Source organism: Zootoca vivipara, chromosome 12 (genome assembly GCF_963506605.1).
Source record: "Zootoca vivipara chromosome 12, rZooViv1.1, whole genome shotgun sequence".
Lineage (NCBI taxonomy): Eukaryota > Metazoa > Chordata > Lepidosauria > Squamata > Lacertidae > Zootoca > Zootoca vivipara.
In genome coordinates, this window is record NC_083287.1 from 58,747,868 (window position 1) to 58,884,772 (window position 136,905).

A 136,905-nucleotide genomic window follows, 5' to 3' on the forward strand; every position below is an offset into this window, starting at 1 on the left:
CACTTAGCTGTACAAGGGGGGTGGGGTTGGTGAACAAAAAATAAAAATCTTGGGGATGAATGTTGGAAGAAACGATTGCAGCAAAGAACTGGGGGAATAGGAGCGGAAATAAGGCTAAATCTTCAAACAGTGATGGGGTTAGGAAGGGGAGGCATATCATAGAATCGTAGAGTTGGAAGGGGACACCAAGGGTCATCTAGTCCAACCCCCTACAATGCATATGTTGCAGTTGTCTATATATAATTGCACCCCACTTTTCAAGTCACAAAGTGGCTCACAGTGCGGCGGCGACAGCAGCAGGATTTTTAAAGCACCAAAAACCCAAAGAAAACGGGAAGAATAAAAAGGAGAAACAGCAGAGGGAATCCGCAGCAAATAACTGACAGCTGCTGCGGAATCAACAGGAGAGTCTCCTTTGGCTGCCAGCAGAGTGGAAGGAGAGAGAGTGGGGGTCTCGGCGAGCTCTTGGGGCAGCCAGGGGGTCCCTGAAGGGGGGGCGTACTGGCGCAGAAAAAGCCCCCTTGCACGTGGCCGCAGGTGGGACCTCCTCAGCCTCTGTGATGTCAATGAATAAAGATCTAGGTTTGAACAAGTTGCGGGGGGCGGGGAGGTTGGTGGTGCTACCCATTTACATTTACGGACTTTTGCACTAGAAATAAACTGCTGGGTGGGGTGGGGAGGTCAGAGACGAGGAAAGCTCTCTTCCCCCAGCATAATAACAGGGCTCTGCATTTGGGGTTTCGGTGTGTTGATTTCCCCCGTTTCCGTTTGCTTTCCAATGCCTGTTTCTTATGTGTGGAGCAAGAGACTTTGCTTTCGGGAATCGCTCTTCCCACGTGTGTTGTGTTTCTTGGATATATTTGTAATTAAAGTGAAGTGGAACAAAGCCAAGCAAACGTGGCCGTCGAGAACTGCTCCCCTCCGGGCTCTCTCGGGGACACCCTGCCTCCCAAATGCCAGGGCAGAGCAGCGGAAGTAGGAGAGCCCTCTCGCTCTCGGCCGGCCTGCGGGAAGGGGGGCAAGCGCGGAGCAGGCGATGCACCTTCGCAGTTCATAGAATCCTAGAGTTGGAAGAGACCCCAAGGGCCATCCAGTCCAACCCCCTGCCGAGCAGGAAACACCATCAAAGCATTCTTGACATATGCCTGTCAAGCCTCTGCTTCAAGACCTCCAAAGGAGGAGACTCCACCACACTCCTTGGTAGCAAATTCCACTGCCGAACAGCTCTTACTGTCAGGAAGTAACTTACTGCCTCAGCACCGGGCAGGTCTGCTTTTGCTGCTGCTGTTGACATCTGGGCAAGAGAGAGGCGTGCCTGGCAGCGCCAAGGAATGTGACCCGCTGCGGCTTTCTTCCCTCCTGTAAACATTTCCTCAAGAAACTTTGAGCTGCTCGGATCTCTTCTCCCTCCCGAGGGAAAGATCTGCGAAGAGCCTCCCCCCCACCCGGGAGGACAGCGTGAGGGGGAGATAAAACGCCCCAAGCCAAGTATGAGGGCGATTTGCAGCAGGAGAGCCTCGTTCTCCCTCGTCTTCTTCTGCAGCCTTGTTTTACTGGGAGCAGGTAAGTTCAAGGGTAGTTCGGCTCTGTCTCGCGTCTAATCCGAAGCAGGGTAGTTCCAGCAGGTGGACCAGGGGATGAAACTGCAGGCTGGGTGCGCGGACGGATCCTGATGCTACTGACATTCCAACCACTGCAGAGGAACCGAGCTTGTTCTCGCTGTTCCCTTTCGGCAGCCGGGTGCTTCCTCTCCTTCTGTTTTGCTTCCTCGTGTTTTCCTCTGTTCCTGGGACAATCCGGAGCAGGGATGGAAAGAGAGGCCCCAAGGGCCGAAGACCCCCCCCCGCTCCTGCCCCCGGGGGCTCTTGGGCTCTTCAGCATCAGCTCAGGGACCTCCCCAGGCAGCCAGAAAGGGAGGGTGGCAGCCACGGAGCGTTGGCATGGCCAGATTCAGAGGGGCGGTTGGGTAGCAACAGCAGAAGGGACTCGGGTGGTCGTGGTGAGGGAATGGGTTGCAAAAGCAAGAGGCAGCCCTGGGAGGAAGGGGCTGCCGCGGTGGGCATGGTGGGAGGCTGAAACAGTCAGCCAGTAGTGCCCAGCCATGCAAAGGACCCCAGCTCTGGCAGAGAGGAAAGGGTTAAAACTGTCTCCAGTCAGAAACATCTTCCCAAAGGGAAGCACAACCTGGACCACGCTGGTATTATTCTCTGAGAGCAGTGGAATAAGGCCCAAGAGGGGGATCCAGGAGAACGTCCCCCTGCAAACGGCTTGGAAGAGACCAAAGGTTTGCATGTAACCTTTGGATCCTTCACCAAGCAGGGTGGGACTTTGCCCCTCATCAATGTGCATTGCACATTGCCCCTGCATGCCCAGGCTGCCTGGGCTGATGATGGGCAAAGTCCCAGCCTGCTTGGGGAGGGATCCAAACATGCACACAGCTCAGGGGCGTGGTGTGCGTGTTCAAGAAAGGCGGAAGGCGACTTGTGCCTAACCTCAGTCGAAAAGTAGCAGGTGCTGGGAGAGCACAGGTGTCCTGGAAGAGCAAAGGCTACGAGCAGGAAGCCAAGCAAACACCGATTCCACACCCCCAGCTTCTCCCAGGCCAAGAGGAAACACTCCCTCCTCCAAAGTAGGGCTGGGTGGTTTTCTGGTTTTCAACATCGCGATATATCACCAGCTAAACATCGCAATATATTGATATATCACAATGTCTGAAATAAGGTTACAGGTAGGTAGCCGTGTTGGTCTGGATCGAAGTAAAATAAAAAAATTCCTTCAGTAGCACCTTAAAGACCAACTAAGTTTTTATTTTGGTATGAGCTTTCGTGTGCATGCACACTTCAGTATCTGAAGAAGTGTGCATGCACACGAAAGCTCATACCAAAATAAAAACTTAGTTGGTCTTTAAGGTGCTACTGAAGGAATTTTTTTATTTTACTTCTGAAATAAGGGTGGAACAATGTAGAGTCATTGGCTGGCTTCACAGTTTTCCCCACACTGTGATTTTTTTTGCATAGGGCACAAACTCTCTCACACACATCATGATCTGTGATATATTCCCAGGTCAAAAACACGAAACCAATATCACAATATGGACTTCAAACTGGTTCTGGATGATATACAGTATTGATATTGCCCAGCCCTAGTTCAGAGCATCCAGTTGACCACCCATTGAGAGAAACACAGGTCTTTGTGTGAGCGCTAGAAAAGGAGGATGGCTTCCCCTGTTGTCCCCCAAGGAAATCTCTTTGCTCTGGTGCACAAAGGAGGCAACCATTCTCAACTTCCTTCCGGTTTTCCAACCAGTAGCCCAAGACTCCTGCTCTGGTTACTGTGGGACTCCTCGAAGCAGCTGCTCCTGCCACGCCACCTGCGAGTCCCTGGGAATCTGCTGCCCTGACTACTGGGAATTCTGCCTGAACGCCTCTCCCTACTCAGGAACCCTCCTTGGGGGGAAAGACTTTAGCCTCCTCAACGTGACCGTCAGCAGCTCTTCCCACGTGAATTGCAGGTGAGCTGAGATTTCCAGAAGGATCGGTAGTTCACGACATGAGCACTTGGGCTTGTTCTTGGCCTGGGATGCGCATGTGCATTAATGCACATGTTAGTGGGTCGTCGTCCCCCCACTGCATTTCAGGTCACATTTTCACACTGTTGGGGGGGGAGGTCTTTTTTCCAGATTCGCATGAGCTCTTGGCTTTCCCTGGCCCTGCAATCCCCCTTCTCAAAACTCTTATTTGTGAAGCCATCACCTGCCCATGTGCAGTGGCTGCCACAAGTGTACACACCTCAGCTGCTTGAGGCAAACAAAAAACAACAACAATGTGGTGGTCAAAACAATCACATGGCCACCCCTCCACACACACACCCCTGCACCCACCACTGCCTGGAGGCAGCCTGGAGGAAAGAAGAGCAGGCAGTGTGGGGTGGGAGGCATGGCAGAGGGGCACAGAGGAGGGGAGCAGCACACATCCCAAACCCAGATCTGCCCCCTGAGGCAACTGCCTCACCTCGCCTCATAGCTGGGGACCAGTGGTCAGGGGTGATGGGAATTGTAGTCCTCAAACATCTGGAGGGCTGAGTTTGCCTCTACCTGAACTACAGGATAGAGGTGGGTTGTGGCTGATCCAGTCTGTACCCGGTTCCAAAAACCAGCAATGGAAGCATGTTGGATGCAGAGCAAGTGGCCAGGTGCTCACAGCCAGGGATTCGGCTTCCCAGGCAGACCTGCTCCTCACAGGTTTGCAGCAGTGAGAAAGGGGAATGGCATGATAAAAACCAGTAAGAGGGAGGGAAGAGTGCGCATCCCCTAGTGTTGCCATGGAGATCTGTGGTGTGCTCCTGTTTGAAATAGGGCAGGGCCCAAATCATGTAGCTTTCCAGGGCTGGGAGATCCCAGGTCCCATTGCTGAAGCATCTTTCGTTCCCCCCTACCTGAAACAACAGACTCTTTGTTCTGATTTCAGTAAGGCTTCTGACAAGGACCCCCATGATATTCTTGCAGAGAATACAATGTGGGCTGAACAAGGTTAACACTTAGGTCAGGGGTCCCCAAACTAAGGCCCGGGGACCGGATGCGGCCCAATCGCCTTCTCAATCCGGCCCGCGGACGGTCCGGGAATCAGCATGTTTTTACATGAGTAGAATGTGTCCTTTTATTTAAAATGCATCTCTGGGTTATTTGTGGGGCACAGGAATTTGTTCATTAAAAAAAAATACAGTCCGGCCCCCCACAAGGTCTGACAGACAGTGGACCGGCCCCCTGCTGAAAAAGTTTGCTGACCCCTGACTTAGGTGGATATGGATCTGCTTGACTGACCAAACCCAGAGAGGACTCATGAATGGTTCCTTGTCGCCCTGGAGAAAAGTGACAAGTGGGGTGCTGCAGGTTTCTGTCCTGGGCCCGTTGTTGTTCAACATCCTTATAAATGACTGGGATGAAGGAATTGAGGGGGGGGCTCATCCAATCTGCAGATGACCCCAAACTGGGAGGGGTAGCTACCGTAATGCTGCAGAAGGCAGAATCAGAATTCAATATGACAATAATGTTGAATGGGTTTAGATGAGGAGGAGAGGATATTTTTTTCCCCAAATGTATTTATTAAAGATTTTTTCAAACAACAAAAACATACAAAAATACAAAACACAAAAAAGAAATACAAAACACACAAAATACAAAAAATACAAAAATGCAAAAACAAAAATTCTTACTTATAACCCTTATTTCTAATCTATTGACTTCCTCTTTCCACCTCCTACTGCGATTCTTTACATTTCATACTTAGTAAATTCTAAATCTTATATGAGCTCTAATTATTACTTCAATATTACCTTGTTACTATATCTTTAATATCTTATCCTTATAAACTCAATCTATATCTTACTTCTTAATTAATTTATCCTTATCTTCTATCAATACTTATTTCACACCCTTGTATTATCTACAACCTCTTTGTATCTCCCTCACTTCCATGAAATAAGTATTGATAGAAGATAAGGATAAATTAATTAATAGGAGACGATATTTTAAATATTCTTCTTCCTCTTCTTACTTGTGTAAGAATGCAATACCTATTTCAGCAGAGTTAATTTGCCATCCATGTGCAGCTTATCTCTAGAAGCTTTTAAGGACAATGTTGCGCAATGTGGCATAATTATGATATCCAAGGGTGCTTGGGCAGAGTTTGATTTTACCCTTCGGCGTTTCCCTCTTAACAAAGAAATCATGCTCAGTAAACAAGAAAAATATAAAAGTTTCCTCACACTGAAAGACTTGCCAGGATTCAACAAATACAGTGATGAAAATTAGGCAGACAATAATCTTTAAAATTTACAAAAGTCCATAGTCTGGTTCAAAATGCAGTGCACCTCTCTGGACAAGAGGTAAGAAGAAAAGTGTGTTTTCTATTGTTCCTCCTTCCGCCCCAAAAGTTTAAAGTGTACGTTTCTGACTCATGCATTTGTGATCTGGCTGCAGATCCTCCCACACTTGACAGATTGGAGAACTGGGCCAAAACCAATAACATGAATGTCAATAGGGACAAATGTAAGGCTCATGTATGGGAGAGAAGAAGAAACCCTGCAGAACTCCAGAGCATAAACGGCTGTGGGGTCAACCAGTGATTTCCCCAACACCAATTGACTTCTGGAATTGGTCCTTCAGATAGAGATGGAACGACCAGGGTTAAAACCAGACCCCAAATCAGGTTGAAATGGATCTCATTCAGGAGACCTTGAAGTGGTCTAATAACTCTCCACACAAAACCCTTCCTCCAGGCCAGGGGTCAGCAAGGTTTATCTTGACTGGACCGGATCGGTCCTGCGGAGATCCCTCTGTGGGCCGGATTGCGCACCTGTGCCCGCAATTTTCGGCATCTGTGCATGCGCAGACACGGTTTCCGGCGCCACGGAAGCAAGTCCCCACACCACGCTGCTCTGGTTTAGCACAGCGTGCGTCTTGGTTTGGGGGCAGCTTGTGGGCCAGTCAAATGACCTCTGCGGGCCGCTTCCAGCCCATGGGCCTTAGGTTGCTGACCCCTGCTCCAGGCAATAGCCACTGCACTCCCTTGGGTTCAAGGCTGGGGGTTTCCTTTCGGAATGGTCTTGTAACTACATCCTTCAAAGCAGCTGGGGACACCCAAGGCCATCTGTCTGTCCTAAAGAGGCAGCAGCTGCTGCTGCTACTCCTCCACTGGGATCTCTTCCCCCCAAAAGACTGTCCTACTAGCCATCTCTTCTGGAAAGGAAGGACTGCCAGACTGCAGCACTGAATGTCAGCTTTCAACGATCAAAGAAGTTAGAAGTCTTTGGCGAATCTCACCAAGTGCCGATTGTTGTTCCTGCCTGTTATGGTCCTAGTGCATAAAACCAGTTGCTTGCAGTCTTAATCCCTTTTGCTTTTATAAAACGATTCCTTCCAGCTGGCCTTGGCAGGAGCCAATCATGCTGTGCAATGCCGGAAGGAAAAGACGGAGGGAGAGCTGGGAGAGTGGCGCACTGACCATCCACCTAGCCTGCAGGGCCACCAAGGAATTCAGCGGCTGAGGTGGTGGGATTTGAACCCAGGGCTTCCAAACCGACCCCTGCTCCTCCTTTGCCCCTTCCTCCTTTGGGTCACACTGTGGTTTCTCTTTGGCACTGACAGGTTTGCAGGGTCAGTCGAGACCAGTGGCTACGTGGCCGGAGATGGCCGAGTCCACTGCATCTCCCCCTTGCTCTACCAGATCGGGATCCTGAAGCTGGAGATTTCCAGCGATGGAGGGCGGACATTTCCCTGGACGGCAACCTGGGTGTCAGGTGACTTGTTTCCCAGTTTACAGGTTCCCTGATCTCCACAGAGCCCAAGCTCTGCCTCCACGCATCCTTGCCCTCTGCTTGCCTTGCCTGTTTCCTCGAGGGAGGAGGCTGGGTGTTCCCAAAGCAACTGCCCTCATTTCCAGCACTTGGGAAGGGATTCTGCTGTGGCTGAAACTGTGTCACGATGTAATGTGGGTGGCGAAGAGAATGTTGGGCAGCCAGGCCTTCCTGCCTCGTGGAGCTGCTGCTTGGAAGAAGCCGTAGGCAGTTCTGGGAGACACTCGGCTGCCTGAGGAGTCTGTCTGGGGCTTGCCATGTCCCTCTTTGCATTTCGTGGCCTGCTCTTAAAGACGAATTTCAGGGATGCCTCTTTGCATGCCATAAATAGTGTTACAGGCCACCGCTATGTTTGAGTGTTAAGGCATTCCTAGGATTCCTGAGCTTTACCGAGAGTTTGGTTTCCTTGGAAAGAGGGTCAGTAGAGATTGTGATGTCCTTAGGATATATGATTTATTTACACATACATACACAAGCTTGCCTCTCCATTCATGGCAGCTTTGGACCCAGCACAGAGCAAGCAGCTTCCAGGCTGCTTCCAGCTCAGCTCACCCCCAACCAGGGCCGACGTGTCCATTAAGGCAAACTAGGCAGCTGCCTAGGGCGCCAAAATGGAGGGGGCGCTGGCCAGCCTGCCACCCGCCGGTGCTGCCTGGGACCGCCTCCATTGCGCCTCTCAGCTGTTGAGCGGCTTCTGGAGAACGGCCTGAAGCCACTCAACAGCTGAGAGGCGCAGTGGAGGTGGCCCCAGGGAAATGGGGGGGGGCGCGCCAGAAGGTGATCTCGCCTAGGGCGCAAAAAACCCTAGCACTGGCCCTGCCCCCAACACACTGACTTTTGTTCTTCTCCCTTGCATCTAGGAGAGGGAGTGGAGAAAAGGCCTGTGGCAAAAGAGAGGTGTCCAAGAAGACAGTCTCTCCCACCCCCTCCATTGCCAACTGCAACACAACAGCCCTGCAGGGCTTCTGCCACCCTCCCACTTATTCCTGCAGCCCAGATGGGAGGAGGCTATGATGCACTAACTAAAGCAATGACTTTTAAAAGGTCCCAAGCCAGTGCCTCAGCTCTTCTCAACTCAAGCTGGCACCTTTGAGGTTTGCCTGGAGTGTAGCAGCAGCCCACACTCTGAGTCTCTCCCAGTGTGTGCTAGATAGCTTACAACTTCAATCTTTAACTCGTAGCAGAGTGGATTTGGGGCAGCACAACCGGTCCCGTCCCCCCCGGGGTGCAGGGGCCAAGGAGGTGCCTTCCTGCCTCCTTCCCAAACCCTAGTTCAGTGGTCAGCAAGGTTTATCTTGCCTGGGCCGGATTGGCCCCGCAGAGATCCCTCCGTGGGCCAGATCGTACAAGTGCCCGCAATTTTCAGCATCTGAGCAGATGCAATTTCTGATGCCACAGAAGCAGGTTCCTGCGCTGGTTTAGCGTAGTGGTTGGGCGGACACCTCACTTCGCGGGCAGCTCATAGGCTGGTCAAATGACCTCTGCAGGCCGCTTCCAGCCCATGGGCCTTAGGTTGCTGACCCCTGCCTAGTTAGTGCGTGCCAAACCTGGGCAAGCACAGAGTGCCATATTACCAAAGTCTGCCCCTTCTCCCAGTAGCCTGAATATCAAGTGTTCATTGGAGGGAGGTACTAAAACCCTGAGCTTGGCAAACATACACACTTTGGAAGTCATCTTAAGGAACCTTATTAAGAATAAAAGGGGGGAGCAGGTAGAAGGTAAGAGCAGAATGCGGAAGAAATGCAAGTCCTGCGGTTCTACAACTGAACTAATCCCAGTCTGTTCACAAAATTTGTTCAAGTTCATTCACAAAGAACCAGCAAGATTGGTCAACTTCCATAGAAGAGCCAGTCTTGGATCACTGGTGCCATTTTGCTAGGAAAAGAGGTGCCGGAACTCCCCATGAGCTTATCATGGTAATGGTCCCCACCTGAGAGGTGTTGGAGCTGAGTTCTGATGAATTCCAGCTAGAAAAAAAGTCCTGCACCTGGATCCCCTGATGTTGGGAGGGGAACAAGCTGCAAGAAACAGCTCAGCTTTCTAAAGCCTCACTCTCTTCTCATGGTCTTTCTTCTGTTCCTCAGGTGGACCCCTTAAGTACCCACTTGGCATAGGAAGAGGCTTGGCAGGAGATCCCTGGCACACTGGCCAGGTCGAATAGTGGGCAGATCAGGGCCTTCCTCACAAGGCCCACCCTTTAGCCTAAAGACCCCTCCCTTAGTTGTAGCTCCTGCAGCCTGACTCATTCTTCTGAGGAGGACACTTCCATGGCCTGCAAAGGTCCTTGTCTTACGGAGAACCTAGTCTGACTGGTTTAGAACCCTCTCTTTCTAACCCTCGCTGGGTGCAGAACCCCCCAAATGGGGAAGGACTCAGGGCACCATCCCAAATGACACCCCCCCAACCCACAACATTAGCATCATTCAGCCAGTAAGAAACAGAAAGCCCCCCCTCCCTGCTCAAGGGCTGTGCAAAACAAGGGACTCACCGTTGGCACTTTTTGCTCCGTCGTGCAGTTCATCACAGCAAAGTGTCTCCTTTGGAAAAAAGCACCCTGGTGAACGAAACCAAGTGGCAGTACTATGGCACTCCTGGCACCGGGGGGAACCTGACGGTCACCTGGAACCACCGGACGCTCCAAGCTAGCCATGTCAATGTCGAAGTCTGGGGCTATAACGAAACAGGTAAGGCTCCCCCTGTGTCCACGCGGGTCTTGTGAGGAGTAAGGTATTGCAGATATTAAGCTTGTGCCGCATGAAGCAGCTGGATACATAAAAACTGACTCTTTTTGGAATGAAACATTGTCCAGGCTCATTTGCGAGGCATCTAGGCAGAGGGCCTTCTCGGTGGTGGCGCCTGCCCTGTGGAACGCCCTCCCAACAGATGTCAAAGAGGAAAACAACTACCAGACTTTTAGAAGACATCTGAAGGCAGCCCTGTTCAGGGAGGCTTTTAATGTTTAATAGATTATTGTGTTTTATTCTTCTGTTGGAAGCCGCCCAGAGTGGCTGGGGAAACCCAGCCAGATGGGCGGGGCATAAATAATAAATAAATAAATTATTATTATTATTATTATTATTATTATTATTATTATTATTATTATTTTCTTGCAGGAGATAGCTGTGCTTTCAGCTTCTGTGCTTCTGTGGGGCAGCTGTCTTCTTTGGCCACTTCTTGGGAAGTGCTGGGAACAGGCAAAGCTGGTCCTTTGTCTCATCTGAAATAATAGGGGGGAAATGGGACAGGACAATGTTTAACACAGCATAATGATAATATCAGTAAAGCCTTCAGTGGCACATGGTGGGATGTCTTGAGTCATACACGGCTCAGGACCTCAATACTTTAAGGACTGCATCTCCCCATATGAAGCAACCCGGACCCTGAGCTTGTCACCCGAGGCCCTTCTCTATGCCCCCCTCCCTGAGAGGTCCAGAGGATGGAAACACAAGAGCAGCCCTTCTCTGTAGTGGCTCCCTGGCTGTGGAATGCTCTCCCCAGAGAGGCTCGCCTGGCGCCATCCTTACATGTCTTGAGGAGCCAGGCAAAAACATTCCTCTTTTACTCATGCCTTCAGAAATTAAATAATCTATAGCTTGTTAAATGTGTGGGGTGGAGGGGAGTGTTCTTACAGTGGTACCTCTGGTTAAGAACTTAATTCGTTCCGGAGGTCCGTTCTTAACCTGAAACTGTTCTTAACCTGAAGCACCACTTTAGCTAATGGGGCCTCCCGCTGCCGCCACACGATTTCTGTTCTCATCCTGAAGCAAAGTTCTTAACTTGAGGTACTATTTCTGGGTTAGCGGAGTTTGTAACCTGAAGCGTTGGTAATCCGAGGTACTTTATTAGTATGCTGTCTATTATTAAGCTTTTATTATTATGCTGTGTAAAATATGTTCTTAACATTGTACACCACCCTGGGATATTTTGATAAAGGGTGGTATATACCGGTAAAATGAATAAATAATAATAATAATAATCAAATCCTAGAATTGTAGAGTTGGAAGGGACTCCAAGGGCCATCTAGTCTAACCCCTTGAAATGCAGGAACTGCAACTATGCCAGACGACCAGCCAACCTTTGTCTACAAACCTCCAAGGCCATCTGTCATGGATGCTTGAGTTGAGACTCCGGCATTGCTGGGGGTCAGACTAGATGACCCTTGGGGTACCTTCCAACCCTATGATTCCAAGGAAGGAGAGCCCACCGCCTTCTGAGGGAGTCTGCCCTGCAGTTGAACAGCTCTTCCCTTCAGAGAACTCATCCAAATGCCAGCTCTTCCTCCCTCCCTCCCCTGGTCAGGCAAGCCTTATTCCAGCTCCTGGGCAGCTGAATGGAAATATCTTTACACCCTGAAGAGAAACCTGACCAACACGGGAGCCTGGACTTTCCTGCCAGTCCCCTCGGCTCAGTACTCGGCCTGGGAAGTGGGGGCTCTGAGGATTTCTTCTGCCGCTGCTTCCGATGGTCAGAGGTGAGTCACAGATCCTGGGGGGGGGGGCGTGTGTCATCCTCCCAGCAGGACAGCAACCTCCTGGGGCTCATGTGATGGGGAGGGTCTCGTTCTCCTAGGCACCCCAGTCTCCGAGCTGCGAGAGAGCTCAGCGGGGCTGCCAGCACATGCCTCGGATTGGGCTAGGAAGCAACTGTGCTTTCGTGATGTGTGGTTTGGTGGACACAGACGTGAGACGGAAGAGCTCGCCTGCAGGCCTGCAAACTTTCTCTTTGTGGGAATGTTGTGGGTAACAGGAGAGGATCTATTGATTAATATGATCCTTCCTAAGTCGCGCTAGCAAGTTTCTTCATATAGCAGAGTGCATTCCCCTATTACACAGCAGGAAGCTGGCTGCAGAATCTCTTAACTTCTATTATTCCTGGTAAGACCCCTTTGATCCCTCCTAAAAGAATAAAGACACCACAGTCTTACTCATAAGTAACAAAAAGGAGTTTTACTCATGATCAGGCAGAGCCCAGGGCGATCCCTGAAGGCAGGCTTAAGGCTTAAAGTTACAAACATGTACAAACATGATTACCCCATCTGGGCAGCCCTGTTTGGGGAAGTTTTTAATGTCTGATCTTTTACTGTGTTTTTAATATCCTGTTGGAAGCTGCCCAGAGTGGCTGGGGAAACCCAGCCAGATGGGCAGGGTATAAATTATTATTATTGTTGTTGTTGTTGTTGTTGTTGTTGTTTAGTCGTTTAGTCGTGTCCGACTCTTCGTGACCCCATGGACCATAGCACGCCAGGCACTCCTGTCTTGCACTGCCTCCCGCAGTTTGGTCAAACTCATGTTCGTAGCTTCCCCAGTATTATTACCTGGGGTAATAATTACCTGGGGCAGCCAGCAGTACAGTCCAGGTGAATCAGGAAGTTTCGAGGACGAAAAAGAAGAGAAGGAGGTAGCCTTTTACCAGGTCTGGAAAAGTCACACCCACCTACTGGTCACATGCAAAGGAAGGATGCCCCAGCAGGTATAACAGGAAGTTCAAACTGGCTGGACCAACATTCCCCTGCATGTCCACTCTAGCAAAACAAGGAATGCTGTACTTGACTGCTCCAATGGATTACATCCCACCCTCTTTCTCTTCTGCTCCCCTCCTCCAGCAACGTGGCGGCCATCTGGAGCACAGAGCATGCCTTGGCCTGGCACCTGGGAGGCGACTTCCGGAAGGACCCAGCCACGTGGGCCACAGCTAAGTGCCGCCAGTGGGACGCCCTCGAGGCAGGCCTGCCCAATTTCCTAGAGGAGATCCCGGACTGCCCCTGCACTTTGGCACAGGCCCGGGCGGATGTGGGGCGATTCCACGTAAGGTCCTTTGTGTCTCGCCTGAGGCGCTGGAGTGGCAGGGTGGGGCAAAGAAAACAGTGCAGGCCTAGTGGTCACAGCAACTCTTCCCAGTAGGTCTTGCCCCAAAGGAAGGAGTTGCAAGGACTGAAAGTCCCCGCCTTCCCACCGCTCTCTAAGACTCCTCCCTGGTTCCTTCCCCAGCAGCCTAAGACTCCTTCCTCTTGTCTCTCTTCCCTCTTCATTTCTCTGCACGTTCTGGGAGACCAGAGGGGAGGGGAGCTGGTTGCAACAGGGGGGGGGAGCTTCCCTGGCTTCTTCTGGAGTCTGCCTCTTGACCCCCCTCTGCTCTCTGCCACAGCCTCTCCCTGCTCAGTAAAACCTGTTGCCTCTTCAGCTTCCGACAGTCTTCTTCCTCTGACCACCCCAATCCCCTGGCTCTGAGCTTTCTTCCCCTGGGGGTTCCTCAGCTGGTGCCTCCCCCCACACCTCTGCATCCAGATTGTACATGACAGACCCCAAGGTCAGCCCCTGGGGTCGAACTCTTCTTCCTTGGAAGTTTTATAGCAGAGGTTGGATGCGTTCTGCCTCCATGGAGGCTGGAGGAGGAGAAGAAGAAGAAGAGTTTGGATTTGATATCCCGCTTTATCACTACCCGAAGGAGTCTCAAAGCGGCTAACAATCTCCTTTCTCTTCCTCCCCCACAACAGACACCCTGTGAGGTGAGTGGGGCTGAGAGACTTCAGAGAAGTGGGACTAGCCCAAGGTCACCCAGCAGCTGCATGTGGAGGAGCGGAGACACGAACCTGGTTCCCTAGATTACGAGCCTACCGCTCTTAACCACTACAGCACACTGGCGATGCTGCTGAATCCCAGTTGCTGGGAACCCACAGGGGTGGGGAGAGCTGCTCTTGTGCTCACATCCTGCTTGTGGGTTTCCCATAATGAGCATCTGGGTGGATGCTGTGAGGACAGGACGCTGGACCAGATGCGCCACTGACCTCGTCCAGCAGATGCTCTTCTGAGGTTCTTATGACTCTCCCACTTGTTGTGGTTAATCCAAGCAGCAAAAAAGTGACCACAGGTCTGGGCCAGGGAAATCCAGAACAGCAACAGGCCATAAAGACTCACACCCACAAACACACCCACACACCCCTTACACCCCAACCTTTTTGCAGAGGAACCAGCTGCTCTGCGCGAGCTGTTGTTGCCCCTCTCTGGGAGTGAGGCTCAGGTGGGCTGGTGATCTGTGCCTTGACAAGCAGGTTCCTGAACTCATAGAATCATAGAATCCTAGAGTTGGAAGAGACCACAAGGGCCATCTAGTCCAACCCCCTGCCAAGCAGGAAACACCATCAAAGCATTCTTGACATATGCCTGTCAAGCCTCTGCTTCAAGACCTCCAAAGAAGGAGACTCCACCACACTTCTTGGCAGCAAATTCCACTGCGGAACAGCTCTTACTGTCAGGAAGTTCTTCCTAATGTTTAGGTGGAATCTTCTTTCTTGTAGTTTGCTTTTAACCTCTCTAACTGTCATGGAATTTCCCAGCAAAAGCCTCCAGAACCTTCTTGGCCACACCCAACTTCAGGGTTCATCTGCTCTCTCTCCATGCATGATGCAAGAGGACATTTGTGCAAGAGAGGACTCCCCTCCCTGCTTAGAAGTTCTTCCTTGGGTAGCCTCTGCCTCAACACCCCCCCCCTTCCTCCAGCCTGTGAGTTGGGATCCCTGCACTGAGGGTGGGTCTCTGTGTTGCCAAAACACAGAGTTTCAAGCCAGCTGCTTGAATCACAGTTTCAAGCCAGCTGTGAAACTGGCATCACCCCATGTTGTGAAAGTTCAGCTGATCTGCCTGCCCTTCTGAGAACAGGCTCAGCTGGTTCCCTGCTTCCCTGGAGCTTTGTGCTCGTCCCCAGCGAGGGAGCTGCAGCAGAATCCCTTCCTTCCAGGAACCAGGTATGGGGGAAGCACCCTCCCTGGAAAGGTGCCAAGAAAATTTGGACACCTCATGGCACCCAGCACCCAGCTGCTGCTGCTGCTGCAATCGGAATTTGGATATCCTCACTTGCTCTCTGGGGACACCTAGAGCTGCCTACTCGAATGGGGCTGCCTTTGCAGACTGCTCAGAAACTTTAGCCACAAGGCACGGATGTGTCCTGCCAGAATCTTTTGCCAGCTGCTTAATCATTTCCAGGCACAAGGCATGCTCTGCAACCAGGTCAAAGGCTGCCTACTCCCATGGACGCCCCCAGTCCTTACCAGGGCATCTTTGGGAGACATAGCACCCACTGGGCACCACACAAACCTCCTCCCTGCACAGGCGTCTCAGGATTTCATAGAAGCAGAGTTGGAAGGGACCCTGAGGGTCATCTAGTCTAACTCCCTGCAAGACAGGAATGTCAGCTCAAGCGTCCATGGCAGATGGCCATCTAACCTCTGCTGAAAAACCTCCAAGGAAGGAAAGTCCACACCTCTCTGAGGCTCTTACTGTCTGAAAGTTCTTCCTGATAGTCAGAATCGCCTTTCTTGTAACTGGAATCCATTAGTTTGAGTCGTATCCTCCGGAACAGGAGAAAACAATCTTGTTCCATCCTCCATGTGGCAGCCCTTCAGGTTTTTGAAGATGGGACGCGGGTGGCACTGTGGGTTAAACCACAGAGCCTAAGGCTTGCCGATCAGAGGTCGGTGGTTCGAATCCCTGCGACGGGGTGAGCTCTCATTGCTCGGTCCCAGCTCCTGCCCACCTAGCAGTTCAAAAGCACGAAGTGCAAGTAAATAAATAGGTACCGCTATAGCAGGAAGGTAAACGGCGTTTCCGTGTGCTGCTCTGGTTCAGCAGAAGCAGCTTAGTAATGCTGGCCACATGACCTGGAAGCTGTACGCCGGCTCCCTCGGCCAGTAAAACAAGATGAGCGCCGCAACCCCAGAGTCGGTCATGACAGGACCTAACGGTCAGGGATCCCTTTACCTTTACCTATCTCTCCAGTCTCCTTTTCTAAGCTAAACATCCACAGCTCCTTCAACCGTTCCTCATAAGGCTTGGTTTCCAGACCCTTGATCACCTTGGTTGCCCTCCTCTGCACATGTTCCAGCTTGCCCATATCCTTCCTAAATCATGGCACCCAGAACTGGAGACAGAACTCCAGGTGTGTTCTGACCAAGGCCTGCTTTGAGAACCACCCTCTGAAGATGACCATTCTGGCAGATAACTCATGTCTTCTTTTACGGCTTTCATGACTTGGTTTTAAGCCACCTTGAGGCTAAAAGGTGCTTTCAGCGACAATAATCTGCAAGTGGGGCTTAGGAGTGGGGAAGGGGGGCACCCGTGAGTTGACCATCCTCTGCTCTCTCTCCCTTCCAGACTGACTACGGGTGTGACATAGAGAAGGGCAGCGTCTGCACCTACCACCAGGGGGCAGTGCACTGTGTCCGGGGGGTTCAGGCCAGGTAAGTCTCTCCAGGTGCACCGTAGGCTGGGCTCGCAGTGGCCAAGACCTGCCACCTTCTGTGGAAAGGTCTGCTGAGCCCCTTTGCCTTCTCTTCCAGCCCACGATACTCCTCAGGGCAGCAGTGCTGCTACAGTGCTGCAGGGACCCAGGTCCTCACCGGAGACTCCGTCGGGGGAAGCACACCGGACCGAGGCCACGACTGGGGGGCTCCCCCTTATGAAAAGCCCCCCAGGGTCCCTGGCTTTTCCCACTGGATTTATGACGTCATCAGCTTCTACTACTGCTGCTTGTGGTCCAATAACTGCCCCACTTACCTCAAACGCCGTCCCTCAAGTGGCTGCAGGAAGTACCGTCCCCCCAGAGTTGGTATGTTCTCCTGACCTCACTCAGCCCTTCTTTGTACCAATAGCACAAGGAGAGAGAGGGGGGAGAGGGAGAGAGGAGGCAAATGCCACGCTGGGGGCACCCAATTAATTTGATGTACGTAGCTGTATATTTTCTGCAAGGGAACTGGGCAGTGAAATGGGCTGGCTCCTGTGGGAAGAGGATATATTGTTTTATTATATCCTATTCCAACTTGTGTTAACAAGTTCCACAATTTAGCAGAGTTCCCCTTTTTAAAGTCACACAGCAGTTAACAAGTTCCACAATTTAGCAGAGTTCCCCTTTTTAAAGTCACACAGCGGTTAACAAGTTCCACAATTTAGCAGGGTTCCCCTTTTTAAAGTCACACAGCGGATACGTTTGCTCAGGTTCGCTAAAACCTCTCTGATAATACTGTCCTGGTATTTCCCCCTTTATTCCCTCCTAAAAGATAAGACACAACACAGTCTTCTATAAAAGTATAAAAAGAGTTTACTTACATTACACATCTGTTCACAATAGGATCCCAGAAGGCAGACTCAGCTTAGAAAAAGTTACATACACTTGGAGTCTATCCCATAAGGAGATAGTCCTTTGTTCTCTCTTGGCTGGAAGCATCTTTGGCTAAGCAGATGTTGCTTGCTGGACGAATGAAGTCAGAGAGAGAGATGGCTGCCAGTCCTATGCTTTTGTTACCTGCACAGGTGAGGCCACATCCACCTCTAGTCACATGCAGAGGAAGTCTGTCCCAGCCCAGGAGAAACAGGAAGTTCTGGCTGACTGGTCCAGACATCCCCTTCTGTCTCCACTCTAGGGATGTTGTACTTGACAGCTCCTGGGTGATGCAGATGCCATTATGCAGTTGAATGTGCCTATGTACTCCATTCATTTCCCTCCCACCCACCCACCTGCTTCCGCACAGCCCCGGGCACTTGCAACCCCTGCTATGCCATTGTGTAGGGCAGGCATCCCCAAACTTCGGCCCTCCAGATGTTTTGGACTACAATTCCCATCTTCCCTGACCACTGGTCCTGTTAGCTAGGATCATGGGAGTTGTAGGCCAAAACATCTGGAGGGCCGCAGTTTGAGGATGCCTGGTGTAGGGCAAGGCTTAGGAGAGGACTAGGCTTGGCCAGAGATGGTTCCCTGGCGGAGGACTTTCCTCAGGGCAAGTCTGGGCCCTCCTTCACCAGTGCAGGTTGGTTCTGGGTTGGAGCCAAGGCCAACCCATGGCAACTCATTTCTTCCCCCCACTACCCCTGCCACTTAGAAAAGGGGGCAGGTGGCCCATTTGGGCACAGATGCCCAGAGAACCCTATGCCAGCCCTACATTATTCGGTCTCCGTTATGGCGCTCGTAATGCATGTTCTCTGTCTTTGCATTTGCTGAACAGCCTCAGCTTTTGGAGACCCTCACTTTGTCACTTTTGACGGGACTAACTTCACCTTCAAAGGCCTTGGAGAATATACTGTGCTGGAATCCAGCCTCACCTCCCTGAGCATCCAAGGGAGAACCCACCGTGCCAAGCTGTCAAATGGTGAGGCCTTCTGTCTCCTTTCCTGCATTTCGGGGGGTTGGACTAGAAGACCATTGGAGTCTGTTCCAACTCTGCAATTGAAGAATTGCCAGTTTTTGAAACTCGGAGTTCAATTCAAGACTTGATTTTGGGGTTTCTATAGCCCTAAATGTCCTGGGGACAAGTTAAGGAGCATCATCTATAGGTCCCACCCTGTAAATTCAGATAAATTGGGGGTAAGTGTTGCTCGAGATCCCCCTTGCTGCTTCTGCGAGGAGCTCTAAGAAGGATGCCTTTTCAGTGGTGGCACCAGTGTTATGACACCCCTTCTCAAGTGGGACCTAGCCACTCTGTTGGGCATTTTACATTTGGCAAGGGGGTTACAGATGTGGCTGAACTCCCATCTTCCGTCATCTCTCACCATTGGCCATGCCAGCTGGGGCTGTTTGGAGATGGAGCCCAGCAACATTTGGGGGGGGGGGGTTGCAGGTTTGACTATTTGGTTAAAGCTGCTATTTTCTCCCAAACCTTCTGTGGTTCCAAAGCCCATTGATGTTTAAATTCCACTGTTGTTTCTAACGGCGTTTGGCTTTTCCTGTTTCCTAACCTGGATAGAAGATGCTTTGGGGGCCTTTTGGTCAGAAAAGTAGAGCACAGGTTTAAAAATGAAATAAACATGTCACTTTCTGTCTCTTGAGACTTTTGTGCACCAGACTGATGTTTGCAATTGCCTGGCAGGAACTGAGGCCAAGGTGACGGGCTTCTCTTCCGTTGCCATGCAGGAGAATCGCTCAGATGTGGTGGAGATCCGTATCCCAGAGCACTCGGATGGGCTGGAGGTCCTGCTCAACCAGAAGGCACTCAACTTCTCTGAACAAACCTGGATGGACTTGAATGGTGAGACATGGAGAGCAGGAGGGTTGGCCAGGGAGGATTTCAGAAGCCCTGCAAGGGATTCCTTTCTGCTTAAGCACAGGGGCAAGACTGCTGACCAGGGCTGTGGGTGGGGGCTGGAGTTCAGCAAAGGCTGGAGGGCCTCAGGTTAGCCCATGGCTGTCTGCTGGAGCCCAGCTCTGGTAGCCTTCAGGATAATACGAATGTTAAGATAAGAAGCCAAGGAGGAAAATGGAAATGTAGCCTTATGAGGAATGGTTGAAGAAGCTGGGTATGTTGAGCCTGGGAAAGAGGCGACTAAGAGGAGATATGATGGCCATCTCCAAATATCTGAAGGGCTGTCACATGGAAGAGGGAACAAGCTTGTCTTCTCCTGCTCTGGAGGGCAGGACTTGAACCAAGGGCTTCAAATTACAAGAAATGAGATTCTGACCAAACATCAGGACAGTAAGAGCTGTTTGATAGTGGAACCTCTCCTTCGGGAGGTTGTGGAGTCTCCTTCATGGCAGGATTTTAGGCAGAGATTGGATGGCCACTTGTTAAGGATTCTTTCGCTGAGATTCCTGCATTTCAGGAGGTTGGACTAGATGACCCTTGGGATCCCTTCCAACTCTACAGTTCTAAGATTCCATATCAGTCACAAAAACCAAAGAACCAAGCAGAGCGGATTAGCTGGTCCAGCATCTTCTTTCCCACCTAGATGCCTCCCGGAGAAGCTCACTGCCTCCTTCTCGGTTCCTCCTCGTTTTGTACTTTGGATTCTTCCCTGAGGCTTTGATGTGACTGCAACTTAAACTTCTGCATAATTTAAATCTAAGGCCAAGAAGCCTTGCAACCAAATAGTTGGTTGGCATCTGTCTCGGGAGACAATGGAGGAGTGAGCCTTTGGGGGTGAAGTTAAACCGTTGGAAGGTTACAGCTCCTGCTGTGGATATGGGAGAGACATGTATTGTTGCAGCTGGGGCAGAGGAAGGTGTCTGGTTGTGCTGCTGCAGATGGAGCATGGTCATCCCTCCTCTGGTCACTGCCGTGGATACATGACCTGACTGCCTGTCTCCAGGCACTGGGGTCGTCTGCAAGGGGTTCCCACATGGAAGGGTTGATGTTGCCAGCCTTCATGTCACGTTTGCAGACACCAAATAAGCCTGTCCATATTATGTGAAGCCACGTTGGCTCCAAAACAAGCAAACTGCAGGATAGACCAATTTGTGGAGGTGGAGAGAGTTATGCTTTTTAACATCTACATGCAGCCGCTGGGAGAGATCATCAGGGGGTTTGGGCTGGGTGTTCATCAGTATACGGTAAGGATGATACCCAGCTCTACCTCTCTTTAAAATCAGAACCAGTGAAGGCAGTGAAGGTCCTGTGTGAGTGTCTGGAGGTGGTTGGAGGATGGATGGTGGCTAACAGATTGAGATTGAATCCTGACAAGACAGAAGTACTGTTCGTGGGGGACAGGAGGCGGGCAGGTGTGGAGGATTCCCTGGTTCTGAATGGGGTAACTGTGCCCCTGAAAGACCAGGTGCACAGCTTGGGAGTCATTTTGGACTCACAGCTGTCCATGGAGGCGCAGGTCAATTCTGTGTCCAGGGCAGCTGTCTATCAGCTCCATCTGGTACGCAGGCTGAGATCCTACCTGCCTGCAGACTGTCTCTCCAGAGTGGTGCATGCTCTAGTTATCTCTCGCTTGGACTACTGCAATGCGCTCTACGTGGGGCTACCTTTGAAGGTAACTTGGAAACTACAACTAATCCAGAATGCGGCAGCTAGACTGGTGACTGGGAGCGGCCGCCGAGACCACATAACACCGGTCTTGAAAGACCTACATTGGCTCCCAGTACGTTTCCGAGCACAGTTCAAAGTGTTGGTGCTGACCTTTAAAGCCCTAAATGGCCTCGGTCCAGTATACCTGAAGGAGCGTCTCCACCTCCATCATTCTGCCCGGACACTGAGGTCCAGCACCGAGGGCCTTCTGGCAGTTCCCTCGTTGCGAGAAGCCAAGTTGCAGGGAACCAGGTAGAGGGCCTTCTCGGTGGTGGCGCCTGCCCTGTGGAACGCCCTCCCAACAGATGTCAAAGAGGAAAACAACTACCAGACTTTTAGAAGACATCTGAAGGCAGCCCTGTTCAGGGAGGCTTTTAATGTTTAATAGATTATTGTGTTTTATTCTTCTGTTGGAAGCCGCCCAGAGTGGCTGGGGAGACCCGGCCAGATGGGCGGGGTATAAATAATATATTATTATTATTATTATTATTATTATTATTATTATTATTATTGGCTACTAGCCAAGATGGCTCTTCTCTGCCCTCCCCGGTTGGAAGCAGTGGTGCTTCTGAATCCCAACTGCTGGAGAGCGCAGGAGGGGAGAGTTGCTTTTGTGCTCGAATCCTGCTTGCTGGTTTCCCATAATGTAGCTGTGAAGTGCAGATGGAAGGCAGGTTGTATTTCTTCAGCAAGGTTTCCCATAATGGGCATCTGGTTGTCCCCTGTGAGAACAGGAAGCTGGACTAGATGGGCCACTGGCCTGATCCAGGAGGCTGTTCTTCGGTTCTTACGACTGCTGTCCCTCATGGATTCTGTGAATCCTGAAGAGCAGAACTGAGTCATGGAGGAGAAAACCAAATCTTCTTCTCAACAAACCAGTGTGTGGAGGTGCATTGGATACTGAGGAGGTGCATTGGATACATTTTCAAACATCCCCCCTGCTGTGCTGTGCAGATGCCCCATAATATTAATCCTTACACTTCCCTCTTTCCCTGGCAGGTCTCTTTCTCTCCACTGCCCCTGGGCTGAACGTCACTGCCATGTTCTCCTCGGGAGTCGGAGTCGAAGTGAGGAAGGCGGGGAGGTTGCTGAGCCTGACTGCTTTGCTGCCCCCAAAGTTCCTGAATCACACACAGGGGCTCTTTGGGGTCATGAATGGCAACCCCCGGGACGACTTGACCCTCCGCAATGGGACCATCCTAGATGCCAACACTTGCAGCCCAGAAGAGCTATTTGCATTTGGCGCAGACTGTAAGTGAGCGTTCAGCTTCTCCCAAAGAAAGGGGCAGAGAGAGAGAGGAGCTGGCCTGGCCCTTGGCTGGGAAAAGATCTTAGTAGACCACAAGCTTCCCATGAGTCGAAAGCTGATGCTATTCTAGGCTGCATCCACAGAAGTCTAGTGTCCAGATCAAGGGAAGTCATAGTCCCACTCTATTCTGCCTTGGTCAGACCTCACCTGGAATACTGTGTCCAATTCTGGGAACCGCAATTTAAGAAGGATGTTGATAAGCTGGAAGGTGTGCAGAGGAAGGCAACTAGGATGACCAAGCGTCTAGAAGCCAAGTCTTTCTTATGAGATGTGGTTGAAGAGGCTGGGTATGTTCAGCCTGGGAAAGAGGAGAGCCAGAGGTGATGTGATAGCCATCTTCAAATATCTGGAGGATTGTCACACGGAGGATGGAGCAAGCTTGTTTTCTCCTGCTCCAGAGCGTAGGACCTTTGACGGTGCCCTCCAGGTGAGTGGGTAGGTCTCCCACACCCTCACCTAGCTGGTACAGTGGAGGGACTTAAAATGTGCCCTTTTCGGTGAGTTTCAAAATGTCCCCTTAGAAAGTTTATCTCCAAAGTGTCCCTCTTCCGCTAGCATAGGAAAAGACAATACATCTGGTAAGTTAAAAATAGTTTACTTACAAATTTTCCAAAGGTCAGTTTCACATGCTCTTCAGAAGAAGTGTGGTATGGAAATTTTATTAAAAATATATAATAAAATGTGCTTTTCCATATAGCAGTCAGAAAAAAAAGACTTGCAGACAGTGAAATGTAGCTTAGTTACAAAGAGGCAAAAGTTCCTAAATTACTGGTATTGGAAAACGTTAGTTTCAGACGCCATTCTTGTCTGGAACAAAAGAGGCTGGTTAAAGCCATGTTGCTGAGCTGGAGCAACTCACACCTCCTCACACACCAAAGTTCACTGAAGTAGACAGATGGAACAAAGGCTTGGTTACCTATTTCCTCCTAAGGTAAGGGGAAGTGACCTGGGCAAAACCTAGCAGGACAGCTTACTCTATGGCATTAACCCCTTCATGCACTAATTAGACTTAAACATGCTGGCTAGATGGGGCTGTTGCCCTACAAGAGGTTGGTCTGGTTCAAGGGAACGACAGCGCTCCCCATTCCTCTTTGCAGGGGCCATCAAGAATGAAACCTCCCTCTTCACCTACGACAGCCAGTTCCTGCTGCAGACCTTCTTCTATGGGCCAAAGCATGACCCCTCTTTCCTGCCCATCTTCCGGGCCCCTGAAGATCCCACCGATCCCCTCACTCAGGAAGTGGCCCAACTCTGCCAGTCGGACCTTTTCTGCAGGTTTGATGCTCTGACGACAAGAGACCTCGCGGTGGGGAACAGCACCAGATGGTCCCACCGGATCTACAAGCACCTAGAAGAGAGCCTGCAGCCGGGTGAGCCAAGGGCAAGCTCTGCCGGGGAAGGGGGGATCCGAGGGAGGGTCACAGGGAAAGGTATTGCCAGGTGCCTGAATGGGATGGGGGATGGGAGCACCACCCTCATCACCCTCTTTCACCGCTGCCCACCCCTCTTTTCATGCCCCATTCCTCAGATCTTGCAAATCCAGCTGCTTCCTTGGGGAGAGCTTGAGAAGGGGGCTTTGAATGGTTGGGAGCAAGCAAGTGCACAGGCAGAGAGGAAATGGAAATTCTACTCAATATTGATCCACAGCAGAACTCCAGTGTATGGTTGGCAGAGTAAAAACTTAAACATGTTGCAGGATTCCCCAAAAACAGACCAGAGGCAATTGAATTTCATCCAGCAGAGCTTTACTGCTACTGAAGGCAAATGAGCAGAATGGTCACAATTCCAAAACATTCAGGATTGGCCCTGTCCATCAGAAGTCCAGTTGCAGCAGACTTCACTTAAACTTACAATAACTTATACTAAGACTAAAACTTAACACTAAGCATACACAGTTGGAAAGAGAGATAGAAAAGAGTGAAACCCAGGCTCCTTCTGATCTTACTTTTATAGTCAGCATGACCTCGACTGAAAGAGATAACAGGACCAGTTTAAGGCAGCTGCACTCAGCTTCTCTGAAGGAATAACCCAAACATCAGGAACCTTCTGCTTGTTTCTTTCACACAAAGAAACTTCCCACACCCCCTTGAACTCATTAGAATAGGAAAGATCTCTACACATCAGATCCATGCTTTCTGCACCAAGAAATGTAAACGGACCATCTATGCACAGCAGGAAGGGAGCCTGGAGGGAGAGACCCCCAGGCAGGAGGATGCCCTGCCAAGCCCACCCTGGCAGGCAGCCGCTCTTCCTGGGCTGCCCCCCCCAAGGCAGCAACCACCCCAGTCCTGCCGTGGGGAGCCTATTAAGTTGAGCAGCGGCAGAGGCTGGGTCTGGCCCTTCTCTCTGCTCTTCTGCTGTGCTCCCCCTTGCAGGCCATTCTCTTCCCAGCGTGGTTCCCCAATGCCACGCAGGTGCACACTTGCATGGCCCCAAAGACCCCACTTTTTTCTCCCCCAGTGGTTTCTTGTGGCTGGCTGGCTCCCCCCTCCCACGGCGAGAAGAATGGAACCAGTTACTTAGCAGGATCCACCGTCCGCTTCAACTGCAGTCCTGGGTTCAACCTTGAGGGATCAGCAGCCAGGACATGCCAGGAGGACGGGCTCTGGTCAGGCAGCGCCACCAAATGCCAGCCAAATGCAGGTAGGTGATCCCTTCAGCCCCATTCCTGTGGGGTGCTTTGCATTCCCGTGCTGTGGCCCTGTACCAGCAAAAGTCTAAGGCTCTCCCCACTCACCCCCAACCAAACAGACACTTTTTCTTTGCATTTGGGGCATGAAGGAAGCCTGCTTGCTCCCAAGTGCTTTGAAAACCATGAAAAATATACCAGGGCGGTTTTCTTCTAAAGCAGACCTGTCCAGAGTCTGTTTCGGGGGCCTAATCCACCCCCCCCAGTCGGTTTAATCCAGCCCCTGTGGCAGTTTGTAAAATCCTAAAAAAAAGCTCAACAACTTCAATTCTAAAATAAGGTCAACAGCTTTGGTCGGCCCTCAAGCATGTTCACGTTATCAAATCTGGCCCTCTTTGAATAAAATTTGGGCACCCCTGTTCTGATGCATCTCACTGGCTTGGGAAGGGAGAACGGCAGGCGGCTGTGGTGCTTGCTGGGACCTGACAACCCTCCAACCAGAGCTGGAAGGGACCCTCGCAAAGGTCATCCAATCCAGCCGCATGCGATGCGATGCGATGCGATGCAATGCGATGCAATGCGATGCAATGCAATGCAATGTAATGCAATGCAATGCAGGAATTGCTGCTGAAGAATCCCTGGCCGGGGGCCACCCAACCTCTGCTTCAAAGCCTCGAGTGAAGGAGAGCCTGCCCCTTTCCGAGGGAGTCTGTCCTTTGTCTCTTCTTCCCAAAACAGTCCCAGGCAGGAGTGGGAGGGTGAGAGAGACAAGGCGGAGGAAGCCAAGCCAAGCCAAGCCAAGCCTCCTTCTGCTCCAGGGCAGCATCTTTGCTCTGCTTGCCCAGTTGCTTCTTCCTTAGCTCCTTAGCTCAAAAGTGGCTCAAAGGCTCTTGCAGAGGTGGCGGCTGCCCTCTGGAGGCCACGGGGATGAATGGCTCCCTGCAGAAGCCTCTCTGCAGGGACCCTTTGGAGGGACCTCCCTCCCTCCCCAACCAGAGAACCCTCAAGGCTTCCTCCACGTTTCCAACACCACCCCCTGCACAATTATGCAGGTGCTACAATTTCCAAATCAAAGGCCCACTTAGGAAGCCCAATCCAGGCATCGGGTCGAGGATGCAGCCATTCCCTTTAAGGTCGTGTCAATGGCTCTTTCCAGTTAAATGCTACCCCTGATCTGAGATGCAGTGAGACTCGACTTTGGGCCACAAACACTCCCAATGTGTTTGGCCTGGGCAGAAATGGACAACCCCAGTGCATTTTGGGTAGTGTGGCCAAGTGCCTTTTTCTAATCTAGTGCAAGGGAGCCTGAGAGAGGCCCCCCCATCCCCCAATGCTTGCTTGTGGCAGTGCATTAGCTTGAGCAGGGACCCTACAAACAAGGTTTACTGGGTGGAAACCTCCTTCCTGGGTTTGCAAAGAAAAGCATGTTGTTTATTTTGCACTCCACACCCACCAGCTCTCCTCAAGGGCAGCCCCTGCCCCTCCCTTTGACCCCCTGCTCCACTAATACAAAAGGATGAATAAACTGTGGTTCAAAAGGTGGCCCAAACAGTTTTTGATTTGAGTTTCTACTGAAATGAGGCTGCATTTTAATGTTGTATTTCATCTTGTTTCTAAGCTGTCGTTTAATCAATTGTTTTCTATCCGGTGTTAGCCACCCTGAGCCCAGTCTTGGCTGGGGAGGGTGGGGTATGTTAGGGAATTTTATAGGGGGGGGGCACCCAAACGAGGCTTCATTTGGGAATCAAGATTGGCACTAATGCCCTCAAGGGGACCCCATTTGATCCTACAACACCACTCTAGTATCGCACCAACACGAACCCCTCAAGATCAAGCCCTGAGTAATAAAGGCTCCCTTTCCTACCCTTTCTCTGTTGCCTGAGACTCTATGTAACCATATTTCTTTATGAATGAATACAGTGTATCTTTATTTCTAAATGAAACCTCCTTTTTGCGACTCTGGCCAAGGGCTCTCAGGGATGCAGGGAACAGCCATAATCCCTTAAGCAAGAGGTCAGGTAGCCAGGGTGGTGCTCCTCTGCATATCCATAATCCATTCAGGTACCATCTCCTGCCATTCCCAACCCTCCGAAGCCAGAGGCAATACACACAACTGGACCCATTGTTTCCCCCCACCAGGTACTCAAGGATCCCTTCCCAGATACTTACTGGTACTTGCTTAACAATGTCCTGGGACATCCTTATGCTAATCCTGCTTACCTCCTGTTTACCTGTATGCTAATGCCCCTTGCACCTTCCCCTTTTCTGATGTTTTACCCTGTCACAAGTGATGTATGTATGATGCTTTCGATGTGCATTATGGGATGGTGGTGGGAAGTTTTAAAAGTTCTTGCAGCCCTGTTCACAGTGTTCAGTCTGGCATTGAACCTGCTGCGCAGTAATAAACCTTGCTGTTTGCTCCGGATCATGGCTGGACTCCTTCCTTTTATACTCCGCAACGACCACAGGCCCTTGCCTGATGAGCTGGGTGGCTGAGCATTCTCGCACCCAGAATTTTGCCCTAACATTTGGCGCCCGAACAGGGACTTGCGGTTCTCCTGTGTGGCTGACTGAGGGCCCCAAGATCTTCAGCCGGCACCAGGCCCTTTTGCCTGGGAAGACCCCTTTGGACCCTCGGCCATCCTCCAGGCGGTAATCTGCAAGTCTCGAAGGACCCAGCCAGGGAGCAAAGGCAAGAACCGGCCGGCCAGCTTCTTCATCCCCAGGATCAACACGGAGGAGTGTGTGAGTATAAGGTTAAAACCCAGTGCACTGGTGGTAGCGGGGTGGTATCTCCTGGCAACTGAATTCTCTGCCCTCTTATCTATCGTGCTTTCTGTCCTGTCTCTCCGGACCGTGTGCCGTGCTCAACTCGAAAGGGGAGTTCTGAGCTCTATCTCTGTTGCTTCTCCACCCCCCCTTTTCCAGAAAAGAGTGGGGGTCCTTTGGTCAGCCGCCCTGGCAGGAAGGCCCTGTCCAAAAGCAAGGGACCAAAGGCTCTTTTTCAACCACTTCAGCCAGCAGGCTGAAGCCTTTTCTGTCCTGTCTTTACCCCAGCCGCACTGGTCGAGCCACGTAACACGTGTATCGTGCGTGAGCCCGCTTCCAAAAGCAAGGGGGGTATTCCGGAGCGAAAAATTCTATCCAAGGGGGTACCTGATCTGGCACCGCAAAGCGTGGGCGTCCAGTAGGGTCCCCTATTTCTCAAGATTGTGACGATAGGTAGGAGGTTGCCAGGAGGGGTAGCCTAACAGGGATTAGGCAGGACATGGCAGAGTGGTTGGAAGCACCCCAAAGAGAAACGGGAAAAGTGAGCACCAAAGGTCTGGGGAGGAAACCAGATAGCTAGGGCTCAGGAGAAACTCTGTGAAATAGCTAGGTAACTTTATTTAGGACTGAGAAACAATAGGAATGGTATATATATGTTTTCACGTTACATGTTGTCTGTTATTTGTTTTGTCTGTTAAGTGTGTGTGCATCTGTTCCTTGTGTCTGCTAGAGATCGTTGTTTCCCTTGAAATAAATAAGAAATGTAATCAAGGTTTGGGAATGTAAGGAGTTTGTGTTTAAAAATTGGCCATGACCTCTACAGACTGCCTTCCTTAAGTTAAAAAAAAAAAAAAAAGTTTAAAAATAATAATAATGCAAGCTTGCTTAAATAATTTTATGTTAAGGGATTGATCAACCCAAAAACATGGCAAATATTGAAAAAGGGTGGAAGTGGTGTGTGAATGTTTGTTGGTTGTAAGAGGCTGTAGAAGGCCAATCTTTCTCCAGAGAGTAAAAGAGGGTGTGTGTGTATACCTACCCCTTTCTGTACAGAAAGGGGGAGCAGGAAGGGAAAAGGGAGATTGTAACTTTGAAAATGTTTGTTTGTGAACTCACAATGTTTAAGGTCTGTGTAACAAGGGAGCCATGTGCTCTGTATGTAATGTTTCTGCTGCAACCAGCTTCATTGAGCACAACAGCTCTTTGCAAGCTAAAATGCAGTGTCTATATTTCATAAAGCCTTAGGTAGGTCTCCTTCTGAGAGAAGAGTGTTGTTGTTATGAGGAATCCTTGGAAGTATTAGGACCATGTGACTATGAAATATGGTGTTCCTTCTAGGGAAATGTTATTAAAAGTAGAGGCTCCATAGCCAGCAAATGTCTATCTGAGTCAGTTTAACCTTGGTCCAGTTGGACAGAATGGTGGTAGTGAGAAAGTAAATTCCCTCTTAAAACTGTTTATCCAACCCTCAGGTTTGCTAAAGGCCTCCATGTAAAGTTGGTACTTTTAATCTTCCCCTTCCTTCCTTTTCCCTTAGTACACATGTGTGCTTCCGTGATAGGGCATAGCCCGTGTTTCCTTCCCAGTTAGCCATCTGTACTCAAATGTATGTGTATCCTGCTTTGAAAGGGCGATGATAGTGTTGAGATCCCCATATTTCAGAAGGGATGGACTAGATTACTCAAGATCCCTTCCAACCCTACCAGACTCTTGCAAATGGGGGGGGGAGTTAAATGAGGAAATTGTATGTTGTATGTGATATGAAAGTGCTAGGTAGGTGGAAGGAGAGAGAGAGAGAATGTGTTTGAAATTACATTTTGTATGTGATGTGAAGGTGCTAGGTAGGTAGAAGGAGAGAGAGAGAGAATGTGTCTGAAATTGTATGTTGTATGTGATGCGAAGGTGCTAGGTAGGTAGGAGAGAAAGAGAATGTGTTTGTAAGTAACCTTGAAAATGCTTGCTCAATACTTTGAAAATATTTTGAAACTTGAAAATGTTCACTTCATGAAGTGTGCAAATGTTTGTTATTGAGAGAGGCTCAAAAGGGGAGTCTTTCTTCAAGTGACTAGAGGAATATTGACTAAAGGAAAATTGAACAGCTATTCCTATAAAGGTGATTTGTTTGTCAAAAGTAGAGCTTCCTTAGCCAGGAATTGTCTATCTGAGTCTAGTTTTAACTTCAATTGTGTTGGGCTCCTGATATAACCTCTTAAGGAAAAACTCATCTGCTAAAGGGTTCTGTATAAAGTTGGTATTTTAATTCAAATCTTGTGGATCCTGTATCTTAGAGGGTTAGACTAAATGACCACAGGGTCCCTTCTAACTCCCATTTTAGAGCTATGTGAAAGGCAATGTGTCTGATGTGGTGATGGGTTGAAATTCAGCCCAGCTCTGCTTTCTGGCAAGGAAAGATTATTGGTTTTCAGAGTTAGAACAAGAGTGTCTTTTTTAAGGAGTGATTATATGAGTTTTACCATTTTGTCTATTAAGGTTTAAAGTTTAAGCACATATAAAAGTCTTGACCATTTCCCCTTGTAAATAAATGGCAGAATATATCTTATGAATTGTGACCCTGTAGCCATTTTCCCATATATGAGGGGGCAGGGAATTTTAGTCTGCCCATGGCTGAAGTTATTTAAAACAAACAAACATTTGCAATTTATGAATTCTGACTGGTCATTTACCCGTACATAAGGGGGCGGGTCATTGTTCCGCTAATGACTAGAGGGAAAGCACACTAATAATAATAATCCACATTTGTGAAATATTTTGAATAAAAGTCTGCACCCCAAAAACCCTGTAGATAAAGGGGGCAAATCTAGATTTCTTTTGCCTGGGGTATGAGATGTTTATATAGTACAGTAAACATGGCTAATTAGTGCCATGACTTCATTAAGGAGTTTAATTTGACCAAACTTTTCTTGCAGCTTTCTGGTGAAAATATTGCGTTGTCTGGATATTGAAGTTTTATATATTTAAAGTTTAAGATTTATAAGCCTGCTTCCTAAGCAGCAAGGAACAGGAAATAAGAGGTCAGAAATATCTCAGGACACAAAGGCTAAAGAAATGGATTTAAACTTACCAAAGAATTTAATTTGACCACTTTTTGTTGCTGGTTTGGTGGAAGTGTAAATTGCTGGGTTTCTGGGTAAAATCTAACCTATTCACCCTTCCCTTCCTCTATTCAAATGGTGACTTAGCCAACAGCTGCAACACTTTCAATTGGTACAATGGATTTCTAAATCATGAACTCTGTACATGCACAGAGACTATGTCAGCTTGAAGAGAAAGAGAGGAGAAAAAGAAGGTTGTAACTTAAGAGGTGTCAAGGTTATACTCTGCACATGAAATATTATTCAAATTTCTTAATGTAAAGCGCCCTTCACACTTGGAAATTCATAGAAAATAGCTGTCTTCTCTTCATACTACCCTGATGGTCAGATCCACCCAGTTGACAGACAGACTATGCAAACTAAGGCTCTGTTATAAGAATTTTAAGGTCACATATATAATAATTGTTCATAAAACATGTACATGAATGTACAGGCACATGTCTGAAGCAGCACAGGAAGACAGGCCTGACTGACACCATTTTGACTCTCTGAGCAGGTGTTCCTCTGCAAGGAAGAAGGGGGTGGGGGGAACCTTCTCATTGTCTCAGGTAATCCCTGGCATCCTGATACCCGAGTGCCAGACAAAAGGGTGTGATTAACTTGGCTGGGAAACGGGGAAATGTAAATATCTCTTGTTGATTGGGTTTTGGGGGCAGGGGGCAGGGTCCAGACTGCTCAGATTACTGCTACCAGACCTCCCCTTTCATGATGTACCTATGATGAATCTAGGGAGGGCGGTCTTGGGCTACACCCCTTCTGTGACGTATGGGTCCTTTTCCTAGCTTCCATTTATTAAATCAGTTTTCCATTATTTTCCCATTCACCTTCAAATCTTTAAGGTTACAGTCCAATATTAACATGTGTGGTCTTTATAATGTCTTCGTATTAATTGATAGTAACTTTTTCCTTTTAATCTGATATCTTTGTGTCCAGTCCATCTGAAAAAAAATGTTGTTTGAGTGGTAATCTAAATATCATTTTGTTTTATTTATGCAATTTTTTTTGCATTTCTACCTTTTCTTCCTGTACATACGAATGTAGCATCTAAGTCATTCTTTCCTGTAAATAATAATAGTAATAATAGTCCCTTTCAAACAGGATACGCGAACCTCAAAGAGAATTCAGAACCACATAAGGAAAATGTTAATAACTTATCAATTGTGTCCTAATTAACAACATTTTTGTCCTTTGTTTCCTCCACAGCCAAACTAGGTGAAGTAAACTAAACAGACTGAGTAGACAATAACAGCAGTAATTAAATATAAATGATAATAATAATATTTAAATGAATAAAATGCTTAACTATGATGAATTACAAGGATATTTTCTCTCTTCGACCTCAAGACTCTGTGCCCTAGGATTTAAAAGCAGCCAGAATTGTCTCAAGCTCACTTGATGACCTCAAGACATACAACTGATATATAATTTACGTTGTGTGATATTCGACAAAAACATTGAACTACTGTACGTCTGACAGTATGTTATTTACACAAAAGGGGGGACGCCCCCTCCACACTTGTAAATTAATAGAAAATTGCTATCTTCTGGTCACTGGGCAAATGCTTCGTCAGTAAATGCTTCCTTGAGATGTACTAATCTCACATTTACCTCTACCATATACTGGTATTAATCCTGGTGTATTTTGCCTCTTGTTTTCTTCCACAGCAAAAAAAAAAAAAAGAGAGGAGATACAAACAGTAATCCCTTTTATTCTTTTAGTCTTTCTTCCCTTACAGGCATTCTTCCCCCCTGCTATATAAAGTTGACTTCCCTCTGTTTTGGGCTTTGATGCTTCTTTTTAGGTTGCAAATAATCTGCTTTCATTTATTTATTTATTTTTCCATTATGTCTATGAAATTAACCTAAGTACTTCCAAATACAGTATTGTTTTGTAACTGCATTCTGTCAGGTAGCACCTTTAAGTTATCTTCATAAAGTTCTCTTTTAGCAAAAGAACCAAACAAACTTAGCAGGTAATAACAGTAGTAACTATATAGAAAGGCGATGAATAAAATACTTAAATGCATTAAGATTTTATTGTTTACAGCTTCCCAAGAAGACTCTGGCCACAACAATCACATTCCAAAAGGATATGGACTGACAAAAAGGGGGGGGGGAGATGAATTGTAAGGACATTTTCTGTCCCTTTCTAACCTCAAGCAAATGTGCCAAATGGCTAAAGATGTGTGAAAAAGGCAAGAACTGCCTCAAAACCACAGATTTCCTCAAATACATCCAACTGGGGTGGAATTAATAATTGTATGTTGTGTATATTATGTGTTATTATGTAGAATTGCTGAACTATGTCTGATAGTGTGTTATTTCCATGGGGGGAGGGGGGACCACAGTTTTTGTGTAATTGTTTTTATGTTTACCATACTTTTGCTTTTACCCCATTGGAGGGTTCTCATGCATTTTTATACTTTCCAGTAGATCAGGCTATTGTTAAGACCAATTTATTAAGTTAGACCAACTTATCGCCACATATTCTTGTCCCACCTGGCACTCTGCAGTGTGCCAACCTTCTCTACACATCTTTTCTAATTGTTTTAACTCATTTGACCAAAAAAAGAGGCTTCAGGATCCATGAAGTCTGGAGACTGGATTTCAGTTAAAGTGTACCAGAAGCAGCCACTTTGACCACCTTGGGAGGGACCATCTCAAGTTCTCCTCACCTCACCCACTGCTCTAAAATAGGGGAGAAGAACTCTTGGCTGCATCACACTAGGTGTAAGAAAACAGTACCGGACCTGAATCGGGACCAAGATCGGGCCCAACAGACCGGACCAGACCAGGATCTCCTCTAAACCGCTTTGGACATCTGGACCTCGGAGATAGTTCCAGACCCCAACACCATCAAATTGCGCCTAAGACGTGAATAGTTCCTGCCGTCTATCTTCAGCCTTCCTGCCGTCGCTTCAGCCTTCGCTTCGCTCCTGCTTCCTGCCATCGCTTCAGCCTTCGCTTCCCTTCAGCCTTCATGCCGTAGCTTCAGCCTTCGCTTCGCTCCTGCTTCCTGCCGTCGCTTCAGCCTTCCTGCCATCACTTCAGCCTTCACTTCCCTTCAGCCTTCATGCCGTCGCTTCAGCCTTCCTGCAGTCGCTTCAGCCTTCGCTTCGCTCCTGCTTCCTACCGTCGCTTCAGCCGCTCACTCGTCGCTTTGTTTTGACAGTTCCTGCTTTGACAGCTGTCAGCCGCTCACTCATCGCTTCGTTTGACAACTCATGCTTTGACAGCTGTCAGTTGTTTGTCGCTCCACGTTGAACTGAACATGGGTCCCATCCTTTACCTCCTTACCCTGTTCTTCTGCTCTCAACCTGCCTTGGTCCTGTCGGACCAATGCTCCAGACTGCAAGCTGACTGCCACTTCCTCGACTACCACACTGTAGACCTAGGGGGCGACCACAACCCTGACCGAATGGGGGATTTCAACTTCTGTCACCCGGGTTCCCAAACCTTACTACGTCACTCGCTGGTGCCTAAAATCACTGGGACTCAGTACTGGGAACTCTCTATATGCCAACCTTTCCATGGAACAACAATACTACCATATGGACTGTGCTAATGGATCGTACCTCCTCTATGGACAAGGTGAGGCCCTTCGCCACCCAAATTGGACAGAAATAGAGCAGGGAGGGGCTGTGCATGTTTATACTGACAAGCAACACCAAACGGAAAACCTAATGTTTGGGTTCCAGTGCCTCCTCTTGACCCCAAAACTTTCAAAGCCCCAACTACAAGGGATTTGTTTGAGGCGATTTTGCTGCCTGTGGAATCCTGGACACACAGAGGGCTGGAAAGGGGGAAGAGTACCTTGAGGGTTGGTACCACCCCATAGGCCCTTCACCCACCTCTCCAGTATGGGACCACACCGGACCACAGCGCTGCGGGGAGATTGCAAAGGACATAACCCTCTTAAACTCCTAACCCCCACACCCTACCAGTACAGCCCCATGCCAGCTCGGAGCAGATCCAACTTTTCTTGAACCTGATTTGCTTTATCACTCGCGACTTACCGGCGGGAAGGCAAAGGAATAAGGGAAAATCAAAATCCCTCCCCAAACTCTCTGACGTGGCTGCCAATAGGGAAACATGGGGCAGGGCACTATTCCCTGTGTATGGAGCTAGCTCCAACCATGTAGACATCTTAAACTTACAGGCGTACTTTTAAAATTCATGCAGAAGGCAGAACAGAACAGAACCGAATTGCTACGGACTCTTTATTGTCCAGTGAGGGCGGGACTTGTGCCCTGATCAACTCTGAGTGCTGCACGTATGTCACAGACCAGACTCTACATATTCCGGGACACTTGAACAATATCCATAAGTTGGCTGGACAACTGGAAGCTATTCAACATGAAGGACTTTCGGACTTTGACATATGGGGCTGGCCCCCCCCCCAACCTAGGATGGTTATTTAAAGGAATTGTTTTAGTTTATGTGTACCTGTGTTTTGTTGTGCCATGCATTGTATTAACCCTTGTTGTTCCCTGTTCCGCTTCTTCCCTGACACAAACCCCTCAAATCTCTTTCCCTAAAGAACTTATTCTCAGCACCGTACCCTCTTCCCAGAATATGTTCAGATGTGACACTTGAGGAAGGAGAATACCAGATCACAGAGCTTTGGCACCCAGGACCCCAGGGAAGGGCAGGAAGGAGCGGAGAAAAGATTCGTTGTTCTTTCAGAACTGGGTCACGAATCTATCTCCGAATGGGGGACTGTTAGGGAATTTTATAGGGGGGGGGCACCCAAACGAGGCTTCATTTGGGAATCAAGATTGGCACTAATGCCCTCAAGGGGACCCCATTTGATCCTACAACACCACTCTAGTATCGCACCAACACGAACCCCTCAAGATCAAGCCCTGAGTAATAAAGGCTCCCTTTCCTACCCTTTCTCTGTTGCCTGAGACTCTATGTAACCATATTTCTTTATGAATGAATACAGTGTATCTTTATTTCTAAATGAAACCTCCTTTTTGCGACTCTGGCCAAGGGCTCTCAGGGATGCAGGGAACAGCCATAATCCCTTAAGCAAGAGGTCAGGTAGCCAGGGTGGTGCTCCTCTGCATATCCATAATCCATTCAGGTACCATCTCCTGCCATTCCCAACCCTCCGAAGCCAGAGGCAATACACACAACTGGACCCATTGTTTCCCCCCACCAGGTACTCAAGGATCCCTTCCCAGATACTTACTGGTACTTGCTTAACAATGTCCTGGGACATCCTTATGCTAATCCTGCTTACCTCCTGTTTACCTGTATGCTAATGCCCCTTGCACCTTCCCCTTTTCTGATGTTTTACCCTGTCACAAGTGATGTATGTATGATGCTTTCGATGTGCATTATGGGATGGTGGTGGGAAGTTTTAAAAGTTCTTGCAGCCCTGTTCACAGTGTTCAGTCTGGCATTGAACCTGCTGCGCAGTAATAAACCTTGCTGTTTGCTCCGGATCATGGCTGGACTCCTTCCTTTTATACTCCGCAACGACCACAGGCCCTTGCCTGATGAGCTGGGTGGCTGAGCATTCTCGCACCCAGAATTTTGCCCTAACAGGTATAAATAAAATTTATTATTATTTATGATAAGGACCCAGGGAGTCTCCCCTGGAGAGCTCTTCAGGCCCCCTGCCACCCCCAGCCCCGGAGTGAAAGAACCCACCACAGCAAGGCAGCCTTTGGGGCTTGGTTGCCTTTTGTGCACCCGCAGGGAGGGCAATCTCGCCTGACATTGCAACCCTGGACTGAGCCTGGCTTTGTCTCTCCCCATTTCTGCAGGGAGCAGGGCCCTTCCCTGGGGGTTCACGATTGGTATCCTGGGCTTCCTGAGCTTGGCAGCCCCCCACTGGATCATTTAGCCTCCTTGGAGCACGGAAGACCCAGAGAGGCGGCCGCAAAGCTGCGTTTCTGGCCTTTGGCTTGCGATGGAATAAAGCTGCAGATTTTTTCTTGTTGTTTGTCAAAAAATTTCTTCATGAGCAATTGGACTCCAAGGATGGGAACATCCCGGAGGGGCCGATGGGTGGCCACCTCCGTCCCCCAGGACACTTCCTCTCGGACCTCATGGCTCCCTCTACACCAGGCATCCCCAAACTTCGTTCCTCCAGATGTTTTGGACTACAATTCCCATTTTCCCTGACCACTGGTCCTGCTAGCTAGGGATCATGGGAATTGTAGGCCAAAACATCTGGAGGGCCGCAGTTTGGGGATGCCTGATCTACACCAAGGGGGCAAAATGGGTGGACAAGAGCCCAAGGGGGAACATTGCGAGAGAGAAAGCAACAGCCCAAGAAGTTTTTGCATTTACAGTCAAACCTTGGATCCCAAACACCTCCGTTTTGGAACGTTTCGGCTTGCGAATGCCGAAAACCCGGAAGTAAATGCTCCGGTTTTTTAACGTTTTTTGGAAGCCAAATGTCTGACACGGCTTCTGCTGAGTGCAGGAAGCTCCTGTAACCAATCAGAAGCCACAATTTGGTTGTCGAACGTTTCAGAAGCCGAACAGGCTTGTGGAATGGATTACGTTCGACAACCAAGGTTTGACTGTACTTGCTTTTGGCAGCCAAGGCAGCATCACCTGGATCTTGCCGTAGGAGTTCAGAGTGAAAAAGGAGGTACTCTTGCTCAAGGCTGAAATAACCATCCTATAAAGTAGCAGCAGACTTCAGGTTCCCTAGTGGAGCCCTGGCCTGTCTTGCAAGGAAATAGGCAGCCACCAAAGTGGCCTTTGAGCAAGCCTGCAAAGAGGCCCCAAAGACAAGCAGTGCCCAGGCAGAGAGGGAAGTCCAGATCCTCTTCAAAAAAACACAGAATTGGAGGGCTGGGATACCCAAGGGTCATCTAGTCCAGCCCCCTGCAATGCAGGAATCCCAGCTAAGATCCAAGCAACACACTGGTTTCAGATCCTTCACAACCAAAACGTCTCTTTAAAAAAGCTGTTTTGCGATGACAGCAATTCTTTAAAATGTGGCATTTAATGTTTTCTTCCTACCTTGAAGTAATTTCAAGGGAGTCACGCCTAAAACCACCTGACAAGTGAGAGACTCCAAAGGTGATTAATGGCTTACATGGCAAGCCGGGCAGGTGAGGCCTCTGAACCCCAGCCCCCCTACCCTTGAGGCCAGGGGACAAGGGGGGCCCTCCCTCTTTTGGACTCGGGCCAATTCTTGTGGGCAGAATTGGTGCTCACAGCCTGACAGGTCTTTGCTATGAAGAGGAGGGGGGAGTTCTTCTCTCCTCCCCCCCCCAGTGCAAAGCCATTTGCTGTCCTAAAAGGCCTGAGCGACTCTGAGCATTTGAGCAGGGTCAGGCCACACACTAGAACAAAGAGTGGGATTTTTAATCTCCTCTGGTCTCAGACCCTGGAAGGTGATTCAGCCAGAAGCACGGCAGAGGAGACTGGCCATGCTTCATGTGACAGAAGCATTATTGAGCCACAGGACTGAGTGCGACGCATGGCTGAGCATGAAGGGTCAGTTGATGCCCCACAATAGATCATGGCACAAAGGTGGGGTGGGAGGCGGAGAGACGCCTGGCAGTCTTGGCAGAAGGGAAAGCATCTTAAAAGATAAAACGAGATAAAGCATTGGCATCACTCCATTGTCTCTCTCAGAATCCTAGCACTGTGGAGTTGGAAGGGACCCCAAGGGTCATCCAGTCCAACCCCCTGCAAGGCAGGATTCCTGTGCTCGTTTTGTTCCCTCTTGTCGCCTAAGCAGAGAATTTTGCACTTGCCTCCGTTCCATTTCCCTCCGACCTGATGAAGCAAAATGGTTCTGCAAAGGCCACAATTCTCTCTCTGAGACCCAGGCGCTCAAACCCACAAATCATGTGCAAGGGATACAAAGGACCAAAATCTTTATTATTTAAAAGCTTCTCTACGAATCACACTCAGCACCGAATGACAAAGACACGGCAGCCATGGAGGAAAAAGAGGAGGAGGAAGAGGGGAAATGAGGGGGGGAGTTTGGTTCTCACTCTCCACCCCACCCCCAAAGATGGGGGACCAGGTGGACCTGGGTGCAAGGGAGGGTTTGTGGGTGCCCCAAAGGAGGACGTGTGAAAACAAGAGGCTGGAAGGGGAGAACAACAGAGCCGTGGTGAAAATAGGGAAAACACACAAACCTGCCCTCCAGAAACAGCATCTGCCTTGTCATCTGGCTGCCCCCCCCCTCGGAAGTGGGGCTGGCACTAAAAAGCAAGAGCTCCCTGGGGGGCCAGGCATGCGGCAGCACTCAGGCATCTCTGCCTTTGCCCCCCCTCCACAGGACAGCACCCCTTTTGTCTCTTCTGCAGAGAGCAAGCCACTGCTCCCCCCTCAGCCTGGGAATTGCTGTGCGCTCCTTGTAGAATTTGAAGGGACCCCAAGAGTCATCTAGCCGAACCCCTGGCGATGCAGGGGGCACCACAACCAAAGCATCTTTGACAGACTGCTGCCAACATCTGTTTAAAGACCCCCAAGGAAGGAGCGGCCATCGTGGGCAGACTGAGGGGTCCAGGGCATTTGGATGCTGGCACATGGTGGGTGAGGGTCAGTCCCGGCAGGTTTGCTTGGAGCAGGCACATCCTGGCAAAAGGGCAGGACCAGAATCAAGCCAGGACTGGCACCAGCCGGAGCTCAGAAGGGCCCCTCGCCAGCCTGAGCCGGGCACAACACACCCACCTTGGCAGACCCCCAGGAGCGGCTCAAGCCCAAAATAAAATGCCCCAGCCTAGACAGACTGAAAACTTGAGAAGCCCACAGAGTGATGAAATCTACAGGCTGGGCCGTTGCATTTGGGGGACGCCAAGAGAGAGGGGCAGCTGCTGCAGACAAGAGCCAGGGGTGGCCTCTGTCTGAAAGTGGCATTGCCACCCAGCAGTGAGACCTTACCCAGGGCAGGCAGCATGGAAGGAGGGGGGTGAGCAGGGCTGCAGCTGCTGCTGCAGTAGCAGGAGAAGAATAATCCTTGCATGGTGTGTGTGTGTGTGTGTGTGTGTGTGTGGCCCTGGCAGCCCCCTGCCAAAGTCCCCCAGAAGTTTGGCACCAGGCCTGCAAATGCAGTGCAGAGGGGCAGCACAAAGTGGAACCCGGGATTTGGCAACTGAATCACAGGGTTGGAAGGGACCCCAAGCGGGCATCCAGTCCAACCCCTGCAAGGCAGGAACCACAGCTACTGTATTCCTGGCAGATAGCTCTCCAACCTCTGTTTAAAGACCTCTGAGGGAGGAGAGTCCACCACCTTTTGCTAAGTCTCTCTCTCTCTGTGTCCCTTTTGGGTTTGCTTAAATCCGCCAGAGGCCTGGCTAGCGAAGAGCATGAAAACATAAAGAGAGCCCGCAGGATCAGGCCAATGGCCTATAGCCCAGCATCCTGTTCTCATGAGCAGGGAGCCTTTTGCCACCGCAGGGCTCCTCCTCACCCTCCCTAAGGGGTCCCATGGACAGCAGGAAGAGGCAGAGAGCAAGACCCTCTCCAGCGGATGCCTTGGACATGGGTCTGAGCCTGCCAGAGGGCAGACAGGAATGCAGACAGCCTGTGGGGCTGGCCAGGGGGCGGGTCTCCATCTCCATCTCACTGTGTGTGTGGGGGGGGGGGCTCTGTTGGGAACTGGCATTGCCCGCCACACCCCACACGCCTGCAGAGATAGATAGGAAAGTCAGGGTGGTGGGACAGGGCTTGTCGACAGAGGGGGGGGGGACTGTGGCCTCTTTGGCCTTGCCAGAGGAAGAGGGCAGGGGATGCAGGCGACACAGCTGGCAGCCTGGAGACAGATTTGCAGGGGGCTCCACTCCATAGCCCCCAGACCCAGGTCCCTCTGCAGCCTCCATCTGTCCAGAGATCCAGTGAAGGGGGGGGGGGGAATTTGCTGCTCAGGTGGCCACAAATGGCCTTGCAAAGGGGTATGAAGCCAGACCGCCTGGAGGGCACTATGACACAGAGAGAGAGGAAGGAAGGAAGGAAGGAAGGAAGGAAGGAAGGAAGGAAGGAAGGAAGGAAGGAAGGAAGGAAGGAAGGAAGGAAGGAGGGAGGGAGGGAGGGAGGGAGGGAGGGAGGGAGGGAGGGAAGGAAGGAAGGAAGGAAGGAAGGAAGGAAGGAAGGAAGGAAGGAAGGAAGGAAGGAAGGAAGGAAGGAAGGAAGGAAGGAGGGAGGGAGGGAGGGAGGGAGGGAGGGAGGGAGGGAGGGAGGGAGGGAAGGAAGGAAGGAAGGAAGGAAGGAAGGAAGGAAGGAAGGAAGGAAGGAAGGAAGGAAGGAAGGAAGGAAGGAAGGAAGGAAGGAAGGAAGGAAGGAAGGAAGGAAGGAAGGAAGGAAGGAGGCAGGCATAAGAGCCGACTCCTAGGGGCCAAGGTCCCTAGAGGGCCCCCCAAGGTTAATGGGCATTGCCCTTCAAATAGTGTGCATGGGCCATGATTTGTGATCAGTTATGTGAGGTGGGGCTTCGTTGGGTCCCCCAATATTTTATTCAAGTTGGCACCCCTGGAGGAAAGGAGGGAGGGAGGGAGAGAGGGGGGGAGAGACACACAGAGAGAGATTTAGGAGCCTCTGGCCAATCCATTGGGCTCTTCCTCCCCTTCCAAGTCTTAAGCCCTGTGTGCTTGGGGAGGGGGTGTCCTTCATTCTCCAGCATCCGATGATCGGCATGAGTGACGTGAGGGGAGACCCGCCACCTTCCGGCCCTTGTAGGGTCTCAGCAGCCGCAGGAAGAGGAAGAGGAGGATGTGGGTGGGGCAAAACACACTCGAAAGCTGGCCAGAGATTGGTGTCGCTGGTCGTGGTGCATGTCAGACCTCCCTCCTTGGCCAGTCGTGAAGGAGGCCCACCCCCTGTGGGATGGGGGGGGCGACACGGCTCAGTCCGCTGGCTCAGGGGCCGGCCAACCAGGCCGGGGACCCCTGCTTAGGTGTTACGCACCCCCAGAGACTGCTCCAACTCCTGACGACGCTGCTGGATCTGAAAGGGCAAAAGGAGAGAGTTGGGGGCAAGGGAAGGGAACTTCGTCCTGCCAGCCCAGCCCAGCCGGCCTCCAGCTCTGTGCTCTTACCTTGCAGTAGAAGTACCTGCTCACGGCCTCCTGGGACCACGGCTCGTGGTAAAACTCTGCCCTCCGCTCCTCCTCGGGATTCCCCACCACATCGGTCATCACCTGCCAAGCAGAGGGGGCAAGGTGGTGTCAGGGCAGCCCTGCCAGCTCTAGGCATTCTGCCGCAGTTTCCAGAAAGCATGGACTCAAAGCCCCCCCCCCCACAGAGGGGCTTGGAGAAGTCCACCATGTGGCCTTGGGGTTGGTCCCAACAAAGGCCTTGCCATTGCCTGACCAGGACCAACACGATGGGAGCTGATGACATTGTGCGTGGCGTGGAGAAAACAGCAAGTGAAGGAGTTTTCCTCCCTCTCCTAACGCTGGAGCTTGTGGACATCCAACGAAGCCGATGTTTGGGAGGTTCAGGGCGGGGGGAAACAAGTCCTTCTTCACGCAGCACAAACTGTGGAACTCCCTCCCACTGGATGCAGTGATGTCCACAAACTTGGGTGGCTTTTAAAGAGGGCTGGAGGAGGAGGGGGCTATTGATGGCTCCTGGCCACAACGGCTACTCTCTGCCACCAAACCTTTTAGACTCTGCTCTATGCCGCCGTTTCGCTGGCTAGTGAGCCACAGGCTCCAATCCATCCTTCTGAACAGCCACTGGGAGCAAGGCTCCTGTGGGATCCTTTTGCGGTGACTTGGAGGTATTTTAACATGTAAAAACAGCCACAGACACTGTCTTCTCACCCTCCCAATAAGACCCCATTTCAGGAGCCCCATCTGCCCCAGGACCTAGCGCACTTATGACCCCCCCCCCCACAATAGACCCACCTTGAGATCCCTGCTCTGGGATCGGAGGAGATCTTGGATGTACCCTTTGGGATCTTTGGAGAAGCTGAGCATAAAATCCCTCTGTATCTTCAGCTGGTTGATGGATTCGATTGTCTCGTGAATCTGAGCAGGGAGGGGAAACAGAGGCTCATTTCTCCTCGTGGGAGCAAGGATTTCCACCCAGTCCCCAAAGGGAGCCCTTCGGTCTTCACACCAGACTGCAGACACATGGCTGTAAAGCCATGCTGTGATTTATCTGTGATGGCAGGGGGTCAGCCTAGATGACCCTTGGGGTACCCTTCCACATCTACAATTCTACAATGCCCCCAGTGGTACTGATCCCCTCAGCTGTAGCTCCAAATGGAAAGCCCCCGAGCCTCCTGAGTGCCCCCCATGTGCAACATCCTGGGGGCCCCTCCCCACCACCCCAGACCCCCAGTCCAGATGCCTCTTCTCTCCACACACCTGCCCCGACCCCTAAGCACCTTGTTGTCCAGGGCTGTGATCTCCTGCTGGTTTGCTGTCGAGAGGAGGAAGCCGCTCATCTGCCCTTTCAAGGGGTCCTCCACTTCCACGTCAATGTCATAGCAGGCGGTCTTCTTCTGGTCATTGGGGTCCACACTAGGAGGGGAGCCAGGGGGGTTCAGGCCTCCGGCCAAGGTGAGGCGATGCTCCCAGAAGGAGGCACCTTGTAGGCTGGTACGCAGGATGAGACCCTCCCTGCCTGCAGACTGTCTCGCCAGAGTGGTGCATGCTCTGGGTATCTCCCGCTTGGACTACTGCCATGCGCTCTACGTGGGGCTACCTTTGAAGGTGACCCAGAAACTACAACTAATCCAGAATGTGGCAGCCAGATTGGTGACTGGGAGTGGCTGCCAAGACCACATAACACCAGTCCTTTCAAGACCTACATTGGCTCCCAGTACGTTTCTGAGCACAATTCAAAGTGTTGGTGCTGACCTTTAAAGCCCTAAACGGCCTCGGCCCAGTATACCTGAAGGAGCGTCTCCTCCCCCATTGTGCTGCCCGGACACTGAGGTCCAGCTCCGAGGGCCTTCTGGTGGTTCCGTCATGGCGAGAAGTGAGGTTACAGGGAACCAGGCAGAGGGCCTTCTCAGTGGTGGCACCCACCCTGTGGAATGCCCTCCCATCAGATGTCAAGGAAATAAACAACTATCTGACTTTTAGAAGACACCTGAAGGCAGCCCTGTTTAGGGAGGTTTTTAATATTCTGTTGGGAGCTTTGAGGTCACAACACTGCCGCTTTTTCTCAGTGAGCACAAAAAGAGACTCCGGCCAGGATGGTCACGGGGAGATGTCCTTCATCTGGCCCCCGGCACCCTCTCCCTGGACCCCACATGATCACCCCCCTGCTTGCTGAACTTTTATAGACCTCTTGGGGGGGGCAGGCATTCCATGAGCCTCCCATCTCCTCCTGGCAGAGTCTGGACCCTTCCTCCACGTTGTGCTCGCTGAGAAGGCCCCCAAGGGGGCTCAACGGATTCTCAGTCCTGCTCACAGCCCCTGAAGGAGGGGAGACAGGGCTCCCCCCCACCCCACCCCACCCCACCCCAGCAGCCCAGAAGGCCAGGGGACGACAAGCCACCAACTGCCTCCCCATCAGGATTGCAGGGGTTGGACTAGATGACCCTTGGGACCCTTTCCAAGTTTACACTTCTCCCTGCTGGAGGAAGGACAAGGTGGGGCCGCCTGACCTGATGATGTGGTTGATGACAATAGGATCTGGCGGCAGCAATAAGTTCGTCAGCCTCTGTGGGATTTCGGAAAACTTTAGCCGTGGGCAGTCAAAGATCTGAAACCATAAAGGGGGGGCAGAGCGGCTGGGTGTCAGGAGGTGGGTGGCCCTCAAAGCCAACCCCAGTTCCCCCCCAGATGCTGCAGTGCCCCCCACCCACCCCCGATCCAAGGTAAAGGAGCTTCTCCTGCAAGGGAGCCTTTCAGGGCTCAGAAGAGAAAGGAGCAGAGAACAGAAGAGGGGGCAGCCTAGAAGGAAGGCTTGCTTCCAGCCATGGGAGATGGGGGCCCCATGGAGCCCAGCGAAGGTTGGAGGCCTGGAAAGGGGCTCCAATTCATGTCCAATGCCCCCTTCTCACCCCCCACAAGAGCTGTTTGTCCGTGGGGCGGACCCCCTTGGAAGGAGGTAGGCTCTCCTTCACTGGAAGCTTTTAAGCAGGGGTTGGCTGGCCGTCTGTCCTGGATGCTTGAGCTGAGATTCCTGCATTGCGGGGGTGGGGGTGGACTAGAGGACCCTTGGGGGTCCCTTCCAAGCCTACCATTCTATAATTCACGTGCTCCAAGGAAGGGCCTGGCACTCCCTGACTCGGCCCAGGCAATATGGGGTCCCAAACCAGCTTGAAGCCCATATCATGCTATCGGGTTCATAGTTTTCAACCTGGCTTTCTATTACAAATCATGATGTGTTATGCAAAAAGCACAATTTGGGAAAAACCGTGAAGCCAGCTAAGGCCTCTGCATAGCTCCATCCTTATTTCAGACATCATGATATATCAGTACAGTAGCACCTTGGTCCTCAAACTCAATCCATTCTGGAAGTCCATTTGACTTCCAAAACATTAGCAAACCAAGACACAGCTTCTGATTAGCTGATCAGGCCCCGGAAACAATGTCGACAGCCGAAACGGACATTCGGCTTTCAAACCGGAACACTTACTTCTGGGTTTGCAGTGTTCAGGAGCCGATCTGTTTGTCAGCTAAGCCGTTGGGGAACCAAGGTACCACTGCATATTGCAGTGTTTAGCTGGTGAGATATCACGAAGTGGAAAACCAGACATTGCCCAGCCCTAGCCGTGGCCCCTGGGGGCAAGCCAAGATGCTCTAGCAGGGCCTTTCCACTCTCCCTTGAACTCCAGAGGGACAGGAGAGGCAGGAACGCTGGCAGACACCTCTTTTTTCCCCCATCCCATTCATTCCTTCTCAGCCTAGGTCCCTCCTTCCGGTGCCCAGAGCCCCCCAGGCCCCCTAGGGCAGCTGCTGGGTGGCTCACAGCTTCCGCCCTGCCAGCCCCTCACCTGCTGGAAGTACTTGTCGCAGTTGATGTACTCCTTGTCGTGGGAGTCCTGCAGCTTGTTGGTCTTGATGTACTGCCAGAGGGCTTGGATGATGGCCGAGCGTGTCTGCGTGTGGATCCCCAAGAGGCGGGCGAGGCGGGGGTCCAGCTTGAACTGGGGGGGCTGCAGGAGAAAGAGGGGCCAGGAAGTACCAGGGGGTGAGAGGCTGGCCTTGGGCTTTGCATCAAAGCCGGCTGGGTCCTCTCCCTCAAGCCCACCGCCGACCCTGGGGTGCTGGTCTCATCTCCAGTGGCGCTCAGAAATGCTTCCCCCCCCCCCCCCCGTTGCCACTGACCTGGTAGTCCAGCATGAGCAGCAGGGTGCAGCGCACGCTGACGTCCCCCGGCCTCTTCACCTGGAAGCCGTCCGTCTCCTGGGTGGTGGGAGTCCTGTGCCACTGAGAAGGAGAAGCAGAGGGCAGGTCAGGGCCCAGGCCAGGGGCAGGATGGTGCTCTCAGCAAGGCTCATCCATGCAAAAGGACATTGCGGACACCTCCAGGTGGATGCAATATGGCAGAAGCTTAGGAAATTGTGCGTGGCACGAAGAAAAGTGGACAGAGAGAGAAGTTCTCCTCCCTCCCTCGCAACTGGAACTCGTGGTCGTCCAATGAAGGTGAATGTCGGACCATTCGGGACAGATCAAAGGAAGGACTTATTCACGGGGCACAGAGTTAAACTGTGGAACTCCCTGCCACAGGAGGCAGGGATGGCCACCAACTTGGATGGCTTTAAAAGAGAGTTGGACCAATTCATGGAGGGGGGAGGAGGCTTTTGACGGCTGCTGGGCGATAATGCTTCTGAATCCCAGTTGCTGGGAACCTCTGGAGGGGAGAGGGCCTCTTGTGCTCGGGTTTCCCATAATGGGCATCTGGTTGGCTACTAAGAGGACAGGATGCGAGGCTAAACGGGTCCCCATTGGCCTGATCCAGCAGGCTCTTTTGAGGGCATGGCGTTTTTACGATCTGTCTAAACTGGGCAAAGGGGCAGTAAGGCGGCAAATACAATTAAAGTGATCTGTGTCTGGGCAAAAAATAAAAATCTCAATTTCACGCATATACGGTCCTGGGGTCTGAACTGGCAGGGACTGACCAGGAAACAGACCTTGGTTCTGAGTGGATAGCTTGATGGAGATTTCGACCCAGTGTGCAGCAGCTGTGGAAAAAGGTGAATTCCATGCTGGGCGTCATTAGGAAAGGGACTGGAAATAAACTGCCAATTATCATAACGCCATTATGCAAATCTCTGGTGGGGCCACATGCAGTTCTGGTCCCCTTGCCTCAAAAAGGGTGTCCTACAGCCGGAAAAGATTTGGAAAAGGGCGACTGAGACGCTCGAGGGGGTGGGGGCAACTCTCTCAGGAGGAAGAGGTGCAACATTGGGGGCTTCCTAGCTTAGAGAAGGTGCAAGGAAACAGCGGTGTGGAAGAGATGTCTGGAATGATGCACAACCTGGAGAAACAGAGGAGAAAGGAAAGCTTTTCTTTCTCTTCCAGGAGACTGGAACTTGTGGGTGTTGGACGGCAAAGATGGATGCTGGGAGATTCAGGACAGGCGAAAGAAGGGGCTTCTTCAAGCAGCAAAGAGTTAAACTGTGGAACTCGCTCCCACAAGAGGTGGCGACAGTGGCAGCCACCAACTTGGAGGGCATTAAGGGGGGCAAATCCAAGGAGGAGGAGGCTGCCAAGGGCTCCTAGTTTTGAGAGGTGCCTCCAGGGTCAGAGGCAAACCTGACTCTGAACGGCAGTGGCTGGGAATCCTGAGCTCCCCCTTGGGGCATCTGGTCAGCCACTGGGAGGCCAGGACACTGGACTGGGTGGGATCCTTTGGCCTGGTCCAGCTGGCTCTTCTGCTGCTCTTCTGTGCATAGTAAGAGGGCTTGAGAAGGGACCATCCCTGTCGGAATGGCCCCAGGCAGCATCTCTGGTGGGACTGAAGGGACCACCTGGGAGATGGGATGCAGCAATGGGATGCAGGGATGGGGAGGAGCTCCCTTTGCCTCGGCCAGGCAGGAACGGCTTTCTACCTGGGACTGAGGGCACCACTCACCTCCACCAGGTGATTGTCTGGTCCATACAGGTCCTTGTCCAGTTCGATGACCAAACTCTTGAAGAAAGAGGAAAACTTTCTTTTCTGCTTGCTGAGCTGTGGGATTGGGAGGGAGAGATGTCAGAGCACGGGAAGCCTCCCACAGGGAACGAGGAGCCGCAAGGGTCCCAACTCTAGGCCGACAAGAATCATACAATTGCAGAGTTGGGAGGGACCCTAAGGGTCATTCAGTCCACCCCCCTGCAAGAGCAAGGAAGGAGGCCCCGGTGAGGAAAGAGGGGGCTCCCAGTCCCACAGAGAGAGTTGGGAACAACATCCAGGCCCCACTGAGCCCCGCTGCTCTTTGGGGACTCCTGTTATTATTATTATTATTATTATTATTATTATTATTATTATTATTATTATTACCATACCCATCTGACTGGGTTTCCCCAGCCACTCTGGGCAGCTTCCAACAGAAAAATAAAACACAGTAATCTATTCAACATTAAAAGCCTCCCTGAACAGGGCTGCCTTCAGATGTCTCCTAAAAGTCTGGTAGGTGTTTTCCTCTTTGACATCTGTTGCGAGGGCGTTCCACAGGGCAGGCGCCACCACCGAGAAGGCCCTCTGCCTAGTTCCCTGCAACTTGGCTTCTCGCAACGAGGGAACCGCCAGAAGGCCCTCGGCGCTGGACCTCAGTGTCCGGGCAGAATGATGGAGGTGGAGACGCTCCTTCAGGTATCATGTCTGCCCCCTTTGGCTTGAGACATTTCCCCAGATATTTTCCTTTTCTCAGACCCCCTCCTCCCCCTTCTTCTGGCCCTGCCTCCCTCATCCTTCAAGCAAGCTCCACGGACACACTGCTGCAAGGGATCGTGGCCTTGCTTGGCCCGGGACCCTGGGCCCTCCCCTTCTCCCCCCCCCACCTCTGCACCTCACGTTTTGGCTTTTTCACTCCAGGAGTGAACCGGGAGCCCACAGTGCCAACTGCCTTGGCTTTCCGAGGGGAACTGAGGTGCACAGCAGGTGCCTCTCGCAGCCCTGGCTTCCCTCATCCTCTGCCCCTCAGCTGCTTTCCTCAAAAGCTGCCACACCTGGCCAGGAGGCTCAGCCAGACTTCTCCCCCGGCCCCACAGAGAGATGTGAAAGCAGGGAGGTCCGCCTGCCTAGAGCTTACATCGTCCAGCAGTTTGCCTTCCACCCGCAGCTCCCACGAGGCGATGCTGCCGTCTGAGTCGTCTGCGTCCGACTTGGCCGGGTTGAAGGTGTTGGAGATGTAAAGGCGCAGCTTCCGCTTTTGCTGTTGGAGGGAGGAGAATCTGAGCTGGGGGGAGGCAAGGAAGGAGGGAGGCTCCTGCTCAATGGGCCACCTCAGGAGGAGTGGGGCCAGGCGCCTCCTCCCAGCCCCTTCCTGCCTGCTCAGATGACAGGAGCGGGCCAGCAGTAAATCGCACTGAGGAAGTTGGAGTTAACTCTTTAGTAGCAAAACTAGGATCAGGCCGCATGAGCACAGCAACTCGGATCTGGCAAGTCTTGCTCCCATGAAGCAGCTGCCAAGTCCCCAGCTCCCCACAGCCATCTCTCTCTTTTGGTCCCTTCTCTCCATTTTGCCTTTTGCTGTCTGCTGGCTCTCAGCCAGCAGCACATGGGCTCGCCCCTCACAGAGGGTGAACCCACACTTTTCTCTGTAACTGTAACTACAAGCTAAAGCCTGCCTTCAGGACTATACTGTGAACTGAATGTAAGTAAACCTTATCATTACTTTGAAAAGAAGACTGTCGTGTTATTATTGTTTTTAAGAGGGAACTAAAGGGGTTTTACCAGGAACAATCCAATCTGGACAAGCCAGACTGGATTGCTTAACTCAAATGGTTCTAACGAATCCATCAACCAGCTTCCTGCAATGTACGGTACAAGGGAATGTGCTCTGCTACTATCTCACTTGCGCGAGTGAGGAAGGATAATATTTAATCAATATATCCTCTCCTCCTAGCCTCAACGTCCCCACCCTCTTCACCAGTCAGACTCCTCTCTGCACTTGGCCGTCCTCCTCTCCTGCCTCAGCTTCTGCCTCAGAGTCTGAACTTCTCTCTGCTACAGATTCTCCCTCCTCACTAAACCCTGTTGCCTCTTCAGCTTCCTCCTCCTCCTCCTCCTCTTCCCAATCTTCTCCATCTGACCATGCATCGTTGCCCCACCACCACCCCCTGGGCTCTGAGCCTCCTTCCCTGGGTGGGGTTCCCCAACTGGTTCCCACCCACCCCAATTCATCTGCATCCAGCCAGTCCACGACATCAGAGGAGGACTGCGCTGGGCTCTTCTCCAGCATCAGGGAGCCCCATCTGCTCCTACCTTCATGGGCCTCTTCAGGGCCTCCTGGATGTCCACTCGCTTCCGCATAATGGTCTGGTCCAGCTTCCGCTCAAAAGCCAGCAGGTCCATGTAGGCCTGAGACTCTGGCACCAGCTCCCGGATCTGAGAAGAGAGCAGAGCATCGTAGAGGGACCCACTTGGCATGCAGGAGGTGTCTGGTTCAACCCCTCTCCTCCCAGGGGGAATGTCAGGGAACAGGCTTGGGCAAGGAAACCCCCCCCCCCCAACACACACACCTCCCAAGACCCTGGAGGGCTGCTGCAAGTCAGAGCTGGGTTAGGTGGGGCCCTGGCCAGGCTCAGTAGGAAGCAGCTTCCTTCGTGCAGAGGAAGAGTTTCCCTTCCAGAGGGCGAAGGAGAGCCAGAAGCAAGGAGGCGGAAGATGCCCCCCCCCCAATGCAGGTGTGGGGGCATTTATGCATCGGTTTATTTGTTTTCTTGGTTGCTTGATACAAAAGAAAAAAATGCCTCTAAGTGACCTGCAAAATATTAACACCGCAAGGCTTTGACAAGGAATTCTGGAGGAAGCATGGACAAATTTAATGATATTTGGAACGTGTTCATTGAAACCACAGCAACAAATATTGGAGGGAAACAATAAGATTATCCATTTACATAAATACTATATAGTTCTGTAACCTTGATTTTTGTTGTTGTTGTTGTTTTCCTCTGCCTCTAAAAATGTTTTTTTTAAATGTAGCCTTTTGCTTTTTCCCTTTTCTTATTTACTTTAACTCACTGGAATACTTTCCATAAAGTATAAATATTTTTCAAAGGAGGGGAAGGTGAAGCAAGAGACGAAGGGCTTGCTGGTGCTTCCCTTTAACTTTACACACACAGAACAAGGGGAGGGCCGTGCTCAGGCAAGTGAAAGAGACAGACAGGTCCTCTCACAGCGGAGAAGCCAGAGGCCTGCCTAACCAGTGGGCTCCTAGCATCACTCAACTGCAGAGTTGGAAGGGACCCCCAGGGGTCATCCATCCTGACCCCCCTGGAAGTGAGGAGATATTGCTGTGCTGGCTCCCTCCAGGTCACCCACAACAAGGAGCCAACAGACCTTCCTTCAGACGGAAAGGAGAGACCGTCAGGGTCGAGCGAGGAAGCAAAACGGGAAAGAAAGAAACTCACCCTCTGTGGGAGAATCTTGTCAGCCATCTTCCTCCTCTTGGCGCTGCAGGTGGGTTGAAGGGGAGGGAAGACACGTGTTACCATGGCAACTAGCCTAGGTCACCTGCTCCATTATACTGACCCGTCCCCACCCCCCCTGAGCCTCAGGAGGCTGGCTCTGCTTGCCGAGCAGGGTCCTTGGGGCGGAAGCCAGGGCCTTTCCCCACCTCCGCTTGCCCTGACAGAAGAGAGGGCACAGGGCCGCTTGTCTGCCAAGGGTGCCACAGACACAGCCTGGCAAGCGCCTCAGTTGCTGACCTGCCACATGAGGGGCTGCCAAGGAGCCCCCCTCCGCACCTCTCCCAATCAGGGCCTTTGCTGCCCCCTGAAGCATACGGCTTGGCTCGCTTGGCTCAATCCCCGCCCTCGAGCTGCAGTTGAACCATGGCATTGCCGGAGGTCGGACTAGATGACCCACGGGGTCCCTTCTTGACTCTGCCAGCACAATTCCAGCAGAGGCCACATAACTGGCAGCGCCACAGATTAATAGAATGGTAGCGTCATCAAGTTCAACCCCCGTCGACGCAGGAATCGCAGCGAGAGCTTCCCTGGCAGAGAGCAGCGGCTGTGTCCAACCATCCCTCAGCCCCGTCCCCTAAAGAAAAACATCAAGGCAGCAGAACCCGGGAAGGGAAGGGCCACGCAGGACTCCCGTGGGGGGCCACCCCTCAGGCAGCTGGCACCGAGGAATGGTCTCCTCAGCAGCCCCCTCCCAGACCTCCGGAAATCCAGAGCAATGGATTGGGGCCATGGGGGGCGAGGGGCTGCTTCTGCTCCAAGCATTTACCATCCCCCCACGACCAAGAAGGTGGGGGTGGCATGGGGGTGGCTCAGGGGGGGTCAGAAAGCTCCTTCGAGGAAGAAGGTGGGATTTGCAGGGCTCTCCTTCTGCACATGCAAAGGGCCAGGGCAGAAACCCGAGAGACCCCACATTCAGATCTCCCTCTCTCCATTTGCCCCCCATAAAACAAAAGGGGAGGACTCTTTTTTAATTTTTTATTTCACAGACTAACTTTTTCCCTCCCAAAATTTATTCACCGCTTGACTGTAAAGAAAAAAACCTCAAAGCGGTTCTAAAACAAAAATATGAACTTATTAATAATTTTTCCCCTTTATTATATTCTTTATGATAAATTTAATGAATAATAATAATGAAAAGGGCTGGTGCCATGCTGTTTTCTATTGTAACTATCTGCATGTCTTTAATGGATTATATAGTTTTAAATCTACCAATGCGGAGACGGGAATCCGGTCGGACAACCCCCCCCCCGACCACCAGAGGGCCTCCTTCCCTGCGCTGAGCTGCGAGGACAGCTGCGCAACGCGAGTCCGATCCTGAAAGGGCGCCGGGAGGGATAGAGGCGCTACCACCGAGAGGGAAGCTGCGTCCTCCAGGGGAGCTGGGCAGAAGCCTGCGGGTTCCAGGTCTACACACTGCGCGCGGAGGAACCGAGAGGTGCCGGATCCTGCACCGCTGGGAAGGAGAAAGGGGGCTTCACTCACCTCCTGGGCCGGTTCTGCGTGGCGGCCCCCGCCTGCTGCTGCTGCTGCGCTTGTTGCTGCGCCGCCTGCTGCTGCTGCGCCTGCTGGGGCGCTGCCCGCTTGCGCGTGGGCTCCATCACGGCCTGGGGCATCCCGGGGCGCACGGAAGGGCTCCCGACGTATGGGGGGCCTGGGGGACCCATTGGAGCCCCCTGGTGGGGCATGCGAGCGCCTGATGGCATCCCAGGACGCTGGAGAGGGAAGGAGGGAGGGAGGGAAGAAGGAAAAGGCACTGGTGAATGCTTCCTCCTGCTGCTGATAGGAGGTGGCCGCACACAGATCGGAGCCAGCGCAGGTTCTGTCGCCGGGCGGGGGCGGGGGGGGGCAGGTATCCAGGTTCATGGCATCAAGGGAAGGGTCGTAAGGACATAAGGTCATCTCCTGCCACAGCTGGAGGCAGGATGCGTATGCAAGCCGGTTGCAGGAGGCGAGAGGTCGTGCTCAGTCCTGCTTGTTGCCTCCCCCCAAAGCCTCTCCAATTGGGCCTGAGAGAACAGGATGTTGCCTGGAATAGATGGTCCCTGGCTCTTCCTGTGCCCTTATCTAGTTCTCGCCAACCAGGCGCCCCACAGCAGGCCCCGAGCCCCACAGCCTCTTCCCTCCTTGCCCTCCCCATCAACTGGGACCCAGGAGCACCCTTGCCTCTGATCCTGGGGGTAAGCCTTGGCGACTCATAGACAATGACAGCCCTCTCCTCCTCCGTGAATTTAACCCTCTTTTAAAGCCATCGCTGGCTCCTGAGGCAGAGAGTTCCACAGTTTCACCCTGCACTGTGTGAAGAAGGACTTTCTTTGATCCACCCTCAATCTTCCAACATTCAGCTTCACAAGTTGGAGTGTTAGGAGAGGAAACTTTCCTATCTCCACTGTCTCCGTGCCGCCAGGCACAATTTTATAAACTTCTATTATGTTGTTTCTTGTTTGCCTTTTCCCCAAACTAAAAAGAAAAGAAAAGCAAGCCCCAATGTGGCAGGCAACCTTCCCCTTTGGTCATTCTGGCTGCCCTTTTCTGAACACTTTTCCAACTCCACAATATCCTTTTTCAGGTGAGGCAACCAGAACTATTCACATTATTCCAAATGTGGCTTCACCATAGATGATTCTATAATGACCTCATGGTATTGACATTTTATTTTCAATTCCTTTCCTACCGATCCCTAGCATGGAATTTGCCTTTTCCCACAGCAGCCACATGCTTCATCAAGCTCTCTTCAATGACCCCAAGGCCCCATTCCTGGTCATTCAGTGTCCAGGGCGGCTGTCTACCAGCTCCATCTGGTACACAGGCTGAGACCCTCCTGCCCACAGACTGCCTCTCCAGAGTGGTGCATGCTCTAGTTATCTCCCGCTTGGACTACTGCAATGCGCTCCACGTCATAGCTGCCAAGTTATCCCTTTTTTAAGGGATTTTCCCTTATGCTGAATAGGCTTCCTCGCGAGAAAAGGGAAAACTTGGCAGCTATGCTCTACGTGGGGCTACCTTTGAAGGTGACCCGGAAACTACAACTAATCCAGAATGCGGCAGCTAGACTGGTGACCGGGAGCAGCTAGCTGCTAGGACCATATAACACCGGTCCTGAAAGACCTACAGTGGCTCCCAGTAAGTCTCTGAGCACAATTCAAAGTGTTGGTGTTGACCTTTAAAGCCCTAAACGGCCTCAGCCCAGTATACCTGAAGGAGCATCTCCACCCCCATCGTCCAGCTTGGACACTGAGGTCCAGCTCCGAGGGCCTTCTGGTGATTCCCTCACTGTGAGAAGTGAGGTTACAGGGAACCAGGCAGAGGGCCTTCTCAGTGGTGGCACCCACCATGTGGAACGCCCTCCCATCAGATGTCAAGGAAATAAACAACTATTTGACTTTTAGAAGACATCTGAAGGCAGCCCTGTATCGGGAAGTTTTTAATGTTTGATGTTTTAGTATGTTCTGATATATGCTGTGAGCCGCCCAGAGAGGCTGGGGAATAAATAATAAAATTTAATAATAATAATAATAATAATAATAGGGATTATTATTATTTTTAGAACATGGGGGCATGCAGCAACCCTTGTTGTTCTGACTGTTGAAGAGGTCGGTGGCCCCATGGCTGACCCACAGTGTGGGTGAGCCTGCAGTTTAGAAGCTGCCCCAGCTGATTCAGACCAAGGAAGTCTTCACAGGAGCAAGAGCCTGTCAGCGCAGAACTCCTCTGCTCAGAGACCTGCGCAGGTCACCCATTTGCTTCCAGACCAAGTTCAGGGCCCTGCTATTAGGACATTGTAACCAGGGATTTTTGTCAGCCAGAACTCAGTTCCAGCATCTCTCAGGTGGGCGCCATTGCCATTATTAGAGAACGAGGGAGGCGTTCTTGGTGAGTTCTGGCACCTCTTTTCTAATAGAAAAACCCACCCTGGGACCTCAAGGTGAAAGGCAGATAACAAAAAAAGAATAAAAATAATTAAAGCCCTAAACAGTTTGGGACCAGTTTACTTCTGGGACTGCCTTGTTTTTATATGCCTAATGAACTGCTTTGGTTTGTAGAACTGATGCTGTGGCTAGAGCCACATAATGCTCATTCCAATCTTTTAGTGTGGCCACACTCGGAACTCCCTGCCACTTGACGTCAGGCAGGTGCACCTTCACTGCACTCTTCTTGGCACCCGTTTAAAACTTTTTCGTTTTGGCACTCCTATGCAGACATGGAGGATTTACATGTGCTTTCTTTCTTTTAAACTACTGTGGATTTCAATCACCCTTTGAACATTTTTAATACCTGCTCTTAACTGTTTGTATCGATAATTTTTAATGCTGGCTTCCTCCGTCCCTGTTTAGGGAAACTTTTAATGTTTAATAGTTTATTGTATTTAAATATTCTGTTGAAAGCCACCCAGAGTGGCTGGGGAAACCCAGCCAGATGGGCGGGGTATAAATAATAATATATTATTATTATTATTATTATTATTATTATTATTATTATTATTATTATTATTTCTCCTTTCCACCTCCAGGCTCCTGAAGCCTTTTGCAGCCAATTTCTCCAAGGCCACCTTCCCCCACTCCCACCGCCTCCCAAACTGCAAAGGAGTCCAAAGAGGAGCATGACCTCTCCTGGTCCCGCAGCACCACTTGCCCACCACAACTGGCCTCCGTGGCTTGTGCCTGTCCTGGCCTTCCACTCCCTGCCCTGTCAGCCTTCAGACTGCAAGCCCTTTGGGGCAGGGACCTGTCTCTTCTCCTTAGTTGCTGTGTCAGGCACCATGTTCATGGGCGGCACCATAAGGATATAAACCTCCTCCTCGCCCCACTCCAACGGACGGAGAGAGCCAGGGGTGGGAGCTGCCAGGGAGACAGCGGGTCCTTTCATCTGAGGGCACCTGTTGCGGCCACAAGCCCAGCACCGTGGGGGTGGGGTGGGGATGAGGCCCACCCCAGGCAGCCAAACATCTCCACCCCCCGGCAGCAACTGACCCTGCAAGCATGCCTCACATTTGGGGCCACCTGCTGCTGTCTCTCTGACCCACAGGCCTCTGCCTGCCTCCCCCTGGAGACTCAGCTGCTTCACGTCAGTCAGACCAAGAGGCCGGCCGGCCAGTGAAGTATGGAAATCAAATCATGGCACACTTCTCCCCCCCCCCCGCTCCTCGGGTTTAAGGAAGACCTTCCAGCATCCCTTGGGGGGAAAAACCCTTTCAGTTTGTTTGAGATTTTCTCTGTTTGGCCCCAGAACCTCTGCACAGACACACAGGGGCTCTCCTTACTGCAAGGGAATGAATGGTTCTGAGCCAGTCTTGCTGCAAAAAAAAAAAAAAAAATGACAGAGGAAGCAAGAAGGGATTTCTGTGGGGCAGGGGAGGCCAGGAGGCCAGGTCTAAAGGCCAGCTTCTGCTGAATGGAGCTCCTCCCTCCCACCCCACCCCCACCCCGGTTTCCCAAAACTTGCACAAGAAGCGGATCAGATACTTGTGAAATCACAGAGCCGGAAGAGGCTGCAGAGATCATCCAATCCCTACCCCACAGAAGAGGCTGCATGCAGGAGGCAGCTACCCCATCCTTGAGCCTCTGCTAAATCTCTCCAGCCCCAAACAGACCCACCTCTCCCTGCCATACTGCACTGGAAGGAAGATTCTCCTCCTGCCAAGCAGATGCCTGCCTTGTCCTGCTAAGGCCTGTCATTTTGGGAGTGACACTTTTTTGTGTGGGGACTTTAAAATACGTTTCTGGGTGTGAGGAACTAAAATCTGGCATTATATTTATGATTTAACAACATTTAGCTGGGTAGTCTATGTTTGATGAAGAAGCACATCAAACTGCTTTCGGAAAGCCAAAGGATTTTAATTTTACCTTCTGAAAATGTCAAGTAATGCTAAATATTCATATATACTGTAACTGCAAGTACTTGACAACCATTTTTTATGATTTCTATGCAATGTTACACACACTTCACTTACCAGGCAAGACTTAATTGTATTAATTTAATCAAACTGTGTTTTGATTTCCCAAATCATGTTATGACTTTTTAGCACCCCTCCATTTTGGAATTTGAAAGTTGGAAAATTCAAAACCCCCGACTGCCCTGCCTTTTGCAGCTGGCCCTTTGCTCTAGTCCTGCTCCATCTTCTGTGTGGCTGCCAACCCTTCCGCCTTTGTGTCTCCCTTTCAGCTTCTGCTCACCACCCTGAACAGAAGGAGAGCCCCGTGGCTGGATCAGGCCAAAGGCCCATCTAACCCAGCCCCCTGAAACGACAGCAATTGTGGGGAGGGGGAGAGGAAAGGGTGGGCATGAGGTGAGCCTCCTCTTCCTGGAAGAGGGCAAAGTTCTTTCATTGACTCTAAATCTACACCTAAGGGAGTAGGGCAGAGATCTGGCGCCCAAGAGGGAGCCATCAGGGGCTCTACCAGGTGGGACCGCAGCTCCACCGGCTTGGAACAGGGTCTGCCCGAGTTCCTGTAACAGAGGCGCTCTAGGCCAGAGGAGAACTTCCTTCTCTGGAGGAGGCAGGAACTGGGTTCCCAGGGACACCTCCATGAGAAGTCCATGAGCAAGACCTGAGCTGCTGCTGCTGCAGCTCCTTCTACCATCCATCACAGGACTTGGTCTGCAGAGCTTCCACTACTCCAGTTGTTCCCCTTGACACCTACTAGATGCTCAATGCCATCCTCAGAACTGAACACAGCACTCCAGAAGCCCTGAGCTCTCGTCAGTTGCCCTCACTTGTGTCTTGTGTTGTGTGTGTGACACTCCTTCATGATCTGTTTTGAACCCAGCTCATCAGCGGTGAATTCTGAGCCCCACCCTTTTGACTTCCTTGGACAATTTCTGCCTGTTGCGCTTTTGAAGCGCCTGCTGAGCTCCAGGGTCAGGAGCAGTCGTGCTGAAAAGCTGCCTTGCCGAGCCAGGCTTGGGTCCACTGAGCCCAGCGTGAGATTCCCAGCCATGATCAGGAAGATACAACCACAATCGGGGCAGGAAGCCCTTCGAGGCTCTTTCTTCCCTTCTCCACCACAAACAACCCTCCTCTCCTTGCCCCAGTTTGCCATGACGAAGAGCCCTCACCTCTTTCGCCTACCCTTCCCCGCTCACAAACATGGCAGCCATCCCTCTTTCTGCCCTCTTCCCTCTCCTCTCCAACCCTTTTGGAGATGGGGCAACCCAAAACCCCACCTGCATTTCAGGTATTCCAAGTGAGCCAGATGCCCGAATCTAAGAAATTCAGTCATGGGGTCGAGAGGAGGGAATGAAGGACTGGGGGGGGGAGGCAGCCATTTTTACCTTTGCCCCAGGGAAGAGACGTAACCTGTTGTATTACCAGCACATATCATTTCCACCTTGGTGCTCATTTTTATGAAGAACCTCAGGAAGCAGCACTTTTTTTGTCGTCTGCAGCTTCCCACAAGGGAGGGTGAGATGCCTCAGTCAGCCAGGAGGTCAACTGCTCTTGACTTTTTTTGGGGGGGGGGAATCTCTTGCCCAAGTACTATCAGAAACTTTGCACAGTGTTGTGCCAGTTGGGCAGGACTCTCCACACACCACCTCCTCATAGAATAATAGAACTGTAGAGTTGGAACGTACCCCCAAGGGTCATCTAGTCCAACCCCCTAAAACCCAGGAATCACAACTAAGGCATCCAGGTCAGATGAACATCCGGCCTCAGCTTAGAGACCTCCAAAGAAGGAAAGCCCACCACATTCAGAGGGGATCTCTCCCCCCCCCCCGAACCACCAGGGGTGGAGACAGCGGCGCTTGCCACCCTCTCTCACCCTCAACACTCGAACCCAGAAGCGTCACCCAGCGAAGCCGAACGTTGGGAGACTCAGCGCAGACAAAAAGAAGGGGGTCTTCACACTCAGCAGTCAGTGCTCGGTTCAACTGAGGCACAAGTGTTCGGGGCAGGGAGATTTCAGGCTTGTCAGACCCACTTGGGTTTTCTAGTTTTTTTTACTAGAACCCCAAATCCAGGCACCAAAAGTAGAATTAAAGGACAGGGTGTCTCTGAGCATGTTCTAGGAATTTGTTTTCAGTGCCAGAACTGAACTGAGTTCACACTCCTTCCACACAAAAGCCCACTTCTGCCTCGCTTTCTTCATTTCGGCAACGTAAAAGGGAGGGGGGATTTTGTTGTTTGAAATACAGGATGTTGACTTATTACTGAGTCAGAACACAGGATTTCAGGCAAGTGGGTCTCCCCCAACCCTACCTAGAGCTGTAGCTAGGGTTGAACCTGAAATATTCTGCAAACAAAGCAGGTGCTCTTAGAATCATGGAATCACAGTGTTGGAAGGGACCCCAGGGGTCATCTAGTTCAACCCCCTGCAATTCAGGAATATTTTATCCAGCATGGGACTTGAACCCACAACCCTGATATTAAGAGTCTCATGCTCTACTGACGGAGCTATCACAGTGGCAGCAGGAGCCCACGGGGGGGGGCACGCTTGGGATGCCAACCTACAGGCCAGAAACTCTGAAGGTCCAAAACACTTGGAGGGGGCATCACCAACCCCCTGCCACCTACATGGCGCCCTTGATGGACAGGGGGCCAATGGGGCGTTCGCCACACTCCTCCTCCCCCTCCCGCGCCCAGGAGGGTTCCCAAAGCCCCCTGCCCCTCGGAGGCGTCCCGCTCCGCCGGTCCCTTTCCCGAAAAAGGAGCGCCTTCAGACAATGGTGCCAGAGAGCCCTCGCGCCAGGAGGGATTCCTCGCGCCTAGCAACGTGAGAGAGGAGTGCCCGGGGCTGGCACGGGGGTCGTGTCACCCACGGGGGTCCAGCAAAGCCCGCCTGAAGACAAGGGCCTGGGATACCTCCGGAGCCCGGCCCCTCCTCTTCCTCCCCCCCCCCTCCCATGCGCGCTTGCCAAAGTGGCCCCTCGCCGCTCCCTTGGGGTCCGCTGTGCGCACCTGTTTCCGAGCCAGGCCCGGACCCTGCGCACGTGCTGGGGGGAGGGGGCGTGTACCCCCCCCTACACACACACACACACGGGCCCGGGCCAGAGCTGCCCCCTCCCCCCCTCCCAGGCCGGCTTTCCCGCTCCTCGCCTGGCTGCCCGCAAACTTTCCCCACTCACCACCCCATGGACCAGAAACTCAAAAAGTTTGCTTTTCGTCGCCTTTCGCGCTCCGCCCGTGACTTCCTCCGCGGCCATCGGGGTCGGGTCTGCACTGCTCCGCCTCCCCTTCTCCTCCTTCTCCTTCTCCTCCTCCTCCGTCGGTCGGTCCGTCTGTCTGCCTGCCTTCCTCCGCTCGCCGCCTTCCCTTCTGCCTCCGTCCTCCCTTTTTCCTCCTCCTGCAACTCTGCCCGCGCTCTCCGTCTTTCTTCCCTCGGAGCCCCGCTGCGCGCTCCGCTCACACTTCTAATAGCTCCGCCGGCCGACGGGGGAGGGGGCCCCGCAGGGCTCCCGCGACGGCCCACGGCCGGATTCCTCCGCCGAAGCGCCCACAGAAGCCTGCGCGCCTGGTTGCTCGGCGGCGCCGTGGCCGAGGCCGGCTGAGCCCAAGCGCCGCCCGCCGCTCCTTTCCGCGTCCCCGCGCAGCCTCGCCAGGCGCTCCGCCTGCCCGTCCCCGGCGGCCGCGCAATGCCTTGCCGCCGCGCCCCTCCTCCCGCCGCTTCCAGGCCGCATCCCCCGGGACCCTCCAGGCGGCCCGGCTACCGAGGGAAGCGGAGGGAAGGAGCCCGCCTCCCCCCACCCGTCGGAGGCTGGACGGGGGCGGAGGAAGCGAGGAGGGGCGCGGGGAAGGCCTGGCGGCGCGGGAGACCCTCTTCCCCGAGTGCCTGCAAATCATGACACCGGGGAGACGGACGGCGGGGGCCCCCACATGGGATGTCGCGGGTCCTTCGCCGCCGCCCCCACCCGGCCCACGTCGAGCGGCCCCTGCAAGGCCGGTCTAGGCTCCCTCCTCGCAGAGACGTCCGGCGGAGGCGTCACCGGCCCCTCGTCTTCCTCCCCCCTCCCCCGCCTGTCGGTCACTCTCCCGTCCTGCCCTGCGTGGCGCTGGCAGGGAATGAAGAGCCGCCGGCATCTCCCGGTGCGCGTCTCCCTGGCAACAGAGCCAGTGTTGCCAGGTAACGGGCAGGGCGTGGTACCCAGGAGAGGCTCCTTCTGCACCCGGCGCAGCCCGGTGCGGAGTTGTGGAGAGGGAGGGAGGGAGGGAGGGAGGGAGGGAGGACAAGCGGGGGGAGGGTTCCTCCCAATGCGTGATGGCGGAGCGGCGTGTTCACACGTGCAGACGAGGGCGCCCGGTTTCCCCCGGGTCTCCCCACTCACGGCCACGACGAGGAGCCTCGACTGCCCAGAGGGGCGGAGGGGAGGCGAGGGAGCCCCACCCCCGCAGGCTCCTCAGTAACCCACCGGGGGCGCGACCACTGGATTTCCCTGCCCAACGGGCTGCGGTGGTGGGGAACCCCCCCGGGGGATCCCCGCCGCCCTCCTCGTCCTGCCCCCTATGGGACGGAGCGAGGGGAGGAAGGCCGAGAGGAAAGGAACCGTGGCCCCTCCCCCCAAAGAATCCCGGGGCTTCACACTGACCGACCCCCCTTCCTCCCCCCCAGTTACCGGGCTCCTCCCGACGGGGAGGGGGCGCGTGGGGCGCATGCGCAGCGCTGCCTTTTTCCCCTCTCGCCGTGAAGGTCAGCCGAGCGGACTGAGGGAAAAGGGGCGGGTGTTAACTCCTTCCGCGCCGCTTCAGTGGAGCCGCGCCGCCGAGCGCAGCTCTCCCCTCCCCGCCGGCGCGCCTGCCCGGCTCGCGGCTCCGATTGCCGCCCTCCGCCGCGCAGCAGACGCGCCGCCGACGTCGCGCCGCCGCTTCCCCCGCCCCTTCGGAGAGCGGTCGGCGGAGGAAGGAGGGAGGGAGGGAAGGAGGGAGCGGTTGTCGTTGCCACCGGCTCCGGGCTCAGCGGGGCCTGCCCGACGGAGGGAGCCCAAGGCGCGCGGGGCTCCCGTCTGGCCGGCCTGGGCCGCCGGAGGAAGGAACGGCGCGGCGGCGGCAGCTGCAAAGAGCCCCGCGTCCCTCCCCAAACGCTTGCCCAGCCTCAGTCGGGGTGGCTTTCTGGGCGCGGAACGCACCCCCGGGGCAGGAGGCGCGAGCCAGCCAGCGAGCGAGCGCCCTTGCAGGACGTGACCCCCGACGGGCGCCTGCTTGAGCCTGGCGATGTCTGAAGCGGCTGCTCGGCCAAGGCGCCCCTGGTGCCGGCCTCGCTCGAGGGTCGCCTCCAGCCCATGGGGTCTCCTTAGTGACTCCAAGATCCCTGGGGAAGCTGCCCCCGCCAACCAACCGGCCCCATGGAACTTCCAAAGGTTTGCAAGAGCAAAACTTGTAGAGGCAGCGGCTGCTTCCTCCCAAGTGGGCCAGAAACAACGCGAGGGACACTCTCTTGAAGTTCCAGATGTGCTCAGGGGCCCCAAAGAACTGGAGAGCCCTGTGGCTTTCACCAGAAAGGGCTTCTTGGAGAAAGGGCACTTGGAGGCTGGGGCTATGGCAGCAGGCTGGGGCTATGGCAGCGGGGACCCTGCTTCAGCAGGAAGAGGCTGGGCTAGGAGACCTCTGAGGTTCCCTCCAGCTCAATGGGATGCTGCTCGGTTGCATTCATCTGGCTCTTCGGAATGATACAGTTTTTGAATAGCTTTATTTTAAGACCTCTGGGGCCCAATTGGATCCCAAAGTCTGCTTGGGAATGGGTGTGTTTGCACACACCCCTTGCGAGGCCTGCAGAAGCCCAGCTGCTCCCAGCGCATTTCTGAGGCCACTGAAGGGGACAAGGCTGGACAAGAAGCAGCCCACCTTGAACTCTCTCCCCCCTGGATGCTCCTTCAGGAGGAAGAAGCACTGCAGCAGCAAGCCATTCACTCTTTGCAACTGGGGAGACAAACAGACATGGCCCTGGTGAAGAGAGGGAGGGAGGGAGGGAGGGGAGGGAGGGAGGGAGGGAGGAGGAGCCCCCATCATTTCTAGTAAGGAAATAGCCATGCAGGTATGCATGAACCTCAATGTTTTCTTGCAAGGGCCTTCTGTGACTGGGGCTGCAAGTATTCCAAGCGCTGCTATTGTCAAAGCTGTTGGTAGACATAATAAATATGTGATAAGACATAATAAATATGCACCTCTCCCTGCACCCTCTGGCCTGATCCAACAACCCACAGCGTAGAGGCAGGGAAATCCCCCTCTCCTTCATTTAGCCTGCTTGCTAACTGTAGGCTGCAAACACCAGATTCCCTACTCCCCCCACACCTTGCCTTGGGGAGAATGGACTGTTCTACTCTGGTCCTGTTTGAGGACTTCTTCCCTTTGGGGCATCTGGTTGGCCACGGTGGGAACAAGAAGCTGGCCTGATGATAATAATAATCATTTATTATGTATACCCCACCCATCGTGCTGGGTTCCCCCAGCCACTCTAGAGCCAGGTTCTTCTGATGTTCTCCTCATCCCCCAGGAGAACCAGGCTTAGAAGAAGCTTGATTCATTTGTTTTTGGGGAAAGAAAGGGCTCTTTAGCCTGTTGGCCTCTCTTCTTCCCACCCCTTGCAATTCATGGTGGATCCCCAGATGGTGTCATCAGGAAGAGTATGGCTTCTTGGACCATGGTCTCCGCTTCCACAAGGAAGGCCTTCTGGCAAGAGATGGGCTGCACCTCACAGCGGTTGGCAAGAATGGGTTTGCTAAGAGTCTCGCAAAGCTGTTCAGGAGAGGCTTCAACTAGAACTAGAGAGGGAGGGAGACGGCATTACAGACGACAGAAGAACACCTGGCACTGGGGATAATCGCTTCATTGATGCACAGGAAACCTGCTAAAGGGCAGGAAACTACAAGAAGGGAGCAGCTGGAGGGAATGACTCACGGTTTCAGTTGACTCTATACTAATGCACACAGCATGGGAACAAGCAAGAGGAGCTGGAGCTCTTAATACAGGATGGCAAATATGACCTAATAGGCATTACTGAAACATAGTGGGATGAGACTCATGACAGGAATGCATGAATTGAGGGCAGGAGTGCCAGCTTGGCCCCACGACCATGGGTGCCCCGGGGCCATGGGTGCCATGCAGTGTGCATGGACCTGGTGCCAAAATTTGTGGGTGCCCAGCTCCGTCATGGGGAATTTTGTGGGTGCTTGGGTACCCAGGGCCCTATGGGAGCCAGCACCTATGATTGAGGGGTATGGCCTGTTCAAAAGGAATAGACCAAGCAGGAAGGAAGGAGGAGCATTACAGTATATGTAAAGGATGTGTACATTTGTGAAGAAATCCATGACCTGGAGCATGGGAAGCAGATGGAGAGTATATGGGGGGGGAGTTGTAGGAGAGAGAAACAACCATGTCTTGACTGTGGGGGTCTGCTATAGACCACCAAGCCAGACTTGGATGCACTGGCGGAGGAAGAGGAGTGCGGGGAGAGCGCACCGCGCCTGGCAGCACAATCCCGACAGGGTGCCATCATGCCTCCCCCCCCCCCAGGATGTGCACCAGCCTCGCCCCTGCCTGCTCTCCTCCCCTCCTGCCGGAGCATTTGACAACCATCTGTCAGGAATGCTTTGATGGTGTTTCCTGCTTGGCAGGGGGTTGGACTGGATGGCCCTTGTGGTCTCTTCCAACTCTATGATTCTATGATTTAAAAAGGAGAGATACTGTATAGTAGTCGTGGGAGACTTCAAGTTCTGCGATATCTGTTGGGACTCAAACTCTGCCAAGAATGAAAGGTTCAAATCTTGGACCTGGTCCTCATCAACAGGGAGGAACTGATCAACAAAGTGGACATAATGGGAAACTTGTGAGGACATGATCCTGCTTTCCTGGGTTTCATGATAAAACCAGCAAGAGAAAGCTGAGTGTAGTCAGAAGTGGGGTGCCACAGGGTTTTGTCCTGGTCCCGTTGATGTTCAATGCCTTTACAAATGAATTGAAGGGCGCTCTTCCAATCTGCAGATGACATCAAGCTGGTAGGAGTAGCTAAAGCCACAAAACACAGAATCGGGGTCCAACAAGATTTTAGCAGATTGGAGAACTGGGTCCAAACTAACAAAATGAATTTCAATAGGGACAAATGCAAGGTTCTAAGTTAAAAGACACTTAGGCAGAAAGAACCAGCTGCACAAATATAAGATGGGGGACACCTGCCTTGGCAATAGTACATGTGAAAAGGAACTAGGGGTCTTAGTGGACCACAAGCTTAATGTCAGTCAACAGTGTGATGCAGCAGCAGCCAAATGAAAAAGAAAGAAAGAAAGAAAGAAAGAAAGAGAGAGAGAAAGAGAAAGAAAGAAAGAAAGAAAGAAAGAAAGAAAGAAAGAAAGAAAGAAAGAGGGAAAACTAATGCTATTCTAGACTACACCAACAGAAATATAGTGTAGTGGTACCTCGGGTTACAGACGCTTCAGGTTACAGAGTCCGCTAACCCAGAAATAGTACCTCAGGTTAAGAACTTTGCTTCAGGAGGAGAACAGAAATCGCGTGGCGGCGGCACAGTGGCAGCGGGAGGCCCCATTAGTTTTAGTGGTACCTCAGGTTAAGAACAGTTTCAGGTTAAGAATGGATCTCCAGAATGAATTAAGTTCTTAACCCGAGGTACCACTGTATCCAGATCAAAGAAAGTTCTATTCTGCCATGAACCACACCTGGAATACTGTGTAAAGCTCTGGGTGCCACAATTTAAGAATACTATTGACAAGCTGGAACATGTGCCGAGGAGATCAAGGGTCTAGAAACCAAGCCTTATGAGGAACGGTTGAGGGAATTGGGGATGTCTAGCCTGGATAAGAGGAGATTGATTGTAGATATGATAGCCATCTTCAAGTATCTTAAGGGCTGCCCCATGGAAGACGGAGCTATCTTGTTTTCTCCTGCTCTAGAGAGGAGGACCTGTACCAATGAATTCAAACAAGCGAGGAGTTTCCAACAACATCAGGAAGAATTTTCTGACAGTAAGAGCCATTCGACAGTAGAACAGACTCTCTCGGGAAGTTATGGACTCTCTTCATTTGAGTTTTATAAACTGGTTGGATAGCCATCTGTCATGGATGCTTTAGTTGCAAATTCTGAATTGCATGGGGTTCGATTAATGACCCTTGGGGTCCCTTCCAACTCTACAATTCTATGATCTTACATCCAGAGACTCTCTGGCCTTCTTGAGGAAAGATGCCATCATGATAAAGAAGAGAGGGGCCAACTTTTGGTTTCGTTTCCTGCCTGGCCCCCCACCCTCCTTTTGAGTGTAGGGGGCTGAAGGATGAGGGGGAGGGGGCACTGGCCACATGGTGGAAACTGATGTCAGAAGGCAACTGCCCCTCTTGGGAAACATCCATTTGTCCAGCCTTGGGGAGATGCCAAGAGACAAATCCAACAGTTTTCCTATAGTTATTTATTTGTCCTCCTTCCTAGGCTAAACTCCATCATTTATGCATCTGTGGTCTCCTCTCCCCCCTCCCCCCTTTTTTTAGTGAAATGGACAGTCTGCTACAATGGTGCCTTCTAGGGACCCCTCACTCTTCCAAGCCCTCCATTACTGTCATCAAGCATTGATTAGGAATCGGACGTCTGCATTGCGGGAGGTTGTACTAGTTGGTGGTTGGGACCCTTCCAACTCTGCGATTCTATCATTCTATGAAGCTTATCACTCCAATGAGCAACTTTCAGAAGGTCAAGCCACAGCCCGCCCCCTTCCTTCTGGGCTGGGCTTCCTTCCAGTTCCCTAATAATATAATCAAAGAACTGTAGAGTTGGAAGGGGCAATGCAGAAATCTTTTGCCCAACGTGGGGCTCAAACCCATAACCCTGAGGTTAAGAGCCTCATGCTCTACCAACTGAGCTATTCCAGATCTGAAGCACTGCTCCTGAGGTTTACTCTCAGGGTTAAGGGGCTTAGATAGCTACTGTTTACCAGTCTCCAGCATTTCTGGAATAGAAGAGAGCCCCAGGGACACAAGAGGGAGCCTCCGTGGGTCAGGGGAGTGAGAGAAACCACAGAAACCACAAGTCAGCTGGACCATTTGCAAGGCATTTTGAAGGCCAGGCCTGTGCAGCAGCTGCTGCCTGAACACTATTGTGAATCCCAGCCCCAATGAGGTGTCCGACCGCTGCCCCCATCTTGTCCGGTTTCCATGGCATCAATTTCAGTTCCATGCCAAGGGTGCGGCCAAGCCCCATGCTGTGGTCTGACTGACCAGATGCTCTCTTGCCCCTTTGCCCAACATGGCTCAAGCCCAGGCAGATGAAAGACATACTTTCATACTCTCAGTGCAGTTCAACATCTGTGTGCAGCCGTTGGGAGTGGCCAACCAAGATCTTCAGTAGTAGCCCTGTTAACTGTGCCACCTTAGGATGCTGTGGGAAGGAGCCTCCCTCCCTCTCTCCCTTGGAGAATAGGCAGGCACCAACAGCATGCATTGAAAACACATTTGCTTAGGCATTCCCAGGCCAATAAGGCTAGATTTCAGCATCCTAGTCACTGTAATAATATAAATATTTTACTGGTGTGATTTTTTTAAAAATTATTATGTACTGGTTACAAATATTCTTAGTGCTCTCTGGAGAGAAAGGCAGCATAGAAACATTTTATAAAACCAATAAATAAAACATAAGTAATGCCTGGCCACTGGGAGGTGAAGGGTGGGGTGGGGTGGGGACACCAGGATGAGGAGGCCCCTCCAGCCAAGCATGGACCTGTATGTGTTCTCTGGATCAGAGCTTCGGGTGCCTGGCTGTGCCCTGGGCCTCCCACAAAGGATTCATCCTGCACTGAAGAAATGTTCTACTGAATTCCTAAGAGGCCAAGCACAGTTGCCTCATACCTGGGAGCTCCAAGCCAAGAGCTCACCTCTCCAGGAGGGGAAATGGGGTTTAATGTGAGTTCAACGTCCAGTCTCCCGGGGGGGGGGGGGACAGGGACAGCAGCAGCAGCAACTCGACCCAAACAAAGGCAACAGCCAGAAAGGCCTCGCAGCCCCTCTGCCTGACCTCCAGGGTGAAACTCTGGTCCGTCTCTAAAGGCCAGGAACCTCATAAGCTGCAGAGAAGCCCCAGTGAGTGGCTCTCAGGAGCACAACATTTTGGCACATATCAGAGCCACACTCTTCTCCAAGCTCAGATATTGTTGCGAGATGCACACACAGCAAATCAGAGTTGGGGGAGCAGGAGCCCCAGGGGTGGCATAGCAGCCCCTGACTCCCAGGTGTATCTGAAAGGGCAGCCTCAGCCAGCAGGGGGTCCAGGGGCCCACACAGGAGGCACTGAAGGGGGCTGCTGGAAGAACTTACCTTCATCTACCAGAGGGCCTAGAGCAGACCTCTCTGTCCTTGCCATTGTCACCAGACTCCCTCCCCCAGCCCCCTTTCCTGCCCCTGCCTCTCAAGGGGGGCAGTGACCATCTCCACTAGCTCTGCCGGCATCAGGAGGATGCCACTGGCAAGGAAACACCAGGTTCCAGGTGAGGTTCTGGACTGAAGCAGATATTGCGGTGGGTGATCCAAAAGATTCTGGCCAAGGAATTAACTGCTAGAGGGCTTCGTTTCCCTGCCTTTGCCTACCCCCACTTTGCAGGGGTGGCGTTTGCCGGTGGACTTCCAAGGCCCACGGAACCACGGGGAGGGGGCACTGAGCTGCTCCTGCCCCCTCTGGTTCCAACAGGTAGCAGGTCTCCCATTCAACTGCCCAGGGCTTGGAGACAATGTGGAGGACGCCTTGAGGCACGGATGGATGGACTCAGTGGGGTTGTGTTTCTTTAACAGCCATTAGCGGACCAGGATTGGAACCACGGTGCATGGGGAGGAGAGAGGGGCGCCCCTTTTCCCCACTCCCGCAGTCGCAACGAGATTGCCCCCCCCCCCGCCCTCCTAGCCGAAGTTGGAGCAGGCAGGGGTCCTGCGTGGGGCGGATCATTGCAGCTTGCATGTCTTCTCCAAGCTGAGGGCGGGGATGCTCAGCTCAGCCTGCCCAGGAGGCTCTATGAATGTGCTTTGGGGGGGGGGGCACAGCGCCAACCTCGCCCTGTCCGGACGCCAAGAGCTCCGGCATCCATAATACCCGCCCCCTCCTGCTGACTGCCAGCCTCACAGACCAGCGTCCGAGCAGATGGAGGGGTCGGGGGGAGCCGGGGAGGCAGCAGGTGAAGGCACTGGGGGGGGGGGTCACTCACTCCAGGCAAGTTTACCTTCGGCACAAGCAAATGAGCCGCGGGGGAGTCCAAGAGAGAGAGGCGCAACATCTTAGTAGCAGCCCAGCTGCGGAACCCCCCCCCTTGGGCCAGCAAATGGCTGCCCTTCCGTGCCCCCCCCCCCACTCCCCGGATGGCTGACCCATTCCCCCCTCCCCGAGGCAGCCCCCCCTCCCAGGGCTTCGGCCGGCCCTTTCTGCGGCCGCGCCCCCGGCCGCCTTACGCACGTGGGCGCCGAGCGAGAGTCTGCGGAGAAGGTGGTCTCCTCTCCCCGGCGGGGCCGCCCCCTCGTCCACACACTCCCCCCCCCCTCGCACTTACCCGGCGGCTGCCCCGGTCCTCGTCCGCTCCGCTCTCGAGCTCGTGGGTGCCTCCCTGCCTCGCAGGCCAGGCGCGGTAATGCTCGCGCGCTGCGCCGCCTCGCCTGCAGCCGCCGGAGCCCGGGACTGGGGGGCGGCGGGAGTTGCTGGCCGGGTGCGCCTCCCCAGGAGCCGGGGCTGCTGCTGCTCCTCTGCCCTCCCGTCCGTGTGGGCCAGGAGGAGACAAAGAAGCTCCGCCGCCGCAGCCGCCGCGACGGGGCTGCCAAGACCCACAGGCAGCAGCTTCCTTCCTTCCTTCCCCTCTTCCTTCCCAAATGCTTCTGCCCGAGTTTCCATGGGAACAGTATAATGCCTTTCGCGTTGCTGGGGAGATGCAGAGGCTGAGCCTGAGCAACCTCGCCAGGCCTGCCAAGAACCTCGCGGGCTTCGGGGGGCTGGTCTGGTGCAAAAGCCGGGGGAGGATTTGGCACCGGACGGGGCGGCCGAGGGCATCTCCATCCGCAGCAGAACATCCCATGAGGATCAGGCCAAGGGGGGTCCCCTCTGGTCCAGCACCCACTTCGGAGGTTGAGTGGCCACCTGTCAGGGAGTTTTAGCTGAGATCCCTGCATTGCAGGGGGTTGGGGCCAGGTGACCCTTGGGGATCCCTTCCAACTCTACAGTTGACCATCGATAGCCCCCCCTCCATGATATAATAAAGAGTTTGCTGGACCTGCTCAAGGGTCCCTGTTGCCCAGCTTCCTGTTCTCCCAGATGCCCATTATGGGAAACCAGCAAGCAGGATTCCAGCGCCAGAGCAACTTTCCCCTCCTTTGGTTTCCAGCAAATGGTCTCCAGAAGCACTGCTGGATAGAATCGTGGAGCTGGAAGGGACTCGAGGGTCATCTAGCCCAACCCCCTGCAATGCAGGAATCTCAGCTCAAGCATCCCCGACAGATGGCCACCCAACCTCTCCTGAAAAACCTCCAGGGAAGGGGAGTCCACAACCTTCCCAAGGATAGCCCTCTCCTGCTTCATGAATTCGTCCAACCCCCTTTTAAAGCTTTTTAAACCCCCCATTGTCTCCTGCGGGAGAGAGTTCCGCAGTTTGCACAGAGGAGGACGGTCTTTCACCCGTCCTGAATCTTCCAGCATCACCTGTCACCACGGGAGGCCTGCTTGTGGCCCCAGGGAATGTGGGCTGCGGTGGGTGGGGGCGCTTGAGCAAAGGGCCCCTTGTTCTGGAGAGGGAGGGAGAGCCAACGGATCTCTCTGGCTTCAGGAGAAAATGAATGGAAAAGTACAGCCAGGTCCTGGCGTGATTCCACGCGGCTCTTGCAGTGCGCCTGCAGGAAGCGCGCAAGGGCCCAGCCTCGGAGAGAGACTCGGGCAGCCGCTTCATCCACCCTCCCCGCCGGCGAACCTGCCACGCTTGCACCGCCTGCCTGCCTGCGTTTGGCGCAAGACGGGCCGCTGCTGAGTCCAGATCATTCGCCTGTTTTGCTTCCAGGACCCTTTGGCAACACGCCTTTCAGTCGCTCAGAACACCCGCCCTTATCCCTCCCTCCTAATAATTAACCCGGTTCCTAAGGATCGGGTTGTAGTCACGAGAGAGGATGAGGAAGAAACAAAGGGGAGCCCTCGACACCCTTGGGGGAGACCTGAAGTTTGGAGAGGGAGGAGTCCTCTCAAAAGAGAAAACTTGAGGGGAAAGGACAAAACTTCTGATTCTTCTCCTTTTCTCTTTCCCCCCCTTTACTTTCTTCCTCCCACCCCCTTTTTCCTTTGCCTCTTTTTGATGAAACTCATGACGCTCAACCACCAGGGCCCCTAATCCTGGAGGGTTAGGCAACTTTAGTCTACACTGCATTTTTTTTAAAAAAAGGGCGCTGTGGTTAAACCACTGAGCCTAGGGCTTGCTGATCAGAAGGTCGGCGGTTCGAATCCCTGTGACGGGGTGAGCTCCCGTTGCTTGGTCCCAGCTCCTGCCAACCTAGCAGTTCGAAAGCACGTCAAAATGCAAGTAGATAAATAGGTACCGCTACAGCGGGAAGGTAAACGGCGTTTCCGTGTGCTGCTCTGGTTTGCCAGAAGCGGCTTTGTCATGCTGGCCACATGACCTGGAAGCTATACGCCGGCTCCCTCGGCCAATAATGCGAGATGAGCGCGCAACCCCAGAGTCGGTCACGAGTGGACCTAATGGTCAGGGGTCCCTTTACCTTTACCTTTACCTAGATGCAGTTTGAGTGGCACAGTCCAGAACTGCAGTTGGGGTTGACAGGAGTGAGCCCTGTGCTCAGAGATCTGCATCAGCTACCAGACTGAGACCAAGGTGTTTCTATTAGTATAAAGGCAAAGGCACAGGTACCCCTGACTGTTAAGTCCGGTTGCAGACAACTCTGGGGTTGCGGCGCTCATCTCGCTTTAATAGCCAAGGGAGCCGGCGTTTGTCCACAGACAGCTTCCGGGTCATGTGGCCAGCATGACTAAGCTGCTTCTGGCGAACTAGAGCAGTGCATGGAAACGCCGTTTACCTTCCCGCCGGAGTGGTACCTATTTATCTACAGTACTTGTATCTATTAGCATAGAAAGCCCTTAATAACTTGGGTCCAGCTTACCCCCCACATGCATCCACTCAACTGCTTTGATTGGCAGAACAGGCCCTGCTCCAGGTGCCACATAATGTCCATTTTCCGCATTTGTAAGAACACCATCATTTATTGTGGCAACGCCTGCCCTTTGGAACTCCCTGCCTCTTGACATCAAGCAGGCACCTTCCCCGCACTCTTTCCAGCGCCTGCTATAAATATGCTTGTTTCAACAAGCCTGCCTGGGTGCTTTGAAAGTTTATGTGGATTTAAGCATTTCATCCGTTTTAAACTAATGCATTTTTCCTTGGTTGTCTTATCTTTTTGTAAACTGCTTTGAGGGGGTGGTTTTGACCATTGAGCAGTGTGTGGATTTTATGAAATAAATAAGAGAGAGCAGACCTTGCTCCAGCAATGGAACTACTGGGAGCCCAGTCTAAGCCCCTGGTTGTTCCTTTGAAGCCCTGCCCTTAGCCGCCCCACACCTGTTGTCATGGCTAGGAGGTCCCCCACCCCACCTGTCCTAAGGGTGGGAAGACACAGCTCCATTTCCTTGCACACCTGGCTTGACATGTTTTATCAATTAAAGACCAGACCAGATTGGTCCTGTATTTCCAAGACTTTATAGCCGCCAAAGGGTCTGCCACTTTGTCTGTCAGCCAAGCCAGATCTTTAGGAGTGCACTGAAGAAGCTGGAAGACACGCGCACGCACACGTGCAAAAATGCACAAGATAGTGAGATGTTCTCCACCCTGAAGCAACAGTGTCCCAAAAGCAAATAAATGGTCAGCTGCAGTTCCTGCCTTGGCACCTCAGAAGCAATAAAGGCAACCGACAATCTTTCTGTGTTGGGCTTGCTGAATGCGCCGCTTCCCTGCAGAGATGGTAGAGTTGGAAGGGACTCCCGAGGATCATCTAGTCCAACCCCCTACAAGGCAGGAATAACAACTAAAGTATCCATGACAAATGACCATCCAGTATCTGCACTCACTCATACTTTCCCTGAGTCTTTGGGCCCCGATCCTTTTCCCCTGCAGACTGGGAGACACAGCAAAGAAGAACTCCTAGGATGGAGGCCGTGGCGGACGCTGGGCTTTAAAATTTCTGCGGCACTCTGTGCGACACCATAATTTGGCACACACACACACACACAAACACACCCGCCTCTTGCATTCTGTTGCTCATCATTGCTGCAGCGTCCCCCGAGGTGCCCTCTGAGCTCGGCACCCGATGCAAGCAAACCGGCCATGCTCCCCTAAACCCGCTTCTGATGGAGGGCTCCTTCACAGCAAGTGAATCTGGAGAGGAGGCTTCTCCTCCTGGGCTCCACACCTTCAGCCAGCGAGGAGGCCAGCCAGTGCTAAGAGACCTAGATGCCAAGGAAGGTGTGTAGAGCAAGGGAGTGGGGTGAGGAGTGAAGGGGCCATGAAGAAGAAGGCCCTCCGTGGCAGAAGCGTGGCATGGGGGGCAGGGGCACTATGGATCTGGGCACACAGGTGACCCCACAACAGGCTCCCTCGTGGAAGGGGAAGCCACTGGGAGGCAAGCCAAGCTGTGCCTTTGGGGCTGGGAATGATGGTGGCTCCTTCTCGTTGTGGCCTTTTCCATGAGAGAACGGGAGAGAGATTTGGGGTTTCTTCGTTATGCATTTTGTGTGCCCAACTGCTGAATTTGGGGAGCCAGTCTAGGATTGGGAAGGGTGGGCCGTGTATTCAAAAACCCCACCCAGCTCCACAGGAGACAGCTAGACATGTGTTTGCTCACAGCAGGTTCATGAGAGAAGTTGTTGCTCCCCAGCATCAGGAGGAGGAAGCAGGACCCCCCCCCCATCGCAACACACCTGCCTCCGTCTGCACGGCAGAACCCAAGAGCCCAGCCAGGCCCGCAAAGGGCCGCTGGATCAGGCCAATGGCCCATCCAGTTCCCACAGTGGCTGATCAGATGCCTGTGGGAAACCAGGGAGGGGGACATGAGTGCAAGAGCGACTCGCCCCTCCTGGTGTTTCTTGCAAGTGGGATTCAGAAGCATTTCCTGCCTCCATCTGTGGAGCCATCCTGGCTAGGACCCACCCATAGCCCTTTCCCCCTCCATGAATTTATCTCATGCTCTTTCCAGGTCGTCCAGGTGGGTGGCCAGCCCTGCCTCCTGCTGCCCCACCCACCCACCCACCTAGCTCCTTCCGGCCAATCAGAAAGAGCTTTGCCAGCCTCCCCCCCCTTATCAGCTCTTCTCCCCAAGCCCAAATCCAAGGCTATCCCTGCTGAGCCAGAGTCTGGGCTGCTTGCTCACAGCCTTTAGAAATGCTGCAGCAGCGGCAAGGAGGACCCAGGAGAGAACACGCACTGACTCTGCAACCAGCAGGGAACTGGGCAGGAAGGCGACCTGTCCTCACTCCCGACTGGACTTGCAAAGTTGGGATACACACACAACTCCAGCTATGGCAGAGATACCAGGATAGGCCCCAGGAGTGCCAGCTGGGCCCCGTGACCATGGGTGCCCGGGGCTGTGGGTGCCATGCAGCATGCAACAAAATTTGTGGGGGTCTGGCCCCTTCACAGGGAATTTTGTGGGTGCTTGGGTACCCAGGGAGTTGGCACCCAGGATAGGCCTGCTCTGTGGTCTCTTCCCCCTCCCCACTTCAGTGGCTGAAGCCTCGTCAAGCCAGGCAGGACCCCCCCCCCCTGCAAACACACCATAGAGGTCAGACTGCTGAGGACTTTTCTCCGGAGTAGCAGGAAGAGAAAGGAAGAGCAGGTCCAGGGGCCAAAAGGACCCAAACACTGCTGCCAGAAAGGATGTGGCCAGAGTGAGTTGAGTGGCTTAAGACGGTTGGGCTGCATCTTCCCTCCTGGGTTGCACATCACCCCCCCACCCCTCCCTGCCTTCATTCCACCCCATTTCAGGGAAGGGAAGGGGTCACACAGAGCAGGGAAGCCTCTCTTCCTTGCCCCTCCTCCGCACAATGAACCAGCCAGCTCCTACAAGTGGTTTTGTTTTTCCCTCTGCTCAGTGGCAGGGGGTTTCAACTGGAGCTATGAGCCAAAAGCAGAGGTGGTCAGGATCCTGCCTGCAACCAGGCCAGAGAGGCTCATTGCAGATTTGCCAGACACAGATTCGTCCCCATTCTGCCTCCTCCAACCCAGGAGGAGAGCAGGGCACCGGCCTTCAGAAAAGCCCCTTGCTTCACCCAAGGCAACTAGGCGCCCAGCTGACTCCAGGGGGTCAGATCCAGGCTTGGGGGTGGGGGTGGGCAGCCCTGTCATTGCCGTCTGGACCAGTCTGCTGTGATTTCCCAAGAGTGGGGGTGGGTGGGACACACGACTCACCATCAGGCAGAGGCTTCCAAGAGATGAGCTGCCTCCTTCGGAAACTTCATGCAGCTGTGATGGCAACGCAGCAGAGAAGAAGACCCCCGAGGAGGAGGAGGAGCTGCTGGAGGCAAAGGCCAAATCATTCCCACACCCAGGGACACAGTGGCGGTGGGGGGGGGTCACAGATCCCTGGGAAAACTGAGTCTAGAATGGTAGAGTTGGGGGGGACCCAAGGGTCATCAAGTCCAACCCCCTGCAATCGACTACGAGGCCGAGGGAGTCGCCCAGCCCCCCTGGCAGAATCAGCACCCACCTGCAGGAAGGAGGCACCCACACAGCCACATCGTGTGGGGCAAGATGTAGGGGTGCCCAACTGAAGCCTCCTGGGGGAAAGGGGAGTTTGCCAGCGCAGGAGGGAGGGATTGGCAATAATAATAATAATAATTATTATTATTATTATTATTATTATTATTATTATTATTATTATTTACACCTCACCCTCTGCCTGGTTCCCTGTAACCTCACAGGGAGGGAACTGCCAGAAGACCCTTGGAGCTGGACCTCAGTGTCCGGGCTGAACAATGGGGGTGGAGACGCTCCTTGAGGTCTGCTGGGCCAAGACTGTTTAGGGCTTGCAAGGTCGGTACCAACACTTTGAATTGTGCTCCAAAACGTACTGGGAGCCAATGTAGGTTTTTCAGAACTGGTGTTATATCAGGGGTCAGCAAACTTTTTCAGCAGGGGGCCGGTCCACTGTCCCTCAGACCTTGTGGGGGGCCGGACTATATTTTGACAAAAAAAATATGAACGAATTCCTATGCCCCACAAATAACCCAGAGATGCATTTTAAATAAAAGCACACATTCTACTCATGTAAAAACACCAGGCAGGCCCCACAAATAACCCAGAGATGCATTTTAAATAAAAGGACACAATCTACTCATGTAAAAACATGCTGATTCCCGGACCGTTGGCGGGCCAGATTTAGAAGGCGATTGGGCCGCATCCGGCCCCCGGGCCTTAGTTTGGGGACCCCTGTGTTATATGGTCTTGGTGGCCACTCCCAGTCACCAGTTAAAATGCTTGCAATTCCTGCATTGCAGGGGGTTGAACTAGATGACCCTTGGCGTGCCTTCCAACTTTATGCTTCATCCAGGTCCCAGGGTATTTGAGACTTTGGCGGGTAGTGGAGTCATCCCAGGGCCTTCCCAAGCGCCGAGGAGGAGGGGAGGGCTCAGCCGCTGGCCTTTTGTGCCTCCCCCCGCCCCGCCCCGCATCAGCACGTAGGAAATTGCCAGATACGGATTCAGAGCCCCTCGGTTCAGCTCAGCATTGCCTCCTCTGGGTTTCAGGCGAGAATTGGCGTTCTGTACCGGTATACCAAACAGCTGCTGCTTCACGCTGCACTGTCCCGACCTGCCGAGGCCGGCAAGTCGCGCAGCCAAGGAAACAAGCGCAGCCAGGGAGCAGGAAGAGACCCCCCCGCCCCGACCTCCCCTCTCGAGAGCCCGGTTGCGCTTTCGGACCACAGACCCCCCCCCGGCCCGCGGGCGCCCCCGGGGTCCCTTCGCCCTACAAGCGGCCGAGCCTACCTGCTCCGGGCCAGGTAGATCTCAAAGGTCCGGCTGCGGCGGGGTCGCTTAGACTTAAGCCGCCCGGCGCCCCCATTTTCTTACGCTGGGCCGGCGCGCAGCGGAGCCGCGGGATCCATTTCTGGAAGGAAAAAAGTAAACGGGGCGCAGGGGCAGTAGGGCAGCCTCTCTTCGGCCAGGCGCCCCCTGATCTGCCCGGGCAGGGAGAGGCCGGTGCCCGTCGCCGGCTCGAAAGGGGAGCCCAGCTCGGCAAGATGCGCGCAGCGTCGGAGGCGCGCAAGATGAGGGGCCGGGAGCGGGGCGATCTCCGCGGGAAGGCGACTGGCTGCGCCCCAGAAGAGTCCCGGGACTCCGCCGGCCCCAGTACAGCCCTTCTCCGCCTCGGGAAGGAGGGGGGGGGGCTTTGTCTCGGGCGCAGGTCGCGGCCCCTCCTGGGCAAGGGGGCGCGCAGGGTGAGAGACAGGCGACTGGCGCGCGCGCGCGCGGAGAGGAAGGCGGCCCTCCCAAACAGCCCCCCGGGAAAACTAAGCGCGAAGGGCCGCCGCCGGCGCTGCGCCCCTCTCTTGCCCGGCCGGACCCGCGTACCTGGCGGGGTCTCCGGCGCCAGCTCGGCCACACGCGTTGCTCTTCCGCCAGGCGCCTGCGCGGTGCTGCGGAGAGAGGGGGGGATGCGCCCCCCCCAGCCCTTATATGCGCCGCTCTAACGGCAGGGCAGCCCAACCCCTCGGAAGTGGGGCGCTTCTGTGGCACGTGGGGATGGAGGCGGCGTCAGACTCCCAACCCGAGGCGCCCCGCAGAGATGGGAAGCCCCCTCCTCAAAAAGAGAAGCCAGAGCCATTCCCCGCTCAGTTGCCGAGGAGAGCCGAGCGCAAGGAGACGGGGATTGGCACCCCGTCCAAGGCAGCTTCCACCTACAGACCATGTGCTCAACAGTCCTGGGGGGAAAGGAAAGAACAAAAATTCCTTCCAGTAGCATCTTAGAGACCACCTAAGTTTGTCATTGGTATGAGCTTTCGTGTGCATGCTACAGATACCTGAATGCACAGGAAAGCTCATACCAATGACAAATTTAGGTGGTCTCTAAGGTGCTACTGGAAGGAATTTTTTTTAATTTTTGTTTCGACTACAGCAGACCAACACGGCTACCTCTCTGTACCTAGTCCTGGGGGGGGGGGTTTGCTCCTGAGGAGGACAGCAGAAGGGGCGATGGAGAATGGCTCATGGCCACCAACGCTGGGAGTAGCCAACTAGGGAGCAGAGAAACCGTGGCAAGGGGAGGGGCAGGTCTTCTTTCATAATAAGGGGCTGACGGGGCTTGTCAACCTCGGAAGGTAGCAGCCCATCTAGGAAAAGGAAAACTCTGATTTTAAACCTCTGCTGCCTTGCGCGGGATAGTATCTTCAGGAGAAGAAAAGGCTACCAAATCCAGAGTGGAGTCCTTAAGATGCTTGGAGGGCGCCTCAAATGCCTCTTTGGGGCAACTCCTGCAGCCCAGCTGGGCCCAAACGTCTTGCTCTGCTTTCCTTTGGACCCCATCCAAAGGCCACTTCAGTGTTGATAACTCAGCCATTTGACTTCACTCACTCACACACACACGCAATGCCAACCATTATTCTAAGTTCTCCCTGGTCCACCCCCCATGAAGGACTGAGCTGCTGCTGGGGCTCCCTCCCTCTCCCCCCCCACCCCCAAACAGGAGGAGAGACCCAGGGGACACAGGCAGGGCAATTGCAGCTGCAAGGAAACGTTTAATTGGTTTTCTCGTTTTTTGTAAAAATTGGGTCATTGGGTTCTCTCTTCCATCCCCCCCCCCCAGCTGCCAAGCACAGCCGCCTCCCTTCTTGTACCCCCACCCCACCCCCGGTCAGGTGCTGTTGGCCTGCTCCTGCTCAAAGAGCGCCATGGCCAGGTGGGATCGGGAGGCGAGTCCTTGCAGGTTGCTGAGGACGCAGCGGTGGTAGAGCTCCTCGCTCAGGCGGGGGTTGCAGCCCCGCAAGACGTACTTCTGCGCCAGCCCTGGCTCCGCCGCCCGGAAGACGTGCAGCTCCGAGTAGCGCAGGAAGACGTCAAAGGCCTCCAGGCCCTCGAGAGCCTCCTCGCGGTCCAGCACGTCGGACGCCAGCCTCGCCCGGGCCGCCATGTAGTCCGCGTTGTAGAAGCAGGCCTCCGAGAAGGCCTGCCGGTCAAAGCGCCCGTCCCGAGGGAAGTCGGAGGAGGCCGAAGCGCCGCCGGCCGCCTGCTCGCCCCCGCGGAAGGCCAGGGCCGGGTTGAACTCCTGGAAGTGGATGGGGAAGAAGACCTGCCAGCTGCTGATGGCGTTCATGCGGCAGCGGTTGAGGACCTCAGCCGTGACCTCCGTCCAGACGCTGGCCAGGAAGAAGAGGGTGTCCACAGGGTGCTTCTTGGAGACAATGTCCATCAGCTTGACCTGGGAGGGGACCTCCGTCTTGACGCTGATCCAGGGGATCTTGACGTCCGAGTAGCGCCTCTCCAGCTCGGCCACCATGGCCTTGGCCCCGGCAAAGACGTCCACCTGCCCCACACGCTGGGCATCGTAGGGGTCGTAGACGAAGAGCAGGGTCAGTCGGGAGTTGTCCCTGGCATCCAGGGCGTTGGTGGCAAAGGCGTCCAGGAAGCCCCCCAGGAAGTCCAGCTCCTGCACGGTGAGGGGCAGCACCAGCTGCAGGCGAGTGGCCTCCGTGACGTAGGGCATGGGGATGATCTCCACCTGGCTGAGCGGGCGCAGCAGCTGCACCCGCTTGGAGAGGAGGTGGCTGTGGCCCTTCTGGGTGACGGCCTCCAGCAGCAGCTCCAGCTGGTACTCCATCCCCCGCGTGGGGTCGAAGCGGCGGTAGCCGTTGAGCAGCCGGCGCTTGCGGAAGCGCAGCTGCGGCTGGTAGCGCCGGTTCAGCTGCTCCAGCGCCGCCTGCAGGATGTCACCCACGTCCGCCTTGCTGGCCCCCTGCAGCTCGCACTTGGGGGCCCCGTCGGGGCAGGAGAATAGGTGCTGCTCCGTGAAGTAGTCCCAGCCAATCACCTCGAAGCGGGACTTGGGGGAGAAGGGGGCGCTGACCCCGACAGGCCACGACAGCTCCGCCTCCCCCGATGGCATCAGCGACGTCAGGTTGCGGATCTGAGCCTGCCGGGACGAGAGGAGAGACCCTGTTAAGACATCCTCCGCCCTTCTTCCTTGCCGTGCTGCTGGACCACACCGTGGAAAAGGGGGTTTCCAAAAAGTATCGCTCAGCCCAAAACAAGGGATGCTGAAGGAATCTACAAGCCCTGGTGTGTCACGGACTGAACCAGTTGGGGTCAGAGGGAGAAAATGGGGAGGAGAAGGTGTGGGAAGCTGAAGAGGGAACAGGGCTTAGTGAGCAGGGGGAGTCTGTGGCAGAGGGAAGTACAGAATCGAAGGCAGAAACTGAGGCGGGAGAGGAGGGAGGCCAAGAGGCAGAGAGGAGCCTAGCTGGTGAAGAAGCACAGGGTGTCTCCTCCTGCTGTTGCAACACACTCCCCTCCCACCTTGTCTCCCAGAACCAGAAGAGAGCTGAAATGGGCAGGGCAGCAGCAGGCTGCACGGAGGTACAGTCTCTAGGTGCTTGGGAAAAGCCCTGGAGAGAAGGAGACTTATAGATGGCTGTGGAAAGGCAGGGACTCTCATTCTTGGTAATTGATTTAAATTATTGTGACTTTTATGCTTTGGATGAGATTGTTATTACACGTATGATCTTTGCTGTCTATTTTGTTGTTTCTTCAGCTTGTAAACCGCCTTGTGCCTCGCTAGACAAATTTAATTCGTTCCACGGGTCTTTTCTTATAACGAAAAATTCGTCTAGCGAATCCCATAGGAATGCATTGAATTTTTTTTTAAAAAAAATTTGCCCATAGGAACACATTAATTGAATTTCAATGCATTCCTATGGGAAACAGCGATTCGCTAGATGAATTTTTCATAAAACGAATTCGTCTAGCGAGGCAACCTCCGCTCGAAAAATCCTTTCGTTAAGCGGAAATTTCGTTAAGCAGGGCATTCGTTAAGCAAGGCACCACTGTATCTAAAGGTGGTATACAAATTAAAAGTGAATTGAAATAAAATTCATGGGGGCAGGACCCCTACTGGGTATGAACTGCTGGGCTCATTAGGCCTGAAACTCATTGTGTTCTTGCTAATAAAGCGTTAACTCCCACTCTGAGAGGGGCCACTACTGCTGGCTGGCTTTTTGCAGCTAGACCCACCTGGGGGTCTCCAGCCCACCAGACCCAACATGTGATGACTCTCCTTCATTGAAGATTCCTAAGCAGAGGCTGGGGGGGGGCACCTGCCAGGGATTCTGGAGCTGTGGCTCCTGGCACTGCAGGGGGCTGGGCTGGATGACCCTTGGGGTCCCGCCCAACTCCGCAGTTCTGTGATTCTATGAATACATTTCTGAAGCCAAAGCAGGGGGTGGGGGCTGGGGGGAGGGAAGGTGCCCTGAGCAGAGCCAAATAGACTCAGCCAGTTCATGCTCTGCTCCGGGGGGGGGGGGGGCGTCTGAGGCACCTGGGCTGCAGAGCAGAGCCCAGAAAACCCCCAAGGCTCTCTTCAGTCAGGACAGAGGGCAATTCATGGCTCTCCCTGCAACTGCACTGGATGCCAGAGAGAGAGAGAGGGAGGGAGGGAGAAGAGCCAGCAGGTCTTTCCTGGGCAGTAGCAGGCTGGGCCAGACAGTTCCTCACCCCTGAGCCCTTTTGCAGAAGGGGCAGCAGGGAAATGGCCCAAACTATCCAGCAGAGCGTTGCCTGCAGGCAATCCAGGAATGAAGCCGAGTTGCAGCAAGACCTTCAGGCTCCCAGCCTGGGCCCAGCACAGCAGCTGCTGCAGGCACCCCGAATCACCTTCATGCACCCCACCCCCACTTGTGAGCACCCAGAAGCCTCCAGCTGCCCCTCCTGGGAAATCCTCAGCTGCATGCAGCAGGTAGAGCTTGCAGGGTCTGATCCTGCCCAGCAGCTCCTTTGTAGTCTGCACCAAACAAAAAGACCGACTTTCCGTTCCACCAGATGCTGCGTAGGGAGAACCGGGAGCAAAAGGGTGGCGCTGGGTGACTTTGCAGCCACCTCCAGGGACCCCCTGAGAATCAGGGGTGCTTGTAGCCTCTGGTGTCATCCCGTTTGCTTCTGTGGAAGTCACCCGGCCTTAGAAATCACCATGCCGGAAGGGGACCCAAAGCTGCTCTCCCCCCTCCCTGCCTGAGACCAGCACCCAGCGGCCTCCATCCTCTCCACCACCAGCAGTGAGAGAGACTGTGGGGTGTGGGTGTGGGGGGGCTCTCTCCCCTCTTTACCTGCAGCTCCTCTATCTCTTGGTAGGTCTGTTCCAGCTTGATCCTGCTGAACCTCTTATGCAGGCGATACATGAGGGTGGGCTCCGTGATGGGGTGCACGGCAATCGCTCCCCAAAAGTCTTCTCCCTCCTCCTTCTCTGGGTCCGCATTCTTGGCCAGTTCGTAGGACAGGTAATTCTGACCCTAAGAGAGGGAGGGAGGGAGGCAGGGAGGAGATGATGGTCTCCTGGTCCTTCTCTGCAGGAGTATTTGCATCAAAGACTTGCTATCAGCTGCCTCTTTTTCCATCCCCAAAAGCAGATGTGCCACAGATGTTTAATCCTCATCACAACCACTTTGCGAAGCAGGTTAAGCTGAGAACACGTGACTTAAAGTCTACTAGCCTGTGTTCTCACTGAGTAGGAATTTGAACTCGCCTCCAGGCTCCAATCTCCCGACATGCTCCCTGCGGCCACAGGGCAGGGAGAGCCGGACGAAGGCAATGACCAACCAGCTCCCTTTGCTCTCCTGCACAAATCCTTCCCTGCTCTTCTTTCTCCCTGACTTAAACTTCTCAGGATGTGGAAATTTGCCTTGGGACTCGGTGCTGTCCCCTAAGCCCAAGCAAGCCACTACTATGGGGCTATTTGGCAAGCGCAGGAGGCCTCTTCGAAGCAGACCAGGAAGAAGGCAAGGCCTGCCTTAACCAACCCCTGTCTCCCAGGTCCCCCTAACTGCCTCCCCAGAGACAGAAGTAGCAAGTAGGAGGCTGAGTGAGCCCCACGTCATTTGCTCAGATGTCCTGCTGGGAGTGGCTCCAAGCGTAAAGAGGCCACTGGCTTCCCTGGAGCAGCCTCTGGCTTCTGTGGGGCTCCTGCCTGCCTGCCTGCCTTGCTCCATCTCCTAGCCTACTGGCCTCTGGGAGTCCTGCCTGCCTAGCCTCATCTCCTAGCCCCTTGGCCCCGTGGGACTTTTGTCTCTAGCCCAGTGGGACTCCCGCCTGCCTGTTTCCCTCCATTGCCCCACCTCCAAGCCCCTTGGCCCCGTGGGACTCTTGTCTCTAGCCCAGTGGGACTCCTGCCCGCCTGCTTCCCTCCATGCCACACCTCCAAGCCCCTTGGCCCCGTGGGACTCTTGTCTCTAGCCCAGTGGGACTCCCGCCTGCCCACCTGGTGCTGGGAGGTGCAGCTGGTCCCCAGGAAGTCTGCAAGGCAGCGGCCCAGCCACTCGTCCGGCCGCAGGCTGAGGATCTCGTTGCGGCAGCTGTCTAGGTGGGGGTGCAGCTTGAGGAGGAGGCTCCGGGAGATCAGGTAGCCGAAGCCGCCGTGGCAATAGCGCGCCTGCTCGTCCCCTCCAATGAACTCCTCCGCCCGGCCCAGGTAGACGTCCTGATGGATGCTCAGGTGGGCCACCAGCCCCTTGAGCCGCTCCGGCTGGACGTAGGTGTCGTCCTGCATGACGAAGAACCAGTCGAAGTCGCCCCCGAAGTGCTGGTGGACGTAGCGCACCGTCTCGTACATGAGCCACACGGGCCGCTCGTCCCCGTGCGACACCAGCGCCAGGCCGTGGGGCACCTTGGCCCCCCGCAGCCCCGTGAAGTAGAGGAGGTGGGGGAAGTGGTGGGCCGCTGTCTTGTTCACGGCCACAGCCAGGGTGCTGAGGGTGGCCTTGGAGGTCAGCACGGCCACAAAGAGCCGCTCGCGGAAGCCCAGCTCCGTCTGGATGTAGCGCGTCCTGTGCAAGGAGGAGGAGGAGGAGGAGAGCTTTTTGTCTCAAGTGGAAAGCGAGAGAAATTAAAAAGGCGCTTGAAACTGTGATACGATGCAATGCAACATACAAATATTGTCAGGGCTGGAGTCCGATGCAGGTCAGCAAGAAAGGAAGCAAATCTCCAATAATAAGAAATCATTTACCTGCCGCCCATCTGACTGGGTTGTCCCAGCCACTTGGAGCAGCTTCCAGCAAATTATAAAAGCACAGTAAGGCATCACACATTAAAAACTTCCCTATAAAGAGTTAACTCTTTATTCATTGGTTCTCAAATGGCTTAGCTGACGAACAAATCAGCTCCCGAACACTGGAAACCTGGAATAAAGTCTTCTGGTTTTCGAACGTTTTTTGGAAGCTGAACGTCCGATGCAGCTGTCGGCTATTGTTTCCGGAACTGATTACGTTTGAGAACCAAGGTACCACTGTGGACTCAGCCTAGTGGTCTCAGCAACCCTCCCAAGTAGGTCTTGCCCCTACGGAGCAGTTGCCAGGGCTGAAGGGCGCTGCCCCCCACCCCCTCCTGGATGTTTCCAAGCAGCCTCCAACTCTGCCTGGGTACCTCTAACCTCTGTTTGGCTCTCCCTCGGATCCTGCGCGCTCTTGGACACCAGGGAGGAGCAGAGCTTGTCACTGCAGGAGGGGGGGGGAGACTTCCTGGATCCTTTCAGTGTTAGAAACTCAAGATATATAAGCTGGGCACTTAAACCAGGGTTACAGTTGCCCAAACAGAATGCCTAGTTGCCATTTTTCATAGAATCATAGAGTTGGAAGAGACCTCAAGGGCCATCCAGTCCAACCCCCTGCCAAGCAGGAAACACCATCAAAGCATTCCTGACAGATGGCTGTCAAGCCTCTGCTTAAAGACCTCCAAAGAAGGAGACTCCACCACACTTCTTGGTAGCAAATTCCACTGTCGAACAGCTCTTACTGTCAGGAAGTTCTTCCTAATGTTTAAGTGGAAGCTTCTTTCTTTTAGTTTGAATCCATTGCTCCGTGTCCGCTTCTCTGGAGCAGCAGAAAACAACTTTTCTCCCTCCTCTATATGACATCCTTTTATATATTTGAACATGGCTATGAAACTGAAATTATGAAACTGATATTATGATATAGACTTGGATGATATATTGATATATTGCCCAGTTCTAGAGACCTCCAGGTATAGGGAGGTGTATAAATTCTATTAATAATAATCCTTTAATATATTTGAACATGGCTATCATATCACCCCTTAACCTTCTCTTCTCCAGGCTAAACATACCCAGCTCCCTAAGCCGTTCCTCATAAGGCATCGTTTCCAGGCCTTTGACCATTTTGGTTGCCCTCCTCTGGACACGTTCCAGCTTGTCAGTATCCTTCTTGAACTGTGGTGCCCAGAACTGGACACAGTACTCCAGGTGAGGTCTGACCAGAGCAGAATACAGTGGTACTATTACTTCCCTTGATCTAGATGCTATACTCCTATTGATGCAGCCCAGAATTGCATTGGCTTTTTTAGCTGCTGCATCACACTGCTGACTCATGTCAAGTTTGTGATCTACCAAGACTCCTAGATCCTTTTCACATATACTGCTCTCAAGCCAGGTGTCTCCCATCATGTATTTGTGCCTTTCATATTTTTTTTTTTGCCCAAGTGTAGTACTTTAAAATTCATCTTGTTTGCTTTGGCCCAGTTCTCTAATCTATTAAGGTCATTTTGAAGTGTGATCCTGTCCTCTGGGGTATTAGCCACCCCTCCCAATTTGGTGTCATCTGCAAACTTGAGCGTTCCCTTCATCTACCAGGTTTGTAATTCTGTCAAAAAATGAGATCAGATTAGTCTGACATGACCTATTTTTCAGAAACCCATGCTGACTTTTAGTGATCATACCGTTCCTTTCTAGGTGCTCACAGACCATTTGCTTAATGATCTGCTCTAGAATCTTTCCTGGTATTGATGTCAGGCTGACTGGGCGGTAATTGTTTGGGTCCTCTCTTTCCCCCTTTTTGAAAATAGGGACAACATTTGCCCTCCTCCAGTCTGCTGAAACTTCGCCTGTTCTCCAGGAATTTTCAAAGATTATTGCCAGTGGTTCTGAAATCACCTCTGCCAGTTCTTTTAATACTCTTGGATGTAGTTCATCTGGCCCTGGAGACTTGAATACATCTAAACTAGCCAAGTATTCTTGTACTACCTCCTTACTTATTCTGGGCTGTGTTTCCCCTGCTGAATCATCTGCTCCATATTCTTCAGGTCAGGCATTGTTTTCTTTTTTGGAGAAGACTGAGGCAAAAAAGGCATTGAGGAGTTCTGCCCTTTCTCTGTCCCCTGTTTGCATTTCACCATCTTCTCGTCTAAGTGACCCCACTGTTTCCTTGTTCTTCCTTTTGCTACGGACATACCCATAAAAGCCCTTTTTGTTGCTTTTAACCTCTCTAGCAAGCCTGAGTTCATTCTCTGCTTTAGCTTTTCTGACTTTGTCTCTACACGTACTGGCTATTTGTTTGAATTCCTCTCTGGTGATTTCCCCCTTTTTCCATTTTTTGTACATATCCCTTTTAAATCTTAACTCAGTTAAAGGTTCTTTAGATAGCCACCCTGGCTTCCTTAGGCACCTTCCATGTTTCCGTCTCATTGGTATTGCCTGAAGTTGTGCTTTTAATATCTCCCCTTTAACAAACTCCCAACCATCATGAACTCCCTTCCCTTTTAGTATTACTGTCCATGGGATTTCACCCAGCGTTTCCCTAAGTTTTCTGAAGTCGGCTTTCTTAAAGTCTAGAATTTGAGTCTTAGTATGCTTGGTTGCTCCTTTCTGCTGAATAATAAACTCCAGAAGAGCATGATCACTCCCACCTAATGATCCTGCCAAATCTACCCCACTAACCAGGTCATCACTATTGGTTAGGACCAGATCTAAAGTGGCTGATCCTCTTGTTGCTTCTCCCACTTTTTGGACAATGAAATTGTCTGCAAGGCCGGTGAGGAATCTGTTCGACCTTATGCTCTTGGCTGAGTTTGACATCCAACAAATATCAGGATAGTTGAAATCCCCCATTACTACTATCTCACCTCCTTTTGAATGCCTGGTCATCTGTTCTAGGAAGGCTTCATCTGCGTCCTCAGTTTGGCTTGGGGGGTCTATAGTAAACTCCCACAATGAGATCACTGATATTTTTCTCTCCCTTAATTTTGACCCACATACTCTCAATTTGGCTTTGAAGTTTTAAATCCTGGATCTCTTCACAGGTATACACAAGGAGCAAAGAGACTCTAAAGTCTTCTTTTTCAAATGATGGACTGATTGGGACTGATTCTCAGTTAAACATCTGGCTAGTTCAGAGGACAACCTTGAGCTCGGTGAGGAGCTTTGAGCACTTAGAGAGGGAAAACTCCTCCTGAGCGTGAATGCTCCTCCATACCCACAGATCTGCATCGCAGCAGCAGCAGCATGGGGCACTGGGGTCGTTCTCCCGCGGAAGGCCACCAGCAGCTCACTGTAGCTGAGCCAGGCTCTCCCTGCCTCCACTCCCTCCTGCAATGTGTGGTTGTCCCCAGCGCACAGGAAGCAAAGATCTGACCAAGATTATGTAATCATGCATGGGATGGGTAAGTAGGAAAAGAAGAGTTTTCCTCCTTAGTCTCATGGCACTAGAACTCATGGAAATCCCAGGAAGCAGAATGTTGGAAGACTCTGGGCAGAGAAAAAGAAGTATTTATTCACACAGCATAGAGTTAAACTGTGGAACTCCCAGCCACAGGAGGCAGGAATGGCCACCTATCTGGGTGGCTTTAAAGGAAGATTGGATGAATTCATGGAGGAGGAGGGGGGGTAATGGAGGGCTCTTAGCCAGGATGGCTGTGCTCTGCCTCCAGGGGGAGGGAGCAAGTGCTCCTGTGTTCAAATCCTGCTTGAAGGCTTCCCATAATAGGCATCTGATTGAACCCTGTGAGAAGTGGATATTGGACTAAATGGACCATTGGCCTGATCCAGCAGCTCTTATAGAACTTCTTGGTACAGATTACAGGTAGGTAGCCGTGTTGGTCTGGATCGAAGTAAAATAAAAAAATTCCTTCAGTAGCACCTTAAAGACCAACTAAGTTTTTATTTTGGTATGAGCTTTCGTGTGCATGCACACTTCTTCAGATACTTGGTACAGAGTCAGTCTATCTTCATTCCTAGTTCTCTTCTGAGATTCTTTGCTTCTCCCAAAGCCAGAGGGACTGTTGGCAAAAGCCTTGCTTACCTCTGGCATAACAGTTTCCCTCTCAAAAGCCCCTGGAACCCAGCTCTGGGGAGGGGGAGAAGCTTCGCCCCCTCCAGCCTAAGTGCCTTACCTGAGCACCTTCTTGTAGGGCTTGCTGGGGTCCCTGTAGTAAGGCACGATGCGCGGCTTGAACTCCTCCTGCGACTCCTCGCCCTCCTTCCTGCGCGGCCCCGCTCCGCCGCCGCCGCCCCCGGGCAGCCCCTCTCCGTCGGGCTGCCGCCCATGGCCGAGCGCGGCTCCGCCGGCCGCTTCGGGGCAAGAGTCTCCGGCGTCGCCCTGGATCCACGAGACGCGCAGCAGGCTCAGGCTGCAGCCCAGCGACAGACCCAGCAGCAGCGGCAGCGCCGGGCGCAGCACCGCCAGCACCGTGGCCACGCGCATGGCCGGCGGCGGGCGCCCGGACGGGGCAGCCGGGGCTCCGCGACCATGGAGCGGCGAGCGGAGGGGCAGCGGGGCGCCTTCCCGGACGCGCCGTCAAAGGCCGGGGCTAAGCGCAAACCTGGGAGGGTGGAGGGAGGAAGGAAGGAGGTCACGATGGCGCGCCTGGGCAACAGGGAAGACAGCGGGATCCACCCCACAAGGCGCCCCCCAAAAGAGGGGGAGGAAACGGTGCGCCCGTCCGCGACGTCTAAATCAAGGGCTTCGGGCAGACTGGGAGGGAGGTCAGGGAGGATGGGCACCGCCTGGACAGCAAGGAAGACAGCAGCCCCCACCCCACGAAGTGCCCCCAGAAGAAGGTCAAGGGGACCACCCCGACCGCGCCGTCTAACTCGGAGGGAGGAAAGAGAAAGAGGATCGATGTGCGCCGGGGCAGCATCACCCGCTCGAAGGGGCCATCGGGGCAGGGGGTCCCTTAGCAGGAGGGGACAGGCGCAGAGAGGGCGGCAAGCGCCAAGGAGGCGCCCCGGTGCGCCCGGCGGCCCCAAGGCCGGAGGGGCGCTGCTGCCTGGCTCATCTCCGCGGCTGCCCCCGACGGGGCGGTCTGCCCCTTCCCCTCCGCCCAGCCCGGCTCTCTCGCTCCTGCCCCGCAAGGCGGGCTCCGGCTTCCCGGGCTCACCTTCCGCCGCTGCGCCGCGACACGTGTCCCGCGTTCACACGCGTCCCCCTCCCCGCAAGGCGGCCTCCGGAGTCCTACGCTTCCTCCTGCTCCTCTTCTTCCGCCCCAGCGGCGCCTCCCTCCCACCGGGGAAGAGGGCGGACTCCATTTCCCAAGGTTCCCGCTTCCCGCGCGGGGCCTGCCGGGCGCCGGCACAACACCGGGACTCGCTTTCCCGTCGTGCTCCGGGGCCCGGCGAGCGCTGACGTCTCCGGCGGCCATTGGCGGAGTCGGCGAGGCCTGGGGGCGGGGCTTGGTGTGCACGCGGCGGCGGCGGCGGCAGCAGAGGCAGCTGCTCTGTTGCGACAGGAGGGAAAGCGCGGCCGGCCGGAGCCCGCGAGCGAGCGAGGCAGCAGGAGGCCGGACGGAGCAGGCCTTGGCCGGAGGGAGGCAGGCAGGCCGTCGAGGGCGGGCGCCGGGCGAGGGCTCCTGCCGCCGCGATGCCGTCGGACCTGGCCAAGAAGAAGGCGGCCAAGAAGAAGGAGGCGGCCAAGGCCCGCCAGAGGCCCCGCCGAGGCCCCGAGGAGAACGGCGACGACGCCGGGGGGGAGCCCGACGCCGCCCGGGGGGGCCGCGAGGCCAACGGGGGAGACGCCGAGCCCGGTGAGGCCGCCCGGAAGAGCCGCTCCTCTGGCACGTGGGCCGGCGGGGGGGGAGGGAGGGGGATTCAGCGCTGCCTTCTCGAAAACAAGGCGCCAGTCCTCAGGGAGGAGCTGCGGGGGTTGCCGCCGCCCTCTTCGGGCCTTTCCCTCTCGGTCGCGAGTCCTTTTCCTGGGCCTGCCCGGAAGAGCCGCTCCTTCCTCCCCCCGGCTCCCCCCTTCCCTTCGCCTTCTCTCGTACGTGGGCCGGTGGGTCCCCCATCGGGATGATTCAGCGTCTTCTCTAAAGCAAGGCTCTAGTCCTCAGTGAGGAGCCGCGGGGGTTGCCGCTCTCTTCGGGCTTTGACCTCTTTCTTTCTGGGTGGGGTGACCCCCCCTTTGTGCAGAAGTCGCATACCCTGTAAGTAGAGGGGTGTCATTCCAGAAGGCGGATTTCCTTAACTAAGGGGCTTGGCACTGGGGGGGGGGCGCCCAGTTCTCTCTCCCCTCCCTCCCCAAGCCAACGCCACCCCCCTGAGAGGAGCCCTTGGTTCTCATGGGTGCTCTGGTTCCCCCTCCAGATGTGGACAGCATCTCCAAGGCCATTGAGGACTTTGAGCTGAAGAAGGCTGCTGCCCGCGCCGTGACGGGGGTCCTCGCCTCGCACCCCAACAGCACCGACGTCCACATCATCAACCTCTCCCTCACCTTCCATGGACAGGAGCTGCTGAGCGACACCAGGCTGGAGCTCAACTCGGGGCGGCGCTATGGCCTCATTGGGCTGAATGGCACTGGTGAGGCCAAGGGCATGGCGGAATGAGCAGGAAGGGGGCATGGCAAACATGGGGGTGGGGTGGGCAAATGTTCAGACCCAAATGGAAGCGAGAGGGTCAGTTGTGATAGCTTCAGCGCTGGGGGTTGGACTAGATGGACCTTGGGGTCCCTTCCAGCTCTGAAATTCTGTGAGGGGGCCAGAGGCCCAAGTGGGTGGGTGCCTCTCCTTTCAGGAGCAGGTGCCGGGATGGAGGGGTGGGAGACTTACTCAAAAGCCTGTCATTGTAGGGGCTAGACTCAGCATTCCAGCCCTTGCCAAGGTGGCACCGATGCCAGTGGCGCCTTGGGGGGCTTTGGGGGGGGCACTGGTCTGCTTGCCCTTCTGCCAAGGAGGTGCCTGCCAAAGGCGAAACTGGCACCTCTCCCTCAGAGGCTGTTGGGGAGCAGTGAGAGCTCAGTTGATGGGCACTGCCTGGCCTCTTCTTGGCAGAAGACCAGCCTCCTGGGCAATCATCCAAGGAGCAGCTCAGTGGCCCTGGATCCGTCTCCTGGGGACTGTTTTGTCTATTGGACGGCAGCTCCAGTCAGCCCTACGTCCAACCAGGCAAGAGGATTTCTGCGTGATCCTGTCATCTCCCTCGGGTGCTGCCTCAAACTGATCTGGTCAGGCAGTTTGCAAAGGTGGATGTTTCGGGGCCATGTAGAAGATCTGTGTTTTTGCTGGCAGATGCCCTCTCTCTTCTGTCATGTGCTTGGCAGCAGCACAGGAGATGGTTTCGTTGACTCAGTCGTTTGAGGGTCTTGCTGTGCAGAGCCCCCTTTTTTGCCACCCTTTTTTGCTTTCAAAGCAGCACAGCTGGCCACCAGAGCCGGAGAGACAACATCCTGTATTGCGGGGGGGGTCAGACTAGATAAGCCTTGGGGGTCCTTTCCAACTCTACAGTTCTGTGGTTCTTTGGTCCTGCTTTTGTGTGTGATAGTTTGCGTATGTGAAGGCAGTCAGGCATTTAGGTGGGCCAATAACGTAAAACTTCCTTCCCCCCACTTTTTTGAGAGGAGTTACTATACCTACATTGTTGTGTTCCAAGATGATTATACATACAGTCACACCTCGACATCCGAAGACTTCGACTTCCAAAGTTGTCCCGGCGCGTGTAGTCGGCACATGCACAGAAGTGCAAAATCGCGCTTTGCGCATGCGCCATAACAGCACTTTGACAACCGAAAACCTTGACTTACAAAGAACGGATCGTCTTCGTAAGTCGAGGTACCACTGTATAGGTGTTGAGTCTTATACACAGTCATCTGCATGGCATCTAAATAAACTTGGGAAGCTTCCTTCCTGAGTATTCCTGCCGTGGCTTCATGTGTCCTGGGGCTGCCTTTCTTTTTGGGGGTTCCTTGGCTGGGGGTGGTGCTGTGTGGCAGCCCTTTCCCCACCAGGACCCTCTCCTGTGAGGGCCGCAAACTCCAGGTCTAGAAGGGAAACTGAAGGACACCTTCCAGGCTCTGCTGCCCAGTTCTGAACACTGCAGCACCACAGAAGTGGGTTTTACGGGGATCTCGGGGGCCAGAGGGTCAGTTCACCAGGCATCTAGGAGTGGCCTCCCTTGTGGCTCCCTTGGGAGACTCCAGGGTCCACTTCCAAGGGAGTCTTTCCCACCATCGAACGGCTCTCGCCCTCTGCTTCCCTCCCTTGCCCAGGGAAGTCGATGCTGCTGTCGGCCATCGGGAAGCGGGAGGTGCCCATCCCGGAGCACATTGACATCTACCACTTGACCCGCGAGATGCCCCCCAGCGACAAGACGCCCCTGCAGTGCGTGATGGAGGTGGACACAGAAAGAGCTATGCTGGAGCGGGAAGCAGAGCGGCTGGCACACGAGGATGGTAACCGACGGGGCTCTTAAATTGGACCACCGCCCTAAAACCTCAGGCCTCCCAGCGGAGCAAAACGGTGGTGGGGGTGGGGTGGGGTCACACACAGCGCAGGGGCCCAGGGCCAGGCGGTCTGACTTGCCCTCTTCCCCCCCCCCAGCTGAGTGTGAGAAGCTGATGGAGCTGTACGAGCGCTTGGAGGAGCTGGACGCTGACAAGGCGGAGATGCGGGCATCGCGGATCCTGCACGGCCTGGGCTTCACCCCCCTCATGCAGAGGAAGAAGCTGAAGGACTTCAGTGGCGGTTGGCGGATGCGGGTGGCCCTCGCCAGGTGGGTGCTGGGCAGATGGGAAGCGACGGGCTCCTCTGCGGCTGGGCAGGCTCCCTCACCCCAGCTTCCCCTTCTCTCTCCCCCCCCCCTCGCAGGGCGCTGTTCATCCGGCCCTTCATGCTGCTGCTGGACGAGCCCACCAACCACCTGGACCTGGACGCCTGCGTGTGGCTGGAGGAGGAGCTGAGGACGTGAGTGCGGACGAGGAGGCCCCCCCAAGGCCCCCACCCCCTGCCCCATTGAGCTTCGCCTTCCCTGCCAACTGCCCTTTCCTAGAACCCTTCTGGGTCAGGCCAAAGGGGGCCCACCTAGTCCAGCATCCAAATGCCCATAGGAAACAAGGAATTGAGATAGACTGCCTCTGGACCTGGAGGTTCCGTAAGAAGAGCCTGACTGCTGGATTAGGCCAGTGACCCACCTAGTGCAGCATCCTGTTCTCACAGTTGCCAACCACATGCCCTAAGTGGGAACCCACAGGCGGGACCTGAGCCCCAGGCAGGGCAGAGCTCTCCTGGCTAGTAGACTTCAATAGCCCTCTCCTGCTTCATGAATTTTGTCTGATCTTCTTTTAAAGCCATCCAGGTTGGTTGCCTTCCCAGCCTCCTGCAGGAGGGAGTTCCACAGTTTAACAAAGCCCAACTTTCTGTTATCTGTCTTCCAAGGACCAGCTCCATGGAATGTCCACCAGTTGAAGAGTTATGACAGAGGGAATAATAATAATAATAATGAAATTTATACCCCACCCATCTGGCTGCATTTCCCTAGCCACTCTGGGCTGCTTACAGCAGATCTAAAAACATAATAAAAACATCAAATATTAAAAAACCTCCCTAAACAGGGCTGCCTTCAGATGTCTTCTAAAAGTTGGATAGTTGTTTATTTCCTTGACATCTGATGGGAGGGCGTTCCACAGGGTGGGTGCCATCACCGAGAAGGCCCTCTACCTGGTTCCCTGTAACCTCACTTTACGCAGGGAGGGAATCGCCAGAAGACCCTCGGAGCTGGACCTCAGTGTCCGGCCTGAATGATGGGAGAGGAGACGCTCCTTCAGGTATACTGGGCCAAGGCCGTTTAGGGCTTTAAAGGTCAGCACCAAGACTTTGAATCGTGCTCAGAGACGTCCTGGGAGCCACTGTAGGTCTTTCAGGACCGGTGTTATATGGTCCTAGCAGCTGCTCCCGGTCACCAGTCTAGCTGCCGCATTCTGGATTAGTTTTAGTTTCCAGGTCACTTTCAAAGGTAGCCCCAGGTAGAGCATGTTGCAGTAGTCCAAGTGGGAGATAACTAGAGCATGCACCACTCTGGCCAGACAGTCTGCAGGCAGGTAGGGTCTTAACCTGGGTACCAGATGGAGCCAGTAGACAGCTGCCCTGGACACAGAACAAAATGACTCCCAGGCTGCACACCTGGTCCTCCAGAGAGGAAAGCCTCTCCCTCCCCTTCCTGTGTGCCTGCATCCTTTCTCAAACTTCTGGCTCTGCTTCTGCAGGTTCAAGCGCATCCTGGTGCTCATCTCCCATTCTCAGGACTTCCTGAATGGCGTCTGCACCAACATCATCCACATGCACAACCGCAAGCTCAAGTATTACACGGTGAGCAGGAATCTGGGCCGGGCGCTGGGCGGCGAGGGTTCCTGAACGAGACTGGCCCTGCTTCCAAAATCAAGAGTGGTGGGTCCTCTTTTGGGTGCCTGCCCCCTGGCTGTGGTGGCTGGGCGTGGAGGGCTGCCGGATTAGCCCCCTCCCCGGGCCAGAGCCCCAGGCCAACAGGGATATCCCTCTCTCCTTCTCCAGGGTAACTACGACCAGTATGTGAAGACCCGCCTGGAGCTGGAGGAGAACCAAATGAAGCGCTTCCACTGGGAGCAGGATCAGATCGCCCACATGAAGGTAGCCATCCCAAAGGGAGGGGCCTTCAAGACTCTTGAAGGCCATCATCCATGGTGGCTCAGCTCTGCAGTGGGAGGCAGAAGTCCTTTTGGGTACCAGTTGCTGGGAATTGCAGGAGAGGGGAGAGTTTATTTACTTTTATTTATTTACTGAATTAGTATACTGCTCTTCGCCTGAACATCCCAGGGCGATTCACAACAGAAAAATACAAAATTAGAGTATAATATACAGTATGAAACGAAAACAAACCCCTCTCCCACAAACATATTTTAAAAGCCATAGAATGTTAATTGCTCTTGTGCTTCCCTTCCCCCCGCCCCCCCCCCAAAAAAATCCCTGGGGTGCTGTTGCTGGTTGGTGTGAAGCTATATGGAACCAGGGGTGTTGTTGGCCAGGGGTGGGGGACAGTATCTGGCCAACCCCACCATGATGGGCAGGTGGGTCCCTTTGGACTGTACACTTCTAGAATTCTTGGTGGCCCGGCTTCAAGGGAGACCTCTTCTGTCCAAATTTATCCCCCTCCTTTCCCTGCTCCCGGGCGGGAGGGCACTGGCCCAGCCGGCCTCTGTGCCCACCCCTGACCTCTGAATCGTTGCAGAACTATATCGCCCGCTTTGGTCATGGCAGCGCCAAGCTGGCCCGCCAGGCGCAGAGCAAAGAGAAGACCCTCCAGAAGATGATGGCTTCGGGGCTGACCGAACGGGTGGTCAACGACAAGGTGAGGTGGGAAGATGGTCAGTGGGGGCTGAAGGGGTTGAGCCCGGGGGGCAGGGGCAACTCAGCAGGCTGTCCTGGGACTCTTGTCCAGGGATTGGGGCAGGGAGGGTAGCTAGAAGACCAGGACTTCGGTTCCTGTAATCACTGCAGTGGGTTGGTCTGGATGACCCTTGGGTCCCTTCTAACTCTTGGCTTCTGTGGTTCTCTGGCCAGCTACCCAGGACCCCCCTGAGCAGGTCTCCTTCCTTCCCAGGTGTTAGCCGGCCTGGGGGGGGGGGGAGAGAAGGTGACAGCGGCTGCTGGCTTGGGGTTCTCCCTGGGGGAGGAGAAAGCAAGTTGCTGACCTGGAGCCCCCTTGTTTCCCCCTTCTTCCCCAGACACTCTCCTTCTACTTCCCCTCTTGCGGGAAGATCCCACCTCCTGTCATCATGGTGCAGAACGTCAGCTTCAGATACAGCCAAGACGGGGTGAGCGGAGGGGCTGGGGGGGCTGTCAGTATTGGAATTCAAATTTCACTCTTCATTTGTACGCTGCATTTCTGTACTGCGACGCACGAAGCGGTTCACACGCTGAAGAAGCAGCAAAACGGACGAATGAGAGAAAAGGCCAGGAAGAGGCTGCAGGATAGAGGCTTGTAAAATTATTCCTGGCGTGGAGAAAAGGGGATAGGGAAAAGCTTTCCTCCCTCTCTTGTAACAGGGAGATGTCCAGTGAGGCTGAATGTGGGAAGATTGAAGGCAAATGTAAGGAAGTCTTTCCTGCGGCAGAGGGTTAAACTCGGTGACTTCAAAAGGGGATTAGGCAAAGACATGTAGGAGAATTGGTGGTATGGCTCTGCTCGGCCTCCACAGTCGGAGGCAGTACTGCGATTGCTTCTGAATCCCAGTTGCTAGAAACCAGAGGAGGGGAGAACAGCTCTTGCACTCAGATCCTGATTTTGGGTTTCCCAAAGAGTTATCTGGTTGGCCACTGTGGAAAGAGGACTAGATGGGCCACAGGCCTGATCCACCAGACTCTTACGTTATCAAGTATCTTCTAAAAATCCAGTCCAGGCCAAAACCAAAACCAAAAAAAAAAAATCTGAAATAAGCTGATGCCAAGTAAAGTATTCTTCAGTAATACATTACAATATAATAGTGCACAATAAGAGTAACTCTCATAATATCAGCAAACAATAATTCAACTGAAATCCACACTCAATGAATCATTACTACGTTATAATCGTTCGGGGGGGGGGGGGAATAGCAGCAAGCCGTAGTAGATTTAAAATATCGTGCAAGATGATTGAATTGAGCAGACAAGTCATATAACATTAGAAATGAAGTTAGGAAACTCTTCATCCACCTCACTCTCTGTCTGTCCCCTTCAGCCCTGGATTTACAACAATCTGGAGTTTGGCATCGACCTGGACACTCGCGTGGCCCTTGTGGGGCCCAATGGGGCTGGGAAAAGCACGCTGCTCAAGCTCCTCACAGGGGAGGTGAGGACCTGGCGCCCGTGGCTTGCTTTGGGGGGGGGGGAGAGGGGTTGGGTTAGAAATGGCCTTTTTCTCTGACCAGCTTGCCCTTTCCCCTCCAGCTGCTGCCCAGCGACGGCATGATCCGCAAACATTCTCACGTCAAGATCGGCAGATACCACCAGGTGCTGTTTATTTGGGGGGGGGGGTTTCTGGCTCTTTCCCATGGCATTGCTAAGGAGCTGGAAGGGTAGGGGGCACGGCTAGTTCCCTGTGGGTGCAGAGAGCCAGTGAGGCCTAGTGGCTACGGCGTTGGACTAGGGCCTGAATTCGAATCTCTACCCGGCCATGAAGGCTTTCGCTGGGTGTGACCTAAGGGGCCAGTCCCTGCCTCTCGGTCTAGCCTACCTCAGAGGGATGTTGTGGGGGGCAAAATTTGGGGGGGGGGGAGAGCCAGGCATGGGCCGTTTTGAAGCTCCTTGGAGGAGACGTTTCGCTATAAACGCCATCAATGTGTAATTCAGGGTGGCAGCAGCTCAAGCCAAGGGGGGGGGGCAGAGGGAGAGCAGTGTGGCTTCCCTCCCCCCCTCACGTCCCCCCTCTCCCCTCCTCAGCACTTGCAAGAGCAGCTGGACCTGGACCTCTCCCCCCTCGAGTACATGATGAAGTGCTACCCAGAGATCAAGGAGAAGGAGGAGATGAGGAAGATCATCGGGCGCTATGGGCTGACGGGGAAGCAGCAGGTGGGTCTGGCCTGGGGTGGCTGCTGGGGCGGGGGGGGGGCAGAGTCTGAGGGGCAGCCCCTGGCAGGACACGGGGGAGCAGAGGGCAGCCCTGGAGAATCCCAGGCAGGCAGGATGAGAGCATAGAACTGCAGGGTCCAAATGCGGGAATCTCGGCTCAAGCATCCCTGACAGATGCCACTCAACCTCTGCTTAAAAGCCTCCGAGGAAGGAGAGTCTATTACGTTTCAAGATGTTCTTCCTGGAGTCCTGGGTCCAGTTCTGAGCCTTTCAAGGGAAGGCGCCTTTAGGGGCTAGCATTTAGGGGGTTTCTGTGTGCCAAGGGGCTCTTCCCCCCCCCCCATGAGCTGGGGACCCTCCTGCCGCTCAGACCAGTTGCTGCAAAGTGCAGGAGAGGGGAGCCTTGCTCTGGAGCTCAAATCTCACTTGCGGGTTTCCCCTTTGAGCCCCTGGTTGGCCCCTATGAGAACAGGCTCCTGGGCCGGAGGGGCCCCTTTCTCTTTCTCCGCTCTTCTGACACGGTCGTGCCTGGCAGGTGAGCCCCATCCGGAACCTGTCGGACGGGCAGAAGTGCCGCGTGTGCTTTGCTTGGCTGGCCTGGCAGAGCCCCCACATGCTCTTCCTGGATGAGCCCACCAACCACCTGGACATCGAGACCATCGACGCTCTGGCAGATGCCATCAACGACTTCGAGGGAGGCATGATGCTTGTCAGCCACGACTTCCGGCTCATCCAGCAGGTCAGTGGAGGCGAGAGCCCCAGACCGGGCACGGGGGACGGACCAAAGGCTGCCTCTTGCCATGCTGGGGTGGGAAGAACAAGGAGGATGAAGCCATCCACGAGTTCTGGTGCTGGGTGGGGAAGGTTCCATAGATAGGGAAGGCGTTTATTCCCCTGCAGATGGTGCTGGACTCTCCCCTCAAGTCAGCCTTGACTGAGGGGGGCAGGAAATTCAACAATACTGTATCTGGAGTTGTGGAAGAGGGCCTTCTCGGTGGTGGCGCCCACCCTGTGGAATGCCTTCCCATCAGATGTCAAGGAAATAAACAACTATCTGATGAGCCCATCAGATTTTAGGAAAGTTTTTAATTTTTGATGTTTTATCGTGCTTTTAATATTCTGTTGGGAGCAGCCCAGAGTGGCGGATGCAACCCAACCTTATGGGCGCGGTACTACTACTACTACTACTAATAATAATAATAATTACAATAATTACTATTATTACTGTTCCCCAAATAACAATCACGTGCTCATCATTTGGTGAAGAAGTAAAAGGAGTATTTACTTAGCTAACATAGGCCTTGAAGTAGCCATTACAGTAGCAATATAGTAGTAGCAAAAATTACAGTAGCAAAATACAGTAGCAAAATGAAGGCAGTTTTAAAACTGCTATCTAAGTTATAAAAGTCCCAAAGGCAAGTTCCAAATGGTGTCTGAGCCATAGCTGCCAAGTTATCCCTTTTTTTAAGGGATTTCCCCTTATGCTGAATAGGCATCCTCGCGAGAAAAGGGAAAACTTGGCAGCTATGGTCTGAGCTGCAGAGGGTGTGCTCGGCTGTGAGGCCCAATGAAGAGAGACAAAGGTGCCCAGGCAGGAAGGGAGGGTGCAGGGTTACAGCTTCCTGCCAAGGCAGGCAAAGGAAGTGATCTCACAGAGTTCACTCCAGCGAATTTTTCAGGAGAGCTCTGTGGCCCTCAGCCCCTTCCTGTGGCCCTCTGGCAAAACGCCAATGGTTGCTTTGGACTCTGATAATGTCCCCCACTTGCCCTGACGCAAGAGGCCGCCTGTTCTTCCTTCCAGGTGGCCCAAGAGATCTGGGTCTGCGAGAAGCGGACGATCGCCAAGTGGCCGGGCGACATCCTCTCCTACAAGGAGCATCTCAAGTCCAAGCTGGTGGGTGAGGAGCCGCCTCCGCAGATGGCAAAGAAGACTCACAGCGCCTGAGTGCCCTCTGCCGGCCCGGTGGGTCAGCTGAGCCGCTTCCCCCCAGAGACTGGTGCCAGCTGCCAGCCCACCTGGTCGCCTGCCGCTCCTCCGCCTTGCCAGGGGGGAAGGAACAGGCAGCAACGCCTGGTGGAAGCTTCCTCCTCCTCCTCCTCTTCTCTTCGGTTCCTGAGCTCCTGCTGCTGCTGCTTCTTCTTCCTCTTGCACCATCACCACCACCTCTCCAATCTCCTTCCCTCTGCTCCCCCCAGCTGGACAAGCCCTCCTCCTCTTCCTCCTCCTCTTCTTCCTCCTCCTCCTGCCTGCAGGGGGCATTTCTCCAGCCCTGTGCACCAAGTGGGAGGTGGGGGCCAGGCTGACTCTGCAGGGCTGACTCTGCTTCCGTTTCCAGACTTCACTCCTTGGGCCTCAGTTTGTTTTTAGCAATTATTATTTATCGATGTAATTACCAGACCTGTTGGAGAACTATCAGCCAGTAATAAAGAGGAAAAAGTGTTTCAATAGTTGTGCTTTCGTCTCGCGGAGGCGATTGTGTGTGTGTGTGGGGGGGGGGAGCTAATCTGTAAAATAATGTAAAAGCAAGAGGGGACAAGGTCTTGGCTGGCTGTTGGGTTGGCTTAACCGTGGCAATGCCATCCTTATTCATGTTTGGGTCTGCGGGGAATGGTGAGTGACTTCTCAAAAGTGACTAAGAGGGAGGGCAGGTGATAGTGAAATGCCCAACTTGTGGCTCTGAGCATCCCTTGCCTGCCTCGGCTCATGTGGAGCTGTGCCCACTCTCCCACACTGCCCTACAAGCCTGTCTCCCCTGCCTGGGCTTGTCCCTGGCTTCTTCAGGTGATGAGACACACACGATGGATTCTGGGCCCACCAGGGCTACTGAGGAGCATGTCGTGCCACTTTTTTTGGGGTGGGGGTGGGATCTCTCCCAAAAAATCAAAGCCACCGCCAGAATCTCTCCCATCCCACACAGATTTTATACTTCCTTTTCTGGGAGGGCTGTGTCATATGTTCCCTGAAGCGCAAAGCCCAAAGGGGCACAATCCCATCTTGGGTTTGGCTCTGCCCCCCAGGCAGACTCACAGCTGGGTTGCCCCACAGCCCTCGCCCCCCCCCCACCTTACCAAGATCTCTCCCTGGTTGGCCCATAGATGCCTGGAGCAAAACAGGCAGTGAAGGCCTGTTTCCAGAGGGTCTCCCCTCCTGTTTGCACACCCCTTCTGGGGATGCTGGCGAGCTCTTCCCGCCTTGGGAGGTCCTCCTCACTGGGCAAGGCAAAAGTCTGTCCACACCCTGCAGCCCAAGGCACAGTTGCCCACCCTCACCCACTTTATTTATTTATAAAAAAAATATTTATATACTGCTTTGTCATTTTTAAAAGTATCAAAAGTAGTGGTTTGCAGCAATAAAACTGTACAATAAAAGACATTAAAATGTCAAAAACATACACCAGCTGACCGTTCTGGATGTATTCTTAGCTGGGGGAATAGAGAAGGTTTCATCAGGCATTTAATAGTTGGCCCAGAATTTCCAGTGGCAGAGAGTTCCATAGGACTGGGCCGTGTCACTAAAGGCTTGGTTTCTCATTGTTATCAAGTGAGTCTGGCCAACGATGCTCCTGCAGGTGATATTAGAAGGGTTCGCGTGGTCCTTGAGGCACCGTGGCACTAAGTTGCTCAGGGCTTTGTAATGAAGGCAAACTCTTTGAACTCTTCCCACCTGGCTGGGGAGCAGACGGCTGCTCTCCTTTCCTCAGCTGCCCTCAGACCCAGGCATCTCCTCAGGCTGAATTAATCATTAAGCAAAATAAGCACCTTCTTAGGGTATCAAGGGGGCACCACATAAATTTTCCATTGCCCAATTTTTAACATTGTCACAAATTGCTCAGCTGAGAGTTCATATTCTCAGTTGAAGTCTAAAAAATATAGCCCAAAATACCAAATATAGAAACATGTGATGTAAGGTACATTTTTGTCTTTTAATTTGTTTTTATTGAAATATTTTCATGGATAACAAAGGTACACATAACGTTTTCAATTTAGAGAGCCCTTTTTACAGGTCAGTTACATTCGGAGTGCAACTGCTGTCATAGGGATTGCAAGGTTGGGTGGAGAAAGAAGGGGGTAGAATGATATTTCATTCTTTTGCATAGTGTATGTGCAGTTTGTGTTTTCCCCCCCATAAAGTTTTATTTGGTTTTACAAGTTGATTCACACACACACAATTCTTGCAAATATTAAAATTGTAACAAGATTCTTCCAGATCTTAGGACTTCCCTCCCCCCCCCGGGTTCTTTAAGCTGCATATGATAAATTCATCCAAATTACAGCCCTCCATTATATCCAAAGTCTTTGTGACATTGCAAGAGTCATTTGTTGTTGTTGTTTAGTCGTTTAGTCGTGTCCGACTCTTCGTGACCCCATGGACCATAGCACGCCAGGCACTCCTGTCTTGCACTGCCTCCCGCAGTTTGGTCAAACTCATGTTGGTAGCTCCGAGAATACTGTCCAACCATCTTGTCCTCTGACGTCCCCTTCTCCTAGTGCCCTCAATCTTTCCCAACATCAGGGTCTTTTCCAAGGATTCTTCTCTTCTCATGAGGTGGCCAAAGTATTGGAGCCTCAGCTTCACGATCTGTCCTTCCAGGGAGCACTCAGGGCTGATTTCCTTAAGAATGGATAGGTTTGATCTTCTTGCAGTTCATGGGACTCTCAAGAGTCTCCTCCAGCACCATAATTCAAAAGCATCAATTCTTCGGCGATCAGCCTTCTTTATGGTCCAGCTCTCACTTCCATACATCACTACTGGAAAAACCATAGCTTTAACTATACGGACCCCTTCATGGATCAATGCCTTGTCGTGGCGAAGGGGCTTGAATAACTCAGAGAAGCTATGAGCTATGCCATGCAGGGCCACCCAAGATGGACAGGTCATAGTGGAGAGTTTTGACTAAACGTGATCCACCTGGAGAAGGAACTGGCAAGCCACTCCAGTATCCCTGCCAAGAAAACTCCATGGACAAAGACAACAGGCATATAAAAGTTATGACGCTGGAAGATGAGCCCCTCAGGTCGGAAGGCGTCCAACATGCTACTGAGGAAGAGCGGAGGACAAGTACAAGTAGATTCAGAGCTGATGAAGCGGCTGGGCCAAAGCCGAAAGGACGCTCAGTTGCGGATATGCCTGGAAGCGAAAGGAAAGTCCGATGCTGTAAAGAAAAATATTGCAAGAGTCATTTAACGCCTCCCAAAGAGTTTACCGGTACAATGTTCTTTTAGATACAGTCTGTATTTGTCCCATTCTCTGTTGAAGTTTTGATCCTGGTTTCTGATTTTCCCGGTCAGTCTTGCCATCTCTGCATAGTTTCATCTGCCAGGCCGCTTTTGTAGGTATCTTACCGCCCTTCCAACTCTGGGCAAGCAGCATCCTAGCAGCAGCAGTACCCTCCATGAACAGTCTTTCTTGCAGTTTTGTGTCCTGTGGGTGGGTTCTTGAGAATCTGATCAAAGATTTTGCAATGAGAGGAAGATTTATCAAATGAAAGTATACCAAATTAAAACATCATTTTCCATCTTACTGTAGGTTTTATTTCAAAAAAATAAAATTGTATTGTACAGTTTATTGTTTATATTTTGAACTAGATATTTATGGGGGCACCAAAATCTTTTAAGTGCTTAGGGGCCCCAAATGTATTACCGTAATCCTGCCCTGTATCTCCTCCAAGGTCAGGAGCACCACGAGCTCCCTTCTTCAAGGGCCACTCCAACTGGTCCTGCAAGCTCCGGGCTGGCTCTCCAGTAAGGGATGTGGCCCTGGGCAGCAAAAGGCTCCTTGGACGTGCCAAGGAGCTGGGAGAAGCTTGTCCCAAACCGAGCACTGCTGCTTGGAGACAACTTTGGTCCAGGGAGTCCCCTGCATCTTCTGCAGGCTCCCGGGGACCTTCCCACCACACCTGCGAGGTGGGCCAGCCGGCCCTTTTCCTGTTCCCTCGTTTCTATGGGAACTGGCCGGGACAATCGGGGGTGGGGCCTCCCCGCCTCTCACCTGCGAGAAACTCGGCGCCCGGGAGGCAAAGGGGAAAGCATGGCGAGCAGGTGCGGGCTTCTTGGGGGGGGGGCAGCTTGCAACAGCCGCGCTCGACCGTCTCCGGGCTGGCCCGACGCAGCGTCTCTGGGGAGGCGGCTGGAGGAGGGAGGGGGCGCCAGGTGCGCGGGGGGGGGAGGGGGTCTGGTGTTCAGGAGCCCGAACACCCACCTGCCTGGTCAGATCTGATTCCCAGGTTTTGCCTGTTCGCGAGGGAAGTGGGGCCCTCATACTCCTGCATCGGTTTTTTTTTGGGGGGGTAGAATAAATGGCCCTTGGGGTCCCTTCCAGGTCCACCCTTCTGTTCTGATTCCATGAGCATCTGATCTCGCCATGGACGGCTTCCCTGCCGTTTGCGTTGGCCCAGGAGCTGCGGGGCGCCGGCCGGGGTGCCCTTCCCCCGAGGGCTGCGCTGGGTGGGTCTAATTCTCTCTCGGCTCTGGCCAGCCCGAGGCCTTTCTCCACGGCGGCCGCCCCTTCCAACCTCCTTGCTGGGCGTTCCTTCCTGGCCTTCCCAAAGCCGCCGCAGCGCCGAGGGGCGGCCTGGGCTGCGGACGGACTGGGGACGCGGCTCTTCCTCCCTCCCTCCCTCCCGCAGCACGTTCGGGAAATTGTGGCAGGAGTCTCGGGTGGCCCTGAAGGAGCTTTTGGCGCAGGAGCTGCCGGCGAAGCCGCCGAAGCCGGAGCGGAACCGGTCGGTGTTCTTCCACACGGTGGCCACGCTCTACCTGCGCTACATCCAGACGGCGCGGCGCCTCGAGGTTTGTTACGACCAGGTGGTGCAGCCGCAGAAGCGCCTGGTGTTGCGGCCTCTGCTGGACGGCGTGCTGGGCCGCATCCTGGAGCTCAAGCAGGAGCTGGTGGAGCTGGACCTGTCGGAATACCACTACATGGACCACGTGCTGCAGGAGCTCAAGCTGACGCCGGTCAGTCCCGGGCTGGCAGGGGGGGGGAGTGCGGGGGGAGACATCCTGTGGGGTTGGGGGGGGTGTTGGTCCTTGCCCTCACCATAAGAAAGACCCCCTACTCTGCTCTCCTAGACTAGGCCTGAAAGGAAGAGCCTCGGAGGAGCCCCCGAGAGCTGAGAGAATCTCATGCTGCCTTTCGCGAAAAGTAGGCGAGGTTCTAGTCCTCATGGTTTAAGCCGGGAAGGGCTAGAAGAGCGGGAGAAGGTGGCCTGGGCGGGGTTTCTCATGAAGGGGTGCCGGGAGAAAGGGGTGCCTCGAGCGCAGTGGCATCCGGGGAGACGGTTTGCGCAAGTTGGCCGCCTCCGCTCAAGACCCTTCCTGCCATCCTCAGTGCCACCCACCGGTGGCAACAGGGGGAAGGGACAGCTCCGACGGCGGGACGCTCCCTCCGCGGAGTCTGCGTGACGCTGACCTTGATGCCATTTCTGTGCCAGGAAAAGCCTTGTTTCTCGAGGCCGTTTAAATCTTGCGTAAGCTGCTTTTAAAGTGATTAAAGCTGGCTTTAATTCGGCTTTTACGCTGCTCATTTATATGTATCCCAGCGTTTCGTGGCCTTCTTTCGGGGATCTCTTGCCATTTTATTTCTCCCTTTTGTATGAGGCTGCATTTTTAATTTTAATGTATTTAGTCTTGTTCTTCAATTGTATTTTAACTAGTTGTTTTATATTTGGTGTTAGCCGCTCTGAGCCCGGGCTTGGCTGGGGAGGGCGGGGTATAAATACATTATTATTATTATTATTATTATTTATTATTATTATTATTATTATTATTATTATTATTATTATTAAAACCCTTTGTCAGCGGCCGAAAAGCAGGGTAGAAATCAAGTAACCGAAACCGCAGGCCGCGTTTGCACAACGTAGGCCGCGTTTGCACAAGGTACCTCCAGGTTCCAGCCAGCCACCAACCCCCTCCCGCCCCCATCTTCCCCCCTCTTTGCAGGCGGACATGGAGATCCCCATTCCCAAGTACTTTCTCAACGAGCGCGCAAAGATCCTCTTGGACCGCCAGGACATGTTGGTCGGGCTCCAGAGTCAAGTGGGGCTCTCCAAGAGAAGGACCGTGAGTGCCCCCTCCCTGGGAACGGGCATCGGATCGGGGCGAAGGGCTCCTCCTGGCGCTGCCCTGGGCCAGGCTGGCCTTGGACCCGAGGGGGAGGTTTTTCCTGGGGGGCGCCTGGCGCAGGGCCCAGACCGCGGGAGCTTTCTGCGCTCGCTCACGCCCTGCCAGGGCGGGATCGTTGCCCTCGGGTTCCTGGAGGAGCCCGGCGTGGCGGCCAGCGGCACCCGACGGCGCCCTGCGCTGGGGCTCCCCGTGGCGGGCGCTGGGGCCCCCGGCTGAAAAGGGCTGCCCCCTTCCCCCAGCCTGTGCGGTACAGCATGCCGCGGGAGGAGGCGGTGCGGCTGATCCAGATGGCCGAGCGGATGCGCCAAGGCCGCCTGCGCGCGCGCTTCATGTGGGAGATCCGGAGGGACGAGGAGCGCGAGAGGAAGGTGCGCGAGAGCGGCACCTATGAGCCAAACCGAGACCTGGCCGCCGTCACCATCCAGAAGGTGAGGGGGGCGGGCAATGCCTCCAAGGAGGAGCAGGAGGGGGGGCTGTTCCCCACGCCAGCTCGCCAGGGTCTTTGGCCCCTAGGACCACAAGGCGAGGGACGTCCCGCTCTGGTTGGAGGCTAGGAAGGATCCTGGAGAGAGGTGGGGTGGCCTTTCGAGGCGAGGGGGCGCAGACTTTCCTCTTCCCCAGCCCAAAGAGACAGGACTAGCCTCCCCCGCCTTACTCCGCCGCCATCCAGCTGCGACTCAAGGCGCTGGCGCCGTCGGGTGTGTGTGTGGTGGTTATGTTGACACCAGCTTAATCAGAAGGCCAATGGAGCCGAGGGACGCCGCGTGTTGATCCCCCAAACCCACGTCGTCCCAAAGCTTTGCCTTCCGCCTTCCGCCCGCCAACATGTTGTAAAAAGGCGCATTGCTGGCCTTTTTTTGGCGTGATGCTGCGCTGAACCCTGGAGAGGCGGGGGTTCTCTCGGGGGAGTCGGGAGTCCAATTGTGGGGCGCCTGATTGAACTGAGTTGTTCTTCGCAGTGGGCCTTCGTAGGCTCGTGGTTGCCCCCCACCTCACGCCCCACGAGCGCAGTCCCGGGTGGGTCCCGATTCACGTCCCTTCCTCTTCCTCCAGATCTGGAAAGGGTGCGTGCAGCGACGACTCATCAGACTCTCCCGGCAGGCGGAGATGATCTTCCTTGGCATGGTGAGCGCGCGCCCTGCCCCCTGTGCCGGACTCTTGCTACGGCCCTCCCGCCCCTTTTTCCAAGTACCGCTCCCCGGCCGTCCGGCTGTCCCGCAGGCTTGGAGGGCGCGGCCCCGACGAGGCAGAACGAGGGGTCGCTACTGGCACCGCCTTCCCTTCCCGCCGGTGCTAGCTCAGCTCCTGCGCGGGACCGGCTTAGCCGAAGCACCGCAGGAGGGTTTCGGGGGCCGCCGCGGGCCTGGCGCAGGAGATGGGGAGGGAGCGCGCCTTGCTAGCCCCGCGCTTCTCGCCATAGCGCGGCCCGGGCAGCCAAAGGCGCGTCCGTCTCTTGAGCCTGGCAGGGGTCTGTCCGCGTCTCCCCCCCCCCGTTTCCGCCGGGGCTCTTCCCGCCTCCTCCCCCCATTAGCGAGTGTTTAGTTCAGCGTTTTAAATAATTGTGTCCTCGGAATGATATTTAAAATCCATTTGGGGGGCAATGAGGCGGGAAAGTGCCTGGGCGCCGCGGCCGCTGCCGGGCAAGGAGGCGCCGCGCGCGCATATTACAAACTCATTACGGGGTAATTTACACGGCCGCGCTCGGCGCCCGCCTCCCATCTCGCCTAATGGCCTCGCCTGTGCCGTCTCTCTCTTTCCCCCCCCCAACCTCCCTCCGGCTCGGCGTGGGGCTGTGGGGGGAGGGAGAGGGAAGGTGCCCCCCCAGCTGCTCACCACCCACCCCGCGCAGGAGCTGGAGCCGGAGCTGGCGGGCCCCACGCCGGCCATGATCCGGGCGCAGCTGGGCGAGGAGCTGCGCCGCATGCGCCAGGCGGACTACGAGGCCGAGTACCAGATGGCGCTCGACAACATCCGCGACACCATCTACGAAGTGGAGGGGCCCAGCATGGGAGAGGCGCTCAAGGACCAGCTGCGCCAGTGGTTCATCGAGTGCCGGTGAGCAGCAGAAGGAGCAGCGGGCCCAGGAGACCCTCGACGGGCCCTTGGGAAGCAGTGGGAGGCTCTTGGGGTCCAAGGCTGCAATGAGCCCCCCCCCTTAAGATCCTAAGAGGAGGTTGGGTCTGCAGGGTCAGGCCAATAGCCCATCCAGTCCAGTATGAACAGTGGAAACCTGCAAGCAAAACATGGGCAGGAGGAGAGGAAGTCTCTAGCCATCTACAGTATAGCTCTCTCCTCCATGAATTCATCTAATCCTCTTTTAAAGCCATCCAAGACGACGACAACAACAACAATTAATAATAACCCCTTCTGACTGGTTGCCCCAGCCACTCTGGGCAGCTTCCAACATATATAAAAACAATAAAACCACAAACCTTTGAAAGCTTCTCTGTACGGCGCTGCCGTCAGATGTCTTCTAAAAGTCATCTCCTTGACATGGGATGGGAGGGTGTTCCACAGGGTGGGTGCCACTACAGAGAAGGCCCCCTGGTGGCCATAGGTGCTGGGAGTTCCATAAGGGCTATCTTTTAACTTGTTACAGGTAGGTAGCCGTGTTGGTCTGACTAGTCGAAACAAAAAATAAAAAAATTCCTTCCAGTAGCACCTTAGAGACCTCCAAGGTGCTACTGGAAGGAATTTTTTTATATCTTTTAACTCAGTGTTTCCCAATCTTGGGTCTCTAGCTGTTTTGGGACTACAACCCCCATAATCCCTAACTAGCAGGACCAGTGGTCAGGGATGATGGGATTTGTAGTCCAAAAATAGCTGGAGCCCCAAGATTGGGAAACACTGTTTTAACTGCCCTAAATCTCCCCAGCAGTAGCCCCCCTCCCTCAAGGGACAAGCTGGCCGGCTCCTCTCTCTCAGCGGACCATTGATGCTGCCCCCCCCCCGTTCTGCCTCCCACAGCAACCTGACCGGCTCCTTCCCCGACTACCCTGATGAGCAGATGGGGGGCTGCACTGTCCTCTTTGCTCAGAAGACCCCCGAAGAGGTATTGGACGGAAAGGCTGAAGAGGGGGAGGGGGGAGGGGCTTGCAGTGCCCCTCTGCCCTTGAGGAGGAGCCTCCTGGATACCCTCACTCTCCCCCCCCCCTCCATTCCTCTTGGAGTGACACAGATGCTCCCCGCAGGTGCAGGCTGAGCTGGAGCTGGCCGAGCTGAAGGCAGAAAGCAAGAAGAAGGAGAAGAAGAAGGAGGAGAAAGACAAAGGGGAAAAGGAGAAAGGGAAGGAGAAAGGGAAGGAGAAGGAAAAAGGGAAGGAGAAAAAGAAAGCGGTGAGGAGGAGGAGGAGGGTCCCTGCCCTGGCTGAACTCTTGGAGTCCACCTGCTCCTTGGGAGGCCACAGGGCAGAGTCCCCAGCCCACCTGTGCAGGGGTGGGGGTGGGGGCACCTTAGGGGTCTGCTAACGTGCTGGGTTTGAGGTTCTCCTCAGGAGGAAGATGAAGGCCTGCTGCTCCACCCCTCCAAGTTCCTGCCAACCATCAACCAGGGCTACCTGCGCTACACAGGTGAGGCAGGGCAGAGAGGAGCCCAGTGTGGGAGGGGAGGGGTTGCAAGCAGGGGGCTCTTGGGCAACTTTGACCTGTAAAGCTGCCAGCAGTGGGTCAATGTAGGGTCTGTTGCATGGGGGGGGGGGGCAGAAGGAGACCACACAGTGCCAGATTAAACCCTTGGGAAGCCCCTAGGCAGTCGACATCTCAGGGGCCCCCTTGCAAACTATCTTCAAATATGTGCTTCGTTTTACCAACCAACCATTTGATTACACAAAAGAAGCAGTATCTGTTTTGATCCATTGTCTCGGGGCCCCTAAAAGTTGGGGGCCCATAGGCTGGTCCTTACTCTGCCTATTTGTAATCCAGCTCTATGCCCACCCCCTGGGGATAAGCGGGCATCTTGGAGACTCCAGGAGCTCCACACCCAGCCCAGGGTGGCAGAGCACCCCCCCTCCAGGCACCTCTCCATATGGTTAGGTGTTGGGCCAAACACCAGATTCCTGCATCGCTGGGGGCTGGACTGGAAATCTGGAGTTCTATCACTGAGCCCTGGACGTCCCTCCACGGTGCCTTCTGGCCCAGACCTCCTGTCCTCAGTCAAGTGGGCACTGACCGCAGCCATCTTGGCAAGCTGGACAGGGCTGCTGGGCACAGTGAGGGCTGGGGGAGGGGAGCACAGGGACATCAGTACTGCCTGCCCCCCCCAAGGCTGCTGGAGTGACCAGGATGAGGTCATCAACTTTGAGCAGCGCTACCAGGAGGACCTGATCAAGGTGGACAAACGGAAGGAGGTGGAGGAGGAGATACGGCTGCAGGTGGGTGCCCAGGCGGAGAGGCAGGCCCTTCTCCTCCAAAACTTCAGGGGCCACAGAAGCTGGGCCCCTGCAGCCCTTTTCTGAGGCCTCCTCCCCTCCCTTCCCCTGCTCAGGTGGATGAGCTGATGCGACAGGAGCTTACGCACCTCAAGCTGGCCATCGACCAGGAAGTAGCGAGGCCCATCAAGGCCAAGGCCAAGAAGAGTGCCAAGGTCAGTGCATGGGGGGGGGGGAGAAGGAGGGAAAAGCCTTTTATCCAAGGAGCATCCCTTGGAGGAGCCTGTCCTTTATGCCCCGCATTCACCTGCCCAGAGCTGCACAACAACTTTCTCTGGCTTTTTTTTTTTTTTGGAGCAGAAAAAGGGGAAGAAGGGGAAAAAGGAGAAAGACCTGACACCAGACAGGTAGGTCCCCCTCTCTTCTCCCCCCCCCCCCCCCCCGTTCCTCCTGGCCATGCTGAAGAAGAGCAGGTGTGGCTCCTGGGTGGGGGGGGAGGTGGTGCTGGGGGCACAGGCCTGCTACGTAAATTCAAGCAAGCAGGGGTGTGCCATGGGGTCTGAGGCAAAGTGGGTAGAGTGGATGCCATCCCTGAAGGGGGGTGGCATCACCAGAGGCAGCACCGCCCCAGGACACCCACCTCCACCACTAGCTCCACCTCTGCTCGTCCCTATGGGCGATTCGCCCCACCCCTGGGTGCACCACCCCAGGTGGCCAAGAGGCTTCCTCTGCCACTGCATGGGGTTGGCCCCCACCAAGGATGCAGCCCAAAATCACACTTTTCTGCTTTGCCTCAGAGTGGCTAGGGGCCCGCTTGCCCACCTGTGTGCTCCCTGGGACTCTGCTCTGCTATGGGCACCTTGGCAGAGGAGGGCAAGGAAGGGGTGCAGATACAGCTTCTTTCCAAGCGAGCCTAGAGATGCCTCTGCTTGCAATAAGCTCCGAGGGCCTTCTGGCGGTTCCCTCCCTGCGAGAAGTGAGGTTACAGGGAACCAGGCAGAGGGCCTTCTTGGTGGTGGCGCCATCCCATCAGATGTCAAGGAAATAATCAACTGACTTCTATAAGACATCTGAAGGCAGCCCTGCATCAGAAAGTTTTTAATGCTTGACATTTTATTATGTTTTTATATGTGCTGGAAGCTGTCCAGCCAGATGGGAAGTGTATAAATAATAAAACCATTATTAATATTAATATTAATATTAATGTTGATAGTTACTAGCCACAAAGTTCCCTGTAACCCTACTCCTCGCAGCGAGGGAACCACCAGAAGACCCTCGGAGGAGGACCTCCGTGTCCAGGCTGAGCGATGGGGGTGAAGGTGATTCTCTGCTCCAGGAATTTCTCTAATCTCTTAGCGCCAACCACCCAGGTTGCCTCCTGCAGAAGTGAGCTCTGTAGTTTTAGCTGTGTGCTGCTTTCAAATTAATTGTTTTTAACAGAATTAATTTGCCCAGGCAGACAAAGAAAGTGATCTCACAGAGTTCTCTTCTCTAGCAGATTTACAGGGAAGTTCTGTGGGCTGCTGCCCCTTCATGTGCCCGTCTGGCGAAACATGAAATGTGGCTGGGGGACCCCCCCACCCCCAACCACCTAGCCCTGGCTGAGCCTTGCCTCCCTCCCCTCTGCCCCTCAGGACCCTCGAATCCCTCTATGAGGAGCTTGTGCTTGAGGGCATCATTAAGAGGCCACAGAAGGTGCAGCTGGCCGATTACACAGGTGAGTCACCTTTCTTTCTGCACGGAACTCAAGGTGGCATCCATGGTTCTCCCTCTCCTCCTTTCATCTTCACAACAACCCTGCGAGGTAGGTTAGGCTGAGAGGCCGCAAGCCGCCCAAGGTCACCCAGCGAGCGTCATGGCCGAGGGGGATTTGGACCCTGGTCTCTCCCAGGTCCTAGTCCCACACTCTAACCCAGGCATAGGCAAACTTGGCCCTCCGGGTGTTTTGGGACTACAACTCCCATGATCCCTAGCTAACAGGACTAATGGTCAGGAATGATGAGAATCGTAGTCTCAAAACATCTGGAGGGCCGAGCTTGCCCATGCCTGCTCTAACCACTACACCATCTCTTGGACATAAGATACAACAGAGCTCCTCCTCCTCCTCCTCCTCTTTGCTGCCATTTCCTCGCTTGGACTCCCTCTGGGGGGATATGAGCGAAATCCCCTTTATTTCACCTCAGCCATGGAATGTGTGCCACAATCTGCCGTACAATGGCAGGGCTGGAAGGAACCTCCTGGGGGCTGCTGGGTCCAACCACCACCAACGCGAATAGCACAGCCTGTTTGCCTGACCCTGAATGTCCCACCAAACCAACCTGCCAGAGAAGGGAGGGGACTGACAATTAATCCCGAGTGCGGCAGCCAGACTGGGGACTGGGAGTGGCTGCTGAGACCATATAACACTGGTCCTGAAAGACCTACATTGGCTCCCAGGACGTTTCCGAGCACAATTCAAAGTTCTGGTGTTGACCTTGAAGGCCCTCGGCTCTGTATACCTGAAGGAGCATCTCCACCTGCATCATTCAGCCCGGACACTGAGGTCCAGCGCCAAGGGCCCTCTGGCAGTTCCCTACCTGTGAGAAGCGAGGTTACAGGGAACCAGGCAGAGGACCTTCTCAGTGGTGGCTCCCACCCTGTGGAACACCCTCCCATCAGATGTCAAGGAAATAAACACCTATCTGACTTTTAGAAGACATCTGAAGGCAGCCCTGTTTAGGGAAGTTTTTACTGTTTGATCTTTTAGCGTGTTTTGAATATTCTGTTGGGAGCCACCCAGAGTGGCTGGGGAAATGCAGTCAGATGAGTGGGGTGTAAATAAATTTGGTGTTCAAGGGTATGGCCTGGCAGGGAGGGGGCAAGCTCCAGCAGAGGCGTTTGGAAGTTTTACTATGTTTATATATGCTGTAAGCTATGCAGAGTGGCTGGGACAACCCAGTTAGATATGTGGGGTAAACAGCAGATATTATTTTTATTGTTATTATTATTATTATTATTAGACACTGGCTGAGGGCCTCCCCTTTTCCGTACCAGGTGACTTCTGCTACCTGGGCACCTACCTCCGCCAGCAAGAGATCGAGCCAATCCCCTCCACTTTGGACGTGCGCCAGAACATTGCCCTGTATGCTGTCCTGCGTCTGGGTAGGGCGGTAGCCAGTCCCCCACCCCATAACGTGTCCCGGTGTTGCTCCCAGAACGTTGCCCTGGGCCCTGCCCTCTTTCTCTGGGTGTGGAGACCCCCTTTCTTGCCTCCCCTTCCCTCCCCCCACAGGCTCTCAGGCTGTGCATGAGATGGCCCCCCTGGTGAAGTCCCTCCTCCTGGCCGGTCCAGGGGGGACTGGGAAGAAGATGCTGGTCCACGCCGTGTGCACGGAGACGGGCGCCAACCTTTTTGACCTCTCCCCAAGGAACCTGATTGGAAAATACCCAGGCAAGGCTGGCCTTCAGATGATGATCCACCTGGTGTTCAAGGTATGGCCTGGCAGGGAGGGAGCAAGGTTCAGCAGAGGTGGTTTTAGGGGTACGTGACCGGGTGCACAGGGCGCTGGGGAAAAGTCCAAAGTCCTCCACTGGGTCCTGGCATTGCAGCTGGCGAGGATCGCTAGTGGGCTGGCTGGAAGGAAGATTTATTTATTTCTCTCAGAAAACTTATACACTGCTTGATAGGGGTTCCCCCTCCAAAAAAAAACCACACCTCATGTGGAAATGTTGTGGATAGTAGGAGAGGATATATTGATTAAATATTATCCTTCCTCACTCATCGCTAGTGAGCTAGTAGCAGAGCACATTCCCTTGTACATAGCAGGAAGCTTGTTGATAGATGGGTTGGAATTGTATAAGTTGAGCAATCCAGTCTGGCTTGTCTAGATTGGATTGTTCCTGGTAAATTTCCTCTTTAGGTATAGGGTAAAGGGACCCCTGGGGTTGCGGCGCTCATCTCGCATTATTGGCCAAGGGAGCCGGCGTACAGCTTCCAGGTCATGTGGCTAAGCTGGCTAAGCATGGCTAAGCTGCTTCTGGCGAACCAGACCAGCGCACGGAAATGCCGTTTACCTTCCTGCTTGGAGCAGTACCTATTTATCTACTTGCACTTTGACGTGCTTTCAAACTGCTAGGTTGGCAGGAGCTGGGACCGAGCAACGGGAGCTCACCCCATTGCAGGGATTCAAACCGCCAACCTTCTGATCGGCAAGCCCTAGGCTCAGTGGTTTAACCCACAGCTCCACCCGCGTCCCTAAAATTTCCCCTCTAGTTTCCTCTTAAAAACAATAATGACAGGACAGTCTTCTTTTAAAAGTAATGGTAAAGTTTACTTGCAGTCAGTTCACAGTATTGTTCTGAAGGCAGGCTTTAGCTTGTAGAAAGAGCAGCATAAGAGGAAGATGGGCCAAAAGAGCAGCATAAGAGGAAGATGGCTGTGGGACCAGCCCTTTTGTAGGGTCTGCCAGGGTCACGCCCACCTACCTGGTCACACACAGGGGGAGGATGCTCCAGAGCAGGTGTGACAGGAAGTCCTCCCGGTCTGGAACATTCCCCTGTGTGTACACTCTAGGAAACAGGAAATGTTGTGTTTGACTGCTTAAGTGAAGGATACACCCCACACCTCAAAGGGGTTTGCAAAAAGATGAGGCTCAGCCCCTTCATGAGCCCCTCTGGCAAAACACAAATGGTTGGTTTTGGCTGCAGCAAAGAGCCACTCAACCCTCCATCATCCGGTCAACTTCTGGGCTTCCTCTCTGGAGACTGAGCAAGGCAGCAGGAGTTTGGAAGCAGCTGCACCAACCCCAGCCCCCCTCCCCCCGCCTCACTTTGCAGACCACCTGGTCATAAAGGTGGGGGTCACTTTCCAGCATCTGCCCAGAGTTCTTTTTTGTGCCCCCTCCCCTGCAGGTGGCCCGTCTCCTGCAGCCATCCGTCATCTGGGTGGGGGACGCAGAGAAGACCTTTTACAAGAAGGTCCCCAAAGAGGAGAAGGAGGTGAGTGAGGGGGGGGGAGGAGATGCCCAGAAGGGGGGGTGGCAATAATAGCCAATAACTTGGAAAAAAGCAGGTTGAAGCTGGCTGGGGGGGTCTCTGCTCACTGTCATCTTTTCCCCTGGCCTGGGGCTGCTGCCCCACAGCACGACCCCAAGCGGCTGAAGAAGGACCTGCCCAAGGCATTGAACCTGCTGAAGGCGGAGGACCGTGTGCTCCTGATGGGAACGTCCAGCCAGCCCTACCTGGCCGACATCAAGGGCCTCTGCAAGACCTATGAGAGGATCCTCCTCATCCACCGGCCAGACTATGGCTCACGCTACGGTGAGGAGAGGGGCTGGGGTCGGTTTGGGGGCACAGGGTGTCTTTGGAGAAGGGTAGGAACACTCAGCTGGTCTCTGGGAGGTGGTAGCTGGGTCAGATTCTGGGAACAAGGCCTGAACTGCTGAGATCTTGTTTCTTCCTGCCTTGAGTGACCTTTGGGGTGGGAAATGACTCCCAAGCAGGATCTTTCATGGGGCTTAAGGGGCACTAAGGAGGGTAGAGGGTGCAAGTCATGGGTGGCAGTGGTCTTGTGAATCAGGGACCTGTCATTGCGCAGCAGCCCCTTAAGGTCAAGTGGGTCACCCTTGCTGATTCCAGTATCCTTCTGGCCAGAGCGTCCAGAACAGTTCAGCCAAGCCATCCGTAGCCGTTTTTGGTTTATACATTTCGTAAAAGATCTACACTGCTTGATTGTTTAAAGAAACGCCAAAGTGGTAGATAGGATGCTAGAAGAAAACATTGCATGAAACTATCTAGGACAGTGATGGGCAACCTTTTGAGCTTGGTGTGTCAAAATTTGCCAAAAAAACGAGCATAACTCGGGTGGTGTGTCACTTCGAGAAAAAACCATAATTTTGCGATATTTATAGTTTAAATAACAAAAATGTATAATTGTAACATACTGTATAACTGTAGTTAATAAACCAAAAACTAATTATTTAACCAAACCAAACGAAAAACCCCTTATTTATCACAAAGTGTCCAGAGTTGTTGAGCTTTTTGGGGGGAGCTGCTGACCAAAGTTTTGAATGTTTTTTTTGGGGGGGGTGCAAAAGTTGCTTTGCTTTTTTTGGGGGAAAGAGAACAGAAATAAATGACGAATAATACATTCGCTGGAACTAACACGCAGCACCGACATAGTCTGCCAAAGCGCCAAAAAACCCAGCACAGAATGGGTTAAAAAATGAACGCTGTTACACCCAAACATCATCTGCCAAAGCGCCAGAAAAAAACAGCACAGAAAGGGTTAAAAAACCAATCTCTGGCTACCAGCAACAACAACAACAAAGGATCTGGGTTAGAGGGAGAACAAATGGGGGGGCAACAACAACAGCGCGAATGGGCCGATGTGGCGCGTGCCAGCAGTGAGGGCTCTGCATGTCACGTCTGACACACATGTCATAGGTTCGCCATCACTGATCTAGGAGTTCCGCTTGCTGCATCAGTCCGGGCGCCTGGGGTGGGGTGGGGTGGGGGGGTGAGGCCGTGAGACAGAAGGGGGCCTGACAGACCCGGACACCCCTTCCCCCCCCAGTGACGTGGAAGCGGCTGGTCGAGAAGTACGGCGGGATTGTCACCAGCGCCCTGGACCTCAGTGCGCTGGCGAAGGTGTCGGACGGCTACAGCCAGGGCAGCATGGCTGAGGCAGTGAAGTCGGTGCTGAGCGAGAGGCGCCTCCTGCAACTCCCCAAAAGGCCGCTCCACGCCGGGGAGCTCCTGCAGATGCTGGGCAGGGAGGACCCCATCTACCCTGCGGAAGAGGCGATGCTCAGGGTGCGTAGCCTGTCCTGCCCCCTTCCCTAGGCGGCCTCTGGCCTGGAGTGCTTGGCCCACGGAGGGTGGCTGGCCTCGCCCTGAGGCTCCAGGAGAGAACCCCGCCAGCCTCTTTCCCATCCCCTTGTGCCGTGGCGACCCTTTGGGCTGGGGGTGGCCAGACAGGCCCCCCCACCCCACCCCCAGTGGAATGGGGTCTCAGCTCGGAGCTCAGACATGCAGGTGTTCTCCCATTGCTGGCAGAGCGGGGAAAGAGAAGGGAGGAATAAAAAGAGGGTGAGCCCAGGCAGGTAGGAGAATATCTACGTAGCTCTGCGCTCCCCCCGACAGGGCACAGTGGGGGTGTCTCTCACGGAGTTCTCTCCAGCCTGTTCACCGCAAGTTCAACTCTGAGCTTCAGCTCCTGTCATGGGCCTGTCTAGCAAAACACAACTTGTTGCTTTGACTGCGTTTTAAACACAGGAGCCAACTCCTAGGGGCCGAGGGGTCTTCACACACACCCCCAATGAAATATTTGAGGGGGCTGGCACCCCCCAAAGTTGATGGGCATTGCCATTCAAATGGTGTGCATGCAACGTGCCATAGGATTGATTATGTGGGGCAGGGCTTCCCCCACCCCCACCCCGGCAATATTTTTTTCAAGTTGGCACCCCTGATTTTAAATATCCCACAAACATTGGGCCTGAAACATAGAAACGTGGAATTGAATGAAATATTTATTGCTAAAAGCTATGAGCCGTCCCAATGGGTCACAATGCCTAAAATACAAATAATTAATTTAAAACAGAACAGCATCCACAGCAAAGCAAACACCTGCCTAAGTTTAGCACTCCACGTCTCCCCCTCCCCCTCATGATACTAGCCTTGGTGCCTAGCTCTCAACTAACAGGCAGCCAAGGCAAATTTTAGAACCTGTGCAGTAATAAGTACATTATTGCCAGCCAGCAAAATAGAGATTTGCTCAAGGGGAGAGCGATTGGAGAGAGAGCAAAGGATGTACAGTGGAACCTCGGTTAATGAACACCTCGGTTTATGAATTTTCGGTTTACGAACGCCGCGGACCCATCTGGAATGGATTAATTCACTTTCCATTACTTCCAATGGGAAAGTTCGCTTCAGTTTATGAACGCTTCAGTTTATGAACAGACTTCCGGAACCAATTACACCCATGCTTCGGGTTAAGTACGCTTCAGGTTGAGTACTCTGCGGACCCGTCTGGAACGGATTAATCCACTTTCCATTACTTTCAATGGGGAAGTTCGCTTCAGTTTATGAACGCTTCAGTTTATGAACAGACTTCCGGAACCAATTACACCCCTGCTTCGGGTTAAGTACGCTTCAGGTTGAGTACTCTGCAGACCCGTCTGGAACGGATTAATCCACTTTACATTACTTTCAATGGGAAAGTTCGCTTCAGTTTATGAAGGCTTCAGTTTAAGTACTCCGCAGATCGCCTGGAACAGATTAATCCACTTTACATTACTTTCAATGGGAAAGTTCGCTTCAGTTTATGAAGGCTTCAGTTTAAGTACTCCGCAGATCGCCTGGAACAGATTAATCCACTTTCCATTACTTTCAATGGGAAAGTTTGCTTCAGTTTATGAACGCTTCAGTTTATGAACAGACCTCTGGAACCAATTGTGTTCATAAACCGAGGTACCACTGTAATCGAGGGATTTTTGTCTAGGGGATGTACATAAAGGGCATCGTAACAAATAGTGTTGTAGAGTTGGAAGGGACCCTGAGGATCATCTAGCCCAACCCCCTGCAAGGCAGGAATATGCAGCTGGGATCGAACCTGCAGCCTTGGCATTATCAGCACCAGGCTCTAACCCACTGAGCTACTACTCTTCCACCTGCTCTTTCTCTAAGCCCTGCATTCCTCCACCCCCTTTCCTGAAAGTCTCCTGCCTTCTGGGCATCCTCCTACAGGAATGGTACAGCAAGACCCCCCTGGGCAAGAAGAAGATGCTGTCCGAACAGGAGAAGCTCAGGGCAACGGAGGCAAAAGACAAGAAGAAGAAGAAGAAGAAGAAATAGGGAGGGGAGGGGAGGGGAGGGGGGAAGCAGACCCTTTGCAGCTGCAGCATAAATGAGTTCTATGCAAAGGCTGGCATGGCACAGGTGTGTGGGGAAGTGGGTGTCTGCAACCCCTAAGTTTGCTCCTGGGAATCATAGAATCGTGGCATTAGATGGGTCCCCCAAGCTTCATCTAGTCCAACCCCCTGCAATGCAGGAATCTCAGCTGAAGCATCCATGGCAGGTGGCCATCCCACTTCTGCATAAAAACCTCCCCAAACAGGACAGTGTGCGCAGGGGTCACGGGAGACGCGTATGGGTGCTGGATGAGGCCTGAACAACCTATCATTGGTAGGGGACTCAGCCCACAGGAGGACTGGCTGGTTTCTAATGCTTCTGGGCAGGTGGGCTAAGGTCAGGTCGAAGGCATCCCCCTGGCCTTGGGCCTTGCCAGAGTTAGGCCTGAAGGAGCCCAGTGCTCTGCGTCCTTCCTCGGGCCAGACTGATTCGGAAGCAACATGAAATAGCGCTGGGCAGCACCCCCCCCCTGGAGAGTGATCTGGGGCTGACCCTTGAGCCACATCAAGCCCCTGACCTAGTTTGGGGACCTTCTAATTCCATCAGTTAAGTGGGGGGGGGAGTCAGGCAAAGGAGAATCGGGGGCTGCCTCAGCCGCACCCACCCAAATCTGCCTGAATCTGCACTCTGGAATCTGGCTGCATCCAGTGCGCAGCCTAAGCATTTAGCCATCTCCTGGGGGCTGGGGAGGCACCGGTCTTGTTCTCTGAGAAATTGGCTCTGCGGGGTGGAAGGGGGGGAAGTTGCAAAACTGTCTGGGGGTTGACGTACCGTTTGGGGTCAAGCTAGGCTCTTAAGCAGTGGGAAGAGGGCGCTGCCTACAGAGAGCAGGTCCTCCTCCTCAAGTAGAACATAGAATCTTAGAATGGTAGAGTTGTAAGGGACCTTGGGGGTCATCTAGTCCAACCCCCTGCAATGCAGGACTCTCTTGCCCAATGTGGGGCTTGAACCCACGACCCTGAGATTAAGAGTCTCGTGCCCTACTTGGAGCAAGCCAGAAGGCAAGTGGCTCTTGACTTTACTTGTTGCAGCCACATGCAGAGAGAAGCTATAATTATAGAGTGAGAAAACAATCAGGTTGCTTATTGCAGTGTGGTGTAGTGGTTAGAGCATTGGATTGGGCATAGGAGAGAGCAGGGATCCAATCCCCCACTCAAACATGAAGCTCACTGGCTGACCCTGGGTGAGTCACTGCCTCTCAGCCTAACCTACCTCACAGGGTTTTTGTGGGGATTAAGTGAGGAGGGGGAGAGCCATGTGCTTCAGGTCCTTGGAGGAAAAGGTGGGATAGAAATGGAATAAACCAATGTGGAGAGGAAAGTTTCTGGGACTAGCCTAACCAGCTGATCTGGTGGCCCTGAGAGATAGATTCAGAGAGAAAGAGGGTCAGCCTAAGAGGTTGAAGATACAGGGATCGTCTGGAGGCCCCTAACTCACTCACTCTTAACACTAACTCATTCACTCTTAACAAACTGAGTCCACCCAAACTGCCAGCCTCTTTCCCCCAGGCTAGAGAAGCAGCTGTGCCACTTTTCAAAAAGGGAGCCTGAAATGTTGGGGGAACTTTTGAGGAAAGTGCAGCAGTGCTAGAGGAACAAAGGGGGGGGCTTGGGAGTGTGTTAAAGGGCACCAGCCAAAGCTCCTGCCAAAAACTTTGCAGAATTGTCCTGCCTCCAGCTCAGGGTGTCCTCTCGCTTCAATCTATTGTGTGCTTGATTGGAAATAAAAGACATGGATGTCCTTAAAGTGAACATAGACTCAGTTGTTTCCTTTTGTATCTTTGAGACCGCCACCCTCGGCAGAAGGAGATGGCAGGTCCCTAAGAGGAGAATTATTATTATTATTTATTATATATTATTTATACCCTGCCCATCTGACTGGGTTGCCCCCGCCACTCTGGGTGGCTCCCAACAGAAAATTAAAAGCACAATAAAACATAAAACATTAAAAACGTCCCTAACAGGTCTGCCTTCTGATGTCTTCTAAAATCTGATAGTTGTTTTATTTCCTTGACATCTGATGGGAGGGTGTTCCACAGGGCGGGTGCCACCACTGAGAAGGCCCTCTGCCTGGTTCCCTGTAACCTCAAATCTCGCAGGGAGGGAACCGCCAGAGGGCCCTCGGCGCTGGACCTCAGTGTCTGGGCCAAACGATGGGGATGGAGACGCTCCTTCAGGTATACTGGACCGAGGCCATTTAGGGCTTTAAAGGTCAGCACTAACACTTTGAATTGTGCTTGGAAACCTCCTGGGAGTCAATGTAGTTCTTTCAGTACTGGTGTTATATGATCCCGGTGGCCGCTCCCAGTCACTAGTCTAGCTGCCACATTCTGGATTAGTTGTAGTTTCTGGGTCACCTTCAAAGGTAGCCCCATGTAGAGCTCATTGCAGTAGTCCAAGCGGGAGATAACTAGAGCATGCACCACTCTGGCAAGACAGTCCGCGGGCAGGTAGGGTCTCATTCTGCATACCAGATGGAGCTGGTAGACAGATGCCCTGGACACAGACTTGACCAGCGCCTCCCTTGACAGTGGTGAGTCCAAAATGACTCCCAGGCTGTGCACCTGGTCCTTCAGGGGCACAGTTACCCCATTCAGGACCAGGGAGACCCCCACACCCACCCGCCCCCAAAAAACAGTACTTCTGTCTTGTCAGGATTCAACTTCAGTGTTGCTTAATAAACAGAAAAGGGCACAGAAGTAAACCATAAAGGAATAAGGAATGTGCCACTCCAAACTGGCAGACGTGAGTTTTGCAACCTCAAGAGAGAAGACATTTGGGAGAGTCAAAAGCTTCTTCCCTTGCAGAGCTGGAGGGGTTTAGCTGCCTGTACTAGTTAAGACACCAGTTGCCCTGCTGGCTCCTTGCCTCTTGCATTGCCTTCCTTGTTTAGGGCATCAAGCGGCCAGAAAAAGATTCTTGCGAGATCATCCCTTGGCTTTGATTTGTTTGGAGGTGCGGAATCGGCAGCAGCTCTGTTTCCGAGGTGGTCCCCACCCTCCAAACCCCACGTACTACAAGACCCACTTTCCCCATTTTGACTGTAAATCATGTCACCCTTTGCAAATGGGCACCTGATAGCATCATAGAATTATACGGTAGAGTTGGAAGGGGTCCCAAGAGCCATCTAGTCCAACCCCCTGCAAAGCAGGATGCTGTTGTGCTGAGTGCTGGGGGGAGGGAATCTACAGCCCAAACACAAAGGCACGATTGCTAAATGGGCACAAACGGGGGACTCTGTGATGCCACATTAAGAAACTTAAGCATCTTCTTCCTGTCTCTGCACTCTCTTTCTCCTGCTTGCAATGGAGTAGGCCAGGGGTTCCCAACAAAATTTTCTCGAGGACCCCTCATCGAGCCGCTATTGTGACAAGGACCCCCATTAATTCCTAATCCTAAAATTAAAAAGTGGTTTTATTTATTTTTCAGTTGTTTTCCTCTTTTCTTTATCCTTCTTGGGGGGGGCGTTGGTGTGGTGGTGGCTGTGGTGGCGGCGGTGTGATGGCCGTCTGGGGGTCGGGGGGGTTCCCTTTGGAGGGGGGGAGGTTTCTACCCTTTCACCTGGGTTGAGGGTGGTGGTGGGGCCCTCTCTTCCCTGTTGTCCCCTCTTCTTTTCTCCTCCTCTGGGGGTGGCTGTATTTGCGGCGGTAGCAGCGCCAGCGCCAGCAGGTTCGGTGCAGCCTTTGTTCTTTGGGTCCCCACGAGGCTCCCCGTGTGGCGCGCAGGAGCTGCGGGATCGGGGGCCTTCGCTTGGGGGGGCTCCTTCCCCCTCTTGGGCAGCTAGGGGTGATGGCGACTGCAGTCGCGAGGCAGGCCCCCCAGGATCGTTGCGCGGTGGGAGGTCTCGGGCTACGGAGCTCCGCTTGGCCGTCGGCCGGGTGCCCTCGGCTTCGGCCCGACGGGCCTGCGGGGGGCCTCAGCAGCTCCTCGCTTGCTCCGCCGGACGTTTCCGACGCCCACGCGGTCGCCGCGGGGTCCGCGGCCTGGAAGGCGGTTTCGGGCCTCTAGGCCCAGGGGTTCCGCCGAGTCTCCGGCCGGGCGCACTCAGCCTCGGTCCGGGGCGGTCGCCGGGGGGCCTTCAGCGGCTCCCCGGTTGATGCACCGGGCTCGCTTTGCGCCCGCGCACCGGCGGCGGCAGTTCCGCCGGGCCAGAGGCTTGGCATCTAATAGCATCTTGAGGACCCCTCTGGCATAGCTCGCGGACCCCTGGGGGTCCCCGGACTACCTGTTGGGAACCACTGGAGTAGGCTGTCTGTGAGCTCTGCCCCAGAGAGTGCACTCCATTTTGAACTGGACTATGGACTTTTGTAACTTTTAGGGATTACTGGGTGCCTGATTCTCATCCCTGTATCTGTTGAATCCTGACAAGACTTTTGATGTCAGTAAACCGTATATTTTTCTTGTTTACTTAAACTAAATGAGAGTGTTTTCTTGGTTAAGAGGGAGAATGTTATTCAAGTCTGCCTAAGCATCCTTGGACGTATTAATTGTTCTCTAAGATTATCCTAAAATAAGTTGTGCATGGAAGGTGATTTTCAGGTCCCCAAAGGGCACTTTGGGTGGAAATCTCAGAGGATGACCACTCCCTCACTCCCTGTCTCCAGGTGGAGCAATTTCCTCACTTTAGAAAGGGAGCTTGTTTTCCATAATTGGGTCTGCTTTTTGTGAGCTGTGTGATCTGAAGAAAAAGGTTCTCTCATGTCCGGGGAACTTTTGGAAAGACATGCTTGCAAACATTCGGGATCTCCCAAGGTCTGCCACAAAACACCTCCCTTGGCTCAAATGCTGAAATGTATTTTGGGAGCTGATGATAAAAGAAGCCAGCAGCAAGCAGGCAGGCGGTGGCTGCCAGAGGACTATTTATAAGCCCTGAGTCAGGCCTGGGTCCTGCAAGCACACAGCTCTCCAAGGGCAGACGCCCCCCAGCCGCTGAAGACGCTGTAGGAGAGCAGTCTCTCTCTCAGAAGGTGCTCATGTCAAGGTCCCTCCCCTCCTCGTCTTCCTCCAGGGCCTCCAGGTGGCGTTCCTTGGGGCTGGATGCGGAGCTGAGATGGAAGTGGGAGGGTGCCAAGAGCCAGGGCTCCTGCCAAGGCCCCGTGGCCTCTTGGGGCAGGAGGACCCACAAAGAGCCGCCCTCAGAGTGCAGGGACATGGTGGTCCAGAACGCCCTCTACACGGGGGACCTGGCTGGGGTGCAGAGGCATTTCTCAGAGCGCGCTGAGGTCAACTTGGTCATCCACGCCAAGAGCCAAGATCTGCGCTGGACCAGCCAGAAATGGGGTAAGGGCAGCCGTGAAAGAGGGGGAGCAAGGTGGCTTGGAGCAGGGAGGTCCATCTGCCCTTGGGGTCCCTTTTCTGTGATTCTATTAGACTGCTCCATTGGGAAGTGTAGGCCAAAGGAGCTAATGATACTTGTAAAGTTGGAAAGGGACCACAGGGCTCATCTAGTCTAACCCCATGCAATGTAGGGATCTTTTGCCCAACAGGGGGCTCGAACTCAGGACCCTGAGGTTAAGAGTCTCGTTTTCTCCAGCCTGAGCCACCCCAAGGAGCAACAGTGGTGGGACTGTAGGGAGAAGGGGCAGGTCCCCCAGAGGAAATGTCCTGCACACAGGAAGTGGCCCAGGAAACATGATAGATGGCTGGTTTGCAATCCAGGGGCATAGGGAGGGGTGGGCACTGCAGCCCCCCCCCCGGCCTTCTCCCCTCCCCCCAGGAGAGGCAGGTCAGGAGAGGAAGGTAATGGGACCCTTTATAAAACTTGGTTTATCCTTTACACTTTTGAAATTCACACACACATATAGTTTATTCAGTATGATGACGCAATGTACTGGTAGGGAATAGGGGTTTTTTTCTTGAAAAAGCGTTGTTTGTCAGTTAAAAAATGATTCCTCACTAACAAACCTTTATTTTGGAAACATAACCAGAACTGACAACTCTCTTTTATACTGTCACTTTAAAAACAAACAAGAAAAAAAATCCATTGTCTCTCTCTGCCCACTTTCAATTTGGCAAAACCAAACAGGGATTATGAAAGTTGTGCTTGCAGAAAGGTTACAACATTTATAGAAGGGGAAGGGGCAGAATGGGTGGGAGGGAGACTGGGAGCAAAAGGGCATTCAAGCTACAGCTTTGCAGCTACAGATTGTGGCGATCCCTCATTTTAGGTGACTTTATAGATCCTAGAGGTGTAGAGTTGGAAGGGACCCTGAGGGTCATCTAGTCCAACCCCCTGCAATGGAGGAATCTCAACTAAAGTATTATTTAAAAGGGGATTAGACAAGTTGGCAGAGGCTAATCATCCTTTCGGCGCTCCAGGACCAGAGGCAGGAGGTCTCTGAAGGAGACCAGTGGCTGCCCCCCCCGTCTTACTTATGGCCTCAGTCGTGGGGAGCTGCTGCCTGGCCGAAGGGCCGAAGGTTTGCTTCCAAGTTAACATTGAGAGAGCGCTCCCACCTCCGGCCTTTTCCTCCCGCGGCCGGGCGCGCGCGCCTCACAGGCCGCTGACCCTCCCCGCCAGCTGGGGCTTGCCATCTGCTCCTGCGACCCTCCCCTCTTTGCAAACGGTTTTCTCGTGCGCCTTCCGTGTCAAAACAACCCTGCGAGGTAGGCCACAGGGCTGGTCTAGTGCAGGCATCCCCAAACTGCGGCCCTCCAGATGTTTTGGCCTACAACTCCCATGATCCCTAGCTAAGAGGACCAGTGGTCAGGGATGATGGGAATTGTAGTCCAAAACATCTGGAGGGCCGAAGTTTGGGGATGCCTGGTCTAGTGGGACCGAGCTGGCGCGCTAAGCACGTGGAGATCACCTGCCTTCTCCACTCGCCCCAGCTCCCAGTTTCTGGCGCGGCGCTTTCCCTTTGCACCACCGGCCCTGCTGGCTGCTGAGTCACAAGGGCTCCCCAGAATAGCTCGGGCTGCGACTTGACACCTGGGCACGCAGCCCTCCGTCCGTCCGTCCCCGGGCAGCCCAGCTGCAGCCTCTGTCCCGCCGGAGAAGCCCCGAGGGTCCCCTCCGCCGGAGCCATGGAGCCCATCTCCACGCGCAAGGCCGAGGGCCCGGCGCAGGCCTTCTGGCAGGCGCTCTTGGCGGGCGATGGGGGCGCCATCCTCTGCCTCCTGGGCGACCCCGAAAGCGGAGTGGGCCCCAACTCCGTCTTCGACACCAGCGACCAGGACGAGTGGAAGAACTACCGATTCAACTCCCGCTGGTTGAGTGCGCCCAGAGAACAACGGGGGTGGTGGGTGGGGGAGAGGCGGGGGTAGGAAAAGCGCCTTGCGGCACCCAAGGAAAACCTTCCGCAGAGTTTGGGAGTTGCCCTTCTCGCGCTTGCAGGCTTCCATTGGAGCCTGCTTTCCGCGCGCCACCGTGCCCCTGAGCACGTGCAAAGCGCCCTTGTGTCTGCCGCACGGCCCTTCCTGATCCCGCGTCTCTCTCCTCCCTTTCCACAGGGCTTTGGGCGCTGACCTACGAGCAGGAGCTGACCACCCCGCTGCACATCACGGCCAGCCGCGGCTACCTGGAGTGCCTGCGCCACTTGCTGCTCCGCGGGGCGGACGTGGACCTGGCGCCGGGCGGCCGGACTGCGCTGCACGAGGCGTGCGCGGCGGCCACGACGGACTGCGTGAGGCTCCTGCTCTCCTTCGGCGCTGACCCCCTGGCCGTCTCGGAAGGAGGGCTCCAGTCGCTTCACCTGTGCCGGAGCCCCGCCTCCCTCGAGTGAGTGGCACAACCCCGACGGGGGGGCGTCTCCTTGAGGCGCGTGGCCTGGAAGAGGCGCCCCTAGCTTGACCCTGGGGTTTGGGCAGGGGAGAAGGGCTGCTCATCCTCCATTCGGGGTGGGGGGTGGGGGTGGGGAACACAGCCGTCCTCTCCTGGGCTTCCCAGAGGAAGGAAAGTCCGTCCTGGGGTCCTGGAAGCAAAACAATCGCCAGAAGGCGCTCCCCTGGACCCAAACGGGGGAAATGCCCACAGCTCCCGCCCGACCCCAGTTTTTCTCCCTGAGCTGCAGAGTCCCCGAGACTACCAAGTTATATTGATACAGGAGACGGAGAATCCCACAAGCGCCTCTCACTGGCTGAAAAAAAAGGCCACAGTGATAATGATTAATTAACAATTCGCTGCCCTTTCAAGAAAACGGGCGACCAGAATGATCGAGGGAACGAGCGACTCCCCTCTGGGGAAAAGTGACCTCATTTGGGGCGTTTTACTTTAGAGAAAGTGCAAGTAAGAGGCGAAAAGATAGCGGTTTATAAAATTATGCATAGCATGGGGAACGTGCACCAAATTTTTGTCCCTATCTCATAACACTGGAACGCAGCAGGGGCGTCCAACGAAGCCAAATGTAGGAAGATTCAGGAGAGCCTAAAGAAAGTCATTCGTCCGGCAGCGCGTAGTTAACCTACGGAACTCCCTCCCCCAGGAGGCAGGGATGGCCACCAACTTGGATAGCTTCAAAAGAAGACTAGACAAATTCCTGGAGGAGGAGAGGGCCATCGAAGGCTGCTAGCCAAGACGGCTCTGCTCTGTCCCTTTGCAGGAGAAGGCGGTGCTGCTTCTGAATACCAGAAGCTGGGAAGCTAGCAGAGAGAGAGGGAGGGAGGGAGAGAGAAACTGACCACAGATTACCTGTTGGAGGCGCACACTTTACCCAGGATAAAATCAAACAGACTAATGGGGAGGGGGAGAAAACTCAATTTATTGTAGGAAATACACACTTGATACTAGGACTAAAGAGGATTCAGAGTGGCGCTTAGTCTCTGCGATGGAGAGACATCCAAATTGAGAGGTCTCCGCACAGGAGGGGAGGCAGGAAGTATCAGCCTTAGCCGGAAGGAAGGTCACATGCAAGAACCGCCCAGCTCTGGATCAGGCCAGGGGCCCATCTCGCTGTGCCCAACCAGATGCCTCTGCTGTTGGGAAGCACCGGAGCAGGATCCCAACACAAGAGCAACTCTCCATCTCGCCGGGTTGTTTCCTTCCAGCAACTTGTAAGCAGAAGGGAGCCATTCTGGCTAGTAGCGACCAGCACAAGTTAGGCCAGGAAGGAAACTCGAGGAAGAGAAGAAGGGCCTTTTGCCAGCTACTCTTTCTCACGCCTTCAGGGCAAGCTAAGCAGCATGCCAAACTTTTAGGCTTCTTCCTTCAGGTGAGGCTCCCTGAGAACTTTTCTAAGGCCGGCCTATAATAGAGCAAAACAAGCCTCTAGTCTAGGACAAGTTTGAAAACCCACCACCCCAAACACCCTCCCTGGCGGCACACAAGAGCCAGGCTTGGCCGCAGCCAGAGTTCAGAGGCTGCCCGAGTAGACCGTGGGAGAGCAGAGCCCGGACACAGGAGGGCCTGGGGACGGCGGGGACACAGAAAGGCGCCGGGCGACCCCTCTGCTTCTCCCCGCGCAGGTGCGCTCGGCTGCTGCTGTGCCATGGCGCCCGGGTGAACTGCGTCTCGGAGGAGGAGGAGGACACGCCGCTGCACCTGGCGGCGCGGCTGGGCCTGGCGGGCCACGTGCGCCTCTTCCTGAGCTACGGCGCCAGCCTGGAGGCGCGCAACGCCGAGGGGCAGACCCCGCTGAACGCCGCCTGCGCCCAGGCGCACCCTCCGGAGGCGCTGGGCGACTGCTACGAGGTGTGCCGGCAGCTGGTGGAGGCGGGCGCGAGCGTGGACGCCCCCGACGCAGACCGACAGCGGCCGCTGCACCTGGCCTGCAAGGCCGCCAACCCCCGCGTGGTGGCGCTGCTCCTCGCCCGCGGCGCCAGCGTCAACATCATGAGCTACAGCGGCAACACGGCGCTGCACAACATCCTACAGGTGGCCGCCTACAAGCTGGAGCACCGGCCCGAGCTGGTGGTGCGAGACCTGCTCAATCACGGCGCCGTCCGCGTCTGGCCCGGAGCCCTCCTCAAGGTGAGAAGGGTCAGGGGCGCCTCAATTCCTGGGACCCCTGGGACGAGGGGGCGGGGAGGGGTTGGCTGGCTGGCTGTGAGCCCCACAAGTCCACAGCTCCTCGGTCTGCTATGAGGGTGGCAGAGGCGAGGAAGGCGCTGGGACTGTCCAGGGCACTGCATGCGCCTCACCTGGCCTCACCTGCCTTGTTTGGCACCTGCGCGGTGGCCTCCGCGGAACGGGGTGAAGTCTTGCTGGAGTCCCGCCATAGGAACCAACTCCGAGGGGCCGAGAGGGCTTCAGCCCCCCCCTAAAATATTTGAGGGGGCATGCCCCCTCCAAATTGGTGGGCATTGCCATTCAAATGGTGTGCGTGCACCGCTTCATAGGATCGATTATGTAGAGTGGGGCTTACCTGCCCAATCTCCCCCCCCCCAGTTGGCACCCCAGAACCCCGCAAACGGGTTTAAGAACATGAGAGCTTGCTTTAGCAGGCCAGTGACCCACCTAGTCCAACATGTTCTCACTGAGGCTGAAAGAGCTGCCCGAGCAAAATCCCCACGTGGCCACTTGCAGAAAACGAGCACCGAATGCTGTCTCCGGTTGCAAGTGAAGCAAAACAGTCCTTGCAAGGCCGTTCAGAGGCCGGCAGAAATTGCAGCCGCCAGCCGTTATAATTACGGCGCTTCCGTCGCTTTGAGACCAGCCGCTGAGTGAAGCCGGAGCTCCAGAGCGCCTAAGAGCACCTGCGGGACAGCCTGCCACTGGATCCCCCTCCAGGGTTGGGCTTGTGAGCCCCGAAGGACCCCGCCCTCCGCCTTCTCCTCGGAGCTGCAGGGGGGCTCTGCCGACGCTGCAAGCGGACCCTGCAGGCGGCAGGAAAGGCCCAATGCCCTCTGCTGGGGTGGGGGGCGAAAGGGGTGTTAAGGGGAGGGAACGGGGCCTGTCCTCTCCCCTCTCCGGGCAGAGCCCCCGTCAGCCCCTGCACCTGATCTGGCCACCTCCCGGCGCAACGGGTTAACCATCTGTCTTAATTCCCAGGCTTGGCAGATTGCTCTCCCCTTTGGGAAAATGCAGGAAAATCAACAATTAACACTAATTAATCTCCTATTAACACCAGATAATGAGGATGGAGCTGCTCCGTGCAGCCGGCTCAGGCGCTGCTTCAGTCCAGTCCCAGAGAGAGGGAAGCCCCGGCTAAGGGGCGCCGCGCAGCCGCCTGAACCCCAGGGAGGTGCCGGGCCATGAGACCCCCGACGTGGGATTTGGCCTAGGGTGAACCTCGGGGCGGAAGCACAACGCCCGCTAGCCCAGGCCCCCCCAAAGGACCGCCCAGAAAGCAACAGGGGGGGGGCCCCGGGACAGCAAATAGAAGGAGCGGTGTGTTATCTGACGCTTCAGTAATGCAGAAGTCCTTGGAAAACATAATTTGCAGGGCGGGGGCGGGCAGAGCTAAATGCACATTGCCTTACTGAAGTAATGGACATGGGCGCCTAGAAGTCGTTATACCTGGGGTTTCAGCTCACCTAATGGGGCCATTCCCGTCGAGGCCCTACTACGACCAGAAGACAGAGCAGGGCCCGGCAGCGACTGGGCTGGAGAAATCGAGGAAGCCGGCCGTTGCCCCCCTGGCTGGCATCGACTCTATCGGGAGCATCTTCTGACTTCAGAAGGCTACCTGGCGGCCAGAGGGGGCGGCGGCGCCCAGTCCGGGGGCTGTAGAAGGGATGGGTCACGCTGCTCTCCTAGGTTTACCGAGTCTAGAAGAACAAAAGTGCGCAGCGCAAAGGAGCGACTGGCTCGCGCGCCTCGGCAGGGCCTCCTTCCTTGCGCTGTCAGGCTCTGGCGCTGGCCTCTGACTGCTGCCTCCCCTCGTCCCTCTCGTCGCAGGTCTTGCGCCACTGCTGCGCCTCCCCACGCACTGTCGAGGCCCTGATCAACTGTTACCAGCGCGTGCCCGTCACGGAGGAGTGGGCCGAGGCTGTGCCCGCCGAGCTGGTGCAGGTAAGTGCGCGGGATCCTGTGGTGGGGCGCAACAGCAAGAGCGGCTCGACGGGGCCCGTGCACCTCAAACACAGCGAGATTCCTCCAGGCTGCTGCGCTCTTGCCGTCCACCCTCCGGAGGGCCCTGGTGCTGCCGCAGGCTTTCCTTGCCCAGCCCTTGCTGGACAGTGGCAAGTGCGCAAAGGAGGACCCTGGGGGGAGCCGCCCTCCCCGTTTCTGACCGCCTCGCGGCTTCTCTCCTGGCAGCAACACCCGCGCCTCTTCCAGTCGCTCTTCGCCCTGGGCCAGAGTCCGCGCGCCCTGCAGCACTTGGCGCGCTGCGCAATCCGGAACCACCTCGAGGACCGCCTGATCCGCGCCCTGCCGGAGCTGCCCCTGCCGTCGGCCTTGCGCGACTTCGTGCTGCTCCGCTTCGAAGACGTCCTGTACTAGGCGGGGAGAGGGGCTGGCTGCCTCACTCCCGGAAGTCAGGAGGCGGGGGCAGGCGCAGTCCGAGGTGCGCAGCAGTTGAAGCCTCGGGGTGGGTCAGTGGGTGGGACTGGAGTCCGCTCTCTCAGTGCGAAGGCTCCTTGCGGGTCCGCCCCGTCGAAGCTGGCCGCCCAGGCGACCGCGTGCAGCTGCTCCAGACCACCGGCAGAGGGCACTGGAGGCAGCGCAATGCCTGAACTAAACTGCGGGGAAACTTTTCCAGGAGCGCAACTTGCCAACACCGGTTTGGGCTTAGGAACCGCGAGGCCTCCTGAGCTGCGGGCGGTGGCTTCGCTAAGGAGCGCTGCGTGGCCCCCTAAAATTGACCTAGACCAATACTGCAGGTAATACGTTTATTTGCCCACCAGCCGCAGATTCGCGTTCTTGAGATGCTCTTTCTCACGTCTCTCCATTGCTCCGGTTGCAATACTGGAATTGTCCCCTCTCTCCCCCAATTGCAGGGTTGCCTCCTTTGACGCGGCAGAAGCGCCACCGGATACACGGGGGCTTCTGAGCCTCTTCCCCAAAGGTGAGGCGCACCGGAGGGGGAACGCCAGGGGGCGCAGCTCCAGGACTCTGCTCCGAGCCGGAGAGATGACGTCATTCACCGGAGCGCCAAAAGAACTGAAGGAACACCCCCCCCCAAAAAAAACCCCAACAACACCCCGCTTTGCTCTAGTGAATGAAGGAGGTGGTCATGAATGAGGGCACTGTTTGCATTTCTAATTAAACGTTAAATGTTGCATTTCAGCTGACTGAAAAATCCTTCAATGTGTTTTATATGTTGAATATAAGCAGTGATTGATCCTGTTCTTCGGGTGGGGGGCAGTGTACCTGTTCTTCGGGTGGGGGGCAGTGTATCTATGGATGAGCATGCATTTTTGGACTGTACTGGAGGCCTGGCTTGGGGTTTATGGACTACGAGCCTTTACAAATACGCCACAGGTTGCATCTCCAGGTGGAGGGTGTCACGCAAGCTACACCGGCTGCAATTCCCTCTTCCGCACACAACTCCTGAGTCCTGACGGTCTCCTCCGTTTGCATCTGCCCGCCTCATGGAAATGAGTAGAGGGACCCCTGGGGGCTGAAGAAGCGGGTTGCTAAATCGTCTGACCTGGGATGAGGGAGCTTCTCACGCCAGCTGATTTTCTCTGGCCAGCTAACAGCATAGTTAGAGCCACAATAGAGCCGCAATAAAATAAAATAATTCGCAGCATACAACCATTCCAGAAAAGAGCAATAAAGCCGGCTTTACAGGATAGATAGCTAAAAATACACAAGCGGTGGTTCAAAATATTGGGTAACAGAATATTTGAAAAGCCTGAATCTTTCTTTTTTTTAAAAAAAAGGCTTCCGGGCGCCGAAATTACCTTAAAGAAAGCGCCATGCGGCGAGAGCATCGCATGCCCACAACTAGGGCGCGCGTGTGCACTGCCCCACTCTTCTCGCCCCTTGCGTGCGTCCTCCCAAGGGGCAAAGGACCACCCGGCCAGAGCAAGGGGCCACCCAGGCAGAAGATCACAAGTTTTGGGCAGGTCTAGGAGGGAGAGTAAAGTCTTAGGTCTTGCCAACCCACTCGGAGCTTTAAAGATGGAGACCAGACCAGCCCCTTCACTGAGCCTCGAAAGGAACCGGGAGGGCAGGTGACTCAGCAATGACTGTCTGACCGGCGCCGTCCCCGTTAGCAGCCTCGCGGTTCTGTTTTGGACCAGGGCACCAGGCGTCGTTTTTAGGCCGTTTCCAAAGGCAGGTCCGGCGCTTCCAACGTGCTTCAATGATCTAAATGCCGGAGAAGGACCCTTGCCAGAACATGAAGCAACGGTGGCCAAAGCGACCTCCGTCCTGTTATGGACACGGTTGGCGCGTCAGACTAAGGCTGTTGGGAGGGACTCCCAGCCCCTGAGATCTCTGGGACCTGGAGGGATAATGCTGGGTCAGCGACAGCAGGCACACCCTAACTTCAAACACCCCCAGCGCACACATTGGTTTGAACACCACTCATTGGGGATGGCGCCGGTGAACCACCCACGGACGACCTGGCCTCCCTTAGTCTGCAGGGAGTTTTAGCCGGATAAATCTCCTCCAGGGCGTGGCTACGTCCACCTCGCTGATCTAGAACTCACAAAGGCTCACCTGAGCAGAAGAGGATCTGCAAATATGGCTGTAGGCGGCAAAGGTCTGCATGGTCGCTCGCCTCTCCCTGACCGTGAACTCCAAACGACAATTTTTTTAAAGTGCATAAGCTGCCTTTGGGAAGCCCTCCATAGAGCAGAGGCTGGTGCTTTAGTTGAGACTCCTGCATTTCAGGGGGTGGACTGGATGACCCTCGGGGTCCCTTCCAACTCTTCATTTCTAGGATTCTATTAAGCCCCCCACCCAACCCCGGTTCAGCTTCCGGAACATGGCGACAGCTCCCTCCCCTGCCACGAGCCCTAATGTCAATAGGAGCAGCCAACTTACTCCCGAGTAAGCCTGAGGGCACCCTCCAGCAGAAAACCACCCAGGGAAGGGATGTGGACCCGCAATCAGGATCCGAGCCCAAGAGCAACTGGTATTCAGAAGTATGACTGTCTCTGACCGAATAGCGGCCAGGAATTTGTCTCATCCTCTTTTGAAGCCATCTAGATCGGTGGCTATCGCTGCCTCCTGCGGGAGGGAGTTCCGCAGTTTAACTCAGCGCTGCTTGAAGAATCCCTTTCTTTTGTCTGCCCTGAATCTTCCATTATTCAGCTTCACTGAATGCCCACGAGTTATGAGGGAGGGAGAGCAACTTTTATCTGTGCATTGTCTCCACGCCACGCGCAATTTTATAAAATTATAGTAGTTTGCCGCTCTCACTTGCAGCCTTATAGGGGAGCGGGCCCCCCACGCCCTTGATCCCTTCAGTTCCTCTTTCTGAGCCTTCTTCTACAATATCCTTTCTGAGGCGAGGGGACCAGAACTGTGCGCAGGACTCCAAATACGGTTGCACCATAGATTGGTATAAGGGCCTTGTGACACCGTCTATTTTCAATTCCTTTCCTAATGATCCCTAGATCCCACGGAATGATTTCCTTCTTCACTGCCGCCACACACTGGGTCCACATCTTATTTGAGCAATCTGCTAGGACCCCAAAGTCTTGTTCCTGGTCCGTCACCACCAGTTCAGACCTCATGAGCTTGTAGGTGTAATAATAAAAATGTTTTTACCAACATGCATCACTTTACACTTGTATACGTGGAATTGCATCTGCCGTTCTAATGCCCATTCACTCAGTTTGAAAAGTTCTTTTTGGAGTTCTCCCATTGTTCCAAGGGACCTGAGCGATTTAACATCAGCAGCAAACTTGCCCCCTTCACTCCCTTGAATGAGGCAAAAAGAGTTAGGGTTGGCCTTAGAACTGGCGCGGCGCCTGAGCCTGATGCAAAGGGGCGCTAGAGGTTCTCAGAACCTCTCCCAAGAGCCAGTGTGGTGTAGTGGTTAAGAGCGGTGGACTCCTAATCTGGGGAACCGGTTCGCGTCTCTGATCCTCCACATGCAGCTGCTGGGTGACCTTGGGCTAGTCACACTTCTCTGAAGTCTCTCAGCCCCCCTCACCTAACAGAGTGTTTGTTGTGGGGGAGGAAAGAAAAGGAGAGTGTTAGCTGCTTTGAGACTCCGGGTAGTGATAAAGCGGGATATCAAATCCAAACTCCTCCTCCTCTTCTTATTCCTGCCGTTTCATGAGGGTGTTAAACAGCGGGGGGCGAGAACGGGATCCCGTGGGAGCCCAGAGCGAAGCTGCCACTAGGTCGAGCAGGAATCTCTGGGTCCCCCCCCCCTCCGGAATTCAGATCTCCTGTGTCCAGAGTGCCGCTTTGCAAAGCCGTGGCTGGGCGACTCTCTCTTGAGGAAAACGGTGGGTGGGTGACACACACAAAATGTCATAGAATCTTAGAGTTGGAAGGGACCCCAAGGGTCATCCAGTCCAACCCCCTGCAATGCAGGAATCTCAGCTCAAGCATCCCTGACAGGTGACCATCAAACCTTTGCTTAAGAACCTCCAAGGAAGGAGAGTCCGCCACCTCTTGTGGGAGTTCCTTTCACTGGAAAAGGGGTTGTGTTCCAGGAGGGGTAAGGAAGTGACCCCGCAGGATCCCCCCCTCCAACCACCTCCTACAATCCCGCCGGGGAGGCCTCGGCATCTCCACCAGGCCGCCCCCCTCCTTCGGGAAGAGTTTTGTTTTGTTTTGAGCGGATAGCGGGCTGGAAAGGGTCCTCAATCCAAGAAAGAGCCGTCGGAGCTTTTGGGGGGTCCTACATTCCTGAGCAAGAGAGGGCGATGCCCGGTCCAACCGGCGCCTTTGACCTCGGGTTCTCGCCCCGCCCCCTCCCGCAGTGGGCGCCGGCAGAGGCCGGCGGAGCAAGAGGTCCTGTCGTAGGTAGCAACCCCGTCGGGCCCCTTGGGGCTCGTTGGGGCCCTCACGGACGCGGGGGTCCCACCCCAAGGCCGGCGCCCCGACCTCTCGCGGGGCTCTGGGCGGCTCAGCGGGCCAAGAGGCGACGGGGCGTCCCTGGTCCCGTCCCCTCCCCCGTCCTCTCCGCGGAGCAGCTGGTCCCGCCCCACCCGACAAAAGGCCCTTGTGCGCCCGGCCGGTAATTGGCAATCATCAATCACCAGCCATAATAGCTGATGAGGCGGGAGGGGGCGGCGCCTTCCCAGGGCCCCCCTCGGCCTCTCCAGTGGGAACCCGGCGGCGCTCCCTGGCCCGGCCGTTGGGCGGGCGGCGCTGGGGGGAACTCAAGCGGAATTTGAGGAAGATGGATGAGCCCCGAGGCAGGGCGACACCCCTTTCCCCCTCCCCTGCCATCTCCTCCCCTCCTCCCTCCCTCCCTCCCTCTCGCCCGCCTTCTCCCTCTCTCGACAGAAAGCGCCAGCCCAGCGCCAGGCGCGGCAGAGGCGAGCAGAGGCAGCGCGGCAGCGGCAGGGCCAGGAGCAGAGGGGAGGGGAGCGCAGCGCGGCTCGTGGGCGGCAGCGGAGGAGGCTCCTTCGAAGGCAGCCAG

At 54.1% G+C, this 136,905-nt stretch overlaps 6 protein-coding genes across 8 annotated transcripts; 4 read left to right on the forward strand and 2 right to left on the reverse strand.

Annotated features, from left to right (window-relative positions):
• The first annotated feature begins 1,351 nt into the window (after positions 1 to 1,351).
• On the forward strand, positions 1,352 to 36,897 carry SUSD2 (sushi domain containing 2). Of its 2 annotated transcripts, none has more exons than XM_060280478.1 (14): positions 1,352 to 1,563; positions 3,310 to 3,511; positions 7,145 to 7,296; positions 9,870 to 10,037; positions 11,653 to 11,824; positions 12,956 to 13,157; positions 16,500 to 16,585; positions 16,685 to 16,953; positions 18,344 to 18,487; positions 19,205 to 19,363; positions 22,124 to 22,375; positions 23,531 to 23,803; positions 24,894 to 25,076; positions 36,722 to 36,897. In XM_060280478.1, exons 1-14 carry the CDS (start codon positions 1,491 to 1,493, stop codon positions 36,799 to 36,801), a joined length of 2,415 nt encoding a protein of 804 aa, XP_060136461.1. In that variant the 5' UTR covers positions 1,352 to 1,490; the 3' UTR covers positions 36,802 to 36,897. The 2 variants fall into 2 exon arrangements, with proteins under 2 accessions (XP_060136461.1, XP_060136460.1); XM_060280477.1 differs by having other exon boundaries at positions 1,353 to 1,563; positions 3,307 to 3,511.
• Positions 36,898 to 41,103: 4,206 nt separating this feature from the next.
• On the reverse strand, positions 41,104 to 61,124 carry SMARCD3 (SWI/SNF related, matrix associated, actin dependent regulator of chromatin, subfamily d, member 3). Of its 2 annotated transcripts, XM_035130212.2 has the most exons (14): positions 60,514 to 61,124; positions 52,936 to 53,165; positions 51,394 to 51,436; positions 50,246 to 50,368; positions 49,071 to 49,193; positions 47,912 to 48,007; positions 46,968 to 47,018; positions 46,162 to 46,263; positions 45,828 to 45,989; positions 44,493 to 44,590; positions 43,263 to 43,398; positions 42,778 to 42,900; positions 41,965 to 42,066; positions 41,104 to 41,873 (listed from the first exon to the last, which is right to left on the reverse strand). In XM_035130212.2, exons 1-14 carry the CDS (start codon positions 60,589 to 60,591, stop codon positions 41,820 to 41,822), a joined length of 1,521 nt encoding a protein of 506 aa, XP_034986103.1. In that variant the 5' UTR covers positions 60,592 to 61,124; the 3' UTR covers positions 41,104 to 41,819. The 2 variants fall into 2 exon arrangements, with proteins under 2 accessions (XP_034986103.1, XP_034986104.1); XM_035130213.2 differs by lacking the exon at positions 46,968 to 47,018.
• A 17,959-nt stretch (positions 61,125 to 79,083) lies between these two features.
• On the reverse strand, positions 79,084 to 89,910 carry CHPF2 (chondroitin polymerizing factor 2). Its single transcript, XM_035130160.2, has 5 exons — positions 89,747 to 89,910; positions 88,760 to 89,188; positions 83,844 to 84,408; positions 82,696 to 82,878; positions 79,084 to 80,510 (listed from the first exon to the last, which is right to left on the reverse strand). Exons 2-5 carry the CDS (start codon positions 89,068 to 89,070, stop codon positions 79,236 to 79,238), a joined length of 2,334 nt encoding a protein of 777 aa, XP_034986051.1. The 5' UTR covers positions 89,071 to 89,188; positions 89,747 to 89,910; the 3' UTR covers positions 79,084 to 79,235.
• A 160-nt stretch (positions 89,911 to 90,070) lies between these two features.
• On the forward strand, positions 90,071 to 100,595 carry ABCF2 (ATP binding cassette subfamily F member 2). The gene is made up of 14 exons (XM_035130189.2): positions 90,071 to 90,388; positions 90,945 to 91,157; positions 92,842 to 93,024; positions 93,173 to 93,344; positions 93,440 to 93,535; positions 94,834 to 94,936; positions 95,138 to 95,233; positions 95,832 to 95,951; positions 96,328 to 96,417; positions 97,320 to 97,430; positions 97,529 to 97,591; positions 98,021 to 98,149; positions 98,685 to 98,888; positions 99,951 to 100,595. Exons 1-14 carry the CDS (start codon positions 90,226 to 90,228, stop codon positions 100,092 to 100,094), a joined length of 1,887 nt encoding a protein of 628 aa, XP_034986080.1. The 5' UTR covers positions 90,071 to 90,225; the 3' UTR covers positions 100,095 to 100,595.
• A 3,915-nt stretch (positions 100,596 to 104,510) lies between these two features.
• Positions 104,511 to 122,468, forward strand: IQCA1L (IQ motif containing with AAA domain 1 like). Its single transcript, XM_060281081.1, has 20 exons — positions 104,511 to 104,593; positions 104,776 to 105,103; positions 106,088 to 106,207; positions 106,510 to 106,698; positions 107,324 to 107,395; positions 108,120 to 108,325; positions 109,238 to 109,322; positions 109,462 to 109,605; positions 109,764 to 109,839; positions 110,533 to 110,639; positions 110,753 to 110,851; positions 110,994 to 111,043; positions 112,271 to 112,353; positions 113,670 to 113,777; positions 113,908 to 114,107; positions 115,527 to 115,613; positions 115,757 to 115,934; positions 117,190 to 117,428; positions 119,361 to 119,432; positions 122,418 to 122,468. The coding sequence occupies exons 1-20, from the start codon at positions 104,511 to 104,513 to the stop codon at positions 122,466 to 122,468; spliced, it is 2,577 nt and encodes an 858-aa protein (XP_060137064.1).
• A 1,960-nt stretch (positions 122,469 to 124,428) lies between these two features.
• ASB10 (ankyrin repeat and SOCS box containing 10) lies at positions 124,429 to 132,647 on the forward strand. Its single transcript, XM_035130214.2, has 6 exons — positions 124,429 to 124,804; positions 126,977 to 127,244; positions 128,927 to 129,431; positions 131,301 to 131,414; positions 131,661 to 131,910; positions 132,344 to 132,647. Exons 1-5 carry the CDS (start codon positions 124,498 to 124,500, stop codon positions 131,844 to 131,846), a joined length of 1,380 nt encoding a protein of 459 aa, XP_034986105.2. The 5' UTR covers positions 124,429 to 124,497; the 3' UTR covers positions 131,847 to 131,910; positions 132,344 to 132,647.
• The last annotated feature ends 4,258 nt before the right edge of the window (positions 132,648 to 136,905 follow it).

Excerpts from the sequence above, each read along its gene's own strand:
- SUSD2 (XM_060280477.1), top strand. The coding sequence starts at position 1,491 with ATGAGGGCGATTTGCAGCAGGAGAGCCTCGTTCTCCCTCGTCTTCTTC. Across the intron at positions 10,038-11,652 it reads CTGGGGCTATAACGAAACAG|GCAAGCCTTATTCCAGCTCC; the intron begins GTAAGGCTCCCC and ends TCCCCTGGTCAG. Across the intron at positions 16,954-18,343 it reads GTACCGTCCCCCCAGAGTTG|CCTCAGCTTTTGGAGACCCT; the intron begins GTATGTTCTCCT and ends TTTGCTGAACAG.
- SMARCD3 (XM_035130212.2), bottom strand. The coding sequence starts at position 60,591 with ATGGCCGCGGAGGAAGTCACGGGCGGAGCGCGAAAGGCGACGAAAAGC. Across the intron at positions 53,166-60,513 it reads AGTTTCTGGTCCATGGGGTG|CGTCCTGGGATGCCATCAGG; the intron begins GTGAGTGGGGAA and ends TTCCCTCTCCAG. Across the intron at positions 46,264-46,967 it reads GCTATCCACTCAGAACCAAG|TGGCACAGGACTCCCACCAC; the intron begins GTCTGTTTCCTG and ends TCTCCTTCTCAG.
- CHPF2 (XM_035130160.2), bottom strand. The coding sequence starts at position 89,070 with ATGCGCGTGGCCACGGTGCTGGCGGTGCTGCGCCCGGCGCTGCCGCTG. Across the intron at positions 84,409-88,759 it reads CCCTACAAGAAGGTGCTCAG|GACGCGCTACATCCAGACGG; the intron begins GTAAGGCACTTA and ends CTCCTTGCACAG. Across the intron at positions 82,879-83,843 it reads GCTGCACCTCCCAGCACCAG|GGTCAGAATTACCTGTCCTA; the intron begins GTGGGCAGGCGG and ends TCCCTCTCTTAG.
- ABCF2 (XM_035130189.2), top strand. The coding sequence starts at position 90,226 with ATGCCGTCGGACCTGGCCAAGAAGAAGGCGGCCAAGAAGAAGGAGGCG. Across the intron at positions 93,536-94,833 it reads CTGGAGGAGGAGCTGAGGAC|GTTCAAGCGCATCCTGGTGC; the intron begins GTGAGTGCGGAC and ends CTGCTTCTGCAG. Across the intron at positions 96,418-97,319 it reads TCAGATACAGCCAAGACGGG|CCCTGGATTTACAACAATCT; the intron begins GTGAGCGGAGGG and ends TGTCCCCTTCAG.
- IQCA1L (XM_060281081.1), top strand. The coding sequence starts at position 104,511 with ATGGACGGCTTCCCTGCCGTTTGCGTTGGCCCAGGAGCTGCGGGGCGC. Across the intron at positions 109,323-109,461 it reads CTCAGAAGACCCCCGAAGAG|GTGCAGGCTGAGCTGGAGCT; the intron begins GTATTGGACGGA and ends TGCTCCCCGCAG. Across the intron at positions 115,935-117,189 it reads AGACTATGGCTCACGCTACG|TGACGTGGAAGCGGCTGGTC; the intron begins GTGAGGAGAGGG and ends TTCCCCCCCCAG.
- ASB10 (XM_035130214.2), top strand. The coding sequence starts at position 124,498 with ATGTCAAGGTCCCTCCCCTCCTCGTCTTCCTCCAGGGCCTCCAGGTGG. Across the intron at positions 129,432-131,300 it reads GGCCCGGAGCCCTCCTCAAG|GTCTTGCGCCACTGCTGCGC; the intron begins GTGAGAAGGGTC and ends CTCTCGTCGCAG. Across the intron at positions 131,415-131,660 it reads TGCCCGCCGAGCTGGTGCAG|CAACACCCGCGCCTCTTCCA; the intron begins GTAAGTGCGCGG and ends CTCTCCTGGCAG.